This window comes from Bufo bufo, chromosome 7, assembly GCF_905171765.1.
Source record: "Bufo bufo chromosome 7, aBufBuf1.1, whole genome shotgun sequence".
Classification (NCBI taxonomy): Eukaryota; Metazoa; Chordata; class Amphibia; order Anura; family Bufonidae; genus Bufo; species Bufo bufo.
The window spans coordinates 173,112,044-173,256,222 of NC_053395.1; the positions used below are offsets into that span (position 1 = coordinate 173,112,044).

At 42.9% G+C, this 144,179-nt stretch overlaps 1 protein-coding gene and 1 long non-coding RNA gene across 4 annotated transcripts; one reads left to right on the forward strand and one right to left on the reverse strand.

Annotated features, from left to right (window-relative positions):
• The first annotated feature begins 20,056 nt into the window (after nt 1–20,056).
• On the forward strand, nt 20,057–29,539 carry LOC121007353. Its single transcript, XR_005780400.1, has 3 exons — nt 20,057–20,070; nt 20,381–20,382; nt 29,400–29,539. It is a non-coding gene; the product is annotated as an uncharacterized LOC121007353 (long non-coding RNA).
• Nucleotides 29,540–41,498: 11,959 nt separating this feature from the next.
• On the reverse strand, nt 41,499–109,228 carry PCBP3 (poly(rC) binding protein 3). 3 transcript variants are annotated; one of them, XM_040439227.1, is made up of 13 exons: nt 109,160–109,228; nt 102,307–102,330; nt 97,702–97,734; nt 73,676–73,792; nt 70,173–70,304; nt 66,688–66,816; nt 61,392–61,466; nt 57,124–57,165; nt 55,989–56,067; nt 55,587–55,646; nt 53,286–53,338; nt 50,364–50,533; nt 41,499–41,958 (listed from the first exon to the last, which is right to left on the reverse strand). In XM_040439227.1, exons 1-13 carry the CDS (start codon nt 109,226–109,228, stop codon nt 41,916–41,918), a joined length of 1,026 nt encoding a protein of 341 aa, XP_040295161.1. In that variant the 3' UTR covers nt 41,499–41,915. The 3 variants fall into 3 exon arrangements, with proteins under 3 accessions (XP_040295161.1, XP_040295160.1, XP_040295159.1); XM_040439226.1 differs by lacking the exon at nt 41,499–41,958 and adding an exon at nt 46,278–46,314 and having other exon boundaries at nt 55,989–56,064; nt 61,323–61,466; XM_040439225.1 differs by lacking the exon at nt 41,499–41,958 and adding an exon at nt 46,278–46,314 and having other exon boundaries at nt 61,323–61,466.
• Nucleotides 109,229–144,179: the final 34,951 nt, after the last annotated feature.

The window sequence follows — 144,179 nt, forward strand, 5'->3', positions numbered from 1 at the left end:
TATCGAAAAAAAAGTTATAAAATGTGATCAAAAAGTCACACAAACTCCAAAACGGTATCAATGAAAACTACAGATTGTCCTGCAAAAAATGAGCCCCCACACAGATCAGTAGATACAACTATTAAAAAAAAGTTATGGGGGTCAGAATATGGTGATGTAAAAAATATTTTTTTGTCTCAAAGTTTAAATTTTTTTGTACACTATTTAAACATAAAAAACCTATACATATGTGGTATTACTGTAATCATACTGACCCAGAGAATGAAGAGAACAGGTCAGTTTTGCCGAAAATGGAACGTCATGGGAACAAAACCCATAAAACGTGGAGGAATTGCATTTCTTTTTCCAATTCCACCCCATTTGGATTTTTTCCCCTGCTTTCCACTACATTGTGTGCCATAATAAATTGTCCCACAAAAAATAAGCCCTGATACAGCTATGTTAACGGAAAAATAAAAAAGTTGTGGCTCAAGGAAGATAGGGAAGAAAAATGAAACCTCTGGTATCCTAAGGGTTAATTAATTTGACCCCCCCCCCCCCAAAAAAAAAAGCTGAATAAACATAAATGGTTGATTAAGGCTTGACGTTCAATTACACATTAATACACACCGGTAGATTTCTGCTATACCTTGGGTATTGAAGCAGTAATCACTTATATATGCTGCTTAATTAAATTGAACTGAACAAAAAAAGGATTTCTGTGAAAATGTTGGAAAAATGAGACTATTTGTTTGCAGGTAGCTGTTTTTGAGGTCTGCACAGCAGCACCTGCACTTCTGATAGCAGGCACAGCCGGCCACAGCTCCTGTCTTCTCTCTCCCGGTCTGTCAGCTGTCCTGCTTGTCCCTATTCTACACAATATACACAATTCTTCTTTGGAATCCTAGCCTTTCCCTTCACTCTTCCTGGCAATAAGCAAGTTTGATTTCTGACTGTCCCTGATGGATTTCTGACTCCTTAAAGGGGTTCTCCAAGAGTATAAAATGTCCCCTCATGTGCCGGGCACCCCACACGGAATATACTTACCCCGGTCCCCGTGCCACTCCTGGTCCCCGCACCGCCGCTTCTCCCTGTACACGGATGTCGGGGGGGGGGGGGGAGCATCCAATGGCAGGCGGGGATAGGGACCAGGAGCGGCGCCGGGATTGGGGACCGGGGTAAGTATATTCCATGTGGGGTGCCCGACACATGAGGGGACATTTTATACTCGTGGAGAACCCCTTTAAGATAATTTTTCTGGCAGACACTGTCACACCCAACCACCCTCATTCACAGCCCAGCACTGAATGGCATTCTGCTAGTCCTGCTAGGACACCTTCCTGCCTGCTGCAGCACTGATTGGCTCATATAGGCTGTCTGTCAGCCTGGGAGCCAATCAGGGCAAGCACTCCCCCTCACTTCCTCTCAGGGTCATGTGAGACCCCTTCTTCTTCCTCCCTAATGCTTTTATTTTCCCGCCGACATGTGCAGTAAAATGGAGCTATGCACCGTTTTAGTGGATTCGTCCGAAATGGATCCGGAAAGATTCAGGTTTGTCTGCTGTTGGAAAAAAAACTACGTTCCGAACTTGTTCACTTGTCCTTATAATATTTATTTTTGTGCCCCACAAAATAGTAACATAGTAACATAGTTAATAAGGCTGAAAAAGACATCTGTCCATCCAGTTCATGACATCTTTCTTTTCCTTTCACGTACGTTGATGAGACATTCTTCAAGAACCGTTACAACATTACGTCACAGGGTAATCTATTTAGTCTTGGTTACAAAAATAACTCTGTACAGAAGTTCATTCTTTAATGATATTCACAGTTTGGTTGGGAGGTGTCCATGGAAAGTAAGTGTGGGATTGTATATTTTGGCTTCATGCATTGAGGAGACGTTGTTCCTTATTTGTCATCCATCTTGTACGTTCCTTCCCTTAGGGTCTGGAATAAACTCGAAAGCAACACTAGAAACGATGACTGTATTACCATAATGAAAAACTGAAAGATGAAAGGATTCTGTCACAGACATCAGCCTCTGTAGTGTGCTACACGTATAACTACTGCTTATGCATCATAAGAAAATAATTATTTATATTGGATTTTTATTATAAATGTTTTCTATAAGTTTTGATAATTTATTTTTATTTCATTGTGATTTTCTGTATAAAAAAAATCTTGAAACTTCTCAGTTTTTACGCTGGAGACTGAGACAGTTACAAGAGCCGTTTCCTGCAGCTGTGACATATAAACTAGGATAGGATGAACAGAGTGACCTTATTATTATTAAAAAGTGGGATTTTTCAAGGGGTTTTTCCCTTTGTTCACTATTTTCAATGTCAAGGGCAGCCTGTTGTACCTCTTGAAAAAAACACTCACCTGATCCAAGCAGCTCTGTTCTGGTCCCAGTACTTCCAGAAGGAAAGGGTCACGTGCGCTGTTGCAACTAATGACTGGTCTCAGTGGTGATGGGTCCCCAAGCAGCATGTCACTGCTGAATCATATGCCGCTTGGGGCCAAATCAGTCACTGGCTGCACTGGCACGCAAGACACTGTCCATCTGGGTGTTTATAGGTCAAGGACCTAAAGACAGCAGCAGAGAGCCAGGGAACCGAAATAGAGCAGGTGAGCATGTTTTTTTTTCCTAACAGTTACAGCAAGCTGGCCTTGAAATAAAAAAAAATAAAAAAAAGTGGAAAACCCCTTTAATGGCTGCTCTATTGTGCTGCTGGAGGCAGGACGGACACACTATAGGCTTATTTTATCAGTGCTTTATTCAACAATTTTCAGACAAAACCTTCTTTTTTTCAACATTCTCTAAACAAGGAGTTATCACAAACTAAAACCACTGGGTTAGATTTATTACTAATGCCCTATATTGTATTTGGACGGCAAAAAACTAGATGAGGCAATCAGAAGCTGTGCCAAAAAAGCTACTGTAAGCTGAATTATATTTAAAATAGATATTAGTGAATCCTGAAAGACACCATTGACTTGGAATGGAACTAGATAAGATACCAGTAAATTTCATGCCAAGAATAGTGCTGCAGACTATACAGCAGAAAGCTTTGTTTGAAAAATAATAACCCAACGTGTGCAGGGTGTCTGAACTCGTTATACCTTCCCTGCAGCAGGGCCTGAGAAGGCTGTATGCTTATCACCTTGCTGACTAAAATTTTGTAGCCATTGAATCCACTTATGTGGGGTGCATAGGGTGTTGTAACTACTCTGGTTGTCTTGCTGACTCTGTCCGTGAAAATCCTCCAAATCTTCTCTGTCTTCTACAAGTCTGTCCTCCCGCTGCCTACTCCTAGAATCTTCTGGAACTAGGGGGAGGGGCCAGCCCATACTAAGCTCCAGAAATGGATGGCCAGGATAGTTAAATCTAGCCATGCCTGCCTCATGCTTAAAGAAAATGGGTCCCCAAAAATGTTATCTACCAGTTAATATCAAATAGTAGCACAGATCCTATTTTTCTAATCTATTTTTATTTTCTGATTGCAGAATTTTTCATTCTATTTCCTGAACATAATTATGGGGGCTGCCATCTTGCCTGAGCTGTTCCTAACAGCATTTACACAACATTTCATAAAATTCACAGAAAGGGTGGACAGTTGGACACATCTGTACGTATTTGTGTTCATTCATTTCTTTTTATGTTTTGTAGCCGTCAGAGCTCAGATTTTCTGATAGAGAGCTCCGAATTCCTATCCTCACTGAAGCATTTAGTGATAAAATCCTGGCTACCTGCAGGAACCGCAAGGAGCTTCTTATATACTGTATAATTCATACATTGAACTTTACAATAGAACAGCTTGCTGTGAGACCTCTCAAGCGGTGGTTGGAGAATTGTGTATCCACAAACAATACAGTAGTTCCAGTGTTACAACAGATGTGACTTCTTGGTCGAAGTAACTGTCTGAACACTTGTTTTTGGCCAAACAAAAATGCGATCCTGCCCATTGGTGTTTTCAAATCTTTAACTTCAGAAGACATTCATCACTTGTCTGGAATCAAGCAGCAAGTTCTTCTTCCAAAAAGCAATGCTTCTACGTGACCCTCATATTTGACAGTGTTAGTTTATTGTTTCACACTCATTAATTTGGCATCTGGTCATGTAATACTCTGTCTCTGAATCCAAGTCTTATCATCTTGTTTTAATTCAGAATCGGTTCTGAAATTCTGGAGAAATTAAGGCAAAAGCAAACATTTCAGAAGGAAGGGTGTGTCGTGTTTTCTGCTTTAAAATGTAACTCGTTCTAGTTTATTTTTAATATAATGTAGGAACAGGGATGTAAAACATATTTGTAATATACTTTATTAGGGCTCGTGCCCACGACCGTATGTATTTTGTGGTCCGTAAAAAACGAATCCGCAAAAAACGGAACGGAACGGAACAGCTGGCCCCTAATAGAACAGTCCTATCCTTGTCCGTAATGTGGGCAATAATAGGACATGTTCAATTTTTTTGCGTAACGGACATACGGAAATGGAATGTTTTTTTGCGGGACCCATTGAAATGAATGGTTCCGCATACGGTCCGCAAAAAAAAAAAAAACTGAACGGACACGGAGAGAAAATATGTTTGTGTGCATGATCCCCTAGGGAAAGATGTTTCTTTGTACTAGAAAACAGGATGTAAAGAATCTTCCTAGCAGGGCTCCAATTGAGCATTGCTGAGGAGAGCCTGTCTTGAGCATTATCAGTGCTGAAGATGCCAGTGTGCAACATACAGAGGCTTCCAGCCTGCCTCTTGTCACTACCCCAGTCCCTGACTATGTACTGTACATGAAAACCAATGCACATGTACACAGCCCCATTGAAATGAATGGGTCTGGATTCCGTGCGGGCGCATCACGCATTGCACCCACGCGGAATACTAGCTCGTCTGCAAGGGGCCTAAGTCTGTCGCACAACCTGCTGGAGAAAGTGCAAAAGTTATGTAGAGGTCTGCACCTCCACATAACTTTAGCGCTTCCTCCAGCAGTACAGAGAAACTTAAGACGGGTGTTATTAAATGAGCCCCTATGTCTATGTGCACGTCAGATAAAACTCAGATATGTATTGCTGCAGCAAAACTCTGCGTATGATTCTCAGGTTAGTGCTATGAATTTGCTGCAATTGGGCAGTGTGTGCAGCAGATCTGCATAAGGATTATACCCATTGTCAATCAATGGGGCTACTCCTCATTGTTTCCAACTGAAAAAAAAACATACTGTAGCATGCTACCTATTCTCACAACTGATTGGTTTCCTCAGCAGTGCCAAAATTCTACCTTGAAACTTTCCATTCCATGTGAACTGGGTTGAGGAAATGTGTCCATTTACATGTATGGGATGTGCAGTACCCCAGATCTGGGCGTATTGACAATTGTTTGTTATATATTTTTATGTAATGCCCTGTACACCCGCATGACAAGGTTGTCAGGGAAAGGGTTAACCACCCTGTTCCTCCCCTCTTGGTAGGAGTGGGCTGGTCGTGCTTCCTCCCGGGAGGGGGAGTTCTAGTCCAGATAGTGAGGAGTGAGGAAAGATGTCCAATTATATCTGCTCCAAGGGTCTTAGTGAGCAGGATTTGATCCAGTTATTCTGTGAGAATACTCCAGCTTGTAAGAATACCAAAACTCCTGATATCAGAAGAGCTACAGCATATATAATCAGCAGAGTGACCAGCAGGCCACAGCTTTACAGACCCTGCTGCAGCTGAGGGACTACGGCTCAGACACCCAGCACATAGATAACAAGGCCAGACCTATTCAAAGCCTGCATTACACAGTGGAAACCTATATCTACAAGTGCCAGCACTCAGCTGTTAGCCAGAAAATCTAGGAAGAGTCATCTGTAAGATAGCACATCAGAGCTGACATTAACTGCCACATATCCAGCCACCATATGTGGCAGGCGCAGCACTATCAAGTGCCTTTTGCGCTGTGGCATTAGAAGAATTTTGATATCTCTGACTTTTATTCTAACCACACTGTCTGTTACTCTGTAATTCCTCTAGCGCCGTTCTATGGAAACAGTAGGTTTAAAGAGCACACCAAATGCTTAAAAATAACTTTTTTATTTACTTCAACTTTTCTCCATATATACCGTATTTTTCGCCCTATAAGATGCACTTCCCCCCCCCCCCCAAAAGTGGGGGGGGGAAATAGCAGTGCGTCTTATGGGGCGAATACTGCAGATTTTTCCGAATTTTTAATGATACACTCGCCGCAATGCCGCGCGGCGGGTGTATCAGCTTGAGGGAGGAGGGGCTGGGGGCCGGCATCTGCTTTTATAATGACAGCGGGGCCCGTGCAGTGACTGTATTCTACTACACGGGCCCCGCTCACTGTATAATCGTATTTGTAATAGTTAATTATGTATATACCGGTAACCGCATAATCAGCGCCTGTATTACTTCCAACTACAAGCGCTCGGTAGGTAGCAGAGAGGAGGGAGGAGGCAGGCCGGGAGGATGGGCGCTGGCAGCGTGAGTCACTACGTCACGCGCCTTCGCCGCCCACTTTATGAATGAAGCAGGCGGCGTGGGCGCATAACATAGTGACTCACGCTGCCAGCGCCCGTCCTCCCAGCCTGCCTCTTCCCTCCTCTCTGCTACCTACCGAGCGCTTGTAGTTGTAAGTAATACTTATACAGGCGCTGATTATGTGATTACCGTTATATACATAATTAACTATTACAGATACGATTATACAGTGAGCGGGGCCCATGTAGTAGAATACAGTCACTGCACGGGCCCCGCCACGCTGTCATTATAAGAGCAGATGCGACCCCCACCCCCTGTATTGAGGGTTATTCACTACAGGGACACTATTATGGAGCGGATCTGTGGATGACACATAGCATAAGATGCTATATATGTGTCATCCAGAGATCCCCCCCATAACTGTCATACACAGATCCCCATAACAGTGCCATCCAGAGACCCCAATAAGTGTCACCCACAGATCCCCAATAAGTGTCACCCACAGATCCCCCATAAGTGTCACCCACAGATCCCCCATAAGTGTCACCCACAGATCCCCATAACAGTTCGCCATCCACAGATCCCCCATAACAGTGCGCCATCCACAGACCACAATTAGTTCAAAACCCACCAAGCACACCTATTGGTTCAAAATATTTTTTTTCTTATTTTCCTCCTCAAAAACCTAGGTGCGTCTTATGGGCCGGTGCGTCTTATAGGGCGAAAAATACAGTAACACTGCCGCCTCCACAGCAGATAGTCCATGTACAAAACACGTGTTGAAAAGATATCACAAAATTGAGGTATGCATAAGATAGTGGTTCAACTGTTCAATCTTGTCATTCAACATAAAATGGTGGATATATTTCTCTCTTGAGTATCTGTACTCTCACTTTAAGTTATTTAAGCACTTTATGATCTCTCTAAGAGGTATATCTAAGATTTGACCGATAGTTCTACTGATCTGTATGCAATTTGTATGGATTGCTATTTGTATGCTATTTGTAGTTTGCAATTGGAACTGTAAGTAAACACATATAACCAGTTCAGTATACAGCTCTAATCACACTATTAACAATAGGAACACATCATAACTGTATTAACCACCTCCCGACCGCCTAACGCACGGATGCATCCGGAAGGTGGTTGATTCATTCCTCCTGGACGCATCCGTGCGTCATCTCGCGAGACGCGAGATTTCCTGTGAACGCGCGCACACAGGCGCGTGCGCTCACAGGAACGGAAGGTAAGAGAGTGGATCTCCAGCCTGCCAGCGGCGATCGTTCGCTGGCAGGCTGGAGATGTGATTTTTTTAACCCCTAACAGGTATATTAGACGCTGTTATGATAACAGCGTCTAATATACCTGCTACCTGGTCCTCTGGTGGTCCCCTTTGTTTGGATCGACCACCAGAGGACACAGGTAGCTCAGTAAAGTAGCACCAACCACCACTACACTACACTACACCCCCCCGTCACTTATTAACCCCTTATTCACCCCTGATCACCCCAGATCACCCCATATAGACTCCCTGATCACCCCCCTGTCATTGATCACCCCCCTGTCATTGATAACCCCCCTGTAAAGCTCTATTCAGAGGTCCGTATGAATTTTACGGATCCACTGATAGATGGATCGGATCCGCAAAACACTTACGGACGTCTGAATGGAGCCTTACAGGGGAGTGATCAATGACGGAGGTGATCACCCCATATAGACTCCCTGATCACCCACCTGTCATTGATAACCCCCTGTAAGGCTCCATTCAGAGGTCCGTATGAATTTTACGGATCCACTGATAGATGGATCGGATCCGCAAAACACTTACGGACGTCTGAATGGAGCCTTACAGGGGAGTGATCAATGACTGTGGTGATCACCCCATATAGACTCCCTGATCACCCCCCTGTCATTGATAACCCCCTGTAAGGCTCCATTCAGAGGTCCGTATGAATTTTACGGATCCACTGATAGATGGATCGGATCCGCAAAACACTTACGGACGTCTGAATGGAGCCTTACAGGGGAGTGATCAATGACTGTGGTGATCACCCCATATAGACTCCCTGATCACCCCCCCTGTCATTGATCACCCCCCTGTAAGGCTGCATTCAGACGTCCGTATGAATTTTACGGATCCACTGATAGATGGATCGGATCCGCAAAACACATACGGACGTCTGAATGGAGCCTTACAGGGGAGTGATCAATGACGGAGGTGATCACCCCATATAGACTCCCTGATCACCCCCCTGTCATTGATCACCCCCCTGTAAGGCTGCATTCAGATGTCCGTATGAATTTTACGGATCCACTGATAGATGGATCGGATCCGCAAAACACATACGGACGTCTGAATGGAGCCTTACAGGGGAGTGATCAATGACGGAGGTGATCACCCCATATAGACTCCCTGATCACCCCCCTGTCATTGATCACCCCCCTGTAAGGCTGCATTCAGATGTCCGTAAGATTTTTACGGATCCACTGATACATGGATCGGATCCGCAAAACACATACGGACATCTGAATGGAGCCTTACAGGGGGGTGATCACCCCATATAGACTCCCTGATCACCCCCCTGTCATTGATCACCCCCCTGTCATTGATCACCCCCCTGTCAGGCTGCATTCAGATGTCCGTATGATTTTTACGGATCCACTGATACATGGATCGGATCCGCAAAACACATACGGACATCTGAATGGAGCCTTATAGGGGGGTGATCAATGACAGGGGGGTGATCACCCCATATAGACTCCCTGATCACCCCCCCTGTCATTGATCACCCCCCTGTCAGGCTGCATTCAGATGTCCGTATGATTTTGACGGATCCACTGATACATGGATCGGATCCGCAAAACACATACGGACATCTGAATGGAGCCTTATATGGGGGTGATCAATGACAGGGGGGTGATCACCCCATATAGACTCCCTGATCACCCCCCTGTCATTGATCACCCCCTGTCATTGATCACCCCCCTGTCATTGATCACCCCCCTGTCAGGCTGCATTCAGATGTCTGTATGATTTTTACGGATCCACTGATACATGGATCGGATCCGCAAAACACTGACATCTGAATGGAGCCTTATAGGGGGGTGATCAATGACAGGGGGGTGATCAATGACAGGGGGGTGATCACCCCATATAGACTCCCTGATCACCCCCCTGTCATTGATCACCCCCCTGTCATTGATCACCCCCCTGTAAGGCTCCATTCAGACATTTTTTTGGCCCAAGTTAGCGGAAATTTTTTTTTTTTTTCTTACAATGTCTCATATTCCACTAACTTGTGTCAAAAAATAAAATCTCACATGAACTCACCATACCCCTCACGGAATCCAAATGCGTCAATTTTTTTAGACATTTATATTCCAGACTTCTTCTCACGCTTTAGGGCCCCTAGAATGCCAGGGCAGTATAAATACCCCACATGTGACCCCATTTCGGAAAGAAGACACCCCCAGGTATTCCGTGAGGGGCATATTGAGTCTATGAAAGATTGAATATTTTGTCCCAAGTTAGCGGAAAGGGAGACTTTGTGAGAAAAAAATAAAAAATATCAATTTCCGCTAACTTGTGCCAAAAAAATAAAAATTCGATGAACTCGCCATGCCCCTCATTGAATACCTTGGGGTGTCTTCTTTCCAAAATGGGGTCACTTGTGGGGTATTTATACTGCCCTAGCATTTTAGGGGCCCCAAAGCGTGAGAAGAAGTCTGGTATCCAAATGTCTAAAAATGCCCTCCTAAAAGGAATGTGGGCCCCTTTGCGCATCTAGGCTGCAAAAAAGTGTCACACATCTGGTATCGCCGTACTCAGGAGAAGTTGGGCAATGTGTTTTGGGGTGTCATTTTACATATACCCATGCTGGGTGAGAGAAATATCTTGGTCAAATGCCTACTTTGTATAAAAAAATTGGAAAAGTTGTCTTTTGCCAAGATATTTCTCTCACCCAGCATGGGTATATGTAAAATGACACCCCAAAACACATTCCCCAACTTCTCCTGAAAGACGGAGATACCACATGTGTGACACTTTTTTGCAGCCTAGGTGGGCAAAGGGGCCCACATTCCAAAGAGCACCTTTAGGATTTCACAGGTCATTTACCTACTTACCACACATTAGGGCCCCTGGAAAATGCCAGGGCAGTATAACTACCCCACAAGTGACCCCATTTTGGAAAGAAGACACCCCAAGGTATTCCGTGAGGGGCATGCCGAGTTCCTAGAATTTTTTATTTTTTTGTCACAAGTTAGTGGAAAAGGATGATTTTTTTTTTTTTTTTTTTTTTCTTACAAAGTCTCATATTCCACTAACTTGTGACAAAAAATAAAAACTTCCATGAACTCACTATGCCCATCAGCGAATACCTTGGGGTGTCTTCTTTCCAAAATGGGGTCACTTGTGGGGTAGTTATACTGCCCTGGCATTCTAGGGGCCCAAATGTGTGGTAAGGAGTTTGAAATCAAATTCTGTAAAAAATGGCCGGTGAAATCCGAAAGGTGCTCTTTGGAATGTGGGCCCCTTTGCCCACCTGGGCTGCAAAAAAGTGCCACACATGTGGTATCTCCGTATTCAGGAGAAGTTGGGGAATGTGTTTTGGGGTGTCATTTTACATATACCCATGCTGGGTGAGAGAAATATCTTGGCAAAAGACAACTTTGTATAAAAAAATGGGAAAAGTTGTCTTTTACCAAGATATTTCTCTCACCCAGCATGGGTATATGTAAAATGACACCCCAAAACACATTCCCCAACTTCTCCTGAATACGGAGATACCACATGTGTGACACTTTTTTGCAGCCTAGGTGGGCAAAGGGGCGCACATTCCAAAGAGCACCTTTCGGATTTCACCAGCCATTTTTTACAGAATTTGATTTCAAACTCCTTACCACACATTTGGGCCCCTAGAATGCCAGGGCAGTATAACTACCCCACAAGTGACCCCATTTTGGAAAGAAGACACCCCAAGGTATTCGCTGATGGGCATAGTGAGTTCATGGAAGTTTTTATTTTTTGTCACAAGTTAGTGGAATATGAGACTTTGTAAGGAAAAAAAAAAAAAATCATAATTTTCCGCTAACTTGTGACAAAAAATAAAAAGTTATATGAACTCACTATGCCCATCAGCGAATACCTTAGGGTGTCTACTTTCCAAAATGGGGTCATTTGTGGGGTGTTTGTACTGTCTGGCCATTGTAGATCCTCAGGAAACATGACTGGTGCTCAGAAAGTCAGAGCTGCTTCAAAAAGCGGAAATTCACATTTTTGTACCATAGTTTGTAAACGCTATAACTTTTACCCAAACCATTTTTTTTTACCCAAACATTTTTTTTTTATCAAAGACATGTAGAACAATAAATTTAGAGCAAAATTTATATATGGATCTCGTTTTTTTTGCAAAATTTTACAACTGAAAGTGAAAAATGTCATTTTTTTGCAAAAAAAATCTTTAAATTTCGATTAATAACAAAAAAAGTAAAAATGTCAGCAGCAATGAAATACCACCAAATGAAAGCTCTATTAGTGAGAAGAAAAGGAGGTAAAATTCATTTGGGTGGTAAGTTGCATGACCGAGCAATAAACGGTGAAAGTAGTGTAGGTCAGAAGTGTAAAAAGTGGCCTGGTCTTTCAGGGTGTTTAAGCTATGGGGGCTGAGGTGGTTAAATACCTATTTTGGCATCTTTGCTTCCAAAAAACTGAACTCTGGCTGGATCTGTGTGTGTTCAACTCCTGTCTCTGGTAAAATGATTCTAGCAGCTCCTGCTAGGAGAATTCCCAGACAGGCAGTGTGTGAGGTTAGCTGTCATTGGTGAAAACTCTTGCTGTGTGAGAAGCTGGCTGTAATTGGTCTAGACTTCTGCCCAGTAACAACAGATTAACACTATGCTTTCTGCTGTTTCTGCTGTGTCACTGAGCTTACCTTACATTACAAAATGAATCTTAAACGCATATTATCTTTTTCTGTTTCTGTGAACAAAAAATATAACAGTTGAATGACATCCAAAACATGATGTCACAGTAATTAACTCTGCTTTTGTCTTTAACACATAAACATAGGAACTGTATTAAGGTTATTAGGAGGTTTAGCTGTATACTAGCAATCTAGGACAGGTCTTAGCTGGCCAGCTACACCATACCTCATCATCTGGGGATACAAATTGCACTTTGTCCATACTATTGCTGGATGTACTAAAAATTATATTTTGCATTGAGTAAAGAGAGACTGTTATTCTTTTACATCTGGTCTGAGTCTTTAAATCACCTTTCCATTGCACTTATCCCCAGGGAACAACAGCCTGAGGGAGTACACAACATCTCATCAGGGCTACTACCACTCTGCACTGGCTTTTCGGGGACCCGCTGCAGATGTAGATTGTCGTTGAATTTTGACATGAAGTCCCAGTTGAAAATTGATATATACGAATCAACACATGGAGCTTAATGCAGCCATATTTGAAAGTCTGCAGTATGTCTGCCACACCTGTTCCAGCTGTTCTGAACCAAACTTACGTAGCTATCAAATTGTAAGCATATCTAAGTTTGATTCAGTAAGGCCGTATTATAGCCATGACACTGTATTTTTTAACGTACTTTTCTGTCAGTAAATAATTGAAGGGTGAACATATAGGTATCTTGGTGATTTCATGAATAGTGGCCATGGTGTAGCCGTAATGCGGATAAAAACTGCACCAATGTGTAGCTTCAGATACTGCAACAAAATGGCACATGTTAAAGAGGACCTGTCACCTCCCCTGCCATGCCAGTTTTAATAGCTACATGTATCCCGCAGTTAATAACAATTCTGAAGCATCTATTCTTATGACTATGTTGTGCCATTCCTTTACTATTTCTACTAGAATTTAATAATGAATTGCTAGCAGTCTGCAGTAAGGGTACAGAGGGTTGTTATCAGTTGGGGGGGGTGTACCTGCACAGACTGACTCTATCCAATCAGTGCTGCCATTTTCAAACTGTGCAGGTACACCCCCCAACTGGTTACCTCCCCTTTGTACCCTTACTGCAGACTGCTAGCAATTCATTCATAACTTCTAGTAGAAATAATAAAGTAATAGCACAGCATAGAGTCATAAGAATAGATGCTCCAGCATTGTGATTACACAAGGGGAATGCATGAAGCTACTAAAACAGGCATGTCAGTAGTGGTGAAAGGTCCTCTTTAACCACCTCCGGACCGCCTAACGCAGATTCGCGTTCCGGAGGTGGCAGCGCTGCGCACAATCACGCATATACGCGTCATCTCGCGAGACGCGAGATTTCGCTCAAAGCCGGCCCGCGCATGCGCATCGCGGGCCGGCAAAAGTTAAAGAAGAAGTTCGTCACCAGCCTGCCAGCAACGATCATTGGCTGGCAGGCTGGCGATTTTCAAAAAATCCAATCACAAGTCATATAACAGATCATATTAGTAAATATGATCTGTTATATGGCTTGTCTGCTCCTCTGCTGGTCCTTTTCGTCGGTTGGATCCAGCAGAGGAGCAGACTGAACTGTGAGTACACCAAACACTACACCTTAGCCCCAGATCACCCCCCTGCACCCCAATTAACACTTTGATCACCCCTTTGATCGCCCCTGTCAATCACTAGTGAAAGGAAAAAAAGTGATCAGTGTAAACTGTCACTTTTTTTTTTTCACTAGTATTGGCTGTTAGGTTTTAGGGATAGTTTAGGCCCCTTGGTTAGGTAGTTTAGCGTGAGTTAGCGCCCAGCCCACCGCACCGCAGTCACTTATTCGCTGTTTAGCGTATCGCTAATCAGCATTTGTACTTTTATAGTATCTGTAAGTGATCAAAACTGATCACGGTCAGATCTATAAAAGTATTAGTGTCACCTTAGCTCGCCCTCCACCCAAAACGCAGTGTTTGCCCGATCAGGCCTGATCGGTCGCCCACACGTGCGTTCACCCACGCCCGCCCCACCGCAGTGACAAAAAATATATATTTTTTTGATCACTGCACATTCATTTTACACGCACTGCGGCGATAAAAAAATCAGTTTTGATATTTTTTATCAACCGCAGCGGCCTCCGGTACTTCGCTAGCCTCCCCTTTGTAAGACAGGCTTGCTTTTTTTCTTGGTTAGTCTCAGGGAATACCCCTAAATTTAGTAGTCCAAAATGTCAAACAGGGGGTATTCTTCTGAAGAGGCCTACAGGATTCTGACCCAGTCGGATGAGGAGTGGGAACCCTCATCTTGGGAACCCTCATCTGACGAATCTAGCGGGTCAGAATATGAACCTGTGGAAAGCAGTGGCTCTCTGACCCAAAGTTCGGACGAGGAGGTGGAGGTCCCTGGCAGCACCAGGCGTACCCGGCCCCGTGTCGCTAGACCACAGGTTATGCAGGATCCGCTTCAAGAGCAGCAGAGTGGGGCTGTCGCTGCCGGATCACGTGGTGAGGCATACACCAGCAGCGCAGCCCTCCCTGGACCTAGTACCAGCACTGCCGTACAACATGGTGACGTGGCGAGCACCAGAAGGGCAGTTGAAGCTGGTACGGTGGCACGTGCAGTAGTTACCCCGTCGCAGCCACCGCACAGACAGGCCCGTAGAGCCCCTAGAATCCCTGAGGTGCTGGCAAACCCTGATTGGCAGTCACCAACTTCAGCCGCACCTGTAGTTCCCCCTTTCACCGCCCAGTCTGGAGTTCGGGTTGAGACGGCTCAAATCGGTTCGGCCCTGGGATTTTTTGAGCTGTTCTTGACTGCGGAGCTCTTGGACTTAGTCGTGGCAGAGACAAACCGGTATGCCACACAATTTATATCCGCCAACCCGGGAAGCTTTTATGCCCAGCCTTTCCGGTGGAAACCAGTCCAAGTTTCCGAACTTAAATTTTTTTTGGGCCTTCTCCTCAACATGGGCCTGACAAAAAAGCATGAATTGCGGTCATATTGGTCCACGAACCCGATTCATCACATGCCCATGTTCTCTGCTGCTATGTCCAGGGCACGATTTGAGGCCATCCTCCGTTTCCTGCATTTTAGCGACAACACCACCTCCCGTCCCAGAGGCCACCCAGCTTTTGACCGGCTCCACAAAATTCGGCCCCTCATAGACCATTTCAACCAGAAATTTGCAGATTTGTATACCCCCGAGCAAAACATCTGCGTAGACGAGTCCCTAATACATTTTACCGGGCGCCTTGGCTTCAAACAATACATCCCAAGCAAGCGTGCCCGGTATGGGGTCAAATTGTATAAGCTCTGTGAAAGGGCCACAGGCTATACCCACAAATTTCGGATCTATGAGGGAAAAGATCAGACCCTGGAGCCGGTCGGTTGCCCTGACTACCTGGGGAGCAGTGGGAAGACAGTCTGGGACTTGGTGTCACCCTTATTCGGCAAGGGGTACCATCTTTATGTGGACAATTTTTACACAAGTGTGGCCCTCTTTAGGCATTTGTTTCTAGAACGGATTTGCGCCTGTGGCACCGCGCGAACTAGTCGCGTGGGCTTCCCCCAACGGCTTGTAACCACCCGTCTTGCAAGGGGGGAGAGGGCTGCCTTGTGTAACGAAGAACTGCTCGCGGTGAAATGGAGACACAAGCGTGACGTTTACATGCTCTCCTCCATTCACGCAGACACGACAATCCAAATTGAGCGAGCAACCCGTGTCATTGAAAAGCCCCTCTCAGTCCACGACTATAATTTGCTCATGGGAGGGGTGGACTTCAATGACCAGATGTTGTCTCCGTATTTAGTTTCCCGCAGAACCAGACGCTGGTATAAGAAGGTGTCTGTATATTTAATTCAATTGGCGCTGTATAATAGTTTTGTTCTCTACAGTAAGGCTGGGAGAACAGGATCCTTCCTCAAATTCCAGGAAGAGATCATCGAGAACCTCCTATATCCAGGAGGTTCCGTGGCCCCATCCACCAGTGTAGTTAGCCGTCTACACGAGCGACATTTCCCCAGTGTCGTTCCTGGTACCTCAACCCAACCGTCACCCCGAAAAAGATGTCGTGTCTGTAGCAGTAGTGAAATAAGGCGTGACACCCGCTATTTCTGTCCTGACTGTCCTGACCACCCTGCCCTATGCTTTGGTGAGTGTTTCCGGAAGTACCACACACAGGTACACCTAGCATAGGGATTGCATCTCACAGGACAGGCACACAGGGCTATTAGGGCCCTTTTACTCACAGCTGCTGCAAACCTCTCCTTTCACCTGGGATAAAGTGCATAACGTACTTTGCCACATCTTTGGGCGATTTGCGCTTTGCACATTGTCCCATGGGGAAGGAGAGGTTTGTTCTATAAAGGTAAAAAAAACTAATCAAAAAAAAAATTACCGGTAAGTAAAAAAGTTAAAAAAGTTAAAAAAAAGGTAATATGTTCTGTTCTAAAGTTAATAAAGTTATTGCGTTGCGGCCTGGTTTTTTCTTTTTTGTTTTGTTTTTTTTACCTTCCAGATGGACCAACCGATCGACTAGCTGCAGCACTGATGTGCATTCGGACAGAAGCATTGCGCTGCTGTCAGATTACACGCAAGTCGGTGTATGCGGCGCTGCAAGACGAGATTTCTCCTCTGCAGTAAAAGATACGTTTGCCGAGGCATATGAGCTGAGGAGGTGGCGGTGTTCATATACTTTGGCAAACACTTTGTATATATAAAAAAAAAAAATCCCGGCAAGGATTTATTCATCCACATCGATTGATGTGAATGGAGAAATCTGGTTTGCCAGGGCATACGAGCTAAGTGGGTATGGATGTTGGGCGGAGCTCCTATGTCCTGGCAGACGTCTTTCCCCTCCTTTTTTGTTTTTTGGCAGAGATTTTTTCATCCACATTGATCGATGCGAATGAAGAAATCTGTGCCGTTCATTTTTTTCTTTCAGCCCAGAGGCTGAACGGAAAAAAAAAATCTCATTACCTGTATGCTCAATATAAGGAGAATAGCAGAAACTCCTAATGCTGGGCATACATGTAATGATTGCGGAGACCCTCAAATGCCAGGGCAGTACAAACACCCCACAAATAACACCATTTTGGAAAGAAGACACCCCAAGGTATTCGCTGAGGGGCATATTGAGTACATGAAAGATTGAAATTTTTGTCCCAAGTTAGCGGAAAGGGAGACTTTGTGAGAACAAAATCAAAAAAATCAATTTCCGCTAACTTGTGCCAAATTTTTTTTTTTTCTATGAACTCGCCATGCCCCTCATTGAATACCTTGGGGTGTCTTCTTTCCAAAATGGGGTCACATGTGGGGTATTTATACTGCCCTGGCATTTTAGGGGCCCCAAAGCGTGAGAAGAAGTCTGGTATCCAAATGTCTAAAAATGCCCTCCTAAAAGGAATTTGGGCACCTTTGCCCACCTAGGCTGCAAAAAAGTGTCACACATGTGGTATCTCCGTATTCAGGAGAAGTTGGGGAATATGTTTTGGGGTGTCATTTTACATATACCCATGCTGGGTGAGATAAATATCTTGGTCAAATGCCAACTTTGTATAAAAAAATGGGAAAAGTTGTCTTTTGCCAAGATATTTCTCTCACCCAGCATGGGTATATGTAAAATGACACCACAAAACACATTCCCCAACTTCTCCTGAATACGGCGATACCACATGTGTGACACTTTTTTGCAGCCTAGGTGGGCAAAAGGGCCCACATTCCAAAGAGCACCTTTCGGATTTCACAGGTCATTTACCTACTTACCACACATTAGGGCCCCTGGAAAATGCCAGGGCAGTATAACTACCCCACAAGTGACCCCATTTTGGAAAGAAGACACCCCAAGGTATTCCGTGAGGGGCATGGCAAGTTCCTAGAATTTTTTATTTTTTGTCACAAGTTAGTGGAAAATGATGATTTTTTTTTTATTTTTTTTTTCATACAAAGTCTCATATTCCACTAACTTGTGACAAAAAATAAAAACTTCCATGAACTCACTATGCCCATCAGCGAATACCTTGGGGTCTCTTCTTTCCAAAATGGGGTCACTTGTGGGGTAGTTATACTGCCCTGGCATTCTAGGGGCCCAAATGTGTGGTAAGGAGTTTGAAATCAAATTCTGTAAAAAATGGCCTGTGAAATCCGAAAGGTGCTCTTTGGAATATGGGCCCCTTTGCCCACCTAGGCTGCAAAAAAGTGTCACACATCTGGTATCTCTGTATTCAGGAGAAGTTGAGGAATGTGTTTTGGGGTGTCTTTTTACATATACCCATGCTGGGTGAGATAAATATCTTGGTCAAATGCCAACTTTGTATAAAAAAATGGGAAAAGTTGTCTTTTGCCAAGATATTTCTCTCACCCAGCATGGGTATATGTAAAATGACACCCCAAAACACATTCCCCAACTTCTCCTGAGTACGGAGATACCAGATGTGTGACACTTTTTTGCAGCCTAGGTGGGCAAAGGGGCCCATATTACAAAGAGCACCTTTCGGATTTCACTGGTCAGTTTTTACAGAATTTGATTTCAAACTCCTTACCACACATTTGGGCCCCTAGAATGCCAGGGCAGTATAACTACCCCACAAGTGACCCCATTTTGAAAAGAAGACACCCCAAGGTATTCCGTGAGGGGCATGGCGAGTTCCTAGAATTTTTTATTTTTTGTCACAAGTTAGTGGAAAATGATGATTTTTTTTTTTTTTTTTTTCATACAAAGTCTCATATTCCACTAACTTGTGACAAAAAATAAAAACTTCCATGAACTCACTATGCCCATCAGCGAATACCTTGGGGTCTCTTCTTTCCAAAATGGGGTTACTTGTTGGGTAGTTATACTGCCCTGGCATTCTAGGGGCCCAAATGTGTGGTAAGGAGTTTGAAATCAAATTCTGTAAAAACTGACCAGTGAAATCCGAAAGGTGCTCTTTGGAATATGGGCCCCTTTGCCCACCTAGGCTGCAAAAAAGTGTCACACATCTGGTATCTCTGTATTCAGGAGAAGTTGAGGAATGTGTTTTGGGGTGTCTTTTTACATATACCCATGCTGGGTGAGATAAATATCTTGGTCAAATGCCAACTTTGTATAAAAAAAATGGGAAAAGTTGTCTTTTGCCAAGATATTTCTCTCACCCAGCATGGGTATATGTAAAATGACACCCCAAAACACATTCCCCAACTTCTCCTGAGTACGGAGATACCAGATGTGTGACACTTTTTTGCAGCCTAGGTGGGCAAAGGGGCCCATATTACAAAGAGCACCTTTCGGATTTCACTGGTCAGTTTTTACAGAATTTGATTTCAAACTCCTTACCACACATTTGGGCCCCTAGAATGCCAGGGCAGTATAACTACCCCACAAGTGACCCCATTTTGGAAAGAAGAGACCCCAAGGTATTTCGTGATGGGCATAGTGAGTTCATAGAACTTTTTATTTTTTGTCACAAGTTAGTGGAATATGAGACTTTTTTAAGAAAAAAAAATAAAATCATCATTTTCCGCTAACTTGTGACAAAAAATAAAAAGTTCTATGAACTCACTATGCCCATCAGCGAATACCTTAGGGTGTGTACTTTCTGAAATGGGGTCATTTGTGGGGTATTTGTACTGTCTGGGCATTGTAGAACCTCAGGAAACATGACAGGTGCTCAGAAAGTCAGAGCTGCTTCAAAAAGCGGAAATTCACATTTTTGTACCATAGTTTGTAAACGCTATAACTTTTACCCAAACCATTTTTTTTTATCAAAGACATGTAGAACAATAAATTTAGAGCAAAATTTATATATGGATCTCGTTTTTTTTTGCAAAATTTTACAACTGAAAGTGAAAAATGTCATTTTTTTGCAAAAAAATCGTTAAATTTCGATTAATAACAAAAAAAGTAAAAATGTCAGCAGCAATGAAATACCACCAAATGAAAGCTCTATTAGTGAGAAGAAAAGGAGGTAAAATTCATTTGGGTGGTAAGTTGCATGACCGAGCAATAAACGGTGAAAGTAGTGTAGGTCAGAAGTGTAAAAAGTGGCCTGGTCTTTCAGGGTGTTTAAGCACTGGGGGCTGAGGTGGTTAAAGTACTGTACATGGGTATCACTGAAATAATTGGTTTCATTTTTTAGCAGTACTAATACAGAAATTACATTTAGAAATTGCTGGCCTGAACTCCACCTTTAGTCACTTATGACTCACCTGGTAGTGAAATAATTTCCCTCTTTCCATTAGGAATGTTCTGGGGTCTTATACATTGTAGACTAGCTACATTTTCCTTCATATTTTACAGGTTTCCATCCTTGTTCACCGGATGATCTGACTAACTTTTTCCAGGGAAAGTTCATTGGTTTTGAGACGTTTCTAGAATGGAACAGCGTGTCCAGGGATCTCACACACAGGAGGGTTGCTTGGTACAACTGCAGTACACTCACAACAAGAAGCATCAGGGCTTGTCACCTTGGCTGGAAGATGTAGGAAGCATTTGTTAGTTCTTGGTTTTATAGTAAGTGGAGGGGAGATTACACAATTAGAGTGTTTGTCTAAAGTACACGTCAGAAGAATCCAGCCAAATCTGCTTCAGAAATCCAAAACTGACCCTTGGATTACTGCCCTCGATTTGTAGTTAATCATGCTCTGCAGATCTTACCACATATCAGACCTTTCAATTGGGCTAATCTGCAGATGATGGCTAGTTATAGCTTCCATGTGGAAAGAACGAAAATGCTTGTTTTTTTCTTCCAACACAGATTGTAAATCCACATGTGGAAAAATCCATGCATTAAGAATTATGCCATGGATTAGCATGGGAGACAATGAGATGTGGAATGTGAGTAGATTTTGCACAGATTTCGGTGCAGAATACATGCCGAAATGTGTGTGGAAACAGCTCTGTGAACATAGCCTTTCACTTCTTGCAACCACTGTGTGTCTCGTGGGTATTCTGCAAGAACACTTCCAGAGTGGTGAATGTGCAGCTCCCCGCGAGTCCATTCCCAGAGGCTTTATTAGTTCCAGGGTTAGGATTCCGAGCAGTGATATGGCTCTGAGGGGTGTCACAGTGCTCCTACCTAGATCTAGTGCTCCAAGGTCCGGCAGCAAAACTGCTACATAGAAAGTTCGGAATTGGTAGGAACTAAAATGAGTAAGCTCCAGACTCTGATGCAAGTTGAGTTAATTTACTCAATACTGGCATAAACGGGTAGCAGCTCATACAGACTCACAGTAGCTCTTGGCTCCAGCAGGGTGTCTTTATGGCAGCCTGGCCTGCATGGTTAAGGAGGAGAAGAAGAGGCAGGCCTGCCTGCAATCCGTGGCGGTAACACCAAATCCACACGGGTGCCACAGGTTACATGCTTGACAGCCGTCAGAAGGTTCACCGAGTGGGCAGTAAAAGTTATGTATCTTCCCTGCCCGTGTTTGCTAGACCTCGTGTCTGTGGTCAGATGTATCTTGGCACCGCACTGTGTGCCAGAGATATATTCAATTGCTGCTGAACGTGGCCATATAACTCTAGGATTCCCTTCTGGGAGAAATATTTCCTTCCTGGGACCTTCCATTGCGGTGTGCCAATGGCCACAAATTTTCTAAAGGCCTCCGAGTCCACCAGCTTATATGGCAATAGTTGGCGGACTAGCAGTTCCGACAAGCCAGCAGTCAGCCATTGGGCAAACGGGTTACCCGGCGTCATCAACTTTTTAGCCTCAAATATTTGGGTCACGGAAGCCTGCCTTCTGCCAGATGAACGCAACAACGGCACGGTGGAAGGTGGCGTGTAGGACAAATGGGAGAGAGAGAGAGGAGAAGGAGAAGAAGAGGCAGGACGTGGAGCGCCAGGAGTGTGGTTTTGTGGGTTCTGATGGCATTGCTCCTACTGGGCTCGGTGATGGGAGGCCAGGTGCCTTCTTAAGGCGGTCGTCCCTAGGTGAGTGTTGGGCTTACCGTGACTTATGCGTTGACAGCACAGGCTGCAGATGGCAACACTATTTTCAGCAGCTGACACGTTAAAAAAAGCCCGCACTGCGGAGCCATATGCAGGGGTCCTGAGAGTGCAAGATGTGCATGGTGGATGCCTCCAGATACATTTGCAGTCTGCTTTTTGACTCCTGTGCACTGAGAGTTCTGCCTGTGTCTCCTCCTTCTCCTCCCTATCTGCTGCTCCATACTCCCCTCCTCTTCCTCTCTTGTGGGCACCCACGTGATGACAATCGACATGTCATCATCGTCACCTTCACCAACACTGAAATTAGAGATCTCGGAGTAGGCAGCAACAGCGGGGACCACCCCCCTTGAACTGATCTGGGTACTGTCGTCAGACCGCTGGGTGGCGGCCATTGCTACCTCCTCTTCCTCATCCGATGCCAAGAGAGGCAGTGCATCGGTAAGGTCTGGGAATGGATGGTAAAATTATTCCTCTGACTCGAGTGGAGAGGCTATGGTGGTGGTGGTGTCTTTGAGGGTGCACACAGCAGAGAGTGAGGAGGATGCAGATACAGAGGATGAGGAGGGTGCAGAAGCGGAAGGCTGAGTAAGCCACTCAACCAACTCGGGTGTGTCTTTTGACGTAATCGCACGCACCTTCTCCAACTTCCCACTTAGGCTCCGACCTGGTGCACCTGCCCGACCCATACCACCCCTGCGGAACGACCTGCTTCTTCCTCTGCCTGTCATTTTCAAAATGACCCAGTGCCAAAGTCCCTAGAGAAGAGCAGTATTTGTGGAAGAAGGTATATCGCAGGCCTCAATCAGTATTTGGTGGAAGCCGGTATATCGCACCCCTCAATCAGTATTTTGTGGAAGCAGGTATATAGAACCCCTTAATCAGTATTTTGTAGAAGCAGGAATATCGCACCCCTCAATCAGTATTTTGTGGAAGCAGGTATATTGAACCCCTTAATCAGTATTTTGTAGAAGCAGGCATATCCCACCCCTCAATCAGTATTTTGTGGAAACTCGTATATAGAACACCTGAATCAATATTTGGTGAAAGCAGGTATATCGCACCCTTCAATCAGTATTTTGTGGAGACAGGTATATAGAAACCCTTAATCAGTATTTTGTAGAAGCAGGCATATCGCACCCCTCAATCAGTATTTTGTGGAAACAGGTATATAGAACACGTGAATCAATATTTGGTGGAAGCAGGTATATCGCACCCCTCAATCAGTATTTTGTGGAAGCAGGTATATTGAACCCCTTAATCAGTATTTTGTAGAAGCAGGCATATCCCACCCCTCAATCAGTAATTTGTGGAAACAGGTATATAGAACCCCGGAATCAATATTTGGTGGAAGCAGGTATATCGCACCCTTCAATCAGTATTTTGTGGAGGCAGGTATATAGAACCCCTTAATCAGTATTTTGTAGAAGCAGGTATATCGCACCCCTCAATCAGAATTTTGTAGAAACAGGTATATAGAACCCCTTAATCAGTATTTTTCTGAAGCAGGCGTATCCCACCCTTTAATCAGTATTTTGTGGAGGCAGGTATATAGAACCCCTTAAATCAGTATTTGGTAGAAGCAGGTATATCCCACCCCTCAATCAGTATTTTGTGAAACACGGTCTATCACAGGCCTCAATCAATATTTGGTGGAAGCAGGTACAAACCGGATTCCAAAAAAGTTGGGACACTAAACAAATTAGGAATAAAAACTGAATGCAATGATGTGGAGATGGCAAATGTCAATATTTTATTTGTAATAGAATGTAGATGACAGATCAAACGTTTAATCCGAGTAAATGTATCATTTTAAAGGAAAAATACATTGATTCCAATTTTCACGGTGTGAACAAATCCCCAAAAAGTTGGGACAAGTAGCAATAAGAGGCTGGAAAAAGTAAATTTGAGCATAACGAAGAGCTGGAAGACCAATTAACACTAATTAGGTCAATTGGCAACATGATTGGGTATAAAAAGAGCTTCTCAGAGTGGCAGTGTCTCTCAGAAGCAAAGATGGGTAGCGGATCACCAATTCCCACAATGTTGCGCAGAAAGATAGTGGAGCAATATCAGAAAGACTTTGCATCTATCATCATCAACTGTGCATAACATCATCCGAAGATTCAGAGAATCTGGAACAATCTCTATGCGTAAGGGTCAAGGCCGTAAAACCATACTGGATGCCCGTGATCTCCGGGGCCCTTAAACGACACTGCACCACAAACAGGAATGCTACTGTAAAGGAAATCACAGAATGGGCTCAGGAATACTTCCAGAAACCATTGTCAGTGAACACAATCCACCGTGCCATCCGCCGTTGCCAGCTGAAACTCTACAGTGCAAAGAAGAAGCAATTTCTAAGCAAGATCCACAAGCTCAGGCATTTTCACTGGGCCAGGGATCATTTAAAATGGAGTGTGGCAAAATGGAAGACTGTTCTGTGGTCAGACGAGTCACGATTCGAAGTTCTTTTTGGAAAACTGGGACGCCATGTCATCCGGACCAAAGAGGACAAGGACAACCCAAGTTGTTATCAACGCTCAGTTCAGAAGCCTGCATCTCTGATGGTATGGGGTTGCATGAGTGCGTGTGGCATGGGCAGCTTGCATGTCTGGAAAGGCACCATCAATGCAGAAAAATATATTCAGGTTCTAGAACAACATATGCTCCCATCCAGATGTCATCTCTTTCAGGGAAGACCCAGCACTTTTCAACAAGATAATGCCAGACCACATTCTGCATCAATCACAACATCATGGCTGCGTAGGAGAAGCATCCGGGTACTGAAATGGCCAGTCTGCAGTCCAGATCTTTCACCTATAGAGAACATTTGGCGCATCATAAAGAGGAAGGTGCAACAAAGAAGGCCCAAGACGATTGAACAGTTAGAGGCCTGTATTAGACAAGAATGGGAGAGCATTTCTATTTCTAAACTTGAGAAACTGGTCTCCTCGGTCCCCAGACGTTTGTTGAGTGTTGTAAGAAGAAGGGGAGATGCCACACAGTGGTGAAAATGGCCTTGTCCCAACTTTTTGGGGATTTGTTGACACCATGAAATTCTGATTCAACATATTTTTCCCTTAAAATGGTACATTTTCTCAGTTTAAACTTTTGTTCCGTGATTTATGTTCTATTCTGAATAAAATATTAGAAGTTGGCACCTCCACATCATTGCATTCAGTTTTTATTTACGATTTGTATAGTGTCCCAACTTTTTTGGAATCCGGTTTGTATATCGCACCCCTGAATCAGTATTTTGTGGAAGCAGGTATATAGAACCCCTTAATCAGTATTTTTCTGAAGCAGGTGTATCCTACCCTTTCATCAGTATTTTGTGGAGGCAGGTATATAGAACCCCTTAAATCAGTATTTTGTAGAAGCAGGTATATCCCACCCCTCAATCAGTATTTTGTGGAAACTCGTATATAGAACACCTGAATCAATATTTGGTAGAAGCAGGTAAATCGCACCCCTCAATCAGTATTTTGCGGAATCAGGTATATAGAACCCCTTAATCAGTATTTTGTAGAAGCAGGTATATCCCACCCCTTAATCAGTATTTTGTGGAAACAGGTATATAGAACACCTGAATCAATATTTGGTGGAAGCAGGTATATCGCACCCCTCAATCTGTATTTTTTGGAAGCAGGTATATCAAACCCCTTAATCAGTATTTTGTGGAAGCAGGTATATCACACCCTTCAATCACTATTTTGTGGAAGCAGGCATATCAAACGCCTTAATCAGTATTTTGTGGAAGCAGGTATATCGCACCCCTTAATCTGTATTTTGTGGAAGCAGGTATATCAAATCCCTTAATCAGTATTTTGTCGAAGCAGGTATATCACACCCCTCAATCAGAATTTTGTGGAAGCAGGTATATAGAACTCCTTAATCAATATTTGGTGGAAGCAGGTATATCGCACCCCTCAATCAGTATTTTGCGGAATCAGGTATATAGAACCCCTTAATGAGTATTTTGTAGAAGAAGGTATATCCCACCCCTCAATCAGTATTTTGTGGAAACAGGTATATAGAACACCTGAGTCAATATTTGGTGGAAGCAGGTATATCACACCCCTCAATCAGTATTTTCTGGAAGAAGGTATATCATACCCCTTAATCAGTATTTTGTGGAAGCAGGTACATCGCACCCCTCAATCAGTATTTTGCGGAATCAGGTATATAGAACCCCTTAATCAGTGTTTTGTAGAAGCAGGTATATCCCACCCCTCAATCAGTATTTTGTGGAAACAGGTATATAGAACACCTGAGTCAATATTTGGTGGAAGCAGGTATATCACACCCCTCAATCAGTATTTTCTGGAAGAAGGTATATCATACCCCTTAATCAGTATTTTGTGGAAGCAGGTATATCGCACCCCTCAATCTGTATTTTTTGGAAGCAGGTATATCAAACCCCTTAATCAGTATTTTGTGGAAGCAGGTATGTCAAACCCCTCAATCAGTATTTTGTGGAAGCAGGCATATCAAACCCCTTAATCAGTATTTTGTGGAAGCAGGTATATCGCACCCCTCAATCTGTATTTTGTGGAAGCAGGTATATAGAACCCCTTAATCAATAATTGGTGAAAGTAGTTATATCGCACCCCTCAATCAGTATTTTGTAAAAATCGGTGTATTGCAGGCCTCAAACAATATTTAGTGGAAGCAGGTATATCGCACCCCTCAATCAGAATTTTGTGGAAGCAGGTATATAGAAACCCTTAATCAGTATTTTGTAGAAGCAGGCATATCGCACCCCTTAATCAGTATTTTGTGGAAACAGGTGTATAGAACCCCTGAATCAATATTTGGTGGAAGCAGGTATATCGCACCACTCAATCACTATTTGGTGGAAGTAGGTATATAGAACCCCTTAATCAGTATTTTGTAGAAGCAGGTATATCGCACCCCTCAATCAGTATTTTGTGGAAGCAGGTATATAGAACCCCTTAATCAGTATTTTCTAGAAGCAGGTGTATAGAAACATAGAATGTGTCGGCAAATAAAAACCATTTGGCCCATTTAGTCTGCCCAATATACTGAAAACTATAGCCCCTGGCCCTATCTTATATGAAGGATGGCCTTATGCCTATCCCATGCATGCTTAAACTCCTTCACCATATTTGCAGCTACCACTTCTGCAGGAAGGCTATTACATGAATCCACTACTCTCTCAGTAAAGTAATACTTCCTGATATTACTTGTAAACCTTTGCCCCTCTAATTTAATACTATGTCCTCTAGCATTTTTTTTTCTTTTAAATATTCTCTCCCTTTTTACCTTGTTGATTCCCTTTACGTATTTAAAAGTTTCTATCATATGCCCTCTGTCTCGTCTTTCTTCCAAGCTATACTTGTTAAGGTCCTTTAATCTTTCCTGGTAAGTTTTATCCTGCAATCCATGTACTAGTTTAGTAGCTCTTCTCTGAACTCTCTCCAAAGTATCAATATCCTTCTGGAGATATGGTCTCCAGTACTGCGCACAATACTCCAAATGAGGTCTCACTAGTGCTCTGTAGAGCGGCATGAGCATCTCTCTCTTTCTACTGGTAATGCCTCTCCCTATACACCCAAGCATTCTGCTAGCATTTCCTGCTTCTCTATGACATTGTCTGCCTACCTTTAAGTCTTCTGAAATAATGACCCCTAAATCCCTTTCCTCAGATACTGAGGTTAGGACTGTATCCCACCCTTTAATCAGTATTTTGTGGAGGCAGGTATATAGAACACCTGAATCAATATTTGGTGGAAGCAGGTATATCGCACCCTTCAATCAGTATTTTGTGGAAGCCGGTGTATTTCAGGCCTCAATCGATATTTGGTGTAAGCTGGTATATCGTACCCCTCAATCAGTATTTTGTAGAAGTAGGTATATAGAACGCCTTAATCAGTATTTTGTAGAAGCAGGTATATCGCACCCCTCAATCAGTATTTTGTGGAAACAGGTATATAGAACACCTGAATCAATATTTGGTGGAAGCAGGTATATTGCACCCCTCAATCAGTATTTTGTGGAAGCTTGTGTATCGCAGGCCTCAATTAATATTTGGTGGAAGCAGGTATATCGCAACCTTCAATCTGTATTTTGTGGAAGCAGGTATATAGAACCACTGAATCAATATTTGGTGGAAGCAGGAATGTAGCATCCCTCAATCAGTATTTTGTGGAAACAGGTATATAGAACCCCTGAATAAATATTTGGAGGAAGCAGGTATATCTCACCCCTCAATCAGTATTTTATGGAAGCAGCTATATAGAACCCCTTAATCAGTATTTTGTAGAAGCAGGTATATCTCACCCCTCAAGCATTTTGTGGAAACAGGTATATAGAACCACTGAATCAATATTTGGTGGAAGCAGGTATGTAGCATCCCTCAATCAGTATTTTGAGGAGGCAGGTACCCTTTGGATATAGTGTACTGTGGTATACGGCACAGAGTGAGCTGTGAAAGTACTGCTAGAAACAAAGCCAGCAATATACCTGTGTAGTAACTAGCTAGATAGTGGACTGGTTGTAGTAGAGTGATTGGTACTAGTCATAGTGGTACCACACCTCAGAGACTAACTCAGGCACCTGAAACAAACATCGCAGAAGAGTTCCGGCCGCAGCTGAGGGTTAGAGCATTCTGATAGCAGCCAATGTACCTGTATAATATTCAGGTCTTGGACTTAAACAAGCCAGCTTGCCACCCCCGAGCAACCCTGTGTGTATGTGCAAGCAGAGGAAGGACATACCACTACTGATTGCAACTTTGCAGAGTGTCCAGATTATATGGGAAATGTGAATATTATTTTGTTAAAAATTTTCTAATAGTTATCAAAACTTTGTTCACCTTTAAAATTATTTTAGTCCCTTTAATAGAATGGAACCTGTAATTGATTGCTTGTACTATACACTGTATGACTTCTGTATAACAGTGTATAGGGATTTTTACATATCTCCTATTACATGATGTAATAGAGGTCAGAACATGGCAGGCCTGGGGGCCTTCAGAAGCTCCCTGGCTGCCATGACAACTACTCGGTGTCCCATGATTGCGTTCACGGGGTGTCAATATTCACTGGGGCTTTAAACTGCTGCGTATCAGGTGTATAAGGCTACTTTCACACTTGCGGCAGCAGGGTCCGGCAGGGGAACAGCCTGCCGGATCCATGTTAACGTTAGCCCACCATGCCTCTGGAAGTCCACTCCGACCTCATTCACTATAATAAGGGCCAGAGGTCCGGCCGCAACATGGCAAACTCTCGGCTTGTTTGCCTTCCTGTCGACAGGACTATTGTTTCAGTAATGTATAATGGAACCTATTATGGAAATCCGTAACGCCAATGTGAACCCGCCCTAACTAATATATCTATTTTTTCAGCACTCCCGTTGTGCGCTTTGGCTATTAGAAGTATGGACTTCTAGCTGTAAAATGCTCCATCTACACACAGAGCAGAATATTATACATTAATATCGTATATTGATATCTGCTGATGCAAACAGCTACTGCGTCATCTGCTCTGACAGCAGGACAAGGAGCATCATATAAGTGACAATCGGGCGCCATTATGAGAGTAGAGTGGTGCAAGCCAAATGGTGCGTGGAGATGCAGAAAGCAAACTAGAGGAGGAGAAGGGAGTCTGCCTCCCAGAAATGTTGAGGTAGAGCTGGAAGAAGCATGCAGATCTTAAAGGAAACCTACCAGTTTTACACTGCCCTAATTTTAAAGGAAATGTCACCGAAAAAAAACTGTTAAAACCAGATAGTGACACATATACTTTTTTTTTTCTAATCTTTTTTTTTATTTTCTGATTGCAGATTTTTTTATTCTCTTCCCTGAACATGATTATGGGGGCAGCCATCTTGCCTGAGCGCTTTTTAACAGCATTTAGAAATCATTAGGAAAATTGCTTTACGGCAGCTACATGGGCCATAGACACAATGGTCAGGAGGGGACCTCATTGACTTTTGTGGGAGAGCTTTCTAGGCATGCTCTGTGACCTGAGCAGAGGTCAGTGTACAAGGAAAGAATAGATAAGCTTTGACAATCACCTATTGTAAATTGTGGTCTTATCGATACACAGAGGTGATATCTTTACAGGCAGGATTATAATGACAGATAAGCAGATGACTGCAGTAAAGTTATCTGTACAGGCCAAGAAGTGGCGACTATTACTAGACTTCTTAGAATTTGAATTCTTTAAAAATATGTTAAACATAAAATATGATTTAAATAATAGGTCATTTTGTGATGACACATTCCCGTTAAAATCCTCACAGCTCCAGCGCATGCCCATGAGTTCTGTAATGAGGTAAGATTTTACCACATCTGTTGTTAGGACAGCATGGAACTGATAAAAAGCTCCCTTTAATGGCTAATCTATTTTAGGGTTCATGCAGATGGCCGTTGCCAGGCCGTTCCATCCAGACTAATTCAACTTGAATGGGTCTGTGATCTGTCCACGGCACACTCCGTACAGGGCCGTCTTTAATATTGATTGGACCCTGGGCAAAAATTTACTTGGGCCCCCTGGATGCCGCCTTCCCACACCTTAGCAGGCAATCACGCCCTCCACCACAACACACACACACACAAAATCCACACATCTGGTAGAGTACTGTGAATGACTGTAAATACTTCCAGTTCTGAAGACTCCAGCAGCTCAGGATCAGTGCTCTGGGCAGCTGGGCTCAGGCTGGAAGTGGGCACCGCTCTTCAGGAAGGAGACCGGGGCTCGGCTCACCCTAGTGTTACAGTGCACCACAGCACCCCACAGTATGCAGTATAGCACCCTATAGTATACAGCAACCCACAGTATGCAGTATAGCACCCTATAGTATACAGCACCACACAGTATGCAGTATAGCACCCCACACTATACAGTACCCCACAGTATATAGTAGAGCAGTATAGCAGCCCACAGTATACAGCACCCCACAGTATACAACACCTCACAGTATACAGTAGAGCAGTATAGCACCTCACCATATACAGCACCCCAAACTATACACGATACAGCACCCCACACTATACAGCCCCCCACACTATACAGTACAGCAGTATAGCACTCCACAATATACAGCACCCACAGTATACATTATACAGCCCCCCACAGTATACAGCCCCCCACAGTATACAGTACAGCAGTATAGCACTCCACAATATACAGCACCCACAGTATACAGTATACAGCCCCCCACAGTATACAGCACAGCAGTATAGCACTCCACAATATACAGCACTCACAGTATACAGTATACAGCCCCCCACACTATACAGTACAGCAGTATAGCACTCCACAATATACAGCACCCACAGTATACAGTATACAGCCCCCCACAGTATACAGGCCCCCACAGTATACAGCCCCCCACAGTATACAGGCCCCCACACTATACAGCACCCCACTATACAGTAGTTTACAGTATATTAGCATAAAAGCCCCTGTCACCTTTTTCTGATGTAATCTTCACAAAAAAAGCTCCACAGTTAAGGCAAACTTCTACAGCAACACTCCTGGTAGGACCTTTGATGACCTCATAGCCATGTGACCAGTAATATTGCTAGGTTACTGGTCACATGGTGATGATGTCATCTAAGGTCCTAGAGAATCACAGCTCTCACAGTACGCTGCCTGGAGTGCCGGCAGGCATGGCATGGCAGCACCCCCTGTGTAGCTGACAGCCTGACACCCAGGGCAGTGGCTAGCAGGGCTCAAGAGGCAGCTGCCTTGGGCCACCCAGGAGCAACTGGGCCCGGGGCAGCTGCCCCTTTTGCCCCTTGTTAAAGACGGCCCTGACTCCGTAGTGCCTCCGTAGGGTTCAGTGCCTCCGTTCCGCACCTTCCCAATTGCGGACCCATTCAAGTGAATGGGTTCACCTCAGTGATGCAGTGCACAAACGACCAGGGCCCGTATATTTCAGACCTGCTGTTTGCAGGCTGCAATACGGGCCCAGCCGGGGGGGGGAAGTCTGCATGACCCCTTATAGTGATACCGGACAGGGAGATATTACGCCAGTCTCTCCACGTTTTTCCCATCCATTTAACATATACAAAAAATGTATACGTTAAACGGATGCCTCAGACTAATTCACCATCGAGATCCAGTGTAAAAAAAAATGGCATACTTTTTTTAGCAGGATACAAGAACGTGGTGTGCTACATTTTTGTTTCCTTTTTTTTCTAACATATACATCATATGGACACATAAAACGTGATGTGAACCCACACTAAGGGCACTTATATTTTGTGTGTGTGTGTGTGGGGGGGGGGGGGTGATTTTAACATATGCTTGTTGTCTAGGGGCTTTCACATCAGGTTCTGCAGCAATAGGCAAGACTCACAATAAAACCAGATGAAAGCAGAGGGTAAGGGGCAGCTCGGCTCTCAATTTTTTGAAAAAGCTGAACAATTATATGGTAATAACTTAAGTGACAGCAAGAAGGGGGCTCTTTGGAATTCATTATTTATTCCACGTTAGGAGAGGCATATACACTAAACAGAACATCTGGTAATCCTAACTAAAACAATGTGAGTCCTAAAACCCTTAAAGCTTTCCAGCCCCCACCCCCACCCCGATTCTCCCTGGGAGCCGAATCCTTGTGGTTTTAGTTAATAAATTTATCGTGGGGAGTCCATTACTAAACAGCGGACAGCAGGCAGAAATTAAGAAGAATTTACACAAGTGCAGGGTGTGTTTATGTTGCCTGCGCTTAGCTGCTCGGCCATGACTTCCCTCTCCCTCATCTCCTTTATACATGCAAATATTATTTATTTTTTTCCACTACTAGATCAATGTATTATTTTTCTGTGAATGAGGGAGAACACAATTACCCATGATGCATTAGAACTAAGTTGCTGCACTCCCACAAAACTGAGCAAGTTGTATGATGCCGCAGATTTTCCAGACAGGGAACTAAAAGACAGGCCTGACCTCCACTTACGAGATGACTCTAAGTTTTCCATGGAAAATATTGCCGCTCCTGATGCTGACGTAATGTGCGGTTTATTATTTTATTTAGGTTTATTCTAAATATAGATAATTTATAAAAGCTAAGCCCTGTACAATAATAATAGACTTGGATGATGTTTACATGGACACTTCCATCATTTTTTTTTAAAGGAGTTGTCCAGGCTTTTACTATTGATGATGACCTATCTTCAGGATAGGTCATCAATATCAGATCGGCAGGGCCCCGACACCCGGCACTCCCACCGATCAGCCGTATGAGGAGACGGCTGGGCACTGTGCATGGGCCGTCTCCCTTCTCTCTTTCTGTCTGCTGCTGCTGCTGTCTATGGCAAAGACCTATGTTGTCTGACCCCTGCTGATCTGATATTGGCTGATAAAAGCCCGGACAACTCTTTTAAGCACGTAACCTACCGGGTATATGTGAATACTCTTTATGTACCGTATTTTTCTACTTTATAAAACATTTCTGATGATAAGACACATCTAAGTTTTAGAGGAAAATAAAAAAATATATAATATTTTTCATTAGACCTCAGAACAGACCCCCAATCTTCATCACACTTCAGATCAGACAATCATATCAGACCTCAGATAAGACCCCATATCAGACCTCAGATCAGACCCAGCACTACATTCACTGCTCCTCGCACCTTTTGCACACTAGTGAACTATTTCGTAATAGAAATGCTCAGTAATATTCACTTTATCAGATGCGCTGACATTTTTCCCCCACTTTAGGGGGGAAAAGTGCATCTTATAAAGCAAAAAACATGGTAGTCACTTTCTTCTTCACTTTATTCTTCTTCCTGTCGTGGCTCTTAAACTTTCTCATTTGTTTGAACTTCCAGCAAGGCAAACAGCCTCTCTTAAAGGGATTCTCCAGGAATTAAGAAAATGAAAATACGTAAATATTACTTTATTATAAATGAATTACCAAATACCTTTCATTAGTTATAATGGCTCGTTTTCTCTGGGGAGCAATCATTAGGAGAAATAAAATGGCCGCCATCCTATTAGTACACACAAAACCTGTCCTTATCACACAGGAGGACAAGTTACTTCAGAGCAGTGCAGTAAAGATCTGCCTCATCCTCCTCTCTGCTTGCCAGGGTTTATGGTCCTGAATACAGTTTAATATGATTTTCAACTGAATCTCTGTAGGAATTGAGTTCATGAGGACACCCGGAACCTCCGCCGATCAGCTGTTTGAGAAGCTCACCAAACACAACCGTGTCCATTTGATAGCAGCTGTGCTGTCACTTCAATGGGGCTGAGCTATGTCTGGGTCATGTGACAGATGAATGTGACGTCACATGGCCTAGGAAAAATTGCAAGAAGGCCATGGCACTGTGAGGGCCAATGCCTTCTCAAACAGCTGATCGTCAGGGGTCCCGGGTGTCGGACCTCCATCAATCAGATACTGATGACCTATCCAGAGGCTAGGTTATACGTAAAAAAAAGTTTTAGAAAAACTCTCTTATTTTTGGTGGTATAATACTGTCATAAAGAGGAAAAATAGGCAATTATAAAAAAAAAAATGTTTTCTATGAATATTGAGTTTTTTTTTTAAATGCCCTGTTCTGACGGAAGTGTCCCTTTACAGTGTAGTACCACTTTTTCAAGAATAGACCTAACTAGGGATGAGTGAATCGACTTCGGATGAAACTTAAAACTCTTTTCCAAACTCGGGTTCGGTTCCAAGTGGTACCTTGGAACCAAACCCGAGTTCGGGAAAGGTTTTTTTACAGTACAAATTTATTTATGAAGTTATTACCTGAAGTCTTGCGAGACTTCGCGAAGCAATAACTTCGGCTCATCGGAGCCAATACATTCTAATACTGTACGGGGCTCCTGCTCCGTACAGTATTGGAACAAAGTTTTATGTGAATCGACTTCGGATGTTTCATCCAAAGTCGATTCGCTCATCCCTAGACCTAACCAATTGTTTGTAAATTGGAAGTAATTTCCAATAGGGAGAAGGAGTCCTAGAGTCCTAATGTAATCACTCCTTGTAGTAATTATAATCACAGACTGAACATTACAATGCGTCCTGTCCAGCTAGGAATTAGCAGCAGTGTATGTAATTGAAGGCAGACATGGAGAGTGCTGAATTAAGAAAAAAATGAACATTAAAAAAAAGCAACAAAGTAAACAAAAAAAACCTATGTTTGTCATCAATACAGAATGCTACAGTACACAGGGATCTCGTAAAATAGCTCTCTTAGCTAGCATTCTAGGGGCTGTTTGCTTGTTTGCCAGATCACTAACAACACTGAACAGTTGAATGGAAGTGAGAACCAGGAAGCGATCTCAAGCTAAACGCAAAACAGAAAGTCGCAGGAGACCCATCACTTGGCCTTCATGCAAAAACACAAATGAAACACATGTCAAATTTGTTGTGGGACCAGAGTCACACAAGACAAATACTGTGTTTCTAGGGCAGCTTGAATGTTAGGATAACCAAAGCAAATGACTTAACGGCTTTAATAGATGTTACTAAATCAGTCTCAATGTATAAGCATACCACCCAGCATTTGACAGAGGAAGGAACCACACTTTACTACTATACTCCATGTAGATCTGCCCAATATGTCCATTATGTTATAGGGCTTTTACAGTAAGTTTTATCTCTTAAAGAAGAACTCCCACAAATATTTTATTCTCTGCCCTGTTAGAAAGGTACATGATGTAAACTGTAGTTAAGGTAATTTTCTTACCAGTGACTGCATTTGTGAGTTACAACCTCTCTTCTGAACCTCAGCTGTGTCATGTAACCAGCACTCTGATTTCCAACTGACACAGGACAGTAAGTCAGTTACTTAATTCATACCTATGAGACTGACATTGAGAATCCCATAGAAACACATAGAGAAACTGGTTTTATGACCACACATAAGATGACGTGTTATTTGGAAAGTGAAAGTGCTGGTCGCATAACACAGCTGAGTGAGGATCAGAAGGGAGGTTATAACTCACAAACATAGTCACTGGAAAGAAGATTTCCTTTACTACTGGTTACATCATGTACCTTTCTAACAGGTCAGAGAATACATTTTTTGTGAGAGTGCTTCTTTAAGAACTGGTACCACTGTAAGTAATTATGAATGTTCATATATATATATATATATATATATATATATATAGGCTGTGTTCACATGAGGTTTCTGCCCCATGTTTAATGTGTATATATCACTTATACCTTTAACAGATTCCTCTGGTGGATGCCGTACAATGACATCTATCAGCATAGAGTTTCACTGTAAAAAAAAAGTATCTGTATCTGTAAACATGGGGAAAAGATGTTAGGCGAATAGCCTGCAACCAGTTGGGTGGTCACGTGATCCCAGCTGGGATTGCAGAATTGGCGGAGTGGAGGAAGGGTAAGTACTGCTCAAAATGTCTTCTCTTGACACGTTAGCTGAAAGAGACTTTTTAGGCACAGACCTGGAGAACCCCTTTAATCAATTAGCAGTTAAATACGTGTATGACTAATACGACTTTACAACCAAAATCTATGATAATGGAAACTTTTTAGTTTTGGTTATGAACAAGTTTAACCTGTAGTTTCCTTTGGCAACTTAAAGGGGTTATCCCATGAATTAAAAAAAATATATTTTGGAGTAATGTACACCACGAAAAATATTCTATAATTTGCAAAACAGCATCTAGATCTGAATAGTTTTGTAATATGTAAAGTTTTGCATATAATTAAAAATTTTGTATAGCCAGTGAGTTATTCAATGAAATCTATATATATAGCGCCACCTGCTGTTTGCACTTTTTCTAATTTCTCTGTCCTGCTCCCTGAGATGCCACTCGCTACAGAAGAAAGGACCCCCCCATAGATGACAACTTGAAATAACAACATTTGGAGCAATCAATGGGGAGATCTCTGGTTCCATGTGAAGTACTATAGGATTGGTTCTAGCTTTGTTAGAAATAGATTGTCATAGACTAGATTATGTATGTATTTATTTTTTACATTATTCATGGGATAAACCCTTTAACTATATAAATGCAAAAAATGCTGCTCTGTAGTGTAATTCTCAGCTTCTTTTTTACTTTTCATTATCTGGACAACGTCTCTGTTCCCGTTCTGTAGGTGGACAGCAGCTCCTCAAGTACCCACAATCCCAGGAGAGCACCAGAGATTCCAGCAATAGAAAGCTCTATGGCAGGGATGGACAACCTGCGGCTCTCTAGCTGTTGCAAAACGACAACTCCTAGCATGCCCAGTCTGCCTACCTACAGCTATCAGCCTACAGCAGGGCATGGTGGGAGTTGTAGTTTTACTACAGCTGGAGAGCTGCCAGTTGGTCAGCCCTGCTCTAAGGTATGCAATGCGTTTTCCTTCTCCGCTGTCTAGAGAGATATAGCTATATATTTCTATGAATTTGAAAGTAGAGACAAATGAATGAAAAATGTCTGGGTCGATTCACTATAAGATCACTACACTAGTACTGAGAGGGAGAGGAGAGCAGGGAAGCCACTGAATGCAGGAGAAGGCAGACCAGAATTTTGGCCACATGAGAAACAGCAGGGGGCGCTACAAGAGAGAAAAATGTACATAAAAAATGAACAATTTTTTAAATCTGGAATGCCCCTATTCATTGTATAGGGATAATCGTCGTGGGGTAACCCGTTTAAATTCATTCTCAGCACTATACTGCAATAGGACCAGTGGTGAGAGGGGGTCAGACCCTGAACTGTGATAGAATTTCCCTGCAGCTACCACTAGGGGGCTTAGTGCATACAGATTTTTATTGCCTCTGCTTCAGTACTGGCTGTATATGTTCATAATTGTATCATTTAACTCTGTGTGAAGGGAAGGATCAGAGACTAAGTCTAAAAAAAACGAGTGATTGGCGCTATTTCCTTGCAGAGCTGGGATCCTGGGTTTAAGGCTACATTTACACGGCCGTATGAATTGGTCCGCATCTGTTCCGCAATTTTGCAGAACAGGTGTGGACCAATGGGGCCGCAAAAGACGCGGACAGCACACCGTGTGCTGTCCGCATCCGTAGTATCAATAACTGGTAAATGTATGGAAAAAAACACTTTCTTGAAAAAATGAAGGACAATGATGACTTTGCATATACAGAATGCTTCAGTAGTACTGAGCGGCAAATCTTATGGTATGTTGAGGTGTTCCCATAAAAAGAGAGGTATGATTAGGGTGAAGTAGCAGCGGCTGCGCTGGAACCAGGATGGTCAGAGCTGAGATGTAATGGGCACAGGGTAACGGATCTGGTCAGGAAGAGGTTATGATTCATACACTGTGGTTTTATGGGGTGTCCCAGTTCAGTGAGCAAAGGGTGGCTAGATTCCATGTAGTGGTAATAAAGAGTAGGGTGTGACAATAAACGACATTCATACATTAACTTAGTCAGTTACAGGAGTCGTTACTAAGTTGGAAACAGTATGGCTACAAAAAACGTTATTATGTAGCTATGAGTGGGACGAGGCGAGATCTACCCTGTCAAAAATAGAAGCATGGAAATGATTTAATTATAAGTGTTTACTGGGCAGATACAATGGAAACATACACATCAAATCCAACTTTTAAAAGCAGGCTTTTATACAGTGAAAGATATGTGTGAAGACACATGGCCCCCTGAAGGACAAGGACTGCCATTACAGCAGTGGATTCTATGGCTATGGCTACTTTCACATCTGCACTTTTCTTTTGCGCTATTGAGATCCGTCATAGGATCTGAAAAGCGGAGGAAAACCCTTCAGTTTTGTCCCCATTCATTGTCAGAGGGGACAGAATGCAGTCCGTTCCGTTTGGTTGCATCCCTGTCCCCAAGTAGTATTTTTCTTTCTCTCTGGCATGGGATGCAGAGAAAGACAGATCCGGCATGAAGCACAATGTAAGTCAATGATACCGGATCAGTTTTCTCGGACACAAAATAAAACGGATCCGGCGCCCATTGACTTACAATGGTTTTAGTGCCTGATCCGTCATGGCTATTTTAGAGATAATACAACCGGATCTATTCATAACCGATTCTGCCGGTTGTATCATCATATCATCATGATGGAAGTGTTTTTGCTGATCCATGACGAATCCAGCAAAAACGCAGATGTGAAAGTAGCCTATGCCTGGTATCACAATGCTTGTAGTAGCCTAATGCACCTAGCAGCCAAACAGCATGCTGCCCAAAAAAAAACAAAAAAAACACTAATACTTACCTCAAGGCCACTCTCAGCGATGCACTACAGGGCACATGCCTCTTCTCGGCTACCAAGCTCTGCGCTGGCCCCTGACAGGCTACAGGCTCTAGGCCTGAACCTTATCAGAGGGGGCTTCCGGGCAGGGGGATATCGCTCCTGTGCCCCACCACAGCTTTCAACTGTATCACCATCCTGAGGGAGAGAGGAGCAGTTTCACAATTACCTAATAGTGTCCGGTCTGTGCTCCCCTTGAGGTGGCTCACCATGCCAGAAACGCCCCCTGGAGAGAAGCATACTTACCTGGTCCTCGCCACTGGGTTCCAGCTCCTTCAGTCTCCTGCTGCCTCCCTCTCGGTGCCTGCTGGTAAACTCCCTGGGGATCACATGCCTGCTGCAGCCAATGACTGCCTGCAGCAGTGACGTGTTCCCTATGCATCACATCACTTGTTCATGTGATACATGAGAGACACATCACTATTTATTATTATGCTCACTCCATATTTTTCGCTTTATAAGACGCACTCCCCCCCCCAAAAGTGGGGGGGAAATGGCAGTGCGTCTTATAAAGCGAACACTGCCATGTTTACTTTGGTGACGCTGATACATTGCGGCCTGCGATGTATCAGAGGGGTGGGAGGGGGGGACGGAGGCTGGCAACACTCGCGGCGGGGCCCGATGCAGTCACTGTACTGTAATACATTAGGCCCGCTCACAGCAATTTTCATATGTACAGTCTATAATCTTCAAGCAGTATCTCTGCTTTAAACTTGGGCAATTCTCTGTAGTAGTACAACTCACTATGAAAGCGGCAGGCAGGGCGGCAGCGTAACCTCGCGATGCTCACTCATTCACGCTCCTCCCACTTCATTCATGAAGGAGGAGCAGGAGCGTGAATGAGTGAGTTGTACTACTACAAAGGATTGCCCTTGTTTAAAGCAGAGATACTGCTTGAAGATTATAGACTTTACATATAAAAACTGCTTTCTTCTATAACAGTACTCACTATGAAAGCAGCGGTCCAGCCGGCGCGTGACGTCACTCACTCACATTAATGAAGCTGGCAGGAGCGTGACTGACTGAGTGAGTGACGTCACGTGCTGGCCGGACTGCTGCTTTTATAGTGAGTACTGGTATAGAAGAAAGCAGAGCCATTAAAAGATTTTACATAAAAAGTCTACTGTGTGCCCTGTGGTGTAATGGGGGTCACTATTCGCACAGGGACAATATACTGTGACACATATGATACTGTGACCAGCATAAGACCATCTTATGCTGGTCACAGTATTATATGTGTCACAGTATATTGTCCCTGTGTGAATTGTGACCCCCATTACATAAGATGCTATATGTGTGTCATCCACACATTCCCCGTAGTAGTGTATCATCCACACATCCCCCTCATAACAGTGCGTCATCCACAGATCCCCCATAAAAGTGCATCATCCACAGATCCCCCATAACAGTGCGTCATCCACAGATCCCCCATAACAGTGCGTCATCCTCAGATCCCCCATAACAGTGCGTCATCCTCAGATCCCCCATAACAGTGCGTCATCCTCAGACCCCCATAACAGTGCGTCATCCTCAGATCCCCCATAACAGTGCGTCATCCTCAGATCCCCCATAACAGTGCGTCATCCTCAGATCCCATATAACAGTGTGTCATCCTCAGATCCCCCATAACAGTGCGTCATCCTCAGATCCCCCATAACAGTGCGTCATCCACAGATCCCCCATAACAGTGCATCATCCACAGATCCCCCATAACAGTGCGTCATCCACAGATCCCCCATAACAGTGCGTCATCCACAGATCCCCCATAACAGTGCGTCATCCACAGGTCCCCCAAAACAGTGCGTCATCCACAGGTCCCCCATAACAGTGCGTCATCCACAGACCACCATTAGTTCAAAACCACCAAAAGCACACCTTTTGGTTTAAAATATATTTTTTCTTATTTTCCTCCTCAAAAATCTAGGTGTGTCTTATCATCAGGTGCGTCTTATAAAGCGAAAAATACGGTCTATAGCGCTGCATATTACTGAGACCAGTCATTGGCTACATTATACATTTGAACCCCCCTGAAACATAAAATTTACCAGAGGTGATCAAAGCGCAGAAGCGACGGTGGAGGTTTATCATGCGTGATGTCAAAATAAGGTACCGTAATTAGTCTACTTTTTGTGGTTCATCTTCTACTCCTACCAATTCTGTGTAGTCACTCGAGCACCAACTTTCATGTTGAGCACCGTAACTGCTCAGGAATTGTTTGGCTGAAATACATTGCAGATCCATCTTGTGATGTAGAAGGGACAGCTAACAGCCAACAGTTGTACAAATACTGTAGAATGATTTTCCATATGAATGCGGGCACTTTCTTTAACACACTGGACACAAGATGACATTGGAAGGCCACCGATTACCATGATGTGTCTTCTCTAGCACCATCAGAGTCTGGTAACATATGGCAGGTTTATTGTCTAAATGTCTGCACCATCCCATTCCTCTGGATGTAGCTGCAAACTGAGAAAAAGGGGGGGGTGAAAATGGGGGAATGGAAATTGCAGACTGAAACTTTGGAAATTGCAGACTTTTTTTACTTAAGGAAACCATTAACATAAGTTAGATAAATTGTTTCCAAGTGAAAGCAGTAATTATCAATCATATTATGACAGAAATAAGCAAACAGAGCCACGGATGAGCACGGAATAATATATATTCTTAGACTTGTCAATAAATAATTGCATACACATCAATAATCTCAAAGTATTAAGAAGACAACATAATCATACTTAAATGAACTACGTTTTATTCCACAGTGTAGACACCAGAAGCTAAGGGATCCCCAATAATGAAACGAGAAAACATACGTTCAGATGTCTCTGGAGCAGAAGGTGAATTTGTCTACTGTCTCTGAGTAAGGTATAATGAAAAATCTATATATTGAGCTCGTATGAGGTTCCTTATAGAAAATGTTGATAAGATAGTGTTCTTTATTAAAGGGGTTGTCCCATGAAAAATATTCTACAGTTTTCAAACCAGCACCTGGATCTGACTTCTTTTGTAATTGCATGTTATGAAAAGTTTAACATAGCCACTAAGTTATTTAATAACATGTACCAGTATAGCGCCACCTGCTGTTTGTTCTTTTTCTTATTTCTTTGTCCTGCTCACTGAGAAGGCCGCACATGCTCAGTTTCATTCTTCAGCTGCCTCCTGAGCTGTGATAGGGAGAGCATGGACACGCCCCCTTATCTGCTGCAGAAGAGACACTCCCCCTGAGCTGTGATAGGGGAAGCTGAGACACGCCCCCTTATCTGCTGCAGAAAAGACACTCCCTTTGAGCTGTCAGCTTGATATAAATCTAGTAGAGCAATGAATGGGGAGATCTCTGGATCCATGTGAAATAGATTTTCATGTACTATATGATGTCTGATTTTTATTTTTTACATTAGTCATGGGATAACCCCTTTAAGAGGTAAAGCAGGTAATGTGATGTGAAAAGCAATACAGAGCAACTGAGGGTGTCAATGTGGATTTAGTTATACTACATGTTATTGAGTTGTACTAATATATATATATATATATATATATATATATATATAGTCGTGTAACATGCAGATCTCATTGGTTCTCCCTACCTGTTTCTTCTATTGCATCGCACACAGAGTAATGGAGTAATGTCTTGATCCACCAGTGGGGCCACATGATCTTTCTTGAGGCTCCTGACTATTTAAACCCACACTAAACAAGTGCTGAAGATTCAACCAGACCATCCTGGATTTCAGTGGTGGACTGGGAATTTAAAGTGGCCTAAAAGATGCCCCATGTTGTCCGTTGGTCAAAATTGACAAAAGGGGCAACACAAGTAGTTGAGGACAACACAAGTAGACGGGGCCAGCAGTACTGTAGTGCAGCAGAAAATACTGCCCCAGCAGTACCAAACACCACAGTGCAGCACAAAATACTGCCACCCCTTCTGCAGTATTCAACTGTATCACAATCCGGAGGACAGCGATACAGCTGAATTCAGGAGGCCCCCTGTGGCTGCCGGCCAAATGCATAAGTACCTCATGCACTAATTACTACTGAGAGCTGGAAATCATTATGTGTCCAGCTGGGGACCATGATTAGGGATCAGGTGGTCCCCTGAGCATCGGCCCACCAGGAAATTTGCCTGTAGGGTCTGTGTCCTGTCTGCCCCTACTGAATTTCTACCACTGTCCCGGGATGTAATTTGACCTCTTGCATACTGATATCTAACATTGACATGGTTAGTGATAGCTACATTTAAGAGTCTTTTTTAGATGCCCTAATATGGGGTCATAAAAAGTGCCGCTCACCAATCAGTGTTCATTTAAAGGGTCTTTACACTGGACAATAAATACTGTATAGTTTCTCTGAATGTTGCCCTGCCGGTCCCCAGCCACTTTTTGGGCAAAATTGCTTAAACCCCTGTGGCCCCATTCACAGGATTATCCTGTCAAGATGGGACTGTTGTTTACTGCACATACATTACACTGGGTGGTACGTTTGATTGGGTACTGTTGTACTAGTAGCTATTTTATTGACACTACCATATGGCTGGCCTAATTTTCTGGTTCATTTTGTATGGTAGGTCCAACACTTTCAGTAATTCTATAGTGATGTTATTTCTGTGCTGGCACAACTATTTGGTCTACTATTCTTCATAGGTTCATGGTGGGGAATAACAGCAGTGTAGCAGCAGCCCCTTGTAGGTACTAAGTCAGACTGGAGTGGTGTCAGCCTGCATTATACACCACCACTACTACTACTGTATACTACTACACCAATACTACACCAATACTTAAAGGGCTTCTGTCACCCCATTAAACCGTTTTTTTTTTTTTCTTTACTAATAATCCCTACACTGCGATCTCAGCATACATAAGCTAATTAATGATTTTCGTTCAGTAGAATTTGTTAAAAATCGATTTTTATAATATGCAAATTACCTTGCTACCAGCAAGTAGGGCGGCTACTTGCTGGTAGCAGCCGCATCCTCCGATGGTAATGACGCCCCCTCCGCTTGTTGATTGACAGGGCCAGGGAACGGAATCGTTCTCTGCTGGCCCTGCCTGTTTTGATTCAATATCTGGCGCCTGCGCCGCGGCCGTACCTCTCTTCAATCTGCGCAGGCGCACTGAGAGGCGGCCTCTCAATGTGCCTGCGCAGATTGAAGAGAGGTACGGCCGCGGCGCAGGCGCCAGATATTGAATCAAAACAGGCAGGGCCAGCAGAGAACGATTCCGTTCCCTGGCCCTGTCAATCAACAAGCGGAGGGGGCGTCATTACCATCGGAGGATGCGGCTGCTACCAGCAAGTAGCCGCCCTACTTGCTGGTAGCAAGGTAATTTGCATATTATAAAAATCGATTTTTAACAAATTCTACTGAACGAAAATCATTAATTAGCTTATGTATGCTGAGATCGCAGTGTAGGGATTATTAGTAAAGAAAAAAAAAACGGTTTAATGGGGTGACAGAAGCCCTTTAAGACAATGATCAGGAACAACCATTCATTCCTGATCACCCAACGAATGATCGTTTCCACACCTTTACTTGGGCCAGTTATTGGGATCAAGCATTTGTATTAAGTTTATCCTCAATATTTGTCCCAATCCTTGGCCTATGGAACATCTTTAGGTTATAATCAGGGCTAGTTTTAGATGTGTGGGTAGGACAATATTTGATGGAGCGTGTTATGTGCTTCTATGCTTCCATGAATGAGGCTGCTCAATAGCAGCTAGCCATTTCAATGGCTCCCAAAAGACATCCCTAGAGTAATGACTCGAATAGGGACTATTACATGGAGGAGATGGTGGTTCAAGACAACACTCCATGCTGGCGTTGAGCATGTATTGTACTGGAGGAAGCAGGCAGGTGGAACCTCGAAATTTCTCAGCACCACAGGAAAGTAAGCATTCAGAAGTAAATCCAACCCATAGTTAAGTCAATGTGTGGATTTCAAAGGGAGCGTCCGGGTGAAGCTTTTATCCAAGAACATTACACAAAACAAGGGAAGCACATTCTGTGTGCAGCATTTTAGATCTTTCTTAGTCGTCTTTGGATACTTTTATTGATCACAATCACCAAACCTTAGTGGAATTATGTAAGAATTTAGTGCAAATGATCAGCAGTTAGCCACAGCAACCAATACATACATAACCCATTGAAACCTAATAGGGGGTTGGTTGCTGCGGACTGTAATAAATGTTCTACCTTCACTACAGCATAAAGTAAACCGCATTAAGTGTGACGAGAACATGCTAGTTACCTAATCACGAAACACAAATCCATTTCATATGATCATTCCATTCAAAACAACACAATAAATGAATTTAACAGCAGCAGCGTAATCCTTCAAAGACATATTGACTTGCCAATTTCCTATTTTTACTAATTTTTCCCCCTAGGAAAATTGAATGCATAGTCCTTTATTTAAAAATATGGTGCATGCATGAGCTGCTGTATGAACACCAAACATAATGTTAAAATACTCTGTATACTGTGACCAGCAAGAATATGTATGTAAAGACCGGTATGCACTGACTTTCGAGTCACTGTAACAGGATCTCTCAGCATGCATGTATAAGTATGGACATATCTGTCAGTAGTATAATGAAGTCTTGTTGACGTACGCAGATTGACATGGCTCTGATGGAACTATGTGACACACATGGATCCATGAGCATTCGATAAGCAGCTTTGGCAAGTCCTGCACATATCATACAGGTCTGTAGTGTAGTTGGGACGATGACAGAAAGTAAGAGAATGCTTGGCTGTGGACGGAAGGGTCAGAGTTGGAAGTCATGGAAGGAAATTACAGCGCGCCCATCCCGGTAACCTCAGACGTCAGCCTGAAAGAGAGAAAGGCATGGGGAAGCACAAGAGGAGAAGTGTGGCAAGAAGAAGATGATAATGACCAGCAGGGAGTAGTTCAGGTTTAGAAATAGAGAAAAGCACAGAAGCAACAGATGGGATTGTGAAGGTAAAAAGAAAGACAGTATATCAGTAGAAGTAAAACAAAGTCAAAGTACATCCTGCATTGTACAAACACCGGCAATTGTTATCTGTCTTCTGCTACATGTTGTAGAGTAGTAGTGTTGTGAGACAGTGTTCTATCAAAAAAACAAGACTGAAGATTGTTTTTTCTCTCTATTGTAGGGGTTGGAAACAGCTGACAGACCCTATTAAAAGGCGTTGTCCAGGCTTTTACTATTGATGACCTATATTCAGGATAGGTCATCAATATCAGATCGGCGGGGGTCCGACACCCATTATCCCGCCGATCAGCTGTAGGAGGAGACGGCACGCGCCGCTGTTACTGTCTATGGCAGGCATCCTCAAACTGCGGCCCTCCAGCTGTTGCAAAACTACAACTCCCAGCATGCCCGAACAGCCTACAGGTATCAGCCTACAGCAGGGCATTGTGGGAGTTGTAGTTGTACAACAGCTGGAGGGCCGCAGTTTGAGGATGCCTGTTCTATGGTCTTTGCCATAGACAGCAGCACTGGACAGGAAGAGAGCAGTGCGCATGTGCCGTCTCCTCATATAGATGATCGGTGGGGTGCAGAGTGCCGGACCCCTGCTGATTTGATATTGATGACCTATCCTGAGGATAGGTCATCAATAGTAAAAGTCAGGACACCCCCTTTAAACAAAATACGGTTTACTTATAAAGTTCCTATAGGTACTTGTAGAACTTTGCATGTATTCATATATGCAAAGCAGGGCCGTCTTTAACGCGGGGCAAAAGGGGCAGCTGCCCCCGACCCAGTTGCTCCTGGGGGCCCAAGGGAGCTGCCTCTTGAGCCCCGCTGGCCACTGCCCACAAATTCAATGACATCGTTTAATAGCATTCTTTAATACAGAATGCTAAGTAAAATGTCCATTGAGGGTTACAAAATAATAAAATAATTTCTCACCTCATCCGCTTGATCGTGCAGCCGTTATCGTCTTCTTTCTTCTTCTTGCAGGACCTGCAAAAGGACCTTCGATTACGTCATCGTGCTCACCACGAGGTGAGCGCTGTGACGTCAGCGCAGGTCCTGCTGAATGAAGATAGAAGGATCTTGCTCATTCATATGCAAGCGCTGTTGTTTTATGTGCCAAATCTGACCACCAGCACCATACATTATTAGATCCCTGGTCACATCCTGGATGTATGGTGCTGGTGGCCAGATTTGGCACATAAAACAACAGCGCTTACATATGAATGAGTGATCCTGGGACAACATTCCATTGTATCTTATAGACACCACTTTAAAGGGAAAGTGATACATTGTGTGTTGATATACACTGACACTGTAAATAAACAATATTAGCACACATCTCCCACAGTGGACAACTATATACTAATATGTGAGAGATAACAGTGAAATGGTTGCTGTGTCCTTATAATTTGTGGACAAACACCGCCGTCTCACATTGAGCCTGTTTTTGTAAATCTAGTCGAGAGCCACAAGTTTTTAATAAGTAGTATTTAATAAAATGGTATTTTAAGCCTTCTATTTATTCAGACAGTTAATCAATGGTATAGAATTTCATATAACGCAAATCTAGCCATCAAATAGAACTTAATCCTTATAATTTTTTAACCCTCAATGGACATTTTACTTAGCATTCTGTATTAAAGAATCCTATTATTTTCCATTCTAACCATGTTATAATGTAAAAAAATAATAAAATCTACAGAACACGGAACCCAAACCTGAACTTCAGTGAAGCTTTGCATTCACGCAGAAAAAACTGAACAACGCAATGCAATCGCAGACAAAACTGACTGAATTTGCGTGCGTGCGTGTGTGTGTGTTGAGGTGGAGGGTGTGATTGCATGCTAGGGTGTGGGAAAGCGGGATCCAGGGGGCCCAAGTAAATTCTTGCCCAGGGTGCAATCAATATTAAAGACGGCCCTGATGCAAAGATATAATTGATTAATGGAGAATATATAATGATAAAGTCAAACATTAAGAGTGAACATTTTTTATCATGCCATATGTATTCTGCACTTCTGTCTACTTTCTTTTTACGTGTATCTGCTCTGAAGTAACTGTGATGTTGTTCTGTTCTAAAAGATTTATTGGTTCTAAAACACTAGAAGTTCTTTGGAAAATGACATAAGAACTGTACAGCACTTTGTCTATTAAAGCAGATAAGTAACTGAATGTAATTAGATTATTTGCTTCTGAGAATTACACAAAAATTGCTGTTCCCTGGCTTATAAGGTGTTTTGATCAAAAATGTAAAGCTCACCTATTGAATACAGCATGACCTTATTACAAGAGAAGGTAAATGCATGCCATCATTTCATCACAAGGGAGTTTACATCTCATGTCTGAACTATGTGACCCTGAGAATGTACAGACTGCAGCGCTGAGTCCTATTCACTGACTATTTCTGCACTGTATCTCCCAGGTTACCCAGCTGTGCAGGGAACTGCAGCGTCAACCAACTTGAAGGAATGGGGCTGGGCTGTCCCATCTATGGCTTCTGACTAGAATTGAAATGATTGTATTCTGTTATATTTATCCATGAAACTTAGTGTACTTTGCTGCCATCTAGTGGTGATTGTTATATTTGGTTTTATGTAAGTTATTTATGGTTGTATTTCATTATCTGTCCCTCTCCTAGTGTGTCCATCTCCCATATCATGTAGATTGTAAGCCCTCACGGTCAGGGCCCTCTCTCGTTCTGTACCAATTTGTAACTCGTCTTGTTCATGCTTAGTGCAATTGTCTGTATTATGTATGTGTACCCCTTTTCATATGTACAGTGCTATGGAATGAATGTCGATTTAATAATAAATAATAATAATAATTATGTCATTCATCCTGTAACTCCTCTTCTGTGAGTTCATATCCTGTGTCCTGCAGTCTCTTCCTGTTTGTAAGACATGCATCACAGAGCTGAAGAGAGGATTTTCCTTTTACCTCTATCATCATTCCTCAAGATGTATTCAATAAACTACCTAAAGGCATAAACATTAATTCTCCCTCACTGGAATTCTACATGCAACTGGTGTCGCTTGGGAAATGATTACAGTTGCTTGTACAAGAGATTACCACTCACACTAATCAGAGACTTATCTCATGTACATTGGTGGCAGAATAGTGGTCAGTGGCAATTTCTGCACATCTTGGTGTCCTGGATTACCATTTTGCAGGGATGCTTTAGAAGGGGACACAGACCTATAGCTTATAGATCCTTGCAATCAATCCTATGGGAGCAATGTATGGCTGGAAAGCATAATCTACATATTTGCTTGGTCACCAAATATGACTCAATCAATTAGCCTTGGCATTAGATAGTAAGTGTATTCACTGACCATTTCATAGGTTTGCATCCATGACAATGTGAGGTCACATACGAAGAGCCTTGTTCGGGTAGGGGCAAAAGTAAAACCAATAATGTAAAAAAATGACATATTTGCAAATGTAACATATTAGGGCTAAAGGACACAACAAGGCTCAGACGGAAAAAGTCCCTAATTATGGACCCAAAGGCATTCTGCGTGCTGACGTCAGGTATACGTGTGTACACGTATATATATATATGTAATACAGCATTAGAAGCACATGCCGTTATTTTATAATGGACATCCTCACAAACTCCATGAAGGAAAAAAGCAGTGCATGCCTTTGCACACAATCAGAGGCAGATAGAGGTACAGCATGGGCCTCCACCAGGCTACGGGCATGGTACTACATAAATCCCAAATACGGCAGTCCGAATGAAACTTTAGGAAACAGCGGACAGTATGCTATGTTAATGTTATTTTAAGGTATGTTAAATTCAGTATTTCTAGCTTTAGTTTTAGTTTTTAGTAAAGCCATAACTATTTTCTATGCCCCTAGTTTTATAAAAGTCTTCACACTGCACAGTATAGTGTGTCTGCAAAATTGCTTACCTGGCGTTGATGAGGTACTGAGCAAGGCTGATGTTAGCTGGGCTCCCAGTGATAGTGATCTGACGCTCTGCTGACCCCTCCATGGCACTGGCTATTTTGATTTGTGCTCCAGACATCTGTCGAATTTCATTGATTTTGGTCCCTTGGCGTCCGATGATGCAGCCTATTAGCTGAAAAATTAGAAAAGCTGAAACATATCCAGATATGAAAGAGTGCAGGAACTGCAATTGCCATAAGACATACTACCAAATGACTAAGGCTACTTTCACACTTGCGTTTTTGCTGGATCCGGCAGAGTTCAGTTAAAACGCTTCCGTTACTGATAATACAACCATCTGCATCCGTTATGAATGGATCCAGTTGTATTATCTTTAACACAGCCAAGACGGATCAGTCATTAACACCATTGAAAGTCAATGGAGGACAGATCCGTTTTCTATTGTGTCAGATTGTGTCAGAGAAAATGGATCCGTCTCCATTGACTTGCATTGTGGGTCATGAGAGATCCGTTTTGATCCGCATCCCAGGACGGAAAGCAAATTGCAGCATGCTTCGATTTGCTTTTCAGTATGAGAACGGAACGGAATGCATTTTGGAGAATTCCGTTCTGTTCAGCCATACTGATAGTAAATCTAGATTATGACCCCGACTAGGGACAGTGAGTGATGACAATGATACATTTTATTCACAGAATTCCGTACAATACAATAAAATTTTGTAGGTATCTGATAAAATACCAAATTTATGGGAAGGCCATGTGACCAATAGATGCGACATCACAGGCCAAGGAAGATGCCGCAGCACTTGCCCGAGGGCCAAGACGCCTTCCACAAGCTGATCAGCCAGGGTGTTAGGACTACAGCCACCACTAATATAATATTGATTACCTGACGTCAGGTATACATGTATATATACACGTATATATATATGTAATACAGCATTAGAAGCACATGCCGTTATTTTATAATGGACATCCTCACAAACTCCATGAAGGAAAAAAGCAGTGCATGCCTTTGCACACAATCAGAGGCAGATAGAGGTACAGCATGGGCCTTCAAGGATAGGTCATCAATACTTAAGCACTAGAAATCCCCTTTAATGGAGTAGACATCAATGCTATGTCCCAGCTACTACTGGCAAATGGTCAGATATGTCACCCTCAATTGGCTTAAAAAAACAACTTTCCTGCTAATGTTACTCTGTAAAACAGAAAAATGTTTCAGAACGTTCCCTTTGAGGAACGTTCACTGCCTGCTATCTGGATATGGACCATGTCATCTTCTGATCTTCTGACTCTAAAACCAAATGGCATCGAGCCCTTAAGTCATCTGGGCTGTTGCAATACATAAAAAAATGTTCTGATATCATCTGCACATCCCTTGTCATGGCCAAGTAGGATATATTTGTATTAATCACTAGCAGAAGGACCTGGCTTCGAACGGGTATATTTCATCTATTTAATTTAATGTTTGTGTGTGTCGTTAAAAGATATCAACAGTATCCACTATAACAGTGATCTCTACAGCATCCCGCCCCTTTAACAGTGAACTCCACAGTCCCCCACCACATAACACTGACCCCCCCACAGTGCCCCGCCACTTTAAAATGGGACCTCCACAGCAGCCCATCCCCTTAATTTTGACCTTCACAGCAGCCCGCCCCTTTAACAGTGAGTTTCACAGCACCCCACTCCCTTGACAGTGACCTCCTCAGGGTCCAGCACCCTTAACAGTGACCTTCACAGTACCCTGCTCCCTTAACAGTGTCCTCACAGTACCCTGCTGCCTTAACAGTGACGTCCACAGCAGTTGCCCCTTTAGTAGTGGCCCTGCCCCCTTAACAGTGACCTCCACAGTGGCCTTCCCCCTGAACAGTAACATCCACAGTGAATGCCTCTTTAACAGTGACCTTCACAGTGCCCGCCCCTTTAACAGTGACCGCCACACTGTGCACTGTCCACACCTGCTCCTTTAATGCTAGGGCTACACGACGACATGTGTCGTGCGACATTTTGTCCGAACAATGTTTATAATGATAGGCTATGGTGTCGCACTGCGACATGTGACATGCTGCGACCGCGACACGATAGTCACAAAAAATCTACCCAAGATGAATTCTTCTGCAACTGTCGCGTTGCAGTCGCAGCATGTCACATGTCGTGTGACACATGTAGCAGTCTAGTTGTGCCCTATGTGTCGTGCGACTTATTGTCGCGCGACACATATCGTCGTGTAGCCCTAGCCAAAAGCTGACCTACAGCAGTAAAGAAAAAGGGCTGGATTGTTATGGAAACCTGGAGTAAAACTGTGTATATGTGAAGACTAAGGGCCTGCAAGCTTCTATTGGCTGATAAGAGACATGTGACCGTGTGTATGGCAGTTGGGATATGAAGAGAAAGACTTGCAGGCTTGTATTGGCTAATGCAGGTCATTTTTTGGGAATATCTCAGGAACGGTACGTCCTAGAGAGCAGAGACCTGGTCTAAAACCTTCCTGGATACCTGATGTACATGTGTGCCATATTTGTTGAAGATTGGTCCAGTCGTTTGGTCGCGCATAAAGAACAGACAGACGTCGGGACAGACAGAAATTCATTGTGTATCGGCATGTTACCTCCACAGTATTCTTTTCCAGATAGTAAGTGATGTGTGTACCAAGTTTAGTAGAAATTGATCGATGAGTTTTTGAGTTACAGAGCAAACTCCATGCAGCTGCTGTGTAGGGGCGTATGACCCCCTAAAAGATTTATTTCCAGGTAGCAAAAGATGTGTATACCAAGTTTTGTTGAAATCGATGGTTGCGTTTTTGAGTGATCGCCGAACATACATACATACACACACACACATATATACGTCCTTCTTTATATATATATAGATTATGAAAATGAAGCAAAAGTAGGACAGAAACAAAGGATCATACTTACATCATTTGGTATGGTGAGTTCATGAGTACTTGCCTGGGGACTGGCATCCATACCTATTATGTGAAGAAAGTATATTAGAGTAACGTCATAGTTTCCATACATCCCAGTTCCACTGCTCCCATTTGTAGCTCACCTGTTCCTTCTTGCTATCTCTTACTTGAGATCAGAATGTCAACATGCCTTGGAGCTTAGTTTGGCATCTGTCACATTATGTCATATTATCCAACATGTACTTAATTTTCAGAAAAAAACTGCCAAAGTTCAAGTGGACACTATGGATACTCTCACCTTTCTCAAGAACTACGTACTTACCTGAACTCTGTATGGGTGTTTGCCAGATTGTAATTGTTAAAATAAACCACTAAATGATTGATATTGCTACTTACTAAATCCGTACTTCAAAAATTTTATTAAATCACTAAATCAACCACAATGTTTTAGATTGCTGAACTCTAAATGTAAATTAATCAAAATATATTGATTTCCAAAGACACCACTTAACAGTGTCAAGCAGTGAAGTATAAAAACAGTAAAGTGCTAGAAAAATCTCTAAAACATAGGATCAGTAAATGCCTTTAGAGTAATCTAACACAAAGCATCTGTAATAACCAAAACTAAGTACCGTACAATAGCTCCATACACAGGAAGAAGTCAATATTTTAATATCTAATATGTATGGTGATTTATTTTTATAATTTTGACAACAGAGTGTCGATACTGGAAAATCTTCCATGCCAGAAAGGTCTACAACACTTCCAAACTACTCAACAGCCCATCAAAGACAAAAACTTGCTATATCTCACGTGACCTTTTTCCCTTAGAAGTACTATTATTTGGTACCAATGTATAACTTAATATTTACTACTTAAAGGGGAAGGGTGTCCTTTATTCAGTGTCCTTTCTGGAGGACCCAGCATGTCTGTGCACAAGACTGCTCATTGATTTCAATGGAAAGTATATACCGTAATTCTTTATGTCTCTAGGAGAGCTGCTGGGGAATTGAAGATTTTAATGAAAGTTAATTATGTTGAATTGTTATATGTATTTTAAGCGATTTTTTTATTTTATTTTTACTTTCCTGAATTTGCCATATTGGAGGCACACAAATCCTTGATGTAATGTCTAAATGAAGCAGGAGTGTTGTGTTTTATGACATCTGCAATGAACAGTAGACTAATACAGTCTCCAGAAAGACATGGAATACAGCCTGTCCTTATGTGACCAGGAAGCTGCATACTTAGCTTAGAATTGTATAGATTTAATATGCCTATACCCCTTCAATGGTTGTTGGCTGAACACTTGTTTGACCGACAGACATTTTTCCCGGCTCCCCCATACACATAAAGGATCAGCCAAGTGCGTATGCATTTTTAACGGGAGAGCAAAAGGATCAGACATTGAAATTGAACGCTCCTTGTCTCTCCTGATCTCATCTGTCAGTGGAGAAAGTCAGGAGCTTCACTTACACATTAGATTGTTGGCCAAACCTGCCTTTTTTGAAGGGGCACTAGTGTGCATGGGGGACTTTACTCTCCTGCTATATCTAGGTCAGTCTATCCCCCAACCTGTAATGATAACTTTGCCAACAGTACCCCAATCTACTCTGCAAAGCTGAAAAGTCTACAAAAATTCAGTGTCCTGAATTTTTGTAGACTGGGCCTCAATCCTAACATATTATTAATTTGGTAACTAAAATCAATGCATCATGTTTGCTTGCCTATAAATTTCTGCCTTACATCCCCAATTGTTTTGCATTATGTTGTATCCAAGCAAAATAATGGGGTTAAAAAAGACATAACTCACAACGGTAAAAGATATAACTCTCTACTCTGCCAAATCCTTTTCTCCAGTGCTCACATTTTTCCATTAATTTCCAAGCTGTGTTTATGCTGAAAAAATACCACTAATAAATAATCAGATTTTAACAACTGGAACATCCACAGTAGGATATATCTGATCCAGATTTTGTGCGTAAATGATCATGGCTGTTTTAAACTGTGGATTGAAACTTGACATGAAAATAGACAATGAATTGATGTCGAAATATTTGACTGTGAAATGATCTATTTATTGAAAATGTAAGCCAATGAAGGAATCACAGGATGGATCATTACTGAATTTGTGATTGATAAAGAATGATGTGTTCAATGCAAATGTCTCCACCACCTTCCAACCCTTCATAGTTGGTCCACAATCTTCAATTCTTCTCCTGACTTGATTAATATGTGAATCCTATCTAGAGATTATCCACGTTAAGTAGTGGAGGCACCAATATATCTAGTCCTGCTATAAGTGTTTTACCTGCTGACTGGCCCATCAAGTTTTGAGCTTCTTCAGAGGAATGTAAGGGCAGCTTTTCTCCTAAGGAGAAAGAAGAGATACATTTAACTTTCTTGCCCTTGAGAATATTAAGGTTTTGCATCATCTAAAAAAGCTCATAAATTGATGAGAAAATGGAATAAATCCATTATTATTTCTAATACAAAGCACTATGTCTACCAAAAAAACGCCAGTAGTTATCTAAAACCCAGCCATTTATTATGGAGTGCAAGCTGATGGAGTTATCAGAATATTACTAATTGTAGTGTATTCAAAAGAAAATTAGTGCATAAAAAAACGACAAATGGACAAAAAAAGTGAAATGCCTGAGACGTGAAAAGAGAAAAGAAGGAAGACTCTAGAACGGGAAAGTTGGGTACGTACCAGGGAAAGCAGGGGTGGTCTGTCCGAGGGGAGTAAAGGGGGTTTGCTGCATGGCCAACTGGTGGAGCTTGGTCAACTGCTGAGGGGTAGGAGGGACATTAGAACTAAGAAGGTTATTGTTAGAGAGTACAAGAAGTCACAGGCACAAGAAAACAGAGTCAAATAATAAAATAAAACAAATCACCAGGTTACCATGGGACATACACACACAATGTAGAGGAGAAGGAGCTTGGCCCAAAATGGGCAAGAAACACGTGAGCTGGAAAGTCCCCTTTACATCTTTTGCCAAAATCACATATATTTGTAATATGGAGCAGTATGGCATTTTTTATGGTGTTCATATGTTTGTACTCGCGCATTAGCAGGAACGTCCATGCTGCCCATACTTGGCAGTCATATAGACTAAAAGATAAGCAACAAAACCAAAAGCTATGCACTTAGGGCTGGTCACACAAAGCCTAATCAGATAGCCAATTTGACTGCCAGGTCAAGAAAAAGCCATATTTTTGGGGAGATAACTAGCGAAGCAATTGTTTTTACACACGTTTGCCAAATGTTGTAAAACCACTGGCCATTTTTACTACCCATGCATTGTTGACACATCTGTAATATCACAGTAGATACATTCAATGATACCTCCAACTTTGTGGTGGAACAGGCCACCAGGGATTGGTATTATGGACTAGTTACTGATCAGGAGATTTCACAAACAGCAGCAACACAAAACGTACAAATGCAGGTCCTTATGAAAGGCTGTAGTATTCGATAATGTATAAAGATGTGAATATTTTATGGGCTGTGTGTACAGTATACATATTAGCCATATAGAATAATTATGAAATTTTTGCCTAGAATTTTTAATACTTACATTATGTGTTCCCGTTTTACCCTGTATAAATATAAGTAGTAATACTAATACACTTTGTAAAAATGATATATCATAAACCTGCTGAAACCAAGTCCTCTTTCCATTGTGGCATACATTCCATGGCTGCCCACCGAGTAACAAATACAGAGCTCCCATCTCAGACATATTAATATTATGATCTAATATTAATTATCAGTAACATCAGCATGCTGGGCAAGAAAGTGTAAGGAAGAGGAGGGTGATAGAAAATGAGAGATGAGAACTCACATCAGGGTGGGGGATTGCGTACTGTCCTTGGATAGAATAGGCCTGAAACAGAAGGGGAAATAAAATCAGAGTGGTATACAGATATGGAAAGACAGCCAAAGAGAAGAAGTCTATGAATGAGTCCTAATGGACCCAAGAATCTACAATGCAACACTTTTAAACTATTTCCTACTATGGAATCACGCATGCTTCCCATTCAGACAGAAACTAGGAGAATGACAAATGTTATCAGTGAGGCTGTCCGTCACATGCACAATGGGGGTCATTGACTAAAGACTGGTGCTTCACACTCCAGTCTTAGTAAAAAACCCTGCTGGAAGAAGATTCGACCAATTTACTAAGCGGCACATGCCTCTTAATAAATTTGTCACATCTAATGCTGTCCATGCTCCAGCAAAAAAGAAGCAGGAGAGGCAGAAAATACAAAAAAATGTTTTGCACACAATGCCATTTCTGGCAACTTTTGTGACTTTTTGTAAAGTGACTGTTGTAAAACTATGGTAAATGACCCCCGCTATGTACGACTTTATATATCTACAACATAGCAATTGCTATAATTTGTAGCTTACTGCAATCTTTGTCAATACCAATGTGCAGAAGCCATGCAACAAATGGAACTCAGTCTACACTCAAAAGGAGTTAGACCTGTGCATCAGCTTCTATGGGGAGAAAAAGAAAGTTGCATGACCCTGACCACGCAAAAGTTGACATGGAAGTCATGTTTCAGAAGTCTCTGTCATGAAGCTTAAAGGGGTTGTCTAAGTGTTTTATACTGATGATCTGTCCTCAGGATAGGTAATCAGTATCTGATCACTGGAGGTCCGACTGACCCCCACCGATCAGCTGCTTGAAGAGGCCACAGTGCTCCAGTGAGCGCCAGAGGAACCTCATAACTTACCCTACACCAGTGATGTCACATTCAATGGTCACGTGGCCTAAGCTCAGTTCATTCCCATTCATGTGAATGGGGCTGACCTGCAATACCAAGCACAGCCGCCATCCAATGGACAGTGCTGTGCATCGGCCTCCTCAAACAGCTGATCGGTGGGGGTCCCAGGAGTCGAACCCCCACCGATCAGATACTGATGACCTATTCCTGCTGATTGGTCATCAGTATAAAGCACTCAGAAAACCTCGTTAAAGTCCTTGACGAAAGGATCATCAAAATTGTTGGAACAGTAGTGTAGTATAGTTAAGGTAACTATATAAGCATTTTCTGTATTTATATAGTTACATGGGTAATTTCTAGGGAAAAAGTCGTCTTCATGAAAGTAAGTATAGTGGATAACAGTGTAATATAGAATTACGCCAATTCCAGGAATTACTGTGTTATAGCGACATCTAGTGTTAACCATAATATATTACAGCGTTTCAGTGAGTGGGAAAATAAAATGTAAAGACATAACTCCCAGAGAACAAGAACCATCTAGCAAGTGCCACCTTTTGGAAGCGGCCCCCTATGAGTCAAAGCCTGGCTTTATAACAAGCGTTTGAACATTGTAATGTTCCAAGGCTTGGTAAAAATTTGGACTTTCACTCATAGGGGGCCACTTACAGAAGGTGGTGTTAGCAAGACGGTTCTCTTTCTCTGGGAGTTACCTCTTGGCTTATTTTTTTCCCAAGGAGCCTTGCTACTATGGTTCCATACAAAGCTGGTCTTCGTAGGGAGAGCTTGTACCCCACTAAATTGAATTTGAAAAATAAAAAAATATAAAAACTGAGGATATTTTTTAAATTCCTATAGGAGGGACATCAATCGAAACTGGCGTATCCATATGCCAGTCTTGATCTCCCTGCAACGGCATGAGATGCACCTAATTTAAGAAGAGAGGGACCTCTCTTAATAAATTAGACATATCTCAGCCCTGCCGTGCGCCAGATACTGAAGTCTACACCATCTACATGCCGGCATCGATTTCAGCTATAACTTATGCCACTTTCTGGCAAAAGTTTTAGTAAATCTAGCGGGTGGTACGAAGCACCGTCCCCTCCTGCTAAGCCCCACTTCCTTTTCTCTGCTCTTTGGAAAAGAGCAAATTATTGCGCCAGTATGGCGTGTCCCAACTTTTTTACGACTTTAGTAAATGTCCCCCATTGTCACCTTTTATCCTAATCATTGTTATACATTGCTTTTCTGGTAGACAAATAATTGACCCTCACTAATAAATTTGTCATTCCTTGTTTTTCCCTATAGGAAAATATTGGTACTATACAACTGACTAGTAATGAAAAAAAACATGCAAAATTTATAATTATAATATCATTTTAATTATACATAATTATATCTTTAATCTATGATCCTTAAAATGAAGTCACTGCTGGATGCAACAGTTTCTGCTCTACATATGGCTCATGACTTGAACTAATGGGGCAGATTTATGAAATAAAAAGCAGAAATGTCTTTGTTGCCCATAGCAACCAATGAAAGCACAAATTAAATTTTACCGGAACAGTCTAAGAAATGAGAGCTGTGATGTGATTGTCTGCAATGGGCAACAAAGACAGCGGAAGAGATTTAAGACTGGGGCAAAGGAAAGCTAGCTTAGTTGCCCATAGCAACCAATCAGATTCCACCTTTTCATCTCCATTGCATCAGTTTTGATAAATCTCCGCCAGTGTTTCTTTCTGACAGCAATGATAAATGTGCCCCAATGTTCTGCACATCTGCTGACAATTACGATCTAGACATCATTAAGATTACAAAGCAATTAAGATAACGCCCATTAATTCCCCTAATTATTCTGAAGGCAGACCGTTGCACTAAATTTACCCACCCATTCATGCAAAGGATGAGAGATCATTAACTTTGAGTTGCACTGCCAAACCATTGCAGGAAAAAGAGACTGTATAAGGCCATTCGGCTCTGTATTAAATACGAGACATAAGGGGTCATTTATCAAACTGGTGTAAAGTAGCACTGGTTTAGTGGCCCATAGCAACCAATCAGAGTCCACCTTTCATTTTTGACAGCTCCTTTGGAAAATGAAATGAGAAATCTGATTGGTTGCTATGGGCTACTGAGCCAGTTCCACTTTACACCAGTTTGATAAATGACCTCCATAGAGTGGTACAAAATGGGCACTTAAATATCTATTGGTGCCATATTAAGGATCCATATGAATCTTTTATCCAGCCAAATATCTCAAGCCTAAGAATGATATAAGGGCCAAAATATGAGCATGTCATCAAAATATTAAATGATTACAGTAATTAGCATCAAATCTGCTCTAGGTAAACTGTATACCATGTAAGAGCCTACTTACACCAGCCTATTTTAGCTGCATTGTATGTATTTGTTTTTTTAAATCTTTTTCTATCTAAGGTGTAGTTCAGGATTTTACTATTGATGCTCTATCCTCAAGATTGGACATCAGTATCTGATTGGCAGGGGTCCGACACCCAGACCCCTGCAGTAAATGGGAGCAATGCTGCAGTAACCAGCTCTGTCCCGCATTGAATGGGAACAATGCTGCAGAAACTAGTTCTGTCCCACAGGGAATGGGGACAATGCTGCAGAAACCAGCTCTGTTCAGTGCACAATGGACAGAGCTGTGACGTTCCGGTGCCAAATTTGGGTGTCAGAGCTACTCAAGCACAGCTGATTGACAAAGGTGCTAGGCGCCTGACTCAAATATTGATGGCCTGTCCTGAGGTAAGGAAAATCCTGGACAACCCTATGGCTTTCACTAATCTGCTGAGAATTAGTCCTGTTTCAAAAAGGATGGGAAAATAAAGCCACAATACAACTGTGTGAACCTGCCCTACATGTGGCAACTGACAATAATCCTGTAATTTGTAATCACACTAACGAGAACTTTATATTTTTTCTTACTGGAATGAAATATATATTGCACCCTCATGCCCTCTCACTGAAGAGAAGCAGTCATAAGGACCTCTGTTTACCTCACCAATATACAGATGCTTTCCATAAGCAGCACCCTATGTACTGTCAATATACTGGGGGCATAGTTGGGTGGGCTACTCGGCACAGTGACTCCAGTCCCTGTCTAGCATTGATATGCTGAAAATGGCTACTTTCTGGGTCCCATAGAAGACAAAACCTTACTTTATGGAAGTTATTTTTCTGCTGTGGGCATAAGGAACTCTAGGCCGGCAGTGTCTCAGAGTGAATGATCCAGTCTTGATGAGTGATAACATGAAGGATGAGAGAACATGCAAGAAAATCTTTGCAAACTAACGGGCAGAGGCTGGTGTTGCAGCAATAGGCTGAGGTTGGCAGTGGAGGCACCCAGCTGGTCCGCTCTTACCTGACCACCTGCAAAAATGACAGGGGCGGAAGCGGGTTTTGGACGGTAAGGGATGGTGGCACCTTTTGGAGGGGACTAGGAAAAGGCATAGGAGAGGGAGAGATAATATTAGAGTACCCCTTAGAATGAATCAACAGCCACGTGATGTAAGATAGCATAACACTACTAAACAAAAAGTAAAAAATAATGTAACTATGGAAAATAAGGTAAATTTAATACAATAGCACACACAGAAGTGGATTGTACTAACATTAAACAGATACTGTTATAACAATTGCATATAGTTTATATCTGTAATCCACACAGTTGCAGTACAAAATTGATTTTAATTCCACATAGTAGGAAGAATACCAAAAAGATGAAGATGTTTTAAAGAGCATCTGTCAGCATGATCAACCTTATTAAACCAGACATATTTCCTGGTAGGCTTGATCATGCTGATTCAATTGATATATGTTGCTTGTCTATAGGTTGAACTGCTGCCGAGATATGATACTTTACTATATTTTTGCAAATTACCAATTTAGAGCACCTAGAGCCTGGCCTTAGCATTTGAAGCACCACTACTGCTACACCCCTGTGCTCTGTTCACACTGCCTGGGCTAGACATCTCATCTTGCCCTATTTTCTAGTGGCTATGCTGTGGATCACTTAGTCATTGATGTTCCAGCATTAATATGATGTATGGATTCATTGGTATTCAGTGTGTTTTAACAAAATCATGTATTCCGCTACAAATGCATAATTTTGCTAATGTTCTGTTGAAAATATGTGCATGGAACGCCTGTATTCATTGGTGGCAAAGGTACCTCTGGAGAAGGGAACAAGCCCTAGATGGGGAGGAGAGAATACTGACTTTTTGATCCTCCCAGCAGCTGCGCTCCTCCACTGTCTGTGAAGCCGCCAGTGATATCAGTCCACCCAGAAGTGGAGGAACCGGTGGCTTTGCAGACAGCGGAGGAGGTCAGCTGCTGTGTGAATCGAAAGAGGAGTATTCTCTCCTCCAGATACAGTATACCACTCACTCACTTCTCCAGAGGCTGTCTAGCGAGATGTCTAGTTCACACCCATCTTTTTTATGGGCATAGCAATCATAGGTGTTGCTTTGGGGCCAAGAGACTCAGGGATCCCAGTGTCTTTGTAGTGTAAAAAAAATTTGAGTGAATGAATGGCTTGTCAGCATCTTGCTAACAATTGTTAAAATGAGTATGGCCATTTCCCAGCGATATGGAAGAATTTGGATCACATTTCCTGTGGCTAAAAGGTGTAGCCCAGGATATACTTTTTAATGCAAAGAATGCTTAAAAAAACAAAAAACAAAGCCATCAGTAGTCAATTCAGTACTGGTGGTCCATATCAGTCTCTGTATACTTCTGTGTAGCTGTTCATGTGCCAAATACAGGTCTTAGCACCCTAGTGTCATACATACAGATGAGACCGATGAGGCCAGTGATTGGCTGCGGTGCTCATGTAGTTAGACGGCTTGTAATCAGCCACATAGAAGTATGCAGAGATACAGTATATAAAGCATTCTTATACACTGGACAACCCCTTTAGTGGGGCCCCTGATCTTTTTTACAGCCAAAACAGTAACAACTCTCAAGGATAAAGGAAAGCATTCCTCAAAGAAAGGTATTGGAATTTGTTCTTTTCTTCCCTCAGTTTGTAAATGTTCTCATTTTGGGCAAGAACATAAATGAGAAAGGACCTGTATATACCATAAGTGTGCACTAAAACTAAGCTATTCTGAGACAATGAGAGTGATAATCGATGGACTTTAAAGGATCACTGTACATTCACACAACTTTGGGTAAAGCAAAATCAGGCAAATATAACAAACTTTGTGATATATCTTATCAGAGAGAAATGTATTCTCCAGTTATGAGCTGTTTTATTCCCTCACTGTTCTAAACTAACTTTCTTTCTGAAATGTACAGTATGAGAAATTTGTCTTGTGAGATCAAAATGGGCTGCCTGCTCACTGAAGACTGAGATCATCCCATAGAAGTCTATAGAGAGAAGGAGGGAGGAAGGGTAAATATAAACAGAGAGACCAGAGAGCACAGGAATGCTTCAGCAGCTAATAGATAGTGTTATTATCTCACGCCAGCTCCTTTATTCACATCCATACTGCTCAGCACTTCTCTATAATATATCCTCTTCTGACAGATTTTGATTGAGTGAGAGAGTTAGAAGCAGAATATTTTTGATTCATGTGTATTCATTGCAGCTAGTTTCCCCTCATCAACTGTCAAAGATGAGGTATAGGAGGAAATACCAAAATGACAACCAGGAGGGAAAGGTAAAGCCACTTGGCCTCAATGCTAGGGACAGGAAAAGGTCACCTCCTAGTAACCCTACTCCTGGCCCTGACTCCTAACCATATGGGCATCCCTTGAAGGTAGAAATGCCCATACCCTGGAACCTGGGACCCTGGAGACCCTAGTGATCCCTAAGAATATTGTCAGGGCTGAGGCAGCCCATTCTTTCCCCGATGAAGGAACAGGCATCTCCCTGAGGCCTAATAACAACAAGCAAGGAAGGGAAAACAAAACACAAACAAACGCGACACCTAACTTCTGTAGTGTTGGATGAGCAGGAACACCAGAGACAACCTCACACCAGCTCAGCCAAACCCAAATGAAGGTATCTACCGCATAGTCGGAAGGGTGGGGCAACACTAAATAGGGTAGAGTAATGAGTACTAAGCTACACCTGAAACAGGGGATAAGGTCTCTCCCTGCCGTAAACCACATAACTTGGTCTCAGCCTGAGAGATCCGATCTGGGTCATCATAAATAAGCCCCAAGGCTCTAAAAAATTAATCTACCGACTGGAGGGACGGTGATCCAGTCGGCAGAGAAAAAGCCCAAGACTGTGCATCATCTTTAAGCAAAGAAATGATCATACCCACATGTTGACACTCATCCCCAGAAGAGTATGGACGCAGCTTAAAGTACAACTTACACGATTCCCTGAACCGAATGAAATTGTCACTACCCCCAGAAAATCTGTCCGGGAGAGCCACCTTAGGTTCAGGGCAGGCCTGGTACCCACCATCGGAACCAGACGCCTGTGGTCTCTGAATCTATAAGACTGTTGCGCGGAGGTCAGCTACCTCCAATGACAGTCCGTGCAGCTGTTCGACCAGTGATGACATAGGATCCATAGCTGCACTGACCTGAACAAAATGGCGGTTTATTTGGCGGCAGATAATGTCACGGATGAGGTATAGGAGGAAACACCAAACTGACAACCAGGAGGGAAAGGGAAAGCCACTAGGCCTCTACGCTAGGGACACCTCCTAGTAAACCTACTCCTGGCCCTGACTCCTAACCGTATGGGCATCCCTTAAAGGTAGAAATGCCCATACCCTGGAACCTGGGACCCTGGAGACCCTAGAGATCCCTAAGAATATTGTCAGGGTGAGGCAACCCGTTCCTTCCCCGATGAAGGAACAGGCATATCCCTGAGGCCTAGTAACAACAAGCAAGGAAGGGAAAACAAAACACAAACAAACGCGACACTTAACTTCTGTAGTGATGGACGAGTAGGAACACCAGAGACGACCTCACACTAGCTCAACCAAACCCAAATGAAGCTATCTACTGCACAGTCAGAAGGGTGGGGCAACACTAAATAGGGTAGAGTAATGAGTACTAAGCTACACCTGAAACAGGGGATGAGGTCACAAACAAACACTGAATAAAGAGTAATCAAAGAGGCTGTTAGATCTGACATCAACCGTGACATCAACTCAGTGATAGCTGAGAATTATAGATGCAGCATTCAAAGGAGAAAACTGGTCAAATATGCCAGATTTGAGCCATAAAATGGTCAGATGCAGAGCTATAGCTCATGTATACACATATGGCAGCCTGTTCTGAAAAGTTATCTGAAAGTTTAGATATACGTTGTGGAAAACATGACAGAGTTAATTTCAGCATTTTACATCAGTATGTAGGATAATTATCATCTCCAACTGAAGAGAGCTTAACTGAAGGAGAAGATAAAGGTCTGCTTCTATGGCTTGTTCTTTTACAGAATTGTTCAAATAGGAGATCATGGTATGAGAATCTGCCAATAAATGTAATTAGCAAATTATGGAAATCCTTAAGTATATATGGCAAACAAGCAACTGCGGATGAGATGAGCTGTCCAATGCCCTTCTGTGTAGAGGCTCTTGCTTTAAAAATAACCATAGTCTTTAGTTGACTTACCACAGCCTATAGTGTACAGTTTAGTGTGATGATATCTGTGTTTCATGCCCCGCAGATTCTGTAAAAAATGCAGGACAATGGCGTACCATGCTATCTTATACTGTCTGGGGAAATTATGAACACCATGATGTAAACTTGAGGGACCACGTTATAGTCAATACGGTCCTTCGAGTGCCGTTGGTGTCCTTCGTTGGTTCAAACTCTTCTGTTTTTTTTGTTGTTCTGCTCCTATGACAGAGCGGAACAACAGAAATGAATAGCGTAGATGTGAATGAGCCCTAAAGCCAGTTCTCCTTACACTGTAAGTTGATAATGATCTGTACATCATATTTCAACTTACAGTTAAACTAAATGTTGTCTTAAAGGCTATGTACACCTTCGAAGTAAATTTTTGTTTTATGATTGCATTTTACTCATTTTTGGCTAAAAATCATTGGCCTTTATTAAAAATATTGAGCCGTTCTGTCAGAAAGGGTTAACTGTTTTTCTAACTGTGTGACTGGTATTTTTACTTTGTGCCGGTCATCTAATAAACCTTTTTTCTAAACTATTAAGAGGTCATAAATACCTATTTAAGCCACACTCTTTAGTAAGATAAGAACAGAGCTATAATGAGTGTTTATAAGGGCCGGTCAGCTCCCCAACTGACGGAAAAGAGAGAAAATCCAGAGGCTGCTACTTGAGCATCTCAGCTCTGTACAGAAAAAAGGCTCCACATTTTTAATAAAGACCAAATGACTTTTAGCTTAAAATGAGTACAATGCAGTAATTAAAAAAAAAAATGCCCCCAAAGGTGTACATAGCCTTTAAATTGCATTTAATTTTACATTTTAATAATAACCACTGCTTTGTCAGAATCAATAAAATACTGAAATAACCCATTGCTAGTTAGAATGGAATATAGCATGAGCCAATGCATAAAACATAAAAATGCTATATACAGTACACCGCCTTAGATGCTCTCAGCATAATAGATCTACATATTCTGTAGATAAGCTTAGTATCTCTTAACAAGGCTGGTGTTGAATACGTGTGCATCAGTGTGTATACATTACCGCTACGCCAACACACTGTACCTCCAGCATCACTACACATATCTGCTTCACACACTGGATAATAGCATCAGGGGTGCCCGAAATTGTTACTGCACGCTCTGTGGAGTTGGGCAGCATGTCTCCAGCCACCTGTACCTGAGCCCCGGTAGACTGCACAAGAAAAGAGAATACTGTAAAATATAGCATAATGTATAACTGTCTCACTATATTGCATTCATCTCTCAAAAAAGTCTACTTTCTAGTGTAATATTCCCCTTTTTTCTCTATTTAATCACATTATCGGAAGGAATTCTATGAGTGGGCAGCAGCTCATCAAGCATCTACATCTCCCAGCAGTGCACTGCAATCCGCCCCTTGTTAATCCCTTCTTCCCCTGCATAGACAATAGTCCCTCACATATGGCCCTAGAGATACATGTGCTATATATTGCCCACACCAATAATTTCCTTCTCCACCGTCTATAAAGATATAGCCACGTATTTCTATTAATTTAGAAGTAGGGATGAATGAAAGGTGTCTTGGTTGCTTCACCTGATCAGTACATCAGCACTGAGGAGAGTAAAACTAGAAGATAGTGGACTAGAATTTCAGCCATAAGAGAGACAACTGGGGTGGTACCAGACAGAAAAATGTAATATACATAAGAAAAACTAACACAATTTTTATTGCATGTACAGTCGTGGCCAAAAGTTTTGAGAATTAGATAAATATTGGAAATTGAAAAAGTTGCTGCTTAAGTTTTTATAATAGCAATTTGCATATACTCCAGAATGTTATGAAGAGTGATCAGATGAATTGCATAGTCCTTCTTTGCCATGAAAATTAACTTAATCCCAAAAAAAACTTTCCACTGCATTTCATTGCTGTCATTAAAGGACCTGCTGAGATCATTTCAGTAATCGTCTTGTTAACTCAGGTGAGAATGTTGACGAGCACAAGGCTGGAGATCATTAGGTCAGGCTGATTGGGTTAAAAAGGCAGACTTGACATGTTAAAAGGAGGGTGATGCTTGAAATCATTGTTCTTCCATTGTTAACCATGGTGACCTGCAAAGAAACACGTGCAGCCATCATTGCGTTGCATAAAAATGGCTTCACAGGCAAGGATATTGTGGCTACTAAGATTGCACCTCAATCAACAATTTATAGGATCATCAAGAACTTCAAGGAAAGAGGTTCAATTCTTGTTAAGAAGGCTTCAGGACGTCCAAGAAAGTCCAGCAAGCGCCAGGATCGTCTCCTAAAGAGGATTCAGCTGCGGGATCGGAGTGCCACCAGTGCAGAGCTTGCTCAGGAATGGCAGCATGCAGGTGTGAGCGCATCTGCACGCACAGTGAGGCGAAGACTTTTGGAAGATGGCCTGGTGTCAAGAAGGCCAGCAAAGAAGCCACTTCTCTCCAAAAAAAACATCAGGGACATATTGATCTTCTGCAGAAAGTATGGTGAATGGACTGCTGAGGACTGGGGCAAAGTCATATTCTCCGATGAAGCCTCTTTCCGATTGTTTGGGGCATCTGGAAAAAGGCTTGTCCGGAGAAGAAAAGGTGAGCGCTACCATCAGTCCTGTGTCATGCCAACAGTAAAGCATCCTGAGACCATTCATGTGTGGGGTTGCTTCTCATCCAAGGGAGTGGGCTCACTCACAATTTTGCCTAAAAACACAGCCATGAATAAAGAATGGTACCAAAACACCCTCCAACAGCAACTTCTTCCAACAATCCAACAACAGTTTGGTGAAGAACAATGCATTTTCCAGCATGATGGAGCACCGTGCCATAAGGCAAAAGTGATAACTAAGTGGCTCGGGGACCAAAACTTTGACATTTTGGGTCCATTGTCTGGAAACTCCCCAGATTTTAATCCCATTGAGAACTTGTGGTCAATCCTCAAGAGGCGTGTGGACAAACAAAAACCCACTAATTCTGACAAACTCCAAGAAGTGATTATGAAAGAATGGGTTGCTATCAGTCAGGAATTGGCCCAGAAGTTGATTGAGAGCACAACACTGCAAATACTGACTCTTTGCATAAATGTCATGTAATTGTCGATAAAAGCCTTTGAAACGTATGAAGTGTGTGTAATTATATTTCACTACATCACAGAAACAACTGAAACAAAGATCTAAAAGCAGTTTAGCAGCAAACTTTGCGAAAATGAATATTTGTGTCATTCTCAAAACTTTTGGCCACGACTGTATATTGCAATAATACTTCATTTAAAATACTCTATTCATTGCATAGTAATACATTTCATGGGATAGCTCCTTTAAATAGTACAAAGGCAAAAAGAAACACATTAAAGGGTTTTTGTCATCAGAAATAACGTTATGTAGCTGACTGACTTTAGCGATGTGCTAATGTCAGCAGTACATAACAGTATGCTTTATAACTCCCTGCCTGCCGCCATTCTCTTAAAATAAAGACTTTTAAAATATGCTAATGAGCCTCTAGGTGCTATTAGGGTGTTGCTGCAGCACCTAGAGGCTCGGTCAACTCACCCTTTGGCACGCCCATGTACACTTGATTGACATCAGAGTTCTCCTCATCTTCCAGTAAATCCCGCGCCTGCACCACCCGTTTAGTATTCGGCGCAGGCGCAGTGAGTGAAGGACGCGCTCCTGCTGCCAGCTTCACTCACTGCACCGCGCCGAATACTAAAAGGGCGGCGCAGGATTTACGGGACGATGAGGAGAACTTGGACGTCAATAAAGTGTACATGGGCGTGCCAAAGGGTGAGTTGACTGAGCCTCTAGGTGCTGAAGCAATGCCCTAATAGCACCTAGAGGCTCATTAGCATATTTTAAAAGTCTTTATTTTAAGAGAACGGCGGCAGACAGGGAGTTATCAAGCATACAGTTATGTACTGCTGACATTAGCACATCGCTAAAGTCAGTCAGCTACATAACGTTATTTCTGATGACAGAATCCCTTAAGGGTACTTTCACACTAGCGTTTTTCTTTTCCGGCGCTGAGTTCCGTCCTAGGGGCTCAAATCCGGAAAAGAACTGATCAGTTTTATCCCCATGCATTCTGAATGGAGAGTCAGTCCTTCAGGATGCATCAGGATGTCTCCAGTTCAGTCTTTTTGACTGATCAGGCTTTTCAGAAAAACGTAGCATGCAGTATTTTTACCTCCGGCCAAAAAGCCTGAACACTTTGACTGAACGCCGGATCAGGCCTTTTTCCCATTGACTTGCATTAACGCCGGATCTGGCACTGTGTGTTCAGTCAAAACGGATCCGGCTTTTGCATGTTAAACCCGAAAAATGTGAAAAAAAAGTTAAAGTCCATAAATGGCGGATCCGTTTTTTCCAATGCATTTTTTCATTGTGATCAAAATCCTGATCAGGATTCAAATGTAATCCGTTTTCACACGTTTTTCCGGATCCGGCGGGCAGTTCCGGTGTCGGAATTGAACGCCGGATTAAAACAACGCTAGTGTGAAAGTAGCCTTAAATATTCAAAAATGAGACTTGTTCAACTAAATCATTATTCCCATTGAACATACCTCTCTAATTTCCTTGATTTTGGAACCACCTTTTCCAATCAAAGATCCGCACTGACTTGCTGGAACAACGAGTCTTAAAGTGACAGGAGGTTTGCTTGTTGCAGTACTGTTACTCATGGAATTTATGATGTCCTAAAAAGTAAGAATTCCTCTAAAACTGTCAAATATCTACAACCAGAATAGATAATTTCAAGGAAGTGTGGTGATGTGTACAGTATACAGTGAGGAACAGAAGTATTTGAACACCCTGCAATGTTGCCAGTTATCCCACTTAGAAATCATGGAGGGGTCTGAAATTCACATTGTAGGTGCATTCCCACTCAGAGAGACAGAATAAAATAAAAACATTTCAGGAAATCACATTGTATGATTTTTAACGAATTTATTTGTCTTGCACTGCTGAACATAAGTATTTGAACACCTGAGAAACAGCAAAAACTCTGGCTCTCAAAGACCTGTTACTGTGACTTTAAAAAGTCCACCTCTACTCCACTCATTAATCTAACCTGTCTGAGTTCTTTAAAGACACCTGTCCACCCCACAGTCAGTCAGACGCCAACTACTACCATGGGCAAGACCAAAGAGCTGTCAAAAGACACCAGAGACAAAATTGTGGACCTCCACAAGGCTGGAAAGGGCTACGGGGCAATTGCCAAGCAACTTGGTGAAAATAGATTAACTGTTCGAGCAATTGATAGAAAATGGAAGAGGCTAAAGACGACTGTCAGTCTCCCTCGGACTGGGGCTCCATACAAGATCTCACCTCGTGGGGTATCACTGATAAAAAAAAAGGTGAGAAATCAGCCCAGAACTACAAGGGAGGAGCTGGTCAATGACATGAAGAGAGCTGGGACCACAGTTTCAAAGGTCACTGTCGGTAGAACACTACGCCGTCATGGTTTCAAATCATGCATTGCACGGAAGGTTCCCCTGCTCAAGTCATCGCATGTCCAGGCCCGTATGAAGTTTTTCCAATGACCATCTGGATGATCCAGGAAGCATGGGAGAAAGTCATGTGGTCAGATGAGACCAAAGTAGAACTTTTTGGACTAAACTTCACTCGTCGTGTTTGGAGGAAAAAGAAGGATGAGTTGCATTCTAAGAACACCATCCCTACTGTTAAGCATGGGGGTGGTAACATCATGCTTTGGGGGTGCTTTTCTACAAAGGGGACAGGACGACTGCATAGTATTAAGGAGAGGATGAATGGGGCCATTTATTGTGAGATTTTGAGCAACAACCTCCTTCCCTCAGTCAGAGCATTGAAGATGGGTCGTGGCTGGGTCTTCCAACATGACAACGACCAAAGCACACAGCCAGGATAACCAAGGAGTGGCTCCGTAAGAAGCATATCAAGGTTCTGGAGTGGCCTAGCCAGTCTCCAGACTTAAATCCAATAGATCATCTTTGGAGGGAGCTGAAACTTCGTGTTGCTCAGCGACAGCCCCAAAACCTGACAGATCTAGAGGAGATCTGTGTGGAGGAGTGGGCCAAAATCCCTGTTGCAGTGTGTGCAAACCTGGTCAAGAACTACAGGAAACGTTTGACCTCTGCAATTGCAAACAAAGACTTCTGTACCAAATATTAACACTGATTTTTTCAGGTGTTCAAATACTTATGTACAGCAGTGCAAGACAAATACATTCTTTAAAAATCATACAATGTGATTTCCTGATTTTTTTTTTTTATTCTGTCTTTTAGAGTGGGAATGCACCTACAATGTGAATTTCAGACCCCTCCATGATTTTTAAGTGGGAGAAATTGCAAAATCGCAGGGTGTTCAAATACTTCTGTTCCTCACTGTATGTGCTGGGAGGTGTTTCTGTCCCACCCAGATACCTCAGCTGGGTGAGATAACTAAAATCCAGAAAGCTGCAGTGGTTTCAGCAAAGTGTAGTTTGCTGAGACAGTTTTGTCTAGAGGTTGTTCTGGGATGGATTTCATGTGGACTGGGGGATAGGTTTGGTAGTGGGATCTGTCAGTCCACACCCTTCCACTACATGTATTGTCTTTTGCCAGAGGTGATTGCAGGTGAGGCCTGCTGCCGGAATCAAGGAGGGATAAAACAACCCTCTGTGTATGACTTGGGGAGAGAAAGGCTGAGGAAGCCTGAGAGAGAGAGAGGGAAGCCTGAGAGGCTCTGTGTGGTCTCAGCCAGGAGAGCTGAGGGGCCACGAGGATTTGTAAAGCCTGAAGTTTGGGGGGCCCAGCTACGCCTACAGAAAGTGGGTCATGCGGTTAGAGACGGGAGGACTTCTGGACCATCTCCCCCCAAGGGTGCTGGTGTGGTCACAGCCTGGAGGCTGCTGGACCATATATGGCTGAGGAAGCCGTATTTAATCCCATGTGTGAACGGCGCTCTATAGGTGAGGTAGAGACAACACGTACAGTATATTAGGTAGAGACTGGCAGGTGTTTATTTTCGATGTTTATGTGTGTGATGGGGCTGAAGTGCCAAAATAAAGCACCTTTTAGAATTGAACCCTGGGACCTCTGCTTACTCAGGTATTGCCGGAGGTTTGTAAGGCTCTGTCCGGCCCAACTCACTATAATGGGAACCAGCGGAAATCCGTCTGTATTCCGGCATATATCTCCGCCGATTCCCATTATAGTGAATGGGGCCAGATAGAGCCTTACAAACCTCCGGAGTGTGCAGAGGTCCGGCAGGTTGTTTCCTGCCGGAACAGCCTGCCAGATCTCTGACGCTAGTGTGCAACCAGCCTCACCTGTTTCACAGGCTGACATTTAAAGCTCCTCCAGTATAGTCCACAACAAATCGGCATTTGGTCTAAACTCCCGAATACAGTGGACTAGATTTACTATTGTGTTTGCACCTCGACTTTGGTGCAAAATGCAGTGAGATTTGATGCAAAAGGATATGTCTACCGTTTTAGACAGTTTTTTCGCTGTGCTGCAATAAAATTGCCAGTGCAAAAAATCTGTAAGAAACTACGGCAACTAAGGTTAGCTTAAACTTTTAGACATGCAGTCTGTAGATACTGTCTGAGCGATTGCGATAACTCTGGGGAAACTTTTCCGGGGGAAATTTATTAAGTCCTGAACACCAGAATTCTGGCTTCAAAAACTTGCAACTATGGATTTTGCAATTTTTTGGGGGGTCACTTGCGCAAACATTTAGTGACTTTTTGAGCACTGTGCCATCTAGTGCCACCTACAGATTTGGAGTGAAAATTTGGTCAGAATTTCAGAGTAGATCATTGGTTACATTCATGAAGTGTGAAAAAGTTGTAACTTCAAGCCAGATACTCCCCTGGCATGCTTTTACTGTGCACCGTTTTCCTAAATCTGCCCAAGGTGTGTATTGCAACTCCATTTTAAAAACTAACCTCTAATACACCTACAATGATACATTTCCCCCTCCATGTCTAAATGTTTACCCATTCTAACTAATACTAAATGTGGGCCAATATACCAGTTTTTAATGAGGTAAGAAATGGACACTTATAATACTAATATGTATAATACTAATGTAAAACTCTTACCTCTTCAAACTTATAAGCAATCATTGCAAATGCCTTGAAAATAGCATCTGTTGGTCCAGTGATGGTAACGATCCTTTCTGGGCAATTTCCTTCTGAAATGTTAATTCGTGCTCCACTCTAGGTTATAAGAAAAACATATTTAATAATAGCATCAAAAGTAGAATCTAAAAAGTGCTGGTTTCTTATGTGTAAAACACCAAACTGATGTCTGTGTCTGCAAGAGTTCAATAAAAAAGGACTGTCATGTCCCATGTCTTCATGGTTTATACCGTATGCATCGTATTTTATTGCTGTTATTCCTTTGTGTTTGCTGTTTTCCCTTTGTCCATGCAATCTCCCTGTATCCAGTCTTTGATGCAACCAGATCCAATCTTCTCCCTTTGATGGCACCCATTTTACATACAGTATATATTTTGTGCAGTTGTACAGGACATGTTCTGTTGAGCTCTGGCAACAAAATCATCTTTTCACTTACTGTTTGCGCATAATTACAAGGATTAAAATAGTTTTCTGAGACTTATATACTAGTGACCTATCCTCTGGATAAACAAATGCTAGCCACAAAGACCAAAGAAACCCCCAAAAATGCACATCCACTGATTAAAAAACATGAGAAGAATTTTATTAGGCTACAAAAGACACTCAGACATGATTAAAAATTGTATACAATAAGTACAAGTGCTGGTACAAAATAAGACCACACACCTATCCGGCTCCCAATAGGTGCAAATATGGGTGAAATGTAAGTAGTCCCAAATAGCAGCTTCAAGAAACATGTAACAGACATCAACTAAGAAGTCCACAGTAAATGCATGATACATAATAAAATGGCATCATATACCTGAACCAAATGAACAAGCAGGGACTACCAAGGTGGGCCTGGATAAAAAGAATAGTGCCCCACGCGATACGTGTGGGGCACACGATACGCGCGGGGACAGTCATTGAGGGTGTTTTTAGAGCAGGGGTGTAGCCTATTAATATTAAGTGTATTCAGCAGAATGGAGTGTATTTAGCAATAAGTGTACTCAGCCTAACACAAGTGTATTCAGCATAATAATGGAGTGTATTTGGCATCAAGTGTATTCAGCCTAAACACAAGTGTATTCAGCATAAGAATAGGGGGGAATCTGAAGCCAGCGCGCAGCTTCCAGACCCTTATTGAATTACAGTTCAGATAGTGAACTGAGTATAAATTGATCCATTGGTCAGTAATAATGATTCAGCTGTAATAAAAGTTAAGTTTTATGGAAGTAAAAGGCATACGTCAAGATAAAGCAAAAACAGTCTTAGGACTATAGGCAAATTATGAATTAAGTGCCTTTACATATGTCAGGGTCAAATATTTTGTATTGAGATATTATTTTGCATTGCGCCAAACTTTGACCTATGACTAGTGTTCATCGAGCACCAAAGTGCTTCTGTGCTTGAGTAGAACACTTTGCGATGCTTGGGTGTTCTACCGAGCACTCGAGCACAATGGAAGTCAATTTGAGAACCCCAGGAACCCCCTTGCTCTGAAGAGGGGAGGGTGTCGGGACTCTAGTTCGGCTTAGGAGTCCCTGCTCTGACCCCATACATAGCTATGTCCATATATGGAGTCAGTGCTTGGGGACACCCCAGTGTATTTAAATCAAATTTAGCCTGTATTTCACAAAATATTGATTGAGGCCTGAAAATATTGATTGAGGCCTGCATGATACCTGCTTCCATGAAATACTGATTGAGGGCTGCGATATACCTGCTTCCACAAAATACTGATTAAAGAGGTTTGATATACCTGCTTCCACAAAATATTAATTGAGGCCTGCAATATACCTGCTTCCACAAAATACTTATTAAGGGGATTGATATACCCGCTTCCACAAAATACTGATTGAGGGCTGAGATATACCTGCTTCCACAAAATACTGATTAAGGGGTTCGATATATACCTGTTTCCACCAAATATTGAATGAGGCCTTCGATACACCTGCTTCCACAAAATATTGATTCAGGGCTGCGATATACCTGCTTCCACAAAATACTGATTAAGGGGATTTATATACCTGTTTCCACAAAATATTGATTGAGGCCTGCGATATAACTGCTTCCACAAAATACTGATGAAGGGGATTGATATACCTGTTTCCACCAAATATTGATTGAGGCCTACGAGATACCTGCTTCCACAAAATACTGATTGAGGGCTGCGATATACCTGCTTCCACAAAATACTGATTAAGGGGTTCGATATACCTGTTTCCACTAAATATTGATTGAGGCCTGCGAGATACATGCTTCCACAAAATACTGATTGAGGGCTTTGATATACCTGCTTCAACAAAATACTGATTAAGGGGTTTAATATACCTACTTCCACAAAATATTGATTGAGGCCTGCGATATACCTGCTTCCACAAAATACTGATTAAGGGGTTTGATAAACCTGTTTCCATCAAATATTGATTGAGACCTGCGATATACATGCTTCCACAAAATACTGATTAAAGGGATTAATATACCTGCTTCCACAAAATACTGATTGAGGGCTGCAATATACCTGCTTCCACAAAATACTGATTAAGGGGTTTGATATACCTGCTTCCACCAAATATTGATTGAGGCCTGTGAGATACATGCTTCCACAAAATACTGATAAAGGAGTTTGATATACCTGCTTCCACAAAATATTGATTGAGGCCTGCGATAAACACTCGTTTACAAAAAACTGATTAAGGGGATTGATATACCTGCTTCCACAAAATACTGATTAAGGTCAGCGATATACCTACTTCCACAAAATACTGATTAAGGGGATTGATATACCTGCTTCCACAAAATGCTGATTAAGGGTATTGATATACCTGCTTCCACTAAATATTGATTGAGGCCTGCGAGATACCTGCTTTCACAAAATACTGATTAAGGGGTTTGATATATCTGCTTCCACAAAATATTGATTGAGGCCTGCGATATACCTGCTTCCACAAAATACTGATTAAGGGGTTTGATATACCTGTTTCCACCAAATATTGATTGAGGCCTGCGATATGCCTGCTTCCACAAATACTGCACTTCTCTACGGACTTATGTACAGGGTCATTTTGAAAATGACAGGCAGAGGAAGAAGCAGGCTGTTCCGCAAGGGTGGTAGGGGTCGGGCAGGTGCACCAGGCCGGAGCCTAAGTGGGAAGTTGGAGAAGGCGCGTGCGATTACTTCAAAGGACGCATCAGAGTTGGTTGAGTAGCTTATTCAGCCTTCCGCTTCTACACCCTCCTCATCCTCTGTATCTGCACCCTCCTCACTCTCTGCTGTGTGCACCCCCAAAGACACCACCATAGCCCCTTCCACTTGAGTCAGAGGAATTATTTCCCCATCCATTCCCAGACCTTACAGATGCGCAGCCATTCTTGACATTGGATGAGGAAAAGGAGGTAGCAACGGCCGCCACCCAGTGGTCTGATGACGGTACCCAGATAAGCCCAAGGAGGGAGGTCCCCCGCTGTTGCTGCCCACTCCGAGATCTCAAATGTCAGTGGTGGAGTAGGTGACAATGATGACGTGTCGATGGACGTCACGTGGGTGCCCACAAGAGAGGAAGAGCAGGGGAGTTCAGAGGGAAAGACGGAGCAGCAGAGAGAGAGGAGAAGGAGGAGAAGCAGGCAGAGTTCACAGGGCACAGGAGGCAAAGAGCAGACTGCAAATGTATCTGGAGCAAGCCATCCACCATGCACGGTCACTTCTGGCGCTCCCAGGACGCCGGTACATGGCTCCGCAGTGTGGGCTTTTTTTTAACGTGTCAGCTGCTGACAATAGTGTTGCCATCTGCAGCCTGTGCTGTCAAGGCATACGTTGCGGCAGGGGCGGATACAGACAGCAAAGGGCCCCTGTGCAAAGGATGTACCTGGGCCCCCTCACCCCCAAACCACACATGCAAATATAAACATATATGTGAAAATAAAAAACATCTTGTGAATATGTTTACAGTATGTATATAGGGTTGAGCGAACCCGAACTGTAAAGTTCGGGTTCGTATCGAACTTTAGGATTTTTGGACCCCGAACCCGAACATTTCAGCAAAAGTTTGGGTTTGGTGTTCAGCGCTTTCTCTGCGCTTTTTGAACAAGCGTTTAACTGTCTGACCTTAGAAGCCATCACAGCCATGCCTACTAATGGCATGGCTGTGATTGGCCAGTGCAGCATGTGACCCAGGCTCTATATAAGCTTGAGTCACGTAGCGCTGCACGTCACTCTGCTGTTACAAGTGTAGGGAGAGGATGCTGCTGGACTGGTGATTTCAGGGAGAGAATAGGAGAGAATCTAACTCAGCGATCTACATACAATTAGTTGTTTGGGTGCAGGGCACAATCTATTTACCCTGCCCTGAGCCATTTTATGCAAGCACAGTGCACCAGCACTGCATCTGAGCTTTTCTGACATTCTAATTAATCCAAGCTTGAAAAACTGCACTAATAATCTGGTTGTACAAAATCACCCTTTTTTGGCAATATACAACAGCTGGTGCATTTGCACGATTAGTCAGTGTGCAATTTTAGCTAGAAATACAGGCATAATTTTCTGGGTTTTTTAAAACACCCTTTTTGTGCAAAATACACTATTTTACATCCCTAGCTGCAATGGACGTGTGAAATTCAAACGTTATATACAGCTTTCATACTCTGTTAGTAAAAAAAACTCACTTTTTTGGCAATATACAACATCTGGATTAGTCAGTGTGCAATTTAAGATAGAAATACAGCCATAATTTTCAGTTTTTTTTTAAAACACACTTTTTGTGCAAAATACACAATTTTACATCCCTAGCTGCATCTGGACGTGTGAAATTCAAACGTTATATACAGCTTTCATATTCTGTTAGTAAAAAAAAAAACTTTTTGGGCAATATACAACATCTGGATTAGTCAGTGTGCAATTTAAGCTAGAAATACAGCCATAATTTTCTGGGTTTTTAAAAACACACTTTTGTTTTTGCCAAAAAACACTATTTTACAGCAAGTGTGAAATTCAAGTTTAATATATACAGCTTTCATATTCTGTTAGTAAAAAAAAACACACTTTTTTGGCAATATACAACATCTGGATTAGTCAGTGTGCAATTTAAGCTAGAAATACAGCCATCATTTTCTGGTTTTTAAAAACACACTTTTTGGCCAAAATACACAATTTTACAGCCCTTGCAGCAAAAACACGTGTGAAATTCAAGGGTTATATACTGCTGTCATATTCAGTTATTAAACAAACACCCGTTAGGGTAAAAAAAAGTTTATTTGGCAGCCTTTGCTTCATATGTCATTGTGAGATACACCCTTTATATATTTGGTTTATATTCAGATATTTGAAATACCGCCATTTGGTGCACAAATCTTTAATTGAGGCCTAGTGTGGGTCAGGGCGTGTGAGATACACCCTTTAAATACAGGGGTTCTATTCAGGTATTTGAAATACAGCCATTTTGGGCACAAATCTTTAATTGCGGCCTAGTTTGGTTCAGGGCGTGTGAGATACACCCTGTATATACAGTGGTTATATTCTTCTATTAATAAAACACTCTTTTTTTGGCAAAATAAACAATTGTTGCGCCCTTGCAGCATCAAGACGTTTGAAATTCCAGGGTTATATACTGCTGTCATATTCAGTTATTAAACTAACACGCGTTGTGGGCAAAAAAAAAATATTTGGCAACCTTTGCTGCAGATGTCATTGTGAGATACACCCTTTATATATTTGGGTTATATTCAGATATTTGAAATACCGACATTTGGTGCACAAATCTTTAATTGAGGGCTAGTGTGGGTCAGGGCGTGTGAGATACACCATTTAAATACAGGGGTTCTATTCAGGAATTTGAAATACAGCCATTTTGGGCACAAATCTTTAATTGAGGCCTAGTGTGGGTCAGGGCGTGTGAGATACACCCTTTAAATACAGGACTTTTATTCAGGTATTTGAAATACAGCCATTTTGTGCACAAACCTTTAATTGCAGCCTAGTGTGGGTCAGGGTGTGTGAGATACACCCTTTATATACAGGGGTTATATTGTTCTATTAATAAAACACCCTTTTGGGGCAAAATACACAGTTGTTGAGCCCTTACATCATCAAGACGTTTGAAATTCACTTTAAATACAGGGGTTTTATTCAGGTATTTGAAATACAGCCATTTTTGGCAAACAAATTTAATTGAGGCCTAGTCTGGTTCAGGGCGTGTGAGATACACCCTTTAAATACAGGGCTTCTATTCAGGTATTTGAAATACAGCCATTTTGGGCAAACAAATTTAATTGAGGCCTAGTCTGGTTCAGGGCGTGTGAGATACACCCTGTACATACTGTCGTTCTATTATACTATTAATTAAACACCCATTTAGGGCAAGATCCTAAATTCGAGAAATATGAGGAGAGTGTCAAATAAGGGACGTGGCCCAGGTCGTGGTGCTGCTGGTGGAGCTCGTGTTGCAGGGAGAGTACGTGGTTGATCTGTGCCAGCTACACGCACAAGTGAAACCCCTTCCTCAGGTGTGAGTAGGCGACAGAACCTGCAGCAGTATTTGGTCGGGCCTAATGCGGCTCTACGAATGGTGAGGCCTGAACAAGTACAGGCGATAGTAGATTGGGTTGCTGACAGTGGCTCCAGTTCCTTCACATTGTCTTCCACCCAGTCTCATGCTGAAAGACCACAGTTGGCACCTGCAGCCGATGTCCATCAGTCTTTCATCTCACCCCCTTGCAAATCAGCCAAGCAGTCTGAGCCCCAAGTCATGCAGCAGTCTCTTCTGCTTTTTGATGACTCTGTTAGCAGGGTTTCTCAGGGCCATCCACCTAGCCCTGCCCCAGAAGTGGAAGAGATTGAGTGCACCGATGCCCAACCACTTATCTTTCAAGATGAGTACATGGGATGACCATCGCAGCACACAGGTGCCAACTGCTGGGGCTTTCGAAAGTGTGCAGACCAACAAGGAGGGCAGGGATGAAGACTGGGTGGAAGATGATGTGAAGGACGATGAGGTCCTCGACCCCACATGGAATCAAGGTCATGCGAGTGACCTATGTAGTTCGGAGGAAGAGGCGGTGGTTGCACAGAGGCACCAGCACAGCAGAAAAGGGAGCAGGGTGCAAAAGCAGAGCGGCCGTCCTCTAGACAGTATGCCTGCTACTGCCCACCGTAGCAAGGGACCGAGCACACCAAAGCCAGCTCCAAGGAGTTCCCTGGCGTGGCAGTTCTTTAGACAATGTTCTGACGACAAGACACGAGTGGTTTGCATGCTGTGCGATCAGAGCCTGAAGCGAGGCATAAACGTTCTCAAACTGCGCACAACCTGCATGACCAGGCATTTAAGTGCAAAGCACGAGCTGCAGTGGAGTAGACACCTCAAAAACAAAAAAAGGTCTCTGGCTCCTCCTGCTTCCTCTTCTGCTGCAGTCTCGGCCTCTTCATCCACCTCTGGAGTGACAGTGCCACATGCCACCCCGCAAACAGAGGATCTTCCAGCAACACCACCACCTGGGTCACCAAGCATCTCCACAATGTCCCACGGAAGCGTTCAGCTCTCCATCTCCCAAACGCTGGAGAGGAACAGGAAGTACCCCCCTACCCACCCGCGATCCCTAGCCCTGAATGCCAGCATTATTAAATTACTGGCCTTTGAAATTCTGTCATTCCGTCTGGTGGAGACGATAGTTTTAAAGGCCTTATGGCGGTGGCTTTCCCACAGTACGTCATGCCCAGTCGCCACTATTTTTCCAGGCAAGCCAATCCTTCCCTGCACAACCAAGTAGGGGACAAAATCAGGTGTGCACTGTGCAACGCCATCTGTGGCAAGGTGCACCTCACTACAGATAAGTGGACCAGTAAGCACGGTCAGGGACGTTATATCTCCATAACAGCACACTGGGTAAATGCAGTGTCGGCTGGGCCTGAGGCGGATAGAAGTTTGGCGCATGTCCTTCCACCACCGAAGATTGCAGGGCGCTTCAGTTTGCCTCCTGTTGCTTCCTCCTCCTACTCTGCTTCCTCATCCTCTACCAGCTCCTCATCCGGTCAGCGTAACACCTTCAGCACAGCCAGGGGTAAACGACAGCAGGCAGTTTTAAAACTTATCTGTTTGGGGGACTGTGGCGAAACCAACCTCGCCACTGGGTTTTGGAGAGGCCTGGCTACCAGCCTCTTGCCCCAGGATTATGGGCCCTCTCATCAGCCCATGCAAAACTTAAACCCCATGGCGATTTGACTGTGTTTGTGGCATCTGAGCGCTCAGATCCAAGCCATATGGGGACATGTGGGGTTTTGAGATGTGTGACAGAACCATCTGTCTGTGTAATTGTATTGTATGTTATGTGAGGGTACCCAGTTAGCTCATTTTATTGTATTCATGTTGTCTGAGTGCCAATTACCTAATAATATGCACTCAGACTTGAGCTGTCTGGGAATGTGTTAAATGTCTATGTGTATTGTAAAGGGTGGGACATTGTATGTTTGAGTAAGTGATGTCTGTTCCATTGTCCCCACGTGTGTATTGGCCATTCCCCTTTGTCCTGAGAGATAATTGAATTGCTCCTCGGGTGTCTCCAGGGCAGAGAGGAGGAAACTATGATGCATTGTGGGGATGTATTGTCTCTGTGTATCCTGCAGTGCTGCATATCTGTCCTGTGTCACAGTCTTCATTCTGGTCCCCTAGGGGCGTGTCCACCAGATGGGGACCTGCATAAATACGGGCGGGTAGCCCTCAATAAAGTGTTCCTGTTTTACCCTTTATCATGTTGAGGCTGATGTTTGGGTAACTGATCGACGCTGGGGATTGCTATACGCTGGGAGATTTTCTATACTCCCCTGGCTATAACTACTAGCTCTTGTAAGAGCTTGTTCCTGGTTCCTGCTCTCTGGATGTAGGAGAGGTTTACCCACTGGAGCCTGGAGCCTTGTCGTAGGTCCAGGGTGGGTAGGAGACGGTGAGACCTCAACCAAGCTTCGGCGGTTCGTGGGGTCTGCAGTGCGTACGGTGTCAAGTGGAGTGCTTGGAGTCCTCGGAAAGCACTAGGAGCAGCTATCAACGGAGGCACCCGGTCGGGGTGCTAGGCGTTCTGTTACATTTGGTGGCAAGCAGTAGGATGGCGTCCTAGTGTGAGGAGAAGCAGCTCGGAGACACCGTTCGTGGAGTATATTGAGGGCAACGCTAGTATCTGTACAGCGCCCCTGGCTACAGCAGGATGGAATCGGCTAGTCTTCGGACAGCGTTCTATGACGAGGAGGAAGAGGTAGCCGCAGACTACAGGGATGCAGACAGAAAGGAAGTCTGGTATGATGCCCTGGAAAATGCCCAGCGGCGGCGAGGTGAGAGTCTCCCCAGTTATGAGCAGCAGCTACAGAAGCGTGTGGCGAAGCGGATGGGTGTCTTGGGAGAGCAGCCACTGGATGACTGGGTAACAATGCTCCAGAGCCTGGTATGTAAGGAGCTTTGGCTAGAGGACGCTTACCAGGCCCTAAGGTGGCATGTCATTCAACATTCCCCCTGGGCAGCTGAGCATGACAAGCCAGAGGGAGAGGAGTTTTATGGTCCGGGCTTGTTATGGGAGTCCTTTGCAGAGCCTGACTTCGGGAGCCCTGCACAGTCCAGACTTCAGAACATCTTCTACGAGAGGGAGGCTAGGCTGGATTGGGATGACCCCCATGAGGTAGAGAAAGACCTGGCTCACCTAGCAACCCTGGAGTGGGAACTGGAGCAGGACTACCGAGATCTCTTCCACTCCACTGAGAGGGCTCAGCGAGAGAGCAGAGTGTCAGACCCAGGTCCAGAGTCCTTCAGCTGGAAGGATATTGTGGAGGTGTTCTGGGAAGACCAAACTGAAGTATCCCCTGCTTCAGTACCAGCTACAGAGGTAGGGGACCTCATAGACTGGTCCTGGGGGGAAACCCATATTGCAGGTGGAGATGGGAACGAGATCTCTCCACCAGCACTACAGGGATGCTGGGCAGTCGGCCCAGATCCCCAACGGCAGCCGGAGTTTCAGGGAGTAGGGACAGTTGGTCCTGCTCCCCAGTGGCAGTATGTTTTGCAGGGAGAGGAGAGCATCGTCTCCATTCCCCAGCGGCAGTGTGTTGTAAAGAGAGAAGAGACAACCGATCTCTCTCCCCAACCACAGGGGGACAGCACCCCTAACTCCGATGGTGCAGATGGGACCGCGGTCTCTGCACCAGGCCTACCGGGATGCTGGACGGCCGGTTCAGATCCCCACCAACCCTGCAGGAATGCCAGGAGGAGGTAAGCGATTCCTCCTCTCCACAGCCGATCTGCAACAAGGTCCTGGGGATAGGATTCCCTGACCACATCCTAGTAGAAGAGCTGGCATCTGGGCAGAGCGCAGTCAGCCTCTGCCCCCCCTATCCTCTCCTCCAGAGCCGGACATCCCACAGGCTACCCCAGCGGAAGAGCTGGCATCTGGGCAGAGCGCAGTTGGCCTCTGCCCTCCTCTATCCTCCTATCCAGAGCCTGACTCCCCACAGGCTACCCCAGCAGAAGAGCTGGCATCTGGGCAGAGCGCAGTCAGCCTCTGCCCTCCTCTATCCTCTTATCCAGAGCCTGACTCCCCACAGGCTACCCCAGCAGAAGAGCTGGCATCTGGGCAGAGCGCAGTCAGCCTCTGCCCTCCCCTATCCTCTTCTCCAGAGCCGTACTTCCCACAGGCTACCCCAGCGGAAGAGCTGGCATCGGGGCAGAGCGCAGTCGGCCTCTGCCCACCAAGTACCTACAGCTCCAAGCTAGAGAGCAACAAGGAAGCAAGGAGCAGCAGATGCCCCCTCAACAGCTGGGGACATTCAGAACAGAGCCAGGCCCCAAAATTCAACAGGTCCAGTATTGGGTTGTGGGTGGACTGCCAGACTAACTCAGGTACTGACCGTGAGGTCAGGTATCTGGTTAGTCTTCCCTGGGAGGGGGAGATATGTGGCGAAACCAACCTCGCCATTGGGTTTTGGAGGGGCCTGGCTACCAGCCTCTTGCCCCAGGATTATGGGCCCTCTCATCAGCCCATGCAAAACTTAAACCGCATGGCGATTTGACTGTGTTTGTGGCATCTGAGCGCTCAGATCCAAGCCATATGGGGACATGTGGGGTTTTGAGATGTGTGACAGAACCATCTGTCTGTGTAATTGTATTGTATGTTATGTGAGGGTACCCAGTTAGCTCATTTTATTGTATTCATGTTGTCTGAGTGCCATTCACCTAATAATATGCACTCAGACTTGAGCTGTCTGGGAATGTGTTAAATGTCTATGTGTATTGTAAAGGGTGGGACATTGTATGTTTGAGTAAGTGATGTCTGTTCCATTGTCCCCACGTGTGTATTGGCCATTCCCCTTTGTCCTGAGAGATAATTGAATTGCTCCTCGGGTGTCTCCAGGGCAGAGAGGAGGAAACCATGATGCATTGTGGGGATGTATTGTCTCTGTGTATCCTGCAGTGCTGCATATCTGTCCTGTGTCACAGTCTTCATTCTGGTCCCCTAGGGGCGTGTCCACCAGATGGGGACCTGCATAAATACGAGCGGGTAGCCCTCAATAAAGTGTTCCTGTTTTACCCTTTATCATGTTGAGGCTGATGTTTGGGTAACTGATCGACGCTGGGGATTGCTATACGCTGGGAGATTTTCTATACTCCCCTGGCTATAACTACTAGCTCTTGTAAGAGGTTGTTCCTGGTTCCTGCTCTCTGGATGTAGGAGAGGTTCACCCACTGAAGCCTTGTCGTAGGTCCAGGGTGGGTAGGAGACGGTGAGACATTAACCAAGCTTCGGCGGTTCGTGGGGTCTGCAGTGCATACGGTGTCAAGTGGAGTGCTTGGAGTCCTCGGAAAGCACTAGGAGCACCTATCAACGGAGGTAACCGGTCAGGGTGCTAGGCGTTCCGTTACAGGGACAAACCCCACACCGCGCAGGAGCTGTGGACGGGCCTTGAACAACAGACCGATGAGTGCTTTGTGCCAGTGATCCTCAAGCCCAGCCTGGTGGTGTGCGATAATGGGCAAAATCTCATAGCAGCTCTGGGACTAGCCGTTTTGACGCACATCCTTTGTCTGGCGCCTGTGTTGAATTTGGTGGTGCAGAGGTTCCTTAAAAATTACCCCGAAATGTCAGAGCTGCTGCATAAAGTGCGGGCCGTCTGTGCGCACTTTCGGCGTTCTCACCCTGCTGCTGCTCGCCTGTCAGCGCTGCAGCGTAACTTCAGCCTTCATGCTCACCGCCTCATATGCGACGTGCCCACAAGGTAGAACTCCACCTTGCACATGATGGCCAGACTGTGCGAGCAACAGCAGGCGATAGTGGAGTTTCAGCTGCAGCAAGCACGGGTGAGTCGCTCGGCGGAACAGCACCACTTCACCACCAATGACTGGGCCTCCATGCGAGACCTGTGTGCCTGTTGCGCTGTTTCGAGTATTCCACCAACATGGCCAGTGCCGATAATGCAGTTCTCAGCGTAACTATCCCACTTCTATGCCTCCTTGAAAAAATGCTGCTGGCGATGATGGAAGAGGATGTGGCACAGGAGAAGGAGGAGGAGGAAGAGGGATCATTTCATAGGGTTTCCGGCCAGTCATTTCCAAGTGGCTCCGAGGGTGGGTTCCTGCACCCCTAAACCCAAGGTACACAATTGTCCAGCCAGGGCACAGTTCTGGAGGATGAGGAGGTGGAGGATGAGGAGGAGGAGATGGAGGAGGAGGAACCATGTTCACAGCAGGGTGGCATCCAGACCAGCTCATGGCCATCACTGCTGCGTGGCTGGGGGGATACAGAGGACACAGACGATACACCTCTCACAGAGGACAGCTTTTCGTTGCCTCTGGACAGCCTGGCACACATGAGCGATTACATGTTGCAGTGTCTCCGCAACGCCTGCCGAGTTGCCCACATTCTAACTTGTGCTGATTACTGGGTGGCCACGCTACTGGATCCCCGTTACAAGGACAACGTACCGGCCTTCGTCACTGGAGCGTGATCGTAAGATGCGCGAGTACAAGCGCACGCTGGTAGACGCGCTGCTGGTGGCATTCCCACCTGACAGCGGGGGCACAGTGGAAGCACAAGGCGAAGGCAGAGGACGAGGAAGAGATCGCCAACACAGCTGGGGCACCGCTAGCACCTCAGAAGGCAGGGTTAGCATGGCCGAAATGTGGAAAAGCTTTGTCAGCACGCCACAACAACCAGCACCACCAGCTGATATGGAACGTCTTAGCAGGAGTCAGCATTTCAGCAACATGGTGGAGCAGTATGTGTGCACACGCCTACACGTACTGAATGACGGGTCTGCCCCCTTCAACTTCTGGGTCTCCAAATTGGGCATATGGCCTGAGCTTGCCCTTTACGCCTTGGAGGTGCTGGCCTGCCCTGCGGCCAGTGTATTATCTGAACGTGTGTTTAGCATGGCAGGGGGTGTCATCACAGACAAGCGCAGCCGCCTGTCCACAGCCAATGTGGACAAGCTCACGTTCATTAAAATGAACCAGGCATGGATCCCACAGGACTTGTCCATACCTTGTGCAGAATAGACATGTATACCGGCACTAACCAGCCATTGTTATACTGCAGCGCAATTGCTCATTCTTGTATTTTGGATATTTCACACTCTTTTGGAGTGTACCCTAATTAAAAAAAAAAAATTAAAAAAAAAAACCTGTGTTGGCTACCTCGTCCTCCTCGACCACCGCTTCCACCTACACCGCTACGTCCACCGCCTCCTCAAACTCCTACTCCATATGGAACTCCACCTCATAAATAAAAAATTAAAAAATGATTTGTACGTATTTTTGGGTGTGATGTACCACTGATATATATAAGCTCATCAAGAGAATGCCAAGAGTGTGCAAAGGAGTAATGAAAGCAAAAGGTGGCTACTTTGAAGAACCTAGAATATGACATATTTTCAGTTGTTTCACACTTGTTTGTTATGTATATGATTCCACATGTGTTAATTAATAGTTTTGATGCCTTTATAGTCATGAAAATAAAGAAAACTCTTTGAATGAGAAGGTGTGTCCAAACTTTTGGTCTGTACTGTACCTAGTAGACGGGTAAGAAAAAAAAAATGTGTCTGTTTCATTTTCAGGTGAAATTCAACAATTTTTGGGTGTGATGTACCACTGCAATACCTAGTAGACGGGTAAAAAAATATAAAAAATTTGTCTGTTACATTTTCGGGTGAAATTCACCAATTTTTGGGTGTGATGTACCACTGCTATACCTAGTAGACGGGTAAAAAAAAAAATTAATAATTGTCAGTTACATTTTCTGGTGAAATTCACCAATTTTTGGGTGTGATGTACCACTGATATACCTAGTAGACAGGTAAAAAAATTAATAAAATTTGTCTGTTTAATTTTCAGGTGAAATTCACCAATTTTTGGGTGTGATGTACCACTTCTATACCTAGTAGACCGAAAAAAATATAAAAAATTGTCAGTTACATTTTCTGGTGAAATTCACAAATTTTTGGGTGTGATGTACCACTGCTATACCTAGTAGACGGGTAAAAAATAAAATAATAAAATTTGTCTGTTACATTTTTGGGTGAAATTCACCAATTTTTTTGGTGTGAAGTACCACTGCTATACCTAGTAGACTGGTAAAAAAAGAAGAAAATTTTCAGTTACATTTTCTGGTGAAATTCACAAATTTTTGGGTGTGATGTACCACTGATATACCTAGTAGACAGGTAAAAAAATAAAATAATTTTGTCTGTTTCATTTTTAGGTGAAATTCACCAATTTTTGGGTGTGATGTACCACTGCTATACCTAGTAGACCGAAAAAAATATAAAAAATTGTCACATTACATTTTCGGGTGAAATTCAACAATTTTTGGGTGTGATGTACCACTGCTATACCTAGTAGACCGGTAAAAAAAAAGAAATTGTCAGTTACATTTTCTGGTGAAATTCACCAATTTTTGGGTGTGATGTACCACTGATATACCAAGTAGATGGGTAAAAAAAAATTAAAAATTTGTCTGTTTCATTTTCTGGGTGAAATTCACCAATTTTTTTGGTGTGAAGTACCATTGATATACCTAGTAGACAGGTAAAAAAAATAAAAAAAATTGTCAGTTACATCTTCTAGTGAAATTCACCATTTTTTGGGTGTGATGTACCACTGCTATACCGAGTAGACAGGTAAAAAAAATAAAAAATAAAGTTCTGTTACATTTTTGGGTGAAATTCACAAATTTTTGGGTGTAATATAGCCCTCCTCTACCTAGTTGACAGCTTAATAAATTTCAATAATTTTTCTCTAACATTTTCGGGTGACAATAAACAATTTTTTTCTGTCATAGACCCCTGCTCTACCAAGTAGACAGGTTAATACATTTCACTAATTCTTCTGTTACATTCTTGGGTTGACATTATACCATTTTAGACGTGAATAAATCCCTGCTCTGCATAGGTAACAGGGAATAAAATTTCAGAAATTCTTCTTTAATTGATGCGCGCCACCTCCTTTGATTCAATGCTTAAACTTTAACAAGTTGTACCACATTTGCACTTCAATAATTTGTCCCACATTTCCGCTTTACTCTTTTGGCCAACATTTGCACTTCAATACTTTGTCCCACATTTCCGCTTTACTCTTTTGGCCCACATTTGGGCTTCTGTAATTTGTACCACATTTGCGCTTTAACAGCTTTTCCCACATTTCCGCTTTACTCTTTTGGCCCACATTTGGGCTTCTGTAATTTGTACCACATTTGCGCTTTAACAGCTTTTCCCAGATTTCCGCTTTACTCTTTTGGTCCACATTTGGGCTTCTGTAATTTGTCCCACATTTGCGCCTCAATAACTTTTCCCATAATTCCGCTTTACTCTTTTGGCCCACATTTGGGCTTCTGTAATTTGTCCCAAATTATCGCCTCAATAACTTTTCCCATAATTCCGCTTTACTCTTCTGGCCCACATTTGGGCTTCTGTAATTTGGCCCACATTTGCGATTTAACTGCTTTTCCCACATTTCTGCTCGATCCCAATTTTTTAAAATAAATTTATCTCCCCTAAATTTGGTCTCTTTTTCTCACGCTCCCTCTCCGGCGTGGAAACCTGATTTGCCGATAACCGTGATCAACATGGTAGGCTCAGAAAAGAACATCGAAAGTTGATAGAGAAGATATTGAAATGGATGGTGGATGTCACTGGGGCACCTCTACATAGGTGACAGGAACATACATTTTAAAAAATCGTCAATTACATTGTCAGGTGACATTTTTCAAATTTTGCTGGATAGAAACCCCTGCTCTGCATAGTTGACATGGAATAAAATTTGATAAATTCTTCATTAATTAATGCGCGGCACATCCTTTCATTCAATGCTTAAACTTTAAAAAGTTGTCCCACTTTTATGGTTTAATAATTTGTCTCATAATTCCACTCTATAATTTAAAATTTGAAAAAATGAATCCTCGCTTGGATGTGGTCTCTCTTTCTCACGCTCCCTCTCCGGCGTGGAACTCTGATTCCCCGCCACCCGTGATCACCATGGTAGGCGCAGAAAAGAACATCGAAAGTTGATAGAGCAGATATTAAATTGGATCGTGAACATCACGGGGACGTGTAACATGGTGGGGCAGTAAGTGTGCACATGCCTACACGAACTGACTGACAGGGGTCAGCCCCTACAACTGGGGCTCCAAATTGGGCACATGGCCTGAGCTTGCCCTTTACCCCTTGGAGGTGCTGGCCTGCGCTCTGCAAACTGCAGCCAGTGTATTGTCTGAACGTGTGTTTAGCACGACTACAGGGGGTTATCACAGGTTATATTTCCCAATCTTTTGGGGTGTACCCTAATTTAAAAAAATAAAAATACATTTAAAACCAAAAAGCAGTGTAGGCTACCTCCTCCACCGCCGCTTCCACCTACACCGCCACATCCACCGCCTCCTCAACCTCCTACTCCATATGGACCTCGTCCTCCTAGATCAAGATTATTATTTTTTATTTTTACTTATTTTATGTTATTTAAAGTCATTTCCCTATCCATATTTGTTTGCAGAGCGCTTGCCATGCTCTTAACCACATTTTGATGCCATTTGCAGCCCTCTAGCCATTTTCATGACATTTTTACAGCCATTTTAGTGCTCCAAAGTTCGGGTCCCCATTAACTTCAATGGGGTTCGGGTTCGGGGTCAAGTTGGGGTCCCGAACTCAAACTTTTTTCCGAAGTTCGGCCGAACCCGTCGAACCCGAACATCCAGGTGTCCGCTCAACTCTATATGTATATATATTTTTTTCATAGTAGGTCATGCCTCTAACTCTGCCCAAAGCATAACTATGCACAACCAGTCCACTTAAAGCCCCCACATAGTAAGTATTCCCCCTTTGTGCCAGTACATAGTAATAATGTCCAGATATGTGCCCCCTCACAGTAGTTATGCCCAGATATGTGCCCCCTCACAGCAGTTATGCCCAGATATGTGCCCCTCACAGTAGTTATGCCCAGATATGTGCCCGTCACAGTAGTTATGCCCAGATATGTGCCCCTCACAGTAGTTATGCCTATATATTTGCTCCCTCACAGTAGTTATGCCCAGATATTTGCCCCCTCATAGTAGTTATGCCCAGATATGTGCCCCTCACAGTAGTTATGTCCAGATATGTGCCCCCTCACAGTAGTTATGCCCAGATGTGCCACCTTCACAGTAGTTATGTCCAGATATGTGTTACCTTCACAGTAGCTATGCCCAGATATGTGCCCCCTTCACAGGAAGTAAAAAAATATATACTCACCTAGTTCCTCATGTTCCTCAGCCGCCGGCACTTCACAGCAGAAGCACAATGTAGTGTTACACATTGTTCTGCTGGTCTGTGTAGGAGGAGGAGAACAGCAGATTCCTGGCCACACCGCTCCTCCTCCTACACAGACCAGCAGAACAATCTGTGACACTACATTGTGCTGCTGCTGTGGAGCTGTGCTCTGCACTTTCACAGGGCCAGCTGTGATGACATTTTCACTGCCAGGCCCTGTCAAAGTAGACAGGGAGCGGGAGTTGCAGAGGGAACAGAGCCTCTAGGTGTAATGGTAACGCCCCCGTTGCTCCTAAAGGATCATTTGCATTCCCAGCTGAACCAGCTGCACAGGCGGTATGTCCGCCCCTAAGTCGCGGTAAGCCCAACACTCACCTAGGGACGACCGCTTTAAGAAGGCACCTAGCCTCCCATCACCAAGCCTAGTGGGAGCAACGCTGTCAGAACCCACAAAGCCACACTCCCGGTGCTCCACGTCCTGCCTCTTCTCCTTCTCCTCTCTCCTCCCATTTGTCCTCCACTCCACCTTCCACCGTGCCGTTGTCGCGTTCATCTGGCAGAAGGCAGGCTTCCGTGGCCCAAATGTTCGAGCGTAAAAAGTTGATGACGCTGGATAACCCTCTTGCCCAATGGCTGACCGCTGGCTTGACGGAACTGCTAGCCCGCCAACTACTGCCATATAAACTGGTGGACTCGGAGGCCTTTAGAAAATTTGTGACCATTGGCACACCGCAATGTAAGGTCCCTGGAAGGAAATATTTCTCCCAGAAGGGCATCCCAGAGCTATATGGCCATGTTCAGCGGCAAGTTAATATATCTCTGGCACACAGTGTCGGTGCCAAGATACATCTGACCACAGACACGTGGTCTAGCAAACACGGGCAGGGAAGGTACATAACTTTTAATGCCCAATGGTTGAAGCTTCTGAAGGCCGTCAAGCATGTAACCCATGGCTCCCGTGTGAATTTGGTGTTACCGCCACTGATTGCATGCAGGCCTGCCTCTTTTTCTCCTCCTCCTACTCCATCCTTGGCTGACTCATCCTTTTCCACTGCTACCGCCTCTTCCGCTGCACCCCCCAAGCTCCCCAAAATCTATTGGACGTGCCAGGGGAGACGTTGCCATGCTGTGGCTGTTGTGCCTGGAAGCCAAGAGCCACACCGGTCCTGCACTGCTTTTAGCTCTGCGGTCACAGGCCGATCAGTGGCTAACCTCGCTCAATTTGACAGTTAGCAAAGTGGTGTGTGACAACGGTGCCAATCTGATGAGCGCGCTGAAACATCCTGAACTTAGTCGTGCAGTGATTCTTTGCCAAATAGCCCGGGGTCCAGGACGTCTTGCGGCAGGCCAGGAAAATCTTTGGCCATTTTAAAAGATCTTACACGGCCATGGCTCGCCTTGTTGACGTTCAGCAGCGACACCACCTGCCCGTCAGACGTCTGATTTGTGACAGCCTGACGCGCTGGAACTTCACCTTGTATATGCTTCATAGGCTGCTCCAGCAGCAACATGCCGTTAACAATTACCTGTACGAACTCTGCAGCAGGACAAGTTCTGGGGAGCTTGGTTTCTCTTCACCGTGCCAGTGGCGGCTCATGTGCGACGCATGCAGACTTCTGTGGCCAATTGATGAGATCACCAAATTGGTCAGTCGCACCCAGGGTGCCATCAGTGACATCGTACCTTTACGCCTTCTTTCTGGAGCGTGCATTGCGTCATGTCATTAATCAAGCCGTCGAGTAGCAGGAGCAGGAAGATGAGGAAGTCACAATGCTGATTGAATTCCCAGGGGGGCTACTCCATCTGAGACAAGTCAGCAGGAGTCTGAAGAGGAATCAGAGGAGGATGGTGGCTGGGGGGAGGAGGAGGAGGAGCAAGAAGAGCAGGCTTTGAGGGGGACTTTAAACTTTTCAGGGATCCCTGGTGTTGTCCGTGACTGGGGGGAGGAGACCGAGGACGACATTCTCCTGGGCAAAGAGCAGAGGCCAGGGCGCTCCACCGCTTCCAGTTCAGTGCAAATGGGGGCCTTCATGCTCATGTGTTTGAAGAGGGACCCCTGTATAAAAAGCATAAAGGGCAAGGACCAGTACGGGGTGGCAATGTACTTAGACCCCCAGTACAAACACAAAATGGCGGACCTGTTACCAGCATCACAGGGGGCTGGCAGAATGCAGAATTTCCAGACCTTGCAGTGAGAGATGCTGCATTCTTCTGTTGCAGGCACTGGCAGAGGAATTTCCACCCACAGCGAAACAGGTGCGGCTACCAATCCAACAGCGCCTGCAAGAAGAGGGCGGTTTGAAGATGTGTTGGTCACTTCGGATATGAGATCATTCTTTCAGCCAACCCATCGACAGCTGACCTCCGGATCCAGCCTCAGGGAACGCCTAGACCGACAGGTGTCCGACTACATCGGGTTAACAGCCGATGTGGACGCTCTGAGAAGCGAGGAACCCCTGGACTACTGGGTGTGCAGGCTTGACCTGTGGCCAGAGCTGGCACAATTTGCCATGGAATTCTTGGCTTGCCCCTTGTCGAGTGTCCTGTCCGAAAGGAAGTTCAGTGCAGCAGGGGGGATGGTGACAGATAAGCGCACTTGCCTTGCTCATGACAGTGTGGACTACCTCACATTTCTAAAAATAAATGAGGCATGGATCTCTGAGGAATTCAACACCTGTGACGACCACGTGTAATTGAATTTCCTCATGCCAGCCCACACATATCCGCCATAAACAAGAACAAAAAATGGTCCTTGTCTTATGTACAGTATATATAACGGCATAAAAGACCTTTTTTTATGTCAGGTGAATGCCTAATTTTTGGGGCCTCTACTGGCCCACAGTAAAATTTGCATCCAGTGACCGCCTAATGTACCTCTAGCCACATCATCACAAGTTCTTTTCTGTCAGGTGAATGTCAAATTTTTGGGGTCTGTACTGGCCTACAGTAAAATTTGCATCCAGTGACCGCCTAATGTACCTCCAGCCACATCATCACAAGTTCTTTTCTGTCAGATGAATGCCTAATTTTTGGGGCCTGTACTGGCCGACAGTAAAATTTGTATCCAGTGACCGCCTAATGTACCTCTAGCCACATCATCACAAGTTCTTTTCTGTCAGGTGAATGTCAAATTTTTGGGGCATGTACTGGCCTACAGTAAAAATTTTATCCAGTGACCGCCTAATGTACCTCCAGCCACATCATCACAAGTTCTTTTCTGTCAGGTGAATGTCAAATTTTTGGGGCATGTACTGGCCTACAGTAAAAATTTTATCCAGTGACCACCTAATGTACCTCCAGCCACATCATCACAAGTTCTTTTCTGTCAGGTGAATACCTAATTTTTGGGGCCTGTACTGGCCGACAGTAAAATTTGTATCCAGCGACCGCCTGATATACCTCTAGCCCCATCATTACAAGTTCTTTTCTGTCAGGTGAATACCTAATTTTTGGGGCTGGCCTACAGTAAAATTTGTATCCAGTGACCACCTAATGTACCTCTAACCACATCATCACCAGTTATTTTCTGTCAGGTGAATGCCTAATTTTTGGGGCCTGTACTCCCATGGCCTAAAATACAATTTCTCTAGGCTCCAGCAGGGCACATTTTTGAGAGTTTCCCTTTAAGACGCATAAGAATGGCCCCTGATTAAAATACATATTTTTTGTGGTAATTTTTGCCAATGGTCCCCCTCTGGTATGTCACTGTCCATGTTGTGGGACTATTTGTGCACTTCTAGTAAGTATTTGGTGGCTGCAAATATGACCTGAAGGTTTTTCATGTTCTCCTGCCATTAAAGTCAATGGGGCCCGTCACGAACGCGCGGTTCGCGAACATTTGATCGCGAACGCGCGTTCACAAAACGTCCTGGCTGATGTTCGTCCATCACTACTCACAGTAGTGTTGTGGATTTCTACCTGCTCACCAAGGATTCCGCCGTCCATTTGATAGCTGCTGTTTGGTATCGCAGCTCTGGGGCTGAGCTGCGCCTAGGCCGTGTGACCGATGAACTTGACATCACATGGCCCAGGGAAAGCTGAGAGAAATCAGTGGCGCTACTGCAAGCACCGGTGCCTTTTCAAACAGCTGATCGGCACCCGGCCGCAATGAAGTGGGGCGGCGATCGTGCCGCCCCCTTCAGTTAACCCCTGTGGAGTTAGGCAGAGGGATGCAGTTACCTCTGCCTTCCGATCGGAGCCCCCGCAGTGAAAGTACCGGCACATAAAAGTAATTAAACAAAATAAAAACTATACAAGTTTGGTATCGCCGCAATCGTACTAAGCTGCAGAATAAAAATCCAACTTGTACTGCAAAAAATAAGCCCTCATATGTTTATGTGAACAGGAAAAATAAAAAAGTTATGGCTATTGGAACGTGGGGAGGAAAAATCCCAAAAACAAAAATTAAAATAGGCCCAGTCTTTAAGGGGTTAAACAGTAAATGGAGTCATGGGAAACACCCCCCCCCCCTCCCCCATACCCACAGGCTATTAATTATGCCCAGCAATAGGGAAATATCAGGTTTATAGTTCACATCAGTGGATCTGTCGTTATTTCATTCTGCATCCTGTTCTAAGAGATGGCAATATGAACCAAGTAACACAGACTAAAATTTATTAAATGTTTTCTATCAATTTTTTTTTATATCTAAAGCTTTTGACCAGTGTCATGGGTTCCTTGGACCCACCAGCGGCATTCTTTAGGCACAACCCGTATATCATCAATAAAGTCTGTTTTGAATCAAATAAATAAGTCCTAGTGCAGGGTTCAGCAACCTTCGGCACTCCAGCTGTTGTGAAACTACAACTCCCAGCATGCAAAGCTGCTCAACTGTTCTCTGAACTTTCATAGAAGGGAATGGAGCATGCTGGAGTGCCGAAGGTTGCTGAACCCTGCCCTTATGGCAGGTGATTGGTTCCGAAGGCACCCAAATGGGTATCTCTCTTGGACCTTTGGGTCCCACTATGGATTCAAAGCTTGAACCCACCGAAGGATCCTCTGGAATTCTAGTGGATCAGTCCCATCCTGCTTATGGCCACTTAGATAAAGTACATGCCTATTTTATAATAGAATAATAAGAAGAGAAAAGAAAACTCTCAATAAAATTCAATTACAATACTGTTCTGGGCTGAGGGCTTGGTCTACTCTTAGCTTTCATGCTTTGAAGCATTTCTATATAAAAATAGAACAGATGTCCTGGAAATGTTTGACTGGCTCCGGGCAGAACTCAATGTGTAAATTACAACAGATATATGCACTTGCTTTTTGCATTAATTTGCATTTGCATTTCAGATTTGTCTTTTTTGTACACCACTGCAAGACTTGAATTAAAATGTGGAAGCAAAAAGATAGGAACAAACCATCCTATGCTCCTTGAGGACATCACCAAAGAACATGTCATGGACGTGTATAATATAGGGTGATTCAAATAGGATGGTGCAAAAGTAAAGATCTCTATTTAAAGGCTTTTAATATTGATGGCCAATCCTCTTGATAGGTCATCAATATCAGATCGTCTGGGGTCCGACCCCTGGCAACCCCTCTGATCAGCTTTATGAAGGGAAGGTACGTGCAGTCTCCAGTCTCTCTTCCTGCTCGCTGCTGCTATGTCTATGGCAAGCAGGAAAAGAGATGGAAGATGGCACGCGCCTTCTCTTCATACAGCTGATCAGGTATCGGACCCCCCCCTCCCCCCGATCTGATATTGATGACCTATCCTGAGGATAGGTCATCAATATTAAAAGCCTGGAAACCCCCTTTAAAGTAAGCAAATTCTGCTCTTGAAAAATGAATGCTGTGCTGTGATTAGTTACTATGCTGTTCTGCAATTGGTTGCTATGGGCAACAAAGTCAGTTCTACTGAATCTGCCCCTTAGATTTGTTTAAACCTGCACACAAAGGGGCAGGTTTAAGATGACAACATCACAGCAAGAAAAAGTTTTTTGTGTGTTGGAATTTTCAAGAATGGGGTTTGTTGTGACAGGACAGCAAAATTTTCTGAATAGATTATTATTAGATTAGAATATATTTCCATTTCATTTCAAATCCACTTCTGGCTTAAGCTGAAAAACTTGCAGGAAAATCTGCCTCAAAAAATACTCCATCCCCCCCCTCCTCCCAAAAAAAAGCAATTCATCAAAAAAGTGCAAACCTACCACAGGCTTTAGGGCCAGGTGAGACCAAAATCTCCACATCTCTTATATCTAAACCTCTGACTATATATCTGGTAGGACTTTCGAATGCTACTTACCTCTTCCCGCATCTTTTTCACAGTTTCTCCTTTCTAAAGAAAACAAAAAAATAATTTTACAAACCTAGATACTGTAGATATATAGAGGGGCATAACTATAATTGATAGGGCCCCACAGAAAAATAAGAAGGGGCCCCACCACCTAGTGTAAGAAAATTAAAACAGCAGCATGGGAAGCAAGATATGCATAATAGCACAATATATCAGAAAAAAAAAAACACATTATAGCAAAAGGCCACCAAATTGTTATTCATCACAAATGAGAACAATGTTCTTGCTTCTGATTTCCCCTGGTCCCCCCAATCTCTGGGCTCCATAGCAAGTGCTTTGGCTGCTATGGCTATAGTTATGCCCATGGATATATAGACAGTCTGTCATAGTGTGATCTGAGTTTCTTTATACATTTTTTAACTGCTAAACATTTTGACTTTCATAAACCATTAGGGTCATGTTCACACATGGATTTGCCACCGCAGACTTCCATTTGGCATTGTACCGGGTGAAATCTACAATAAATCTGCAGCAAAATCTTCGACAAATACATGCAGATTTCACAGTGGATTCATTTTGTATTTTGCTGCAGAAACACTGCAAAATCCTCAGCAAAAAAATTTGCAGTGGAAATTCTGCCTCATGTGGCTGTACCCTTACATTTATAAGGGTTGTCCAGGCGTTAATATTGATGACCTATCGTCAGGATAGGTCATCAATATCTGATCGGTAGGGGTCTAACACCCGGCATCCCTGATGATCAGCTGTGAGGCAAGGAGGAGCTTGGAACATGGAGCGCCACTTCCTGGTCTTCACACTACGCCTTGTCTCCTATGGAGCGGTAGCATAGTATAATTACAAGCACTCACTCCATTCACTTGAATGGAGAGGGTACTTGTATTACACTGCACCTCTGAGACGAAGTACAGCTGATTGGCGTTGGACCCCCGCCGATCAGATATTGATGACCTATCCTGATGATGGGTCATCAGTATTAACTGCTGGACAACCCCATTAAAGTTTGGGGATTTCGAGATATCTATAAATAGATAAATGGATTGATGGATATTTTTTTTTGTAACAATGAGAGGATAACTAACTGATTGTTGGGCGTCTGACCAAGAATCGGGGACTCGTTTCCCTGATCTGATGGAGTGGCAGGTCGGGCATGCTCCCTATTGCACCATTAATTCTCTATCGGACAGCTGGACATAGCAGAGTACAGTGCTCACCTATTTGTGGTGGTCCCATAGAGAATTTGTCAGTTGGGGTCCTAATGGTTGGACCTCCGGCAATCAGTTAGCTATCCCCTATTCTGAGGATAGGGAATAACTTCTAAACTTGAAACAACACTTTTAATATAAACCCGGAAATAATTGGTAAGAAACTATTGGTTGTAATTTAATTTTGCTGTGTGCCCATCTTGTTCTTTACATTTAGCATTTATTCTCATACCTGTCACGATGGGGAGTGGGTGAAACCCCCCACCGTACAATATAAGAGGGATAACTGATAGCAGCTAGGCCAGACTGCCAAGAAAAGGAAGCTGGTCACCTCCTATAGCATCCCTAAATCTGGCCCTGTTCTCCTAACTGTATGAGCCGACCCTTAAGGTAGGAGGGCCCATACACTGGAATCTCAGAACCCTGAAATCCCTGAATTTCCCTGAGGTTAGGAGACAGGGACAAGAGACAACCAGGTTCATCCAAGACACAGATGAACCAGTGTCTCCACGGGCCTAGCAACAAAGGGAAAACACACCAAGTGGAATGACAGGTAAGTAACCAGTGGCCAGAAACAACTGAACCAAAACAACAGTAAACCTGGTCACTTACCTGCCGCAGCTGCCGGAAGTGACCAACAAAGAACACACCAGAAGTTAACTGGAACCCAAACAGACGCACAGCAATCCAAACACCATACAGATGCAGTACGTACTAACACATGGGAACCAGCAATCCAGCAACTGCACCACCTGGCAAATGGTTCACCCCTCCGGGAAACCTACCCCCTTCCGGAGGGAACAACATACAGGGTGACGTCTAGCATACATGCAGGGACCAACACCAACAACAGCCCAGACATGAAACAACCAACAAGAAGAAACCCACAGCACATATGCAAGTGAGGGTAAGATACATGGAGGGTACATAAGGGAGGACAATTTAGGTTCCATAAGGTGGCCCTCAAGGACTATTCAAAAACACCCAGGCAAGGAGCAAAGCTCCATCACAAGGCTGTAGTATAAATGCACGCAGCCAGCAAGCCACAGGTATATATCAAGCCCGTGGCCACACCCAGGAAACACCTTAATCCCCACTAGCAAGAAGATTAACCCCTTGCTCACCAAACAGCAGGGAGGCAAACCTTAAAGGGGTAGTGCACATGCAAACTGCCAACAACACATTGCCACTGGTAACCAGTCTGCATGGCAACCTCATCACGGTCAAACACCAAAAGTTACGGCTATTTGGCTTTTGGGTGAAATTCATGGAAAACATAAAAAGTTCCCACTACAGTGATATTATATCATGAAAGAAGGGCATATAAGTAGAAGCAGCAATAGTGATTTCCTCATCTCAAACAATTTATTGAAACTAAAGCAACACCAGTGGTGGGTATACCCCCGCAAAAAATGTTAATGTCTCAAAAACTTGTCATGTGGCCTGGAGCATCAATTACAGATTGACAACAACGTCTCATACTGTTCACAAGTCGACTTATTGTCTGCTTGAAGGGCGGCCCTCAGGTCATTGAGGTTCTGGGTTACAGGGTTACGAGCCTCTACACAGCGACTCAGCTGATCCCATAGGTTTTCAATGGGATTCAGGTCTGGAGAAAGTGCAGGCCACTCCATTTGAGGTACCCCAGTCTCCAACAGCCGTTCCCTAATGATGCAACCTTGATGAGATGGCGCATTGCCGTCTATTAAGATGAAATTAGGCCTGTGTTGTTCATGCAGAGGCACAATGACTGGATTAATGATGTTATTTAAGTAGTATGGGCTTGACACTGTACCATTCACAAAGTGTAGGGCAGTTCTGTATTGACTAGACACACCTGCCCACACTGTAACACCACTACCATTAAAGGCTCATCTGGTGACAACTGTGGCTGATGCATAGTGCTCTCCTTGATGTCTCCAACATTGTTGGCGGCCATTATTTCTGCTCAGCGTGAATCAACTTTCATCAGTGAACAGTACTGAGACCCAATGGTCCCTCGTCCAGCGTAGATGCTCCTGGCCCATGCAAGACGATGACGCCTTTGGTCAGGTACCCTTGCAGGTGGTCTAGCACGCAGACCATGCTGATGTAAATGGGTTCGAATGGTCTGACGTGACGATTGGGTGGCTCTAATCTGCCTTAAATGTGCCTGGAGTTGTGTGGCATTCATCATCCTGTTCTGCAGGGCATTGTTCACAATAAAGCAGTCATCAGTGTAAGATGTGACCAAAGGACTTCCACTTCTATGCCTTTCTATGACTCTTCCAGTCTCTCTGTATCTCTGCTCCAACCTGCTGATGACACTCTGTGAGACTCTAAGCTCAGTGGCCACTTCAGCCTAAGAACATCCTGCTTGAAGCCTCACAACGGCGAGGTACTGTTGATCAATTGTTAGGTGTCGTCTTGGTCTCATGATGTCAAAATGTGAACAGGATGATGAGGAGGACTGTTTAAATTCCAATTCTAATTGAACCAGGAAACTTATTGGGTGATTCATGGATCAAACACCTTTTGGAGATTTTGCATTTAAAGGGAACCTGTCACCAGTTTTATGGTGTCCTAACTAAGGGTAACATAAATAAGTGACTGATTCGCTTAGCAAAATGCTGGGTCACTTTCTTTAATTGACCCAGTCAATCTGCCAACATCTTGTATTGGAAAGCTCCAGCTGATAATGATGAGTCCTGAATATTCATGAGCTCCTGACTCTCCCCGCCCACCTGCTGCTGAATAACAGTTTGTTTCCATATGAATCAGCAGCAGGTGGGCAGGGGAGTGGCTATAGCTCTGAATTAAATATACGCTGGACTCCATGACATCACGCTGGACTCGAATTAGCTCATTAGCATGCGGCATGCGGCATCTTTGTGTGTGTATATTATGAGGTAACCATCTGTCACACCAGTAAGTGAATACATCTAAGGCACTTTTTAGTAGTTAATGATTGTATATAATTAGTTAGATTATAATCAAATATCCACATGACAGGTTCCCTTTAAGCTCCTTGTTAGAGCAAGTTGTGCAAAAAGTAGTGAAACATTGAACAGTTGGACATGTGCATTCAAAAGTTTAGAGAAGGTCACATTAAGTTCACCTGTAAAGGTTAAAGTGCATTTTAGGTTCATCTTGAAATTTCACCCACAAGCCAAATATCCCTAACTTTTTGTGAGTAGTGTATTTCAGATGAATTTTAAGCTGTCCTTTAGTCTCCTGTGTGTAACGTATGCATTGATCTGATCAGTTGCCTTTATCTGCACTACTTCCCATGTGTTTTAGGCCAGTAGTAGCAGTATACGCTATACAGTACACCTGTGTTTTTTCGGTATATACCGTAAATACCTAGACGCATCAGTGTCATATCAAATGTTGCTTTTGAAGTGGTTCTTACCTTTCCGATGATACTTCCAACTTCCTGTAGTAAACAAAAATGTATATTAGTAGATAAAAAAATAGCAAACATTTTACATTAATAATAAGGGGTTGGGTCAGCACAACCTGCCTGTAGGTGCAGATCACTATGGCGAAATACATATATAAACGGAAAATGCAAATGTGATCGCACACTACATCCAGCACTCTGCCCTCCATGCTGGATGAGACATTGGTTTATATTTTGGCCAAAGCATAGTAAGCCACTCACCGCGTCAAGGTCGTCTCATGAGTGGTCCCTAACTCTTGTTCCTACCTGTTCATGGGCCATGACAGCCACATAAAATCCAGGGAATGCAGGTCAGCATGCAAGCCAAGTACACTTTGCTTGTAACCCCGTCCGGTGCCATTACAGCTTTCATCGGATCCAGGGATGCAAGTACCAACATGCATGCTGAACCCACCATATACTTCTTCTGGAGCCAGATGGCTAATGGTAGGTTCTATACAAGCAGACTCAGTTTTATACTGACTTTAAAACCAGCCTCAAGGACAGATTAACTGGTCAGGTGTGCAATGACTCCAAGGAGATCGCCACGCCTCCAATATATACTACAAAGAAAAAAATAATAAGGGGTTGGGTCAGCACAACCTGCCTGTAGGTGCAGATCACTATGGCGAAATACATATATAAACGGAAAATGCAAATGTGATCGCACACTACATCCAGCACTCTGCCCTCCATTTTTTTCTTTGTAGTATATATTGGAGGCGTGGCGATCTCCTTGGAGTCATTGCACACCTGACCAGTTAATCTGTCCTTGAGGCTGGTTTTAAAGTCAGTATAAAACTGAGTCTGCTTGTATAGAACCTACCATTAGCCATCTGGCTCCAGGAGAAGTATATGGTGGGTTCAGCATGCATGTTGGTACTTGCATCCCTGGATCCGATGAAAGCTGTAATGGCACCGGACGGGGTTACAAGCAAAGTGTACTTGGCTTGCATGCTGACCTGCATTCCCTGGATTTTATGTGGCTGTCATGGCCCATGAACAGGTAGGAACAAGAGTTAGGGACCACTCATGAGACGACCTTGACGCGGTGAGTGGCTTACTATGCTTTGGCCAAAATATAAACCAATGTCTCATCCAGCATGGAGGGCAGAGTGCTGGATGTAGTGTGCGATCACATTTGCATTTTCCATTTTACATTAATAGCCAAGTTAAACCTTATAAAACTCAGGCAGCATGGTCGCTCAGAGATTGGCCCTGGGTTCCTGGGTTCAAATTTAAGCAAAACTCAATATCTACCTGGAGCTTGTATGTTCTTCCTGTATTTACATGGGCTTCCTCCCATACTCCAGAGACATACTCATAGGGAATGATTTTGAACCAAAAGTTGTGACTTTCTGTTTATTCTGCAGCACTTTACAGACATTATCATCACTTACTTTTCCCAAGTGGAACTCACAATCTGAATTCCCTATTATTATTATGTCTTTGGAATGTGGCAGGAACGGAGTACCCGAAGAAAAACCACACAAACACGGGAAGAACATACAGACTCCATGCAGATGTCGTCTTTGGTTGGACCAGGACCCCAACAATGCCAGGCGCCAGTGCTAACCACTAAGCCACTGTGCTGGCTTCTTTAAACTTTTCCGCCAGCCTCGCAATTTTTGAAAAAAGTTGGTAGGGAAAGTGCAGGCCATGGGGGACACCTGATATCTATGGCAGCTCCTTTGTTGGCGTAGATTTAAATTTCAGGTAAAGGAAACTCCTGATGAAGTGCTAGAATTATTGCCTCTTAATTAGTCTGGTGTCTGGTGCATCGTAAACCAGCAGGGTTTGTTACTAAGACTGGTGTAAAAAATGCCAGTCTTCATACACCCCCCCAGTGATGACAATAATGTCTGTAAAGCACTACAGAATATATAGGCGCTGTATGAGCAAGCGAGAGCAAGCAGTGGTACATAAACTCATGAAAACCTTCCTTCATTCTGTTCTACACTGGTTAATTGTAATATTGTTCTTGAATAATGAAAGAAACTGGACACGTAATAAGCTAATGGGTGCGACATTTATAGAAATAGGGTAGAATTTCTCATTTAAATTAGCAACATTTACTGAAAAAGGGAAACTGGGAGATTTGTTTTCAGATAGCCTGCTGCAGAGATGGATACAGTATACAGTGTGCCTGAGACTGTGCTAATTTGACTCTGACCAGCATTACGCATTATAAGTTTTGGCGCTGCCTCTTTCGGTTCCAGAACGATCAAATTGGTATTTTAATTCCCAGGATAATAGTAAGTTGATAATTGTACTTACCACAAAAACAACTAGTACCAGTGGTGTGGTTGTCAGGAAAGTACAATGAACAAGTTAGCACCATCATGAATTTAGCAGCATGAGAACTGAATTAACTTGGAGGGCTGTCCATGACCCGACAATCCATTATCAAATATATTCCCCTTTATTTTCAAGTGGTCTGGCAGCATAGCTCAATATCCAAACATGATGTTCAACTTCACATAAAGGGAGAACTCCAATATATGTTTGGAGATTAGCTCTTTGGGATTTAGTGGTTCCTAAGTCCTCCTGCCTGGTCTCTAGCCCTAAACTGGCCATACACATAAGAACAGGTATGCTCAACCTGCGGCCCTCCAGCTGTTGCAAAACTACAACTCCCATCATTCCCGGACAGCCTAGAGAAGGGCATGGTAGGAGTTGTAGTTTTACAAGAGCTGGAGCGCCGCAGAATGAGCATCCCTGCATTAGAAGAATGTCGACTGAACTAGACTGGAAGAACCAGTTGAGACCAGGTGACCATCTAATGTGTATGGTGGTGTCCTGACTAGAGATGAGCGAATCGAAGCTGACGAAGTGGAATTCGATCCGAATTTCAGAAGAAAATTCGATTCTCGCTGAAGCCGAATTTCCTCACGCTTCGTGGTAACGAATCACATTTTTTCCTAAAATGGCTGCTGCAAGTGTGAGGACATGGAGAAAGGAACTCTGGGAAGGCGGGATCACCCATAATGCCATGCATGCAGCCAAACAGCAGCGAGCCAGCCCTGTGATGTCACAGCGCTATAAATAGCCTCAGCCATCTTAGCTTCTGACATTTATCAGTGTACTTAGTGCAGGGAAAGACGTCAGCAGGCGCTAGGGACAGTGTTCGAAAAAACTTCATTGTGCTTAAAAACGATTTACAAGTGCAGGGCAAAATTATTCAAGGTATTCAAGGTATAGGGAAAGGATAGGAATGAATTATTCCACAGCATTAATGTTGAACAGGGTTCAGTAGGGGAGGTTACAGCCTGGGTAATAAGAACAATCCTATTACACCTTGCTGCACTGACTGGGGATCCAAATTGCCATTATACAGCTCTGTAATTCCAGCAAACCATTCTTATTATGGTGCAAGTGCTGTTTGAAACAGGCATTAAAGGGATTCTGTCACCTCGTTTTAGCCTATAGAGCTGCAGACATGCACGGCTAGAGCACCGCTAGCATGTCTGCTATATACCTGTTCCATAGCGCTGTGTGCTTTTATTAAGTTTAAAAAATGATTTTAAAAATATGAAAATGAGCCTGGTAAGGAGCCCAAAGGGCTGTAATAACCTTCTTGGAGCCCAGCCACGCCCCCTGTGAAGGAGCCCAGCATCGTGAGATTATGGCAATCTAACTGTGAACAAGGAGGAGATTCGGAGGACGCAGGCGGTGCTGGCTCCTTCACAGGGGGCGTGGCTGGGCTCCAAGAAGGTTAGTACAGCCCCTTGGGCTCCTTACCAGGCTCATTTACATATCTATAAAATCATTTTTTAAACATAATAAAAGCACACAGCGCTATGGAACATGTATATAGCGGACATGCTAGCGGCGCTCTAGCCGTGCATGTCCGCAGCTCTATAGGCTAAAACAAGGTGACAGAATCCCTTTAACAGGGTTTATTGCAAGGAAATATTTGTATATCTTATTTGCCCTTGTGCGGCGCAGTTATATGTTCTAAAGCATTTTTTGGCTTGTATCAGTGGGGAAAAAAGGGCTTATTAGCTGTTGTGTGGTGAAGTGCTAAAATTACAGCCCTTTTTGTTGTGTATTAGTGGCAAAAGTAAAATATATTTGCCGTTCAGCGGTGCAGTTATATGTTCTAAAGCCTTTTGTGCCATGTATTAGTGGAAAAAGAAAAAATATATTTGCCTATCAGCGGTGCAGTTATATGTTTTAAAGCCTTTTGTGGCGTGTATTAGTGGAGAAAGAAAAAATATATTTGCCATTCAGAGGTGCAGTTATCTGTTCTAAGGCCTTTTGTGGCGTATATTAGTGGAAAAAGAAAAAATATATTTGCCATTCAGCGGTGCAGTTATATGTTCTAAAGCCCTTTTTGCCCTGTATTAGTGGCAAAACAAAAATATATTCGCCGTTCAGCGTTGCACTTATATGTTAAAAAACCTTGTGTAGTGTAAAAGTGGGAAAAAATTAGGCCCTATTTGCCGTTCAGCGGTGCAGTTATATATTCTAAAGCCCTGTCTGCTGTGTATTAGTGGCAAAAGAAAAATATATTCGCCGTTCAGCATTGCACATATATGTTGAAAAGCCTTGTGTAGTGGAAAAGTGGAAAAAAATTAGGGCTTAATTGCCATTCAGCTGAGCTGTTACATATTCTAAAGCCCTGTCTGGCATGTATTAGTGGCAAAAGAAAAATATATTTGCCGTTCAGCGTTGCACTTATATGTTGAAAAGCCTTGTGTAGTGTAAAAGTGGAAAAAAATTAGGGCCTAATTGCCGTTCAGAGGTGCAGTTATATATTCTAAAGCCCTGTCTTTTGGCAAAAGAAAAATATATTCGCCATTCAGCATTGCACTTATACATTGAAAAGCCTTGTGTAGTGGAAAAAAATAAGGGCCTATTTGCCGTTCAGGGGTGCAGTTATATGTGGTAAAGCCCTTTTTCCGGTATGGACCGAATTACGTAGTGGTGAAATTGTTTATGTGAAACAGGCTTTTTTGGGGAAAATTGATTGGTGTTGGTACACCTCCTTCTGCTGTATTTTTTATGTGAAACAGGCTTTTTTAGGGGAAATTGATGGGTGATTGCACACCTCCTTCTGCTGTATGGACCAAATTACGTAGTGGTGCAAAGCCATACCAAAAGGACTCCATAGGCATACACATCAGAGGAAGCTGAAGCTGGTTGCCCCAATTTTAATTCAGGAGCAGTAAACAGCGGGAAGCAAATAGAGGTGGCTGAACTCCGCTGCTCTGTATCTCTTGTGAAGTCAATGTATCCAACTATGCCCCTCTCGCGATTTACAGCAAATACATTATTTTCACGTAGAGATCCAAGAATTATGTTGGAGGCATGTACTGTATGCAAGCCATGTGCGACCCCTCTCATCACTCTCACGCTGTTCTGCATCTGGTTTGCCTGGGCGAATGGAGTCACACAGGGGAGGAACTGCTCCGTGTCCTTCAGCAAGAAATCTAATCCTGGCTTTCTCCGCGAGAATTCAAAATCGTAACCATGTTTTGGATCCACTCCTGGCTTTTTTGGCATTAGCAATACTGATGGATTACTGACCAAATGCTGACCGAGTGAAGGCGGATGCTCCACAGACAGGATCCGTTTTTTGTGGGTTATTGTTCTGACGGATCAGAGGATGGGCAAAATAATCAGTGACGTCAACACAAACTTACTGCTGACACTCTCTCCACTCTGTCGGGGGGCTCTACTTGTATAAGCGTTTAGTAGAACAGGTTCTGTAGAAATCTATGTGGAATCAGCTGACAATGGTGTAAAAGGAGTGCGCTTCTTCTTGGCACTAACATGGACCTGTAAGGCTGAGTTGATACTTGAGTTATTTGGTTAGTTTTGGCCCCCGTTACTGCCCAAATAAGTGAAGTGTGCAGTGATTCTAAGAGTGACGCCTGTCATCTGCATGTCATACAGACTCACAGTATTATTTCACTACCACAGCAGACTCCCTATGCATGTTACTGCAAGGCACAGTGTTCTACACCACTATACAGGCTCTCTGCAGCCAGGAAATAGCCTTTTATTAACAAAATTCACTGCAAATTTATTTGGATCGAACTGAATATTTTTGACCATTTTGATGACAGATATCAGAGGAAAGCAGGGTCGTAAATGTTGGATCCTCTTCTTGTCAAGGGAAATAAGTCACCACCAGAGGTGTCTGGCAGGGGCTTATTTCTCTGTCCCTAAGTCTACATGCACACGACCGTATGTGCTTTGCGGTCCGCAAATTGGAGATCCGCAAAAAAACAAACGGATGACATCCGTATGCCATCCGTTTTTTTTTTTTGCAGATCCGTTGTAACAATGCCTAAAACGGACAAGAATAGGACATGTTATATTTTTTTTGCGGGGCTATGGAACCGACATATACGGATGCGGATAGCACACGTTGTGCTGTCCGCATTTTTTGCGGACCCATTGAAATGAATCGGTCTGCATCCTATCCGCAAAACAAATGGAACGGACACGGAAACAAAATACGTTGGTGTGCATGAGGCCTAATGGGAACATAGGTGTGCTCGCCTGCATCCCACAATTACCGCGGACCCAATTGTCAAAATGCCTATTCTCATCTGTAAAACGGACAGTGATAGGACATGTTCTATTTTTTTGCAGAAAAGACATACGGACATACAGATGTGGAAATTAATGGGTCCACATCCAATCTGCAAAAAATGCAGATCAGAGGCAGAAAAAAATAAGACTGTGTGCATGAGGCTTTAGTGTAATATTCCACTTCCTTATCTATTGGCTATGTGCTTGTGTTTATATTACTCAATAACAGATATATAATAATCTAACGTGCAGCATCACAGCTGTGTTGGCCACTTACTTTTCCATGCATTAAAAGACGGATTGTCAAGGTGACATTCAAACCCCCTTCCGAGACTTTAGACTCCATTGTATAAGTCAAGAATAGCAATTCTTTGGGTCACCTGCATCAGAAACACAAAAAATAATATGATAGAAAGGTGACATAATGTTTTTCACTGGAAAACGAATATTTCTGACTGTAGCTGACTGTAACTTTTGCATTCCAGAACAGTATGCAGTAAGGTCCCTAGTGTTGGTTTTAAGTAACCAGAATCTACTTAGGACTAGGGATGAGCAAATTTGCGGTTTGCAAGTTCGGGTTCGGCGTTCAGGTTCGGGTTATGTGACAATTCTGTAATGGATTCTGTTACCATAGACTATAACAGAATTCTATGATGGCACCATCGAAGCCTTTAAGAGGCATTCCGTTTTGCATTCCGTCATAATAGAAGTCTATGGGCAGCATAACGGATCCGTCACGTAACCTGAACGCCGAACCCGAACTTGCAAACCGCAAGTTCACTCATCCCTACTTAGGACCTTTCACCTATCCTGACATGACTGTTTTAGTAAATGCTTGCACTCCTCGTGAATTAACAATTCTAGAGAAACTTTGCTTCTAATTTTGTGTTGTGCCATTCCTCTGTTACTCCTTCTAAGTCCCGGTAAGTTGATAAAGGTGTGTTGCCATTCCCCTTGTCACATGAGTATGTCACTACAGAGTCTCACAGTGTCAGCACTGATAGGACAGTGTGATAGAGTGTAGCGACCCACCCACAACTGGTATCACCCAGATGTCAATGTTTTCATAGCTTCCTATGAGAAATAAGAAAGGAACAGCACAACATTGCATGCCCTACAGTGACCACATGCCTGCTGAGGCCATATAAATGATGAAAAAAAATTAAGTTAGACCAGCACCTAAGAACAATATGAAATAAAGTACAGGTGAACGCTACCACGGCTGACATGCAGAAACAAACACTTTAGGTAGCAGCACACTGCTCCATATGCAAAGACACATGCAAACATTGGAAACGTGGATTATTCTGAATTGCACTACTGCTATGCGTACGATACATGAAAATTAGAAGCTCACACATTTACACACATTTTTGATCAAAAATGTGTCCGGCCCATCTTTGAATGGCAAGGTGCCTTCTGCAGATGGGAACGTACACTATCAAACTTTCCTCTCCTGAGCCTAGGCCTACAGTATTCAGAGCAATGTAAGATCCAACTATACTATGCTCTAATTAAAAGACCTGGACAGATGGGCAGTAGTGCATGGTCCAAATGGAGGCAGCTACACCCCCCCTCTCCCCCAATGTGTATTGTATTGCAAAAAAAAAAAAAAGAACAGCACCTCCAAACAATATGAAATAAGGTACAGTTGCACGCTACAATGACTGACATGCAGAAGCAAACACTATATGCATCTGATATTGATGACCTATCCTGAGGATAGGTCGTATTTAACCCCTTAATGACCGCCAATATGGGTTTCTACGGCTGCCGTTAACCAGCTTTATTCCCAAAGTGCCAGCTTTCTATAGCGTCCTAGAATAAGTGCTGCCCAGGAGATCCTGCCCTAACAGCCTGGCCCGACAGAAGTGCCAATCTGGGTTATTTACCCTCTTAGATGCCACAGTCAATAGTGACATGTACCTGGTTTAGAAGGAGGGAGCTTCCTGTGTCTCCTATCCGCATCCTGAGAATGAGATTTTGGGGGTGCTGACGATTGTGCATGGTAGCCTCTGACCTAATGAAGGTCCCAGGCCTGCCTGTAGTGTTTGCCACCAGGTTGTGTCTCTCTGTAGCAGCCTGATGGCCTGACAGTCAGTATAGCAGTATAGCAGTGACAGCATAATATATTGTATTGCATAAGCTGTAGAATGGATTACAGAAGCAATCAAAAGATCACCTGTTACAGCATCCTCTGGGGAAAAAAAAATTGTGTGAATATAAAAAATTTCCAGTACACCCTTCAAAAAATAAAACCCCCTCCACGTATTTGGTACCACCACGTCAGTATTGACCAGCACTACACAATTACCATGTAATTTATCCTGTATGGTGACGCCGTAGAGGGAAAAAAAATGCTCTTTTTTACTTATTCACCATCAAAAAAACAAAGTAAAAATGATTAAAAAGTGTTATGCACCCCAGAATAATACCAATAAAAAGTACAAGTTGACCTGCAAAAATCAAGCCCTTATACAGCTTTGTAGAAAGAAAAATAAAAAAGTTATGGGCCTTAGGATGACATTGTAAAAACATTTTCTTTTTTAAAAGGGCCCCTTATTGTGCAAAAGTAGTAAAATGCAAAAAAACGACATTTATTTGATATCACTATAATTAAAGTGACCTAGACGGTAAGGTTATCATGTTATTTAAGCCAAAATATGAATGCCACAAAATGTATAACAGCGGCAGCATGGCAGTGGCACTGACTGTATTGCTGTTTTTTTCCTACCCCCCATAGAGAGAGTTAATAAAAGTTATTGAGCTACATGTACCACAAAATAGTGCCATTAAAAACTACAACTTGCCCCTGAAAAAATAAGCCCTCATATAGCAACATTGATGGAAAATATTATAGCTCTTAGAATGCAGCAATAAATAAAATTGCTTGGTCGTTAAGGCCCAAAATGTATACAGGTGGAAGGGGATAATACTTACAAACACCAACTAGAAGTATACAGAGCACAAACAATATAACAAAACATAAAAACTGTAAGACACAGTTCAGATATTGAGAGATTGAGTAACTCTGCCTGGAAATATGCCCAGGACCTGTGTTCCTCAGCGTCAGCCCTTTGTCCTAAATAATGTTGGAGATGTTTCCTGTTTGCTTAGTTATTAGGAAATTTTGTAAATCAGTTTATTGGTTTCTACTGACTAGAGCATTTTGCAAGCTGAATAACTAAAATGTCCAAAAATAAGGTAAGGAAATGACAATACAATTTTACTCCATCATTATTCTCTTCCCGACATCCGCCATACATGTTGGTTCTTTAAAGATGGTGTCTGCTCAGCCCCTTAGCCAATGGGTTTTGAACAGCAGGCACCCAGAGGCAAAGACCGTGATCGGCGATAATGCCAATCGTGGACTTTTAAACCCCTCAGATACCGTCGTCAGTTGTGATTGTGAAAGTCAAATGGTGAAAGTCATATTCTGTGAAGACTAGAGGGGAGAGTTATTATTTCCCTTTTGTCTGAAAAGTAGAGTTAAAAAGTTTTAACTGCAACTTTAAAAAAAAAAAAATTGTCTCATCTCTCACTATTTAAAGCGCCCCCCGCCACTTTCCTTAAAGGGAGCATGGCAAGGGTGGGAAGGAGGCTTGGACTGCCGCCCCAACAAATATATCTTCATTTACACCAGGTTTGAGGCACAAATGAAGCCAGAAATCTATGGCAGCTCTGAGCGGTCGTAGATTTCTGTTTAGGTGCACGGACTGCCGGAGGATATGCCTAATTTATCACGAGGACTGAGCCTCATCATAAATTAGGCGCATCCTCCTGCACCACAGGGGATATCAAGAAAGCGCCAGACTTCATAAATCTCCCCTTAGGTGTCAGCAGGAGGAGCTGGTCGGCGGCAGGCTCAAGGAGTAGAAGAAGAAATAAACCAAGCATTTGCATTGCTCTCTCTATTGTAGTTTATGGCAATTATGGAGACAGAAACATAGACTAGAGGTGTACATGCTGTGTGGGCAGTGGTACATCAGTAAAATGCATCTAGTCAGATGTGAAAATGGAAGTAGCACTAGACGTGGTGGGGATCTCTATGTTGTGGTTGCCGTTGCATGCTATCTGTCCTGTGTATACTAAGTCTTAAGATAATATTATCTAAGCGTCGTTGGTTCCCATCACTAGTTGATTATTTCTCTACGTTACTGAACTAAAAAACAGGCCTAATGTTACTCGACTATCGAGACATGCACAGTTTACATTGTTTGGAAAGGAAGATCTTATAGGCCTTAATCAATAAAGAGAAGAAGAATCCTTAAGGACACGAATTACATCCAGCACGCCACATGCTGACAAAGACATCATTAATTCCCATGTCTGCATCTCCTGTGTAAATGTTTCCAATTGACTGAAAAAGTGGGTCATGTGCTGAAGCGGTGAGATCTATCAGGGTTATTGGATTACTCACGCTTCATGTTTTCCTGTACTGCCGGGAACACAAGTCTTTTCTTACCCATCTAAGAAGAAAGCGAGATGAATAAACTGGACGGCACCTTATTCAGCCATTAAAGGGAATGTATCAGCACACTGATTCTTTAATTGTAGGGCATAAAAGGAGAAGGGGGAGGGGTAGTGGCTAAAGATAGCTTCTTAAACTGAACGGGTGAAATTGCCTTTTAATGCATTCATTTTATTTGGCAACATCGTGTGTAGTTCATAAAAACTATAGCAATAAGGCTCAGTGATTTAGGATATCAAACGTTATTCACCCGATTACTGACATTTTAATCTCTCTTTTTTTTTATCGTTGTTCATTATCATTTAACTACAGTTTCTAAAAGAATAAAAAAAAAAACAGGATCCAGTATCCACACAATCTGCTTTTAAAATGGGAGGGGATGCGGAAGCATGAATACAGCTCTGTCTACATCTGCGTCCTGGCTTCTGTTTATAATGGAAGCTTTGACACGGTGCCAGATCTAATAGATGCCACTGACTTCAATTTCCAGTGGATGATTTGAGCTCGAATGTGAATAGAACCTAAATGCAAACCTTTCCTTCTACTTTTATTTTTTTTCTTTTAGAATCAACTTCTGGATCTGGCAGATTGAGTCTATGGGGCAGGCCTTGTCATAAAGTATCCACACCTCTGGTTGTGAAATCTATGGCCGCTCTGAAAGCAGGCACAAATGAAGGTAAATTTGGCTAACTTGCTGCGCCGCCAACTCCCCTCATTCACCACACCCCTCTTTTCAGAAAGTGGCAAGAGAGGCGCGGAAACGCCACTTGCAACGAAATTTGTTTCAAGTAGCGTTCAAAAAGAACGCTACTCCCTGGCTCAGGGAGAGGATAACCCTTCCTCTATGTTCTTCCGTGGCAGATCTGTTGCAGGAATTGCTGTGACTTTCCTATTCAGTTATATGGACTTGCTGATATATATATGCAAGTGTAGTGGCCCAGAGGGACACTACCACTCCAACATTCTTATTGCTAGCCTGTTTGCCGCCATTGTATTGGTTTGCACCACCAACTGTACCACCACCAGCAAAGTGTAATTTTGTTATATGCTAAATCTGTTATGTTGATGTAATGTGCCTGGTTGTGCAGCAGGTGGCAGTGTATCTGGCAGAGATCTTTAGTCAGTATGGAACTTACCATTCCATTCCCCCTCCCCCTTTTGGGCAAAAGTGGGCTAGTCCCGCTTCCTAATATATATTGTGCAAAGCAGCTTAAAGGGGCTTCTCTGGGATTTACATATTGATGGCCTATCCTAGGTCATCAATATGAGATCGGCGGGGATTCGAGTCCCTGGACCCCCGCCAATCAGCTGATTGAGGGAGCCAAGGTGAGCACCACAGCTTCCTCAAAGTTTAGCAAGCACAGCACCATACGTATAGCAGCTGTGCTTAGTATAGCATAGGACATGTTACCGATGACCGTGAAGTCCCTAGTCTTGGAAGTGTCCTAAGTGCTCACATGCCGCAGCCTCTTCATACACCTGATCTCCCGCCGATCTGATATTGATGACATCCTTTAAAGTAGACTAAAGGGCCATTTACATATGCTAATAATCGCCCAAACGATCACTTGAACAGAAGTTTATTTTTAGATCATTTCCCCGTTTATGTCCAGCGGTTGAATGACAAACAATAGTTTGCTCATTGTCGTTGATCACATCTTTTAGGATGATATAAGATCATAATTCGTCAGCAGCACAGGTCATACGCTGCTGACAATAATGGAAACTGTATGAGAGGGGGGAGGAATGAAGAATTGTATGAACAAATATCCATACACAAAAAAAAAAAAGTGAAATAAAAGTGAAAAACCAGAATGTGGGTTGCTGCCAAACCATCCAATAATTGAAATATATTAAAAAATACAAAAATAATTGTCTAACGCGTTTCGCTGGCGTATCGCCAGCTTGTTCAGACACAGAGATCAATGTTCTGTTCGGAGATATTTGCATTGCACAGTGCTGAACATATTCCCACTTTATGAATAAATAATTGCAGTGTGTCACCGCTGATCTCTGTCGACAACCTTGCACAGCTGTATGACATTGTAAGTGGAGATTATCTTTTACATGATACATAATGGTTTGGCTATTATCCCTTGTCATGTCCCAAGGATTGGCAAAAAGTCAGACTTTGACTCATAGGAAGCCAATTCCAAAAGTTGGCGCTACCTCTTTTCATATGATACATAATTGAAAAAGCCAGGAGTAAGTTTGCCCATCAGATGAATGGAAAATGTCACGCTGACTGGATGTACCGCTCAATGTCCATATAAACCACAACCCAAAGAGCATTATCATTACCAGTGGCCAGCAACCATAGATGACCTATACTTTGGAGGATATCTGCTGGGGGTCAGACATCATGAACAGATATTTGTATGATTGGATTGCATCCTACTACTGCCTTCTATGTAAAACCTGGAGCTACCCAATTATCTTTGTGCGCTGACTGTATTTTTATATTTATGGGCAAGGGGCAGATTGCTTGTGTCTCATCTGTAGCACTTACGCTTATACCATTGCTTGCGTCTTAACCTATGGAGCCCTCTAATTTGTAGACAGTGTAAAATTTGATAAATCTGCATTTTTGTATTGTCTAGTGGCCAGTGGCATACATAGAGAACTAAGGGCCCCATCGCAATGATCAAACCAGTTTCCCCCTTCCCCCACAGGACAGAAGAGTTTCTGCCTAAACCCTTTTCAATGACCCTTGGGCCATTTTTCCACTGTTTCATTTGCTAAAAGTAGAGTAGAGTCCTGACCAAGTTTTCACCTCCAGTAGAAGTAAGTAATAAGACTGGGCCCCCACTTGCCCTGGGCCCGATAGCAGTCGCATGGTCTTTATTTAGGTAGTTATGCCCCTGCTAGTGGCTGAATCTGGATGATACATTTGGTGCATAGTTGGACTGTCTAGGTAAAAAGGAAAATGTATCCAGTATCCTTCAGTCTCTCTGGAGTAGTGTTCCCACAGATGAGCTAGTTTTCTGGTACCTCTTGGTGCAGGACCAGAAAGACATGCTTTCTCACACCTCATTGTCATAGCTAACACTCCCCACTCCTGGCAGGAAGCAGGACCAGCCCACCCCTACCAAGAGGGGAAGAATGGGGTGGTTAGCCCCAATCCTGATGCCAACCATACCTCACCTGTTGGTGTATAGTGCAAATATTAAATAACAGTACAAACCAAACATTTGCAGATACTGTACCCCCTTCCACTGGGGTACTGCAAGTTATCATTGCTACTTTTTGCAAAATTACTCCACTCCAAAATAAGATTCACATAAAGAAGCAGGTGAAGTGGTCAAGACTCAAGACACCTTTCATTCATTCATCTCTACTTTTAAATTCATAGAAATATATAGCTATATCTACCACCAGACAGTGGAGAAGGAAATTGGGGAGACATTGTGATGAAGGGAATTTTGCTTATTAGAAATAGGAGATTTATGTCTTTCTCCGTTTTCCATCACTTCTATTCTATTTCTAGACGGTTGCCCTTGTTTCCCATATAACCCGATTATTCTGTGTATAATTACACCTCTTCCAGTCCTTCATATACCCCAGGAGTAACACACAACCCTCGCAGATACTTATATATAAAAATAGTTTACTGATAACATAGAGATCACAAAGCGATGGACATTATACATAAAGATACAGATAACACAATACATAGAGGACACCACCACATACAGACACCTCCGTTCCTGTCCACCCTGGATGCTAAGCAAATGTGGATGATAATGGGTATGTATATCCAGTATATCCAGAGTCCACTAATATACAGTCTACTGGATCTACTCTTCTAACCAACTCACATCCAGTACCTGACCATTAGTACATGTACATATATAGACTCATGCATAAACAGCATATATAATCTAACTGGTAATACAATTGCAGACTGCGAAAATCTATATGTACACATATACAGTCTACTGGGATATTATACTTATATACATACCCACATAAGCACACATATAACTTAGCTTGCTCCTAAAATGCTGTTGATCCAAGGGGGTCCAGGAAGAGAGAGCCTCCCAAGTTTCCCCTATATGTTCCTGTGTCCCAGCCCCCCACCGTAGACTCCACCCTGTGACCACCCAAATATCTTCCCCTATCTCTTGGCCAAGAGAATGTTGTTCAACTGCTACTGGCCATACTGATATCACTGAATGGGTGAATACCACTGGGTCCAATTATTAGGCATATTTGTGTGGTCACCAGGCTGAGGTTCTGGCTGAAAGCCATATTTCCTGTAACACATTGCATATCACAGTACTGTTTATTAGTGGACTCTCTGGGGCTGTGTGTAAAAGACAATTTTTTTTGCAAGGGAGGAAGATAAAGAAGGGGCTAACAAGAGCTGAATGCAATGCACTCCTGGAAGATGCAGGGGCTTGATGGTCACATAGAATGATCTACTACCATCCCACTAAAGTGAAGACATTAGAGCTGCAGAAGGGTGAGTAAATAAGCTAAAAAAGGGGGAAACTAAAGTGGAGAGCAGGATTTTCGCATTGATATAGTTAAAGTAATGGTGTACATAACGCCAGATAGCCTTTTTTTTGTGGGATAACCTCCTTAAGATTTAATGTACAGTATTTCAAAAGCACTTTCTAGCAAGTCCTTCTCCATTAGAGATTACATGAGCACTGTATGACAAAAGGTAGGGTCTATAACCATCCAGTTTACCAGATTTGGTCTGAGATTGCATATTTGCTAAAATATCAGTATTCTGTTCCAAAATAGGAACAGAATACCAGAATCACTGGATCCAGCATATGTCAGATACTGACGGCGGCTGATGGATCCCATTCACTATAATGGGTCCATCAGGTTTCTAGCATGAACACTGGTTCATGGTTTACTTCAGTAAACCAAATACTGGAAAATAGTTTCTAGTCTAGTGGCTCTTCTTCTGCATACACTTTGCGTGTAGGAATCATTCTTCTTCTATACTTCTCAGTCTGACAAATCACATTAACCATTTTCAGTTGGTCTAATGGAAAATGTACAGAAATGGACCCTCAGGGGCCATAGCATTCAGTACAATTGTCAATTATGTTCTTGCTTACAGGATAGGAAAACCCCTTGTTAACTGGGACTAGGACAATATGTATACTCTAGTCATTGTGAATAAGATTGTTCTTATATAATGCTTATTGCAGAACATTTGGGGAGTTTTAATTCTGGAACTACAGCAAAATATAAATTCTTATGGTTGATAAATACAAATGTTATACATAATATCAGAGACTACAGTTCTAAAGCTGTCTATTTATATGTAAGCCCGGCTGTTTGCTGATGGGATCTCACAACATATTTGCAGCCAAAACTCACAGATCTAGCTATTTGTGCCTGAGGCTGCATGGCAGGATCCCATGGGGCTCAATTAGTGCATTAAGATGACAGTCATAGACTATCCCATCTCTTTATTAGGTCAACTGAATTTAAAACCATTCAGAAACCAATTCCAATTGCAAATGAAATTGACAATGGTGGGATATTTTGTCAGATTTAAGCTGTTTTATATAGTCTATTAGATACAGTTGAAATAAACATACATATAATGCAATGCCAATAAACTAATAAACAATTTATACTTGGTCATTCTTCTTTTCTAGTAAGCAAATAAAAGGAATTATAGTATACCTTTTTTTCTGCCTGCTGCTTCCACTAGGGGGAGCTCAGGAACTTACCGCATACAGATGCATTAATGATTTTAATTGGTGCTGTATCAATCTGAATGAAGTATGCTCCTAATTTCCACTAGCTAAAAATGTAACGTTAAACTCAAAAGTCAAGATAAAGGAAGTTGGAGATTTGGAGCTTTGCATTAGAAAAACAGATGACTGACTGCTATCAAGGTGGGGTATGAAATGTTTTTTGGCACAAATATCTGCATCGGAAGAGCCAGTGAGATACACAATAATTTTCCAATGAGTTTGGAAATGTCTGCAGTGAAACTGATATACAGTAAAAACAAGAAGGGTACATTCTGACATTTTGTATGCGCTGAAGGCTAAATACATAGGGATATGGACAGCTAAGTAAGCTTCCCAAGTGATACAACTACCAATGTTTGGTTAGGGTTTTACTAGGTTTTAGGTCTTAGCTTAACAGGCAGTCTGTCACCTGGAAATTCACTGTTAATTCGGATACAGTGCTGGATGTATTTTGAATACATTTGCAAGTGAGCAGTTAAGTGCACCGAGGGCAGTCCTAAACCACTCTGTTCAGCCTTGCCAGTCCTTTCCTCTTCTTCCTGATTTACAAGAAGATAAGGAGGGGCTGGCAAAGGAAGTACGAGGAACAAGGGTGCACAGATAGGCTTGAGACCACCCTCAGTGCACCTAACTGTCCATTGGTATATTGATTAAAAGTATTTATACTTCAGAATGAAGCAATGGATCACTGAGTGAAATTTCGCATTACCTTCAGTTGAGTTACCCCTATAACACATCAGGGGAGATCTCTAATTTCCCTACACCACTTTTCTGACATAAAAAGAGTCACTAACCCCCTTGTCTGCAACTTTTTAAATGCCACTTGCAACACATTTTGTTATGTGTGTCATTTTTACACCACTGTGATTAGAATTTTTTAAAGGGAATGTGGCGAGGACTGGGAGGAGTCGGGGTCAGTGGGTGCAAAGGTAGACTGGTCAGGAGCTGCCATAGATTTCATTCTGGCGCGCAGACTGCCAAAGGATGCACGTGATTTATGATAAGGCCTGTGCCTAACCATAAATTAAACCCATCCTCCAGAAGCACAGGAGATTTTAGAGACCAGCATAAAACACCGGTCTATGATAAATCTCCCCCATTGAGCCTGATATAGAAATGAACTTTTGGATGACAGATTCCCTTTAAAGGCTACAGACACCATTGACATGGAGAAATGTTTGTCTGTGATCCTGATTCCTTTGTTATTTTTCAGACCCTCTGATATTCAGTTTTCAATCTGTTCCTAGTTTCAGACTTTTGTTATGTGGATGTTTCTCTTCCAGTAATACATGATGAAAGTGAGATCTGTGTGTCCAGGATGCTGCTGTATTCCCCTGCCAACTTCCTTGCGTCTGTGTGTTCCTTCATATATACAACCTGTGTAGCCTGTCCTCCTTGGATTCTCCTTCCTTTTCCTCCTGTCCCAGCTAATGGTTTTCAACTAGAATTAATTGTAGTGTTATATCTGTTATCTACTAAACTTAGTGTACTTTGTTATATTTGGTTTTATGAAGTTATCTATGGTTGTAAATGTCACATGTCATTCATCTTGTAACTCCTCCTCACCTTTGAGCTCATATCCTGTGTTCTTCAGTCTTTTCCTGTTTGGCAGACATGTATCACAGAGCCTGAGAGAGGATTTTCCTTTGGGCTCTATCATCATTTCTCAAACTACATTCAGTCAATTACCTAAAAGCATATCTATTGCATGTCCCTCGCTGAAAGTCTACTTGCAACTATCTTCTATTGCTTGTACAAGAGATTGCCACTCACACTCATCTGTGGCAGGATAGGATAGGTGTCATCATTAGACTGTACTGTTTTTAGGTAGTTTCCCAGAGTTATTGATTCCTGTCTATATATTAATCAATTTGTGCTTTCTTGGTTGATCTACATTACGTATGATTATCTGTATACTGAAGTGGTTCATCCACAATTGAAAATAGATCAGGCTAAACAAGACAGTTTTTCAATTGGAATCATTCACAAAAATGCTCCTGTATCCAGATATTGATGTTACATCAATATCATAGCAGAAGCTGCTATAAGCAACAAGGGTCTTTCAGTTACTTATTCACCTATATACTAATCTTATTTGGGCAATTGCTATACAACTGCCTTGCATCTGATTCTGGGTTTGGTTATCGTCTCTTTGCCTGGTTAATTAGGGTGGAGTTGCTCCTTTTCTAGCCTTTACGCTGTATATTCAAGCCTTACTCCTTTTTTTGTTGTCGGGTATAGCGTTTGTTAAGTGCATTCCCTTCCAGATAGTTTGTACATGTTCTGTATTCTGACATCTGTAGTTCCATGACTGTATTTTGTTCTAGCATGGTGTGTTTTCTGTGTATTGTGGCACTTTTTGTTTCTCTGTCTTTCTTGCTGTGTTTGGGGTTTGTTTGTGCCTGTGCTGTTGCATTGTCCAGCCTGATTTGCTGACTTGAATTCAGATAGGGTCCCTTCAGTATTGCTTAGTCTTTGTTCACAATCATTCATCCACTATCTATGTATATGCCTTACATCTCCTATCCACTTCATTCATTGATCATCTCCTCCCTTTGTGACCCTCAGCATATGGTTCCTGTCATCTACCGGTGAGTTTGTTTTAATGTATTATTTTCCTCCAGTATTTATATGTGCTTCGTATATATTGTTTTTATGAGTGTCTGGTTGTTGTGTATTTCATCTGTACTCTAAGTCCTGGGGGTACCTGAGTACCAAGACCAACTGTTAGGACTTGGGAAAGACGCCTGCCGTAGGGGAAGTCCAGTTCTGGGGTTGTGCGCACAACTCGCATCATTACAGAAGCCACTTCTAGTGTTCTGATTTTTATTGTCTAATTTCTACAATAGTAGGAATCACCCATGTACAAGAAGATCCTGGTGGTGGAACTCCTACTACTACTGAAATTATTAGAGGGATGCATAAGAACATCAGGGAACCAAAACAAGTGTGTAGCCAATATCCAGACACAAAAACACTTTAAAAAATGTATTCCAACTAAAAGAAATTATGTTTTGTATAATCTAACAGAAATTTAATGTGGAATCGTAGGACAACCCCTTTAGCAGTTTATGGGTTGACTTTATACATGATAAGACAACAACAGGACGTAGACTACTGCATGTAGACCAGTGCTCGTTCAGTGAAGAAGACTGCTGCATTTACATGGCAATCCCTCGTCCTCATACAGATTCATGGTTTCTGAGCAGCAGATTGCTGTTTAGACACCACGATCTGCTTCCCAGTAGCCATGATCGGTGGTACTTGCATGAACACCAGGATCACCCGATGAACAAGCGTTTCGCTCGTTCATCGGGTGATTGGAGGCACAACTACATGGCCAGTTTTTCGGGAACAACAGTTCACAGGAATGGTCATTCCCGATAATCTGCCCGATTCTCAGGCCGTGTAAAGGCACCTTAAGAGTCATTACATGCAGTCATAGACTTTTAGGTCCTGTTGGTGACCAAGTGACAGAAATAAAAGCAGCATGACAGTTGATATGGCTGAGAGGAAGTAGCTTATTTGTGTACAGGAAAAGTCTGACACACAACAGCTTAGAAGGTCACAGTAACAGTGAAGTATAAGGAGAAAGCAACATCTATAGACAACACCTTATGTGAGTTTCCATTTCTGTGTAGTCTGAGGCATTAGCTACAGTTCATAAAATAGAAAGTCAAATTAAATTTCAGTGGGTAGATGTGCATAAGTATTTTACGTATTTGCAGTCAGCAAATAAGTATCAATTAAGAGTTTGCTAAATGGCAATAAACAAGCATAATAAACAAGGGAGAAATTTTACCGAAAAAATAAATAACTTTAAGGCTAGAAGCTTTGGGAGCAATCATTTTTATTATATTATTGCATTCCACTTATTTATTGATAAAACATTTCTTTTAATTGGAATCTCATTGAATCCATCAGAGAGCTACTTTAACAGCTCAATCTGTAGCCCTTATCTCTAGGTCACAGATAACTCATAAATACTCATATAAAGGGATATTTTCATCTGGGACATTGATGGCATATCACTAGGATATGCCATCAATATCAAATAGGTATGGGTCCCATGTCTGACACCTGCTCCTGACTCCAGAACAGGACCCCTGAAGTGAACAGAGAGCAGCCATGCATGCACAGCCACCCTCCGATCACTGCCATGGGAGTTCTATAGGAGCGGTGAATGTAGAGGTGGCCGCACTGGGCGGTTTTTCGTAAATCCTTGTTTTCCAGTTATAATAATTAAACAAGTGTCCACAGCCTATCCCAAAATAGTAGATTTATACTTACCTGCTCCACACCCTCCGCTCTGCCTCTGATGTCTCCATCTTCCAGTCCCCGCACCAGTTTACATCCAGTGGTGCATGGACATGGTCACTCTATGGTTCAGCGGTGATGTGCTGCTTGTAGCTGGAGCGGTGCATGTGGCCATGTCCATGCACTGCCGGAACATAGTGCGAGGACTGGAAGATGGAGACAGTGGAGGCAGCATGGAGGACCAGAATGGCGTGGAGCAGGTAAGTATGAATCTTCTGTTTCAGGGGGCAGGCTACGGGCACATACTTAAAAATTTTAATTACAGGAAAACACTTTTAAGTTACATTCTTATCATTTTGATAAGAATGTAACTTGCAAAAGTTATGCTATTGCTGGTTAAACATGAAACTAATTATTGAACTCCAAGGTTAAAAAAGCAGCTTATAATTATACTCATAGAGCTAACGTTATGTTAAAATTATCAAGGGTTAGTCCCACATAGCAAACAACGTGCCTTATTTATGCTATCTGTAGCCATGCGCTATAGAACACATAGCAGAATCTTCATATAATCCAAATATGACATCCTGTTTCTGATAGGGTACTTTCACACTTGCGTCAAACTTTTCCGGTATTCAATTCCGTCTGAGGGGCTCAATACCAGAAAAAAACTGATCAGTTTTATCCTAATGCATTCTGAATGGAGAGCAATCCATTCAGTATGCATCAGGATGTCTTCAGCTCACTCACTGTTACGTTTTTTTGGATGGAGAAAATACCGCAGCATCCGGCACTTGCTGGATCCGACATTATTTTCAATTGAAATGCATTAATGCCAGATCCAGCCCCAAGTGTTCCAGAAAAACAGATCCGGTTTTGCAGTCTCCGCATGCGCAGACCTTTAAAAATGTGAAAAAGATAAATACTGGATCTGTTTTTCCGGATGACAATTGGAGAGACTGATCCAGTATTGCAATGCATTTGTGAGACGGATCCACCTCCGGATCCATCTACTAATGGTATCCGTTTGCATACAGATTGCCGGCGACGGGACTGCTTGCAGGAATCCAACAACGCAAGTGTGAAAGCAACCCTTACCCGTATTTTAATTGCTATTCTGTTTTTCTGTTGGCGATAATGCTCAAACAGCTCAACAACTACTGGAGCCATTTAAAATGTATCATATTAAGCCCTTCAATTATGCTTCTTCTCCATAAATATGAGAAACTGGCTACGTTACCTAAGACTTTTCTAGAACTATTGTCTCCATCGGCCGATGGATCTGGTCTAAAAATCCTCTACTCTAAGAAGCTTAAATAAGTATTTATGAGCTGTTAGAAAGTAAAGAAAATGGCTAAAGAACGAGCCATCGGAGCAGCTCTTTGATGGATTCACTGAGAAGAAGAAGCACAGTAGATGACTAAAAGCTGTAGAGGAAGAACTGTTGAATTTTTTTTATAAAGACTAATTTAAAAAAAATATCTGGATTCTCATTGCATTAATAAATAAAAATTGCCACCAAAGGTGTCCACAGCCTTTACTCACCCTGGACAAGAACCAAGATGCAATGAACCACATCTGTGTTATTCTGTATAATGATTATGGGTTCAGTAGCACAGCCAGAGGATCTGCGAGTACGCTATGGCCTGATCTGACTTCAAATGGAAATTAATATATAATAAAGATTTTGTATAGGCTGCAAATTCTGTGTGGTATAAAAATGCAAAAAGTAACAAAAAAAAGTTGCAGAGCTCTATTTTGCAACTTTTTGAAGCACAAATTCTGAAGTGCAAGGCATGACAAATTTCCCCTATATGTTTTATGTAAGTATATCTAGTATATGCTAGAAGTTAATTTACACTTGTATGTATATGACTCAAGCGAGATCACAGAATAATATGCATAGTGCATGGCCAGGTCGGACGATTTTGAGCATTTCAGCTGGTGATCTTTTGAAAACTATACACAAACTATCACTTACAACGTCAGATAGTAAATGTGGCAGAAAGGGGAAAGGGTCTCATAGGGTAGTATGTAGAAAAAACGATGTTTATGAATAAAACGTGTTAGTCGTTATGCTCACCTTTTCGTGTTGTGCGTACGCAGGCACAACACTTGTGAGGGCGAAGGGTCGGTGCTGCCAGTATCTCTCAGTACTCGTAAGTGGAGTTGCCGGTTGCTGTTAGGTGTCATACTGCTGGTGTTAGGCAGCAGTATGGAGATTGCTGGAATCAGGATGGTTGGGGCAGCTATTCCATCTTTGTACTTGTACAAGTTTTGATAAATTCTCCCTTTCCCAATGTGCTATGAGGGCCTGCATTTTGAGATTCAGCTATTACATCTGTGATATCACAGGGGTCCCATTAAAAAACATTTTGAAAGGTTTCTCCTGGATAAAAGTATTACATAAAAACTGAAGCCTAAGCGGTGACTACCGTACTGTATATTGCCTAACACCAGCAGTATGACACCTAACAGCTGGATCTCTATAAGGTACAGCCATAATGACCTTTAACAAAGAAAAAGAAGCTCTTCCTATCCATAGGATATAATTATGCACGTTAACAGATTTTTGTGGAAATCAAAAGTAAGGAATTTCCTTATCTTTTATATATCTAGAAGGGTTATACAGTTCTTTAAGATAGATGGCTTATTTTTTGGATAGGCAACCAATATTATATTATGGAGGTCCAATGTGTTAATGGTGGGAGATGTGACCATAATTGTATCATGGAAATAAACTTTGATACTTATTGTACATATATTGGAGAATAAGCTGGCCATACACGTAAGACTAGAATCAGCTGGAATGCAGCCAATCAGTGATATGTTGGATCGCTTATATATGTATGGTTTCAGATGACAGGTAAAACAATCCAAACTGCGGAAGCCACCTTGACGCCTGGTAGATAGGCTCGACACGTATGTGCGCTAAGAGCTTCCATTATTCATTTACAGTCGGTATTGTACCACTTTTATCTAGAATGACACCCATTTCTTAGCTCTATTGTTTGTATATATAACGGTGTGTAGCCATTTTGTTTTTTGTAATTATGTTCGCTTCATGGATATGCACCTGTGATTCTGAAGGTTCTAGTCTAAATTGTCTTGCAATATATTGAGGGTAGCACCTCTTTTAGACTGAACACGCCCATCTACCTGGGACTTCTGAGCAGAGTACGTTTGTAGCTGGTTCCTACACTGCCCTGAATATTGTAGGCTTAAGTAAGTCCAAAGTGAGGCAGTATATTTAGTGATAGGGACCCATCTGCGGAAGCCACCTTGACGCCTGGTAGATGGGCTCGACACGTATGTGCGCTAAGAGCTTCCATTATTCATTTACAGTCGGTATTGTACCACTTTTATCTAGAATGACCCCCATTTCTTAGCTCTATTGTTTGTATATATAACGGTGTGCAGCCATTTTGTTTTTTGTAACAATCCAATCCAACACATAACTTTTTAGCATGCACTAGTCTGCCATCTGACGTTGTAAATAAAATCTTTTTTTATTTTCGATTGGTACAGAGCGACAACGCGTTTCGGAGTGAATATACTTATTTTTCACTGTGTGAAGAGGTGCAGGTAGAGAATTGAAAAGGGAGTATATTCAATCCGAAATGCGTTGTCGCTCTGTATCAATCGAAATTTTTTATTTTTTTTATATATACATCCTTTGAGGTTGTGTATTTGCGCCAAGAGGTATCATATTTGTGCACTATCCTAGTACACATCCCCCCCCCCAACATTCTACGGCATATTACTCCTCTGAACGACAGGCAACTCCACTTACGAGTACTGAGAGATACCGGCAGCACCAACCCTTCGCCCTCACAAGTGTTGTGCCTGCGTATGCACAACACGAAAAGGTGAGCATAACGACTAACACGTTTTATTCATAAACATCGTTTTTTCTACATACTACCCTATGAGCGCCTTTCCCCTTTCTGCCACATTTACTATCTGACGTTGTAAGTGATAGTTTGTGTATAGTTTTCAAAAGATCACCAGCTGAAATGCTCAAAATCGTCCGACCTGGCCATGCACTTTGCATATTATTCTGTGATCTCGCTTGAGTCATATACATACAAGTGTAAATTAACTTCTAGCATATACTAGATATACTTACATAAAACATATAGGGGGAATTTGTCATACCTTGCACTTCAAAATTCTTGCTTCAAAAAGTTGCAAAATAGGGCTCTGCAACTTTTTTTTGTTACTTTTTGCATTTTTATACCAAACGAGTATTCCGAAAGGACTTTGAAGCTCATGTCAATAAAAGAAAGGAGCATTAACCCATTTTAATATATTTTAATAACAACCAAGATAATCACCTCTTCTACCACATATTAAACTTTTATATTATTGGAGGCATGCTTAAAAACTAATGCTATGTCTTGCTGCTGGGTGAGTCTGGGAAGTACATTAAGGATGTAGATGCCCTTCCTGTGTTCATCCCTGTGCACAGTGTACCAGTACATTAGTTATGGTAGAAATGCATAGATAGACCTTTTTTTTAGTCCACTTCACTATCACTCAAAACCAAATTGCTTTTACCAAACAACTCACCAAAAGCATGCAAGAAAAAAGTTAAGCATTCTAAACAAAAGTTGAATTACACCAGAGTAAAATATGCTTTTGTAAAGTGGTATGTCTGGTCATCTCTGACCCTGTCATGAAACAGTGAACTGTCTGAGCAGATAACAAGTCCACAAGTTTCCTCTAACTGTTGAGCACATTAAATTATCGATTACCGGTAGCTATGTAAAAGCAAGCCAGCACCCTGGTCTACACTGATGAGGAATAAGAACCCCAAAACAGCTGTCTACTGATGTTTTTTTTTTTCTTTCTGGAGGAGATTTTGGCCTGGCTAAAATCCATAGGCGTGTTCTAAGGCACTTTAATGGGTGGACATTGAATTACAGGATAGCTACCTATAGGAGTCTTTAGAAAGACAGTTTTCTTCCTTGTGGAGGACAGCCACAATAACATGTAGACCTTTTTCTAGGGAGCATTGTCTGAAAAACTCTCTATACCGAATGCTGGTCTTCACAAAGAGAAACAGTACCCCATGAAATTAATTTTCAGAATTGTCTTAAGTACCTTCTTCTCAAGAACTGGAGATGTAAGCATTTCACATAGCCAGCTGAGCGAAAACTCAATGGCCTAGATTTACTAATATTTCTCCGTGAATAGAATGTTGAGCAATTTGGTGAGACAAGGGTTTTTGTTTGCAGAGGTGCCAGGAGTTGGACCCCCATTCATCTGATATTGATGATGATGGTGGAATTCCAGCAAAAGAATATCCCTGGGTGCTTCTGTGCAAAGGTATCTCTGCTCCATACAAAATGGATCAGTTGCATGGCTATGGTTTATTCATACTTTAGTAATGGGTGTGCTATCTGTCCTCATGTGGCTCTCCAGAACAATTGTCTCCTTGCTGTAGGGCACAAAATAGTGGAAAAATGCAATAATACAAGTTACAAATGTTGTCTCCTTTGAATATACCTATCTATATTTTTTTAATTAAATAATGTATATAACTACATTGAATGCGGTTTTAAAATTGTCTTACAAGGACCTCTATAAGAATTATTGAAACATATGGCCTTCATTCAGACTTTCCTCCATGTGCCAGAACAGAAAGCCACCCTGCAAGAGGTGCACTTTGCACCTTCATATATTATATGGATGTCCATCTAAAGCTACATCACTGGTGCTGATCACTGTTGGTGGTTAGAGAAACCGGAAGTAAAGCGATTAGCTGACTACAGCACCAGGCTTCTTTTTAGAAAAGGGTTGTCTTTAGGAAATGGCTTTAAAATAAACTCTCACATACTGTATAAACAGTTGTAGATGTTCAACTGTATTCAAGACAGATCCAGCCATTCTCCAAAATTAGCTGGAGTTGACAATCCAAAATGGCAGCTGTGAATGTTCCTCTATTCCATTTTCAGTTATTGATAAGATTAAGTGTGGTCTTGCTTGTGTGATTTGCAGTACATTGGACAATGGGTCTCAATATGTCAATATACTGATAACCCAAGCCTATAATAAATATACAATGTTTTGCTTATATATTAGGAAGGCTGAGGTTCAGCCTGTTTTTGTGGGAGGCGCGTCTGCCCCATTTATTCACCGGCTCCCTTACCCCGGCACGCATCTCTCTCGTGCCCCACACTCCCACCCCTTTTCTCTGTTGTCCTCATCAGGGTATGCCCCATTTTAGGCCTACCCGCGTACCTGGCTCCAGGCACAAGTCAGCCAGTGTAGGATCCGGGGTTAGGCATGCTTCCCCGATTCGTTCACAGGTAGCCATGACCACAAATATATATATATTTTTTTTTTTGCAAAAATATTTACAATTATCTTCTCATTCTATGTTTTATGTTCATTTAAATCAGAACAATTGAAAGAAAATCACACCTTGGATGGACAATCGGGTAAAGACAGCACAGAAAAACATGGCCCTATCATCCATAGACCTCGATCCTCTTTATAACCATATACATGTCAAATCCTAAATCTTTAAAATATTTGAGGAAACTTGCTTTTTGATCAAATGTGCTCACAATATTTTCAATTTGATGGTTTAGAGTAAAGTAACTGAATATAATAATAATGAGAAGCCCAACAAAATGGGACCTTGCTTTAACTATTACATTTAAAATCCCTTCACTAGCATGAAATTTATATTATGCAATTCATATAATAATTCATTTCATGCAATTCTTATAATAATATAATGCCAAACAAACCCTTATAGCAAATTTCCATTGTACCATTGTACCACCATGCTAATAAGACTTCACTTATATACAGTGTAATCATGGAGACGATTATATTCAAGTTCATGCACACAGATGAATCCACTTAATATATCAGGGCTGAACCCAACAGCAAGGGGGATGTACGGAAGGGATACAGTGTAGCCTTTAATAAACAAGATACCCCCTAAAATGCTACATAATTATACAGGGAAGAAATGTAGGAACATACTGAAGGGAGAGCAAATGTAAAAACATGGAGATGGACACAATCATTACGGAGTCAACCAGAAGAAAATAATTGCTCTACTGTCTATCCACATATACATAATGATGTTGGCTCCATTTTATTGAGCATATAACTTAAGCTGATACTACAAATGTCTGGAAATGATCTCGCTTGTGAGATGGAGGAAATGGTAAAAATGCGTTACTGAATTTGTCTCACAAAATGGATGCCTAGGGGCTGAGAGACATGATATTATTGGATTTTCCACCAGATCGGCGATATATAGAAGATTTTTCCTGCAACAGATCATGGTGAACAGACATTCCCATATACCGTAATTGATTATGATGTATTTCATAATATACATGTTCATGAACCCAAATCTCTCATAATTGTCAAATCTAATTCCTTATATTTCAGTAAATAATGTAAGTAAACCATACTGAAGATAATTATAATTAGAAATTAACCTAAATATACAGGTAAACCACAAACACTACATTATAATGGTCTAGATTTCCGTATGTCATTTACCATCACAGCATGAATTCATATTCCTTATATTTCATCGTTTTTCCACTGATGACCATAAACAAAAACAGCCCTTGATGTACTTACTGTGCTAACTACCCGTTGGTAGGTCTTGGCCGCTTGATATTGTTAGGCTTCCTTTAGTGGGGTTGATTGGTGGGGGATGTAGTCCCTTTCACCGCTTGGAGAAAATCAGAAATGCCAAGGGAAAAAAAAATAAGTTCCAATCGAGGTTTTGTTCTGAGCTCTTAACACGAATAAACCTTATTGGTCCTACAAGGAAGCCACATGACCGGCAGCGCTGCGCATGTGACCTATTTTCTTCCAAAAACCCTTATTTTCTGTAAATGGGATTCACCGCTGTAGGTGCTCGCACAAATATTTCCTACAGCTGCCTCAGATTGCTGTCACTGGACTCCATTCAGGCATATATGGGGCAAATGCCACAGGCAGCAGGGTCCATGAAAGGAGTCTCTGGCGTGTGGGGAGCGTAATTATTTAAGACAAATTGCTTAATCCCAGCCAGCTACCAGCATTTATAAAATAGTAGTAGTCAACGCCGCGTTTCGTACTGCGGAGTTATGTCTGTGGTAGACCAGAACCTAGATTTTTTTTATAAAGAGTGGATTAAAAAAAAATCTCTGCCTGGCACTGAGGATGAACTGATGCACATAAATGCTTCTGGCACATCCTCATGGGTACTTAAGAGAAAGGAGGGGTCTAATGCCCTTTAATCTTCTGATTCATATCATATATGAAAAGCCCGCGTACCCTACATATGAAGAAACACATATACATGTATGACATAAGGACTGCCAAGCGTCACTACTACCGTAGCGGGTACGAACAAATACCATGGGCCAAAATGCAAATTAACCAAACGTGACATATATGAATCAAGGTCAATTGATGACACAACAAGAGACGAGAAGCTCTGCAAATTGAAGGTGGGGGTAAGCAAAGAGTTAACCGCCAGCCTGGCTTTCAGATCAGATGTGTACAGTTTTAGTGATGGATGAGGATTAAAACCTCCAGATTAAAACCACTCTGCTGTCCCCTACCCTGCCCCCACACCAGCGTCTAATGCCAGCAAATGTTGCTGATCTGCAATAATGTACATGTAAGACACAAATCTCATCAGTCTATGTACAAAAAACAGTAAGTCATGTGCTGATGTAATGCCGGCCGTATCAGGACAGTAAGGTGACATCTGCTCAGTCGTTATTCGCCAAACATTTGATGCTTCAAGTCATGCACCTTTTGATGATGTCTAATATCCCCATGGTTCAAACCCACTTTCAAACCAAGTGCGGGTCAAAAATTCAGAAGAGGTGGAAATCTGTCTGTTAAATCTAATCTTTGTGTAGCCTCCACTTTTGGTTTTGGCTCACCATCACTGATGGAAATCACTGATCAACACTGACCAAACACTGTTCGAAAGCAACCTTAGAAATCTTGACCACCAATTTGAATTTTTTTCCTCAATTAATACTAAGGGTTATGGCACTATTTTAAGAACAATTGGGTCAATAAAAAATATATATGTTAGGGTAACAGCATGGTGACTGGCAGAGCTGTAGGTTCAAATCCATCCAAGGACAACATCCTGTGTTTGGATGGGTTTCCTCCAGGTACTTTAGTTCCCTACCACATTCCAAACTCATAGTGATAGAAAATCTAGATTGTGAGCTCCACAGGGGACAGCAAGTGATGGTAATGTCTGTAAAGTGCTGTGGAATATGTTGGCGCTATATAAGCAAGTAATAAATAAAATGCTGTTAAATCTTAGTAGTTTTAACACATGTTGCAAAAAATTTCCATGAAAAAAATTGTAATTCATGGCGGTACAGTGGCTCATTGGTTAGCACCATTTTTTTTTACAATGCTGGGGTCCTATGTAAATCTGACCAAGGACAACATCTGCATGGAGTTTGCACGTTCTCCCCGTGCTCCAGTTTTCTCCCAAAAACATACTGTTAATTTGGAGCCCCAAAAGAGTATATGAGTGATGACAATCTCTGTACAGCACATTGGAATATGCATGCGCTGTGTTGTACTTGTGGCTGCAGGCCAAGAGTTGTTTTTTTGGAAAATAGACATATCTAGTACCACCGGTCAATTAAAAAGTTCTCATATCCATTGTAATACTAGAAGATGCGCGTTAATTTAGTTTAGATGTGCATTAATTTAGTTTGCTACTGACTTTTCTAATTTCAAAAATATATCTTCTTAGTAAGTAAAAATAATAATGATAATTAATGCTGTTGCATTTTTTCAACTTGACCTTTGAAAACACATTTGAAGATTACAATATCCATTGACCCTAAAAGTTTCAAAAGGAGGCTACATGAAAAAACAAAACATGTGTATTATACCCATCATATCCAAGCGACTCAAATCTATTATAACCATCAGAACTAAGAAACTCAGCTAAAAGACTTACCAAGTTCTGTTGGATCTGTGATGAGGGTGGGTGACATCCAAGGCTGAAGAGCCGGCTCACTGTCTTCCTATAAGTAACCTCTGCCATGTCCCTCAGCAAGGTCGGGTCTATAAGAGGGAGGTGACCCTGATGTTGTTGCATTAATCCCTTCAGAAGGGCGTGAAGGGGAGCGAGGAGAGAAGAGTGGGAATCTGAGCACATGTTTATAGGATGCGCATCCTCGGGGCAGGAAACAATGCTGTCTCCATCCCAAATCAATGTTGCACCTTCTAGTTAACCTTCAGCTGCTAACGAAGCACAGCCAATAGTTGGCTAACAATGCAGTACTTATAGAAATACATGACAATGTTCCCAGTGATTAACTTTTCATGGCATACCAACAATTAGCATGTAATGAGCGTGCATCAATTAAAATACCATGCTGAGAAATGAGAAATTGAGCTGAATAGGACGTGATCATAGAGGACAAGTTTATGGGTCTCTCATCAGGATATTCTGTGACCTGGTATTATATAACAGAGATGAGTGAATTTCCCGAAATTAGTTTCAGGTCTGATTCAGTCAATTTGGCTGTCAGATTCAACTCAGCCCAAATAAATTTGACTAGAACCAAAAGTTTCCCAATTGCCCTGAAGTTGAAGTCTCCTAGGACTGAATCCAACCCCATTCAAGCTCATTAATGCCAAGACAGCATTAGTATTGTCAAAGTGACAGTGACATATATGGCTATGGGTAAACGGAGGGTAGCAGGTGGTAGGAAACAGATTGTTTCATAAAGGTGTAGTTACATGTCCTGATGTAACAGCCGATAGTTGAGAAGCGTTCCACCCAACATTTACATGCAGCGATATCCTTCACAGTATGATCACGAGGGATGGATATTGCAATTGCCCGTCCTCATACAGCTGCATTGTTTATGAGCAGCAGATCGCTGTTTAGACCAAACGTTCTGCTGCCCAGAAACAATAATTGGTGGTGCCTGTACGAACAGGATCACCTGATGAATGAGCATTTCGCTTGTTCATCGGGTGATCAGCAGCACATTTACACTGGCAGATGGTTGGGAACGTTCCATTTGCAGGAACGTTTCCTTCCCAAATATCTGCCCGAATAACGGGCAGTGTAAATCCACCTTCACACGGCATTGCCATGTTATTTTTTTTATTAAAAAACAGTCCAAAAAATGATCCCTTTTTAGTGGCAGATGCCTTCTTTTCTGTCTTCTGGTCTGTGAAATGGTAGCATTTCTCAAGTTGCATAAGTATTACATTAGTTACAGATTCACTGAAATTTGATTTTTTTTTGAGATTTTCTGGGACTAAAAGGTTCCTCAGTGTTCAAGTAAAGGAGTCATAATAAGGGTCCATTCACACGTCCGTAGTGTGTTGCGGATCCGCAATACACCCGGCCGGCACCCCCATAGAACAGCCTATTTCTAGTCAGCAATTGCGGACAAGAATAGGACATGTTCTATTTTTTTCCGGAGCCGCGGCCCGGAAGATCGGGGGCGTGCTCAGGAAATGCGGATGTGGACAGCACGCTGTGTGCTGTCCACATCCATTCCTGCCCCATAGAGAATGAATGGGTCCGCACCCGTTCCGCAGGATTGCGGAACGGGTGCGGACACATTCACGGACGTGTGTTTGGACCCTTAAGACCTGCAGATTCTGTATGGAACTGTGTAATTTTAGCTACTAGGGGAATGATTGTAAGCTTCTTTTACCAGTTATCCTTTTACCGGTTCTCATTTTATCCAATAAATACATGTTATCATTGTGTTGGTTTAACAGTTTTCTGGGCTCTGTATTTTGCTTTGGATTGGGTTATGGTTACATGTTTATGAATCAATAAAATCTTTACTATTTCTGAGGCGGCATGTTGGCCCAGTGGTTAGCTTTGTTGCCTTGCAGCCAGAGATGTAGTAAGGGAGGGTAATTAGGACATGTATTTCAGTTGTTGGGTGCCAAGGGAGGGGCCAACAAGCCAATTCGACCTGCCGAGGGTATTTAGATACAAGGCTAGGGCCTGAATCTTTCCTTGCGTGAAGAAAAGCCTGGCTAAGGCTCAGCTAGAAGTGCTGGGATCCTGGGTTCAAATCTGACCGAGGACATCTGCATGGAGTTTATATGTCCTCCCTGAATTTGGATTTCTTCCTGGTTCTCAAGATGCCTCCCACAATTAAAAAATGTACAGAGACATTAATTTGGTTCATATGAAAACTGACACTAGTGGATGTTGGGTAATGAGCACCTAGATAGCAGCCATTGATGCTCATGCCCCACAACCCTCCATATCGTCAAGCATTTTGCTCCTCTTGATTTACAACTTTTCTTTTAAGACGACTGATCATGTTGCATGATAATCATGAGAGATAAACTAATTTCCCCAAACTTATTTGATGCCCGACTTGGTTCAATTGACTGTCTGATTCGATTGACCTGAAAAGTCATGTATGACATTCCGAGGTTTCCTAGGACTAACTGTATCCAACTTTCCAGCTCTTTAACGCCAAGACACCATTTGTAATGTCAACATGACAGCGACGTACTTGTATATGCCTATGGGTAATCAGATGGTAGCCAGTGGTAGCAAACAGCTCATTTCACAACATACCTGGAATTTTTGTAAACAAAAAAAGATCCAAAACTCCCTTCTCTGTCTTCTGAACTGTAGAAAAGAGGCTGCCATTGTGAGCAATTTGTGTGGGATGAATACTAACAGCTTATTTTGGGGGAGATTCATAATAAATTTGATTCTTGCAGAATTGCTTATCCTTAAAGGGGTTTTCTGGGATTTTGATACTGATGAACTATACTCAGGATAGGTCATCAGTATCTAATCGCTGGGGGTCCGACACCCGGGATCCCCGCCGATCAGCTGTTTGAGTACGCATCGGTACACCTGTGAGCGCCATGGCCTTATCACAGCTTACCAAGCACAGCACCCTACACTGTAGCTTGGTATCGCGCTCAGCCCCATTCACTTCAATGGGGCTAAGCAGGATACACAAGCACAACCCCTATACAGTTCACGGCGATGTGCGTGGTAAGCTGCAAGTAGCAGTCCGTTCTCAAACAACAGATCGGCGGGGGTCCTGTGTCTCGAACCCCAGCGATCAGATATTGATGACCTATCCTGAGTATAGGTCATCAGTATCAAAATCCCAGAAAACCCCTTTAATAGAGATATTCCATATATGTGAAACGAATGAGTATATATGTATAGACAGTATTAATGACATTGATGATGTAAAAACACAGTTTGCACAGCGGGGGTCTATTGTGCTATGATGGGAATCATTTGGGGTGTCCTTTTGATATGGGCTAAAATATATTATACACAAAAATATTAATAATAGGAAGAAATGTTACTGTAATGTATTGGTTAATGGTGGTTATAAGAATGCCTTTCTATATGTCTTTCTATAAGAAGTCTCACTACATTATATTATATATAAAAAAAATTTGACATTGAAATCATCGCATGAAATAGTCCGGTATTATAGCTATAATTGGGCATGAGCCAGTCCTATGTGACAGATCGAGTAGGAGTTAAAAAGGATATGACAGTAGGGAGACAGATGGGAAGGAGGGGGTGGAGGGGGGAAGAGCAAAGGCTTACGTGGGGGTAGAACATGTCTGGCTCTGTAGATTGTGACCCGTTCACTAGCTGACCTGCTTATATCTTGTCTGCAGAAATTGCAGGACATAAAGCAACAGCGAGGGCTATTCGCAACAGATTTCAGAAGCCGTCATTCAAACGTTATTTTATGGATCATATATGTTTGTTGTGTGCTACCTCTAATTGTGCAGACATTACGGAGCATCTTGCGGTTAGTGTATCTCTATACTTCTCAGAATTCAATATGTACTAAAGAAAGAAAAGCCATAAACTATGCAGATCATTTAAGTCTTTCCCGCAGCTTGATGCAACTGTACCTCAAAGCGAGGGCTTACTTCCCGCACCTCGAAGTACAGTTACAGCGCATGGGTGGGGCAGGAGCAGCAGTTGTGCAGCGAGCCGGGACCGCAGCAGGATAACTTGTGAGGTGACGGTGTACCGAGGAATGATAACAGTTCTTTACTCACAGTTTTGATGCTCCCTGGCCCGGGCTGCAGTGAAGGGGAGAACAGCACCAAATTCTCTGAGGCACACTCTATTACAGGGGACACCGGCCAGGTGGTGATCGAGGTGCCCTTGATGGTGATTGGATTTTCTGGGTGCTTGTGTGGCTGGGCCCTTGAATTAAGTAATGTCGTGACGCCAGCACCTTGGTGGTGCAAAATGATGAGAGTGGTGGTAGTATGGAGATAGAAGAATGAGGCAGGGTTTGAATCCAACTAAGAACTTTACTGTAAACAGGGTCTTGACATCAATTTACATCTCTTATGAACATGGAGGTTAGATGTGGTAAATCCAGGTAACAGGCTGTATATGTGGCTATATCTCAGGCTATGGTAGGAGGTTGTCTACTCACAGGTATTTAATCCTGAATCCGGTCCTGGTCTCAGTGACGGTGGTTTTAGGATCCTAATCTTCTACTTCAGTGTTGCTACAGATGGCCTTTCTGTACTTGTAATAATAAACGGTGAGGCTGCCGGAAGCTAATGAATCCTTCACCTTGGTACAAAGGTGCCTGAAGCCTAGTAAAATGGCTATTGTCCTGCCTTTGTCTTTATATAGAAAAAAATCTTTCACTGGGCTCCCCGGAAGGGTGTACCGTAGAAGCAAGATCCCACCTTTTTGCCTATTCCTTGGCTTTTGATAACTGAGATAGGTCTGGGCTACTCTGGGCTGTGGAGCTCCAGAGAGCTGAGAGGAGGGGGGTCCTCTCCTTCCCCTGCTCCTCACTACTCCTTCTACTACATCTCACCAACTCCAACTCTCCACTCCTAGGCCTTAACTGAGGTATATACACTGTGGTGCTATCCCCATCTAGTGGTGGAATATGTGTAATGCACCTAACAGCCTGTTAACAGGGATCTTTATACAAAAGTGCAATTCAACATGGTACAACATACAATATAACAAGATTTGCAGTGCCCACGTACAGGAGTGGGACGCTGAATACCCCCATTGATTAACATGTGTCGGCCTTGACACATTCAGGACATGACGAAGTCTCCTGAAAAATATAAAGGTGAAAGCATGCAAACAAGTATACTGATATAAATACAACAAACAGTATGAAAATACACATTATGAAAACACCATAAATTATGTGGATCACGACGCAAAAGGGACACTGGGCGGAGTAACTTCTGAACTTGCTGGTGACACAAATGGGTGTTCATCTGACAAACATAGCATAAAGTCCATGGCAAAGTCCAACCAAGTCTTAAGAATATAAAACCTTTTTAGTGAAGCATAACACTTAAAGTGCAAAAGTCTGTTGACTTGTAAACATAAGCATTATTTAAGAACAAACACAGAAAATGTCCCTCTGGGTACATGACTTGAACATTATAATATTGATGAGGGAGAGAAAAATGAGGGTAGTGAGAAAAAAGTAAAGGAATGGATTGAGAAGCACCAGGGAGACTATTGGCAAGCACGGGGATGTTTAAGGGAGGTTGATAGAGGTGGTTGGGATCGTTACCGAGGCCGCGCCCTTTTTATATAGCAGTGTACGTGAGTACACTGCAAGGTATGTGCAAAAATCTGAAAAAACAAAAGGAGGTGCTAGTGCTCCCCTAAATGGCTCAGATGGTGAGAGAGGAGGGAAGGGAATAGCACAGGGGCGCCAAGGTAGCGATATGGTTCATAGGATGGGTGTAAGGGAAGGTAAACCACTTTGGGTCAGTACCAGAACTATTTTATAATGTGGACATATGGTGGAGCATAGGTATATAAATTAAATAAATAGCTATAATGATGTAGGGGTATTTAAAATGTTAAAACGAATGGGAGACTTACTTCACCAGGAAGGGAGGTATAGGATAAGCATAAAACACCTATACCCTCTCCTCCCCCGCGGAGATCGCTCGTCATATGTTATGAACTCTACGTCCTAAAAGAATGATAGCCAAGGTTCCAAATGGAGAGTTCTTTATTAGGTCAAAAAGCTCAACGCGTTTCGGGGTATCTCCCCCTTTCTCAAGAGCAGTGTAAAATATAACACATAACAATGGGATGCATTTGTGCCAGGTATATATATGTGTGTTGATTTGTCAATTAGGCATCAATTGGCCGGGAATTCTGGCAGGGACTGGAAGTGGGCGGAACGTCACTTCCGGTCCTCCGAACTTTGTCTGATGCCCAGAATGTACAAAAAATGTGTATAAATATATGTAATAAATACTGTAATATGGCGATGGGTGGTGATTGTATTAAATTGTGAGGATTGCCGGTCAGAGGAGCTCCGTCTAGCCCCGATAACCCGATGCTTTCCACAGTGGCACGCATACGCTGGGCTCTGGGGGGTGTGGCCTGGAGTGGAAGTGCCTGCTGCGTTCCAACAGTGGAGTGCATGTTCGCGGAGTTGGAGGAGCCGACGGTAGAGCTGCTTTGTGTTTCACTGTGGAACGCATCATGGGGCGAGGGGGGTGGAGTCCGCCGCGCTCCAAGGTGGAACGCATGGGCACCAGGACGGACATGATGGTGGATGCGATTGTTCAGGGGGGCGAATGAGTGTGTATAGTGAGCAAATAAAATGTATAATGGGCATGAGATCGCTTAATCATTGACCTATATGGTCTGAAGACAAATAGATAAATATATAAATAAATAAATAGATAAATGAACCGATCAGATCTGACAAATATATAACTACAATAGGCACAATATAAAATATCACTGGTTAGTAAATAAATAAATAAATAGATAGACCAATTAGTTCTGACAAATATGTGTATATACTGGACACAATATGAAATATTACCAATTCATAAGAGCGACCACCTTTCTTAGTCATTGAGTGGTACACCCCATAGGCAATTAAACTAATCTGATGGCACAGTTATGTGATAAACGGGTATATAAAGTATATAAATACGTGTATATAAAAGTAATAACAAATGGTAAAGGGGAATAAATATATCCAGTAAATAAGCCAAGGCGTATAGTAGTGTATATATGTATACGGGGGTACACCCTAATAGGAAGTTCATATCTATTGGATATGTAGAGGTATGCACACGCATATGAAAGAAAGCATATAATGCATATCGAAATGCATATAAAAAATACATATAAAAGGACCCCAGTTAGATGTTAATATATATTAAAAAGGGCCGCATTAGGTAAAACTATAAATACAAGGGGGGTTAGGAAGTTTTTCCTCTGTGTAGTGGGTGACGGGACTGAGACGGAGGGCTCATTGATAGTTGTTATGTTCTAGGCATTCATTAAGACCAAAAGGAGTGAGGGAATTAAAACGGAAGATCCAATACATTTCTTTTCGGCACAATTGTTGAAAGGAGTTGGGGACCCATTCTACAGGGGTTAACCTCAAAAGGGATGCATCACCGGAGTGGATTTCTGCGAAATGTCTAGACACACTATGTTTTATATATTTCTTCGTGATGTTAGAGCGATGGGAGTTTATCCGGTCCCTCAGATTGGTGCGGCCCACGTATTGAAGTCCGCATGGGCACTGCAGCACATACACCACATTGGATGTGCTGCAGTCCATGTGGCTGCGAAGTGTGATTATTATTTTTTTCCTGAGGTGGTAATCTCCACTTCTATCAGCCCATCACTAATTATTGAACAGCATTTACAGCGTTTATGCCCGCATTTGAAAGAACCCCTAGTTTTATTGATGGTAGTGGTGGTGATGTTGGTGATGTCCGGTCCCCGCCAGAATTCCCGGCCAATAGATGCCTAATTGACAAATCAACACACATATACACTCACCTAAAGAATTATTAGGAACACCATATTAATACAGTGTTGGACCCCCTTTTGCCTTCAGAACTGCCTTAATTCTACATGGCATTGATTCAACAAGGTGCTGATAGCATTCTTTAGAAATGTTGGCCCATATTGATAGGATAGCATCTTGCAGTTGATGGAGATTTGAGGGATGCACATCCAGGGCACAAAGCTCCCGTTCCACCACATCCCAAAGATGCTCTATTGGGTTGAGATCTGGTGACTGTGGGGGCCATTTTAGTACAGTGAACTCATTGTCATGTTCAAGAAACCAATTTGAAATGATTCGAGCTTTGTGACATTATCCTGCTGGAAGTAGCCATCAGAGGATGGATACATGTTCTCATTCTGTTTACGCCAAATTCGGACTCTATCATTTGAATGTCTCAACAGAAATCGAGACTCATCAGACCAGGCAACATTTTTTCAGTCTTCAACAGTCCAATTTTGGTGAGCTTGTGCAAATTTTAGCCTCTTTTTCCTATTTGTAGTGGAGATGAGTGGTACCCGGTGGGGTCTTCTGCTGTTGTAGCCCATCCGCCTCAAGGTTGTGCGTGTTGTGGCTTCAAAATGCTTTGCTGCATACCTTGGTTGTAACGAGTGGTTATTTCAGTCAACGTTGCTCTTCTATCAGCTTCAATCAGTCGGCCCATTCTCCTCTAACCTCTAGCATCCACAAGGCATTTTTGCCCACAGGACTGCCGCATACTGGATGTTTTTCCCTTTTCACACCATTCTTTGTAAACCCTAGAAATGGTTGTGCGTGAAAATCCCAGTAACTGAGCAGATTGTGAAATACTCAGACCGGCCCGTCTGGCACCAACAACCATGCCACGCTCAAAATTGCTTAAATCACCTTTCTTTCCCATTCTGACATTCAGTTTGGAGTTCAGGAGATTGTCTTGACCAGGACCACACCCCTAAATGCATTGAAGCAACTGCCATGTGATTGGTTGACTAGATAATTGCATTAATGAAAAATAGAACAGGTGTTCCTAATAATTCTTTAGGTGAGTGTATATACCTGGCGCAAGTGCATCCCTTTGTTATGTGTTATATTTTACACTGCTCTTGAGAAAGGGGGAGATACCCCGAAACGTGTTGAGCTTTTTGACCTAATAAAGAACCTCCATTTTGGGACGTGGAGACAAGTTCATTGTCATGGCGGACAGGGAATAAGATACACAGAAAGATAAACCAACAAGTTTCTAGGCGAGAAGCTGGGGATCATGGTCACCTCCTGACAATCCCTACCAGCTCTCCCTATACTGCTTTGCCCATGTTCAGACCCTGGTGGGAATAACGTGTCCTCGTGCCTGGGCTGAAAATACCCTAAAATCCCTAAGATGGTGAAAGGGGAATAGAGGCAGCCTGCTCCCTCAGAACCTGGAGGGGCAGACGTCTCTCTAACAGCCTAGACAGCAAAACCACAAGAGAACAAAAAACCAACTTATCTTTCTGAGCAGGAACAGCCAATTCTTCCTTCCTTGCATACACAGAGCCAGACAGAAGCTATAACCCGCAGGGAACACTGGGAGTGGATGTGATTTAAACTGGAACCAACGACCCCACCCAGTGCACCTGAAGGGAGGCGGATCTAGCTTGACTCCAAAACAAAACAAAAAGCTAGACACGTGCTGCTAATCTGGCAGACCTCCGCACATAGCCTGAGCAGGGCATGACAGTACCCCCCCCCCCCCTTCTACGGGTGACCTCCGGACACCCCGGCCCAGCCTTATCCGGGTGGGATCTGTGAAAAGCCTTCACCAGTCGGCTGGCACTAACATCCAGAGCCGGAACCCACATCCTTCCCTCAGGGCCGTATCCCCTCCAGTGTACCAGGTACTGAAGGGAACCCCGAAGAACTCTTGAGTCAAGAACCCTGGAGATCTCGAACTCTAAATTTCCATCAACCAGAACAGGAGGAGGAGGCAATGGCGATGGTTCCACCGGTTTCACATATTTTTTCAGTAAAGACCTGTGGAACACATCATGGATCCTCCAAGTCTGCGGAAGTTCCAGTCGAAACGCTACTGGATTGACCACCGCAGATATTTTGTATGGTCCAATAAATCTTGGACCCAGTTTCCAAGATGGTACTCTCAGTTTAAAATTTTTTGTAGACAACCACACCAGATCACCCACACACAGGTCCGGACCAGTCATACGTCTCTTGTCAGCCATTCGCTTATACCTCTCACCCATCTTCTCCAAATTCACTTGGATCCTCCGCCAGATAGAAGACAAGGCAGAAAAAAATCTCTCCTCCTCTGGCATCCCAGAGGAACTAGTCCCAGAAAAGGTACCAAACTGAGGATGAAAACCGTATGCGCCAAAAAATGGCGACTTACCCGTGGACTCCTGCCTACGGTTATTCAAAGCAAACTCTGCTAGGGTCAAGAATGAGGACCAGTCCTCCTGATTCTCAGCCACAAAGCACCTCAAGTAGGTCTCCAGGTTTTGATTAGTACGCTCTGTCTGCCCATTCGACTGTCGGTGAAAAGCCGAAGAGAACGAAAGTTGAATGCCAAGCCGAGAGCAGAACGCCCTCCAAAACCTGGAGACAAACTGTGCCCCTATCAGAAACCACATTTGAAGGAATGCCGATATTATCCACAAAAATCTGCGCAAGAGTCTTGGCATTGGGCAGACTAGCTAACGATATAAAGTGAGCAATTTTACTAAAACGGTCAACAACCACCAAAATTACTGTCTTCCCGGAGGAACTCGGCAGATCCGTAATAAAGTCCATAGACAAGTGCGTCCAAGGACGAGACGGAATAGACAAAGGACGAAGTGAACCAGCAGGTCGAGTATGAGCAACCTTTGACCGTGCACCCGGGCCACCAGAACCTCCGGGACACAAGATCAAAGGTGGACTTACCACCAGGATGTCCAGCAAGGACAGTATCGTGATGTTCCTTGGATACCTTGTATCACAGTCCGTAAGGAACAAACAACCTCCCTGGGCTCCCAACACCTCCATCTCCAA

Bases quoted from the DNA above. Each gene is read 5' to 3' on its own strand.
- PCBP3 (XM_040439225.1), bottom strand. From the start codon at position 109,228: ATGGAGTCTAAAGTCTCGGAAGGGGGTTTGAATGTCACCTTGACAATC. The intron at 57,166-61,322 runs GTTAGTTTGCAA...CTTCTGTTTCAG, and splicing joins TGCAACACCAGCCTCTGCCC to GCCTATTCTATCCAAGGACA. The intron at 53,339-55,586 runs GTAAAACACTTA...TTCACATAATAG, and splicing joins CTTGATGGGCCAGTCAGCAG to GTATGGATGCCAGTCCCCAG.